Raw genomic sequence first — 142,753 nt, forward strand, 5'->3', positions numbered from 1 at the left:
ACTGAATTAGTACTAATAGTGACCAGAGTGCTGACTCAAGCGCAAACCCTCAGCACTCTGTCACATCATATCTGGAGATACGACCCCAAAATATCCACTAGTGATCACCACACACTATGCCCCCAGTTTTTGGGTCCTGATCATGTATCTTTTCTATATCCTTGTACTCTACTAGTGCCCATACTCCTTGCAGAAAGTGAAAAATGACTGCAAAATTTTCTCCCTAGCAAAACTAGTTATATGAGATGTATGAGATAGAAACTTACCTCCTGGCATCAAGTCCTTCCAGGGACACTGGTATCCAGGATATTGCCAATGGATGAACTGTCAATGAACAGCAGACCTGACAAGTAACCTGGGCTTCCTGACTCTGTTCAGGATGCACCTTCCTACCGATTGCTGCAGTTCTGTGCCTCTCTTTCCCCAGGTTTTCTGTCCAAGCGTTAGAATCTGTGCTTTTCAAAGTTGGGAATGAGAAACTGGTGAGACTGCTTGGGAAGCAGAAAGCATGGATTCTGCTTGAAAACCCCCAGACTCACCATGAGGGAGTGTGTCTGCTGGTGAGGTAAGAGATCTTGGAGGCATCATTTTATCCTTGGGAATCAGTAGCAAATAGAGAGGCTGAGAGGGAACCTCCAGTTTATAGCTTTGTGGGGGGCGCCCTGGGTGGAAACACACATCTCTCACCCATAGATATCAGTGCTGTCTGCTCAGAGCAGCTGAGTTTTTGAAGTGTGCAATCGACCCCATAAGCGGTTTCTTTTGCCTTCCAGTGTTCTGCTAAGATCTGGACTAATAACACCTGAGATCATACAGCGCCTCCTCCCCTGGGTGAATTCCCCAATGGAAAACTTCCGAGTCACCAGCACAGCTTTCCTTGCCCAGGTAAGACACAGGGCTCCGAAGAGCAGTTTCACCATTAGACAATTGTCTGTTTGCCTTTCTTTTAGGGAGTTGTACAGTTCAGTTCATAGGAGTAACTGTCATTTTAGATAGTAGACTGGGTCCCCCTTTATATGGAAACCTGACAAGGAGCTTCATTCTACCTTTCGGAGTCATTCTCTCTCTGATATTTGTATTGCTGCCATTGCCTATACTAGCTACACAACCACAGGCGCTGGATGAGAGAGATACAGACAGAGTTTGAAGTACTGGACCTCTTCTGCCAAGTCCTAGTGCTGATACTAACCAACAGCTCCTGATTTTGGTTTCGCTCAGCAGATCTTCGGAATGAACCTAGTGTCCTAATACTATAAAACAAGCAACATACAAATACATTCACAACTATCGTAGGTTCTCATGACTGTAGTATCTGAGTACATCAAAACTCATTAATGTATGTATGTGTCCCCACAACACTCCTGGGAGGTAGGGAAGCACTTTTATTCCTATTTTACAGGCAGGGAGCTGATGCGCAGAAGGGCTAAGTGATTTGCCCAAGGTCACCCAGGAAGTCTTTGAGGGAGCAGGAAATTGAAGCTGGGTCTCCCAAGTCCTAGGCTAGTGTGATAACTGCTGGACCATCCTCCCTTTCTACAGCCCTCCTCTAACATCTGCATCATATTTCCCACTTACGCTAAGTAACTATCTTAGGGGCTCATCTGGTTCTAAGAAAAACAATCGATCTGTGCCTGGGATGGGCTGTTCCTGGGCTTTGAGGCTCCTTACAAGAGGCCTCATGGTCCTACTGCCCCCTGCCCCAGGAAAAGAGCCACAAATCTGGGGCTGTCTATAGAGGCCTCATGAAGCAGCCAATCAGAGCCCATCAAGCTCAGCTAAAAGATGCTGCAGGGCCTTAGCAGGTCAGTTCCTGCCAGGAACTGGAGGGGCAAGAAAGGGTGCTGCTCTCTGGCTGCAGAAATTCAGGGGATTGCCAGAGTTTGATTCTGGCAGCATTTGCTTAAGTTGGGTTTGCAGGAAGAGAGTCCTTAAGAACTTGAACCTTGAGGTGAGGGTGAAGCTAAAAGTGGCCGGTAGGAAGAAGCAACAATGAACTGAAATCAAGCGGTACCTAGCTACTGTTTACAGGGTCCATGGTTTGGAAGCCAGAGTTATGGGCAGGCCCTGGTTCCCCTACCACTTACAGTGGCATAAGCCCCAGGAAGGGGACAATGCTTACGGAGAGTTGAACAAAGGGCAGAATTTCAAGGACCCAGAGTTGGGGCTGGAGACCCTAGTGAGAGCAATGGGACTGTTCTTGACTAGCCCAGAAGGGGTTTATTTGGCCTTTGGGACTTAGCCAGAGGCCTGAACCACAGAAGACTCACTGAGGTCGGCTAGCAGGGTGTACCAGGGGTGAGAAAAGGACTGTGGTACCAGACCTAGCCACTAAGAGGCTCTCAAAAGGTGAGTGGATCCCTATTATAGTGCCCAAAAGGAAAGCTCCATGTTTTTAAGACATTTCTCATTTGTGTGGAATGATAAAATTACCTGTTATGTGCCAAGTATCAGAGGGGTAGCCATATTAGTCTGTATCTACAAGATTGTGGCTGTAGGAGGACTCCTTGTTTTTCGTGTATTCCATGTCTGCTCAAATTCTATTCCCAATCTTAATGATCATATTGGGTCTAATGGACATGTTGATTTTATTTCAGCTAATGAGTGATCCCATGCTCAGGGAGAAGAAGTTGCTTAAGATTGTCTTACGCATCTTGGAACAAAGGTCACAGGATAGAAACAGCATTGTCCGTCAGATGGCTGTAAGAGGCCTGGGAAATATAGTCGATGGGGCGCCTCAGAAGGTATGAGAGATTACTGAATAGGATGCAACATAAGTAGAGAAACCAAGGGAAATAATTGTTCTGAGTTTACAGAGGCTGCACACAGTGCACTAGGCCAAATTCTGCTCTCTCCCATACCCTAGTAACCTCTTTGCAGTCAATACAGAGCAAGCTGGATCCTTTGGTAAACTGGGCATAAGCAAACAATGTGCACTTTAATATGACCATATGTAAATGTATACATCTAGGAACAAAAAATGCAGGCCATACTTACAGGATGGGAAACTTTATACCGGGAAGCAATGACGCTGAAAAAAACACTTGAGTCATGGCAGATAATCGGTTGAACGTAAGCTCCCAATGCGAAGTTGTGGCCAAATGGGCTGAAATGATCATTGAAGGCATAAACAGAGGAATCTTGAAGAAAAGTAAAGAAGTTATTTTCCCTCTGAATATGGCACTCATGTGAGCGCTGCTGGAATACTGTGTCCAGATCAGGTGTCCACAATTCAAGAAGGATGCTGATAAATTAGAGAGGATTCAGAGAAGAGTCACAAGAATTATCAAAGGATTGGAAAATATACCTTTAGTGATAGACTCAAGGAGCTCAATCTATTTAGCTTTACGAAGAGAAGGTTAAGGAGTGACTTGAGGGCAGTCTATAACTACTCACATGGGGAATAAATTTTGATAATGGGTTCTTCACATTAGCAAACAATGGTATAACAAGATTCAATGGGGAAAAAGGAAGCTAGATTAATTCAGACTGGGAATAAGACATTTTTAATGGTAATTTTAATTAACCATTGGAACAATTTACCAAAGGTTGTGGTGGATTTTTGGTCACTAGCAATTTTAAAATCAAGATTGGATGTTTTTTCTAAAAGAGATACTCTAGTTCAGAGACTATTTCGGAGAAGTTCTATGTTATGCAGGAGGTCGGACCGGATAATCACAATGGTCCCTTTTGGCCTCGGAATCTAAGTAACTAGAAATCTAATAATAGGATTACACAGGTGTACTATGGCACCGAGTTTGGCTCATTGTAGCTAGCACCTGGTCTGAAATATAGCTATAGGTCTCTGGGGTGAGAGGGTTGATGAAATTCCAACAGCTTCATAACTGCTAAAGAAAACTTTTATTATGAGTGTGATCAGCGATAAGTGTTCTTTAATGTAATATATTTGTACAGGTGAAAAAGCACAAGAAGTTTCTTCTGGACATACTGATCAAGGCCTTAAATGACACTTCCAGTTCTGAAGTGATTGGCGAGAGCATGAAAGCACTGGCCAAAGTCCTGAAGGAGCTGAAAGAGAAGGACATCGGTTCTTCCTTCAAAGACCTCACCCAACAGATCCGGACCTACTTTGACAATGTATGTGAACAGAAATCTCCAAATCCAGTTCAACCGATCTTGATTAGACTCGATTTACGATGTGTGATGTGGACTCCCTGGGCATTGCTCATGTCAGAGTGCAGAGATGTTAGGCCCCAGGGAAGGGAGGTGTTTTACGGAGGAGGAGAACATTAGGAGGATGGGGATGACATCCTTGCTCCAACAGTCTCACCCTTCTGTTCTTCTTGATTGCCACTGAGAACCTCAAAGAAAGTCTGAATACTAGATTAGGTAGCTAGATAACCATGAAAAGGGGGTTACAGAGTGCAATAGAGAGTGTTGTGCCTGCTCTATACCATTTTTATGTGATAGGGTTGGAATGATAATTCTGTATTGCAGAGACTTTTGAGATTTCAAATTTTGGGTTTGTTCCTATTTGTGGGAACCCCTCTCCCCAAACTTCAAAACTCCTTGTGAAACAGAATTACTATTCTCAACCTAGCTCTGTTGGAAGCCTTAGCCCAGGGCAGTCTTCACTCAGACTATCCTGGGAACCCAGGAAACTCTGGGAGCTAGAGGTGCCAGGGAGTTGCAAATTTGAAAGCCCGGACTCCCAGGGTCATAGAATCATAGGGTTGGAAGGTCATCTAGTTCAACCCCCTGCTCAAAGCAGGACCAATCTCCAGATTTTTACCCCAGTTCCCCAAATGGCCCCCTCAGGGATTGAACTCACATGGGGAATAAATTTTGATAATGGGTTCTTCACATTAGCAAACAATGGTATAACTAGCAGGCCAATGCTCAAGCCACTGAGCTATCCCTCCCCCCGAAGCTGGGGGCATGGAAGCCTATGATCCCAGTCAGCCTGCTAGATTGGCTGCCAAGGAGCTGGATGGGTGCACTGGCAAGACACCACGCAGGTTTCTAAGGACCCCTGCCTGGCTTCCGGAGGAATTTCATCAAAATTGAACTGTCTCTAAAATATTTTCATGAATCAGCAAATTCGAACAAAGAATTGGTTAATTAAAGTTTTTCCGACTAGCTGTAGTTGGAATTACTCTACTTTAGCGTAGAAGAGACGGCTGTATGAGGTGCGTGATGGGATTGTCCCTTACTTACCAACTTGTGGGGCTTTCTTGGCTGTAGGAGGATGATGCTCTTCGCTCAATGGCCTTTGTCCTATTTGGCATCTTGGCTCAGTTAACAAAGAAAAAATGGAAGGCCTATTTTGCCGAGCAGGTTCGAAAGAGCTGGGTCACACTTCTGCTGCATCTGCAAGACCCAAGCCCCAAGGTTTCAATGGTAAGACCAACAGTAACTTATTTACTAAGCCAAAGGAATCTTCCTCCCAATGCCAGGGGAGCTCTGCTATTCCTGCCTGTTATGGAGGCCCAAATTCTCCCCTCAGTTCATTGCCCTCCTGCTGAGTCACTTCCAGCCAGGTTGGTCCATGGCTGCCTCACCAGAATCCAGGATAGGTCATGGGTCTGACCCCTACAGGTCTCTGTTCCTGTCTGTCTCTGCACCCCAGGCCCCTGCCTCCCCAGAACAGAGGAGAGACCACAGCTGTGCCCGGTGAAGCAGCTTTCATCGGTATATCTGTTCCCAAAAGACATTGATGCTACCTCCAGGTTTCAGTGGAACCTCTCCCTCTATTCCTGCATGTTTCTGCCAATTACATCCAGATGAATCCCTTTTGTCCTGGAATAGATGAGCAGTCACACAGATGATTTCCCTTTGATTGAACATAGCACTCGGTAGGGAACAATTCAATGGTGTGACGCTCTTTTCAGGAATGCAGAGCTACATTTCACCTCTGTTTCCCATTTTGGGACTGAAGAGACTCCAACATGTGATCAATAAGCACCTTGGTGGCACAGATGAGCTGAAGCCTGAAGAGCTCCAGGTGGACATTTGCAGACACCTTGTGAGTGAGCTGTTGAACCGTATGAGATTATTGACTGGAGTGGCTTGTGGTGGTGTAGAGGGGACGTTTGATGGATAATGTATATAACTGTAAGGGTGGGATATATGAGGGAGAGTGATGGGAAATGTAAATCTGCCCCAGATTCCCATTTTTCCCACTTCTACCCAGCCACCTGTTCTTTCCCTTATTTACCTGTGGTTCATAAAAGCATGTGCTGGCAGTCAAAGGGCACTTCTAGCCAGAGAGAGCTCATGTGTCCCTGATTTCCTCTAGGCCAAAGAGAATGCAGAGCTGCTGGAGAACTTGTACAGCACCACCATCACGTACTTCAGTTGCAGCTGGGAAGAGATCCGGGCAGTTGCCGCCAACTTAGCTGGTGAGAGATGATGCCCAGTGTCCCTTTGATATTCCCATTGAGGGAGTCAGAAAAAATTCCCACTGTGCAGCACTGAGCTGCCATTAATCTCTCTGTGCCGCAGCTTCCCAGCCATAGATAGAGATGTTAATGTCCCTACCTCTCCAGGATGGTGGTCGGAGGAATTCATTAGTTGCTATAAAGGGCTTCGGATTGTTGCAGGGAAGCACGGTGCAGTCATTTCGCAGCAGCGGCTGGGACACCCTCACGTAGGGCATGGTGACACTTTGAGCTGGGGGTATAATTTCCAGCTTGATGAGACACACCCGCACTAGCCCTGTGTGCTAAAAATAGAGAGTAGCTGCGATGGCAGGAGCAGCAGGAGGTTTAACCACCCCAAGTATGATCCCATCCAAACCCCAAAGTCCATTCTCACAGTGGCTGCTCCTCCCACTGCTTGTGCTGCCTTAGCTACATTCTAATGCCAGCACTGTCGGAGCTAGTGTGGGCCCGTCCCATTGAACTGGGAGTGATACCCCTAGCTCAAAGTGCAGACCTACCCAGTGCTGTTCAGTGCTCCTCACTGTGACTTCATCACTGGGAGGCAAGCAGCCCACCTCCCCATGGCGCCTGCTGTTTCACCTTCCTGGCCACAGCACATTGTCAAGGAAGCATTAGGGTCCTCCTCTTTGACCCAGTGCCCTCTTCTCCCTAGCACACCCATGTGAGACAGGCAGGCATTGTGGCTCACCTATCAGTCACCTTGTGAGATCCCTGCTTAGAACTCACTTATTCCTGGCCTCAGTCCTTTGCTCAGACCACTAGACCAAGACACTATCTTAGTATGTCTCCAATAACTGACTGCAGTGGCAAGAGGAGCACAGACTGTTTCAAGCAAATGGGTTTTATGTAAACATTCTTTTTAAAAAATGTCTCTCTCATTCTCTTCAGTGTGGACTCTAAACTGCTCTAGCATCCTCTTGCCCACAGCTCACCCTTAGGCCCACAGTAGGAGACCCCAAAGACCTGTCTAGGGGCTGCTAATATCACTTTGCACTCAAAAAGGGAAGGTGGTGTTGTTGTTGGTGTTGTTGTTGTTTATTTGACATTGTGTATTTAGGCATCATCCTGGAACACACAGACACTCAGCGTATGAAATGGCTGGACCTGAAACATCTGCTGATGTGTAAGTAATAAATACAGCTGAAGTCCTGCTCATTAGTGAGTTGTTAAAAAGGAATTTAGCTGACAAGCAGCAGTAACCGATACCACTGGTGCAAAGTGCATCAGCCAGACATCAAAGGACAAATTCACTCTTGCCCCGAAGAAAGTCAACCTTAATTTCCCCTGAAGGAGGAAGCTGCAGAAGGTGTGATATGAGTCAGTGCATCTCCTGGTTGTCCTGGCAATGCCCCCTCCCCAGCCAGTGCTATCCACACTTTGGGCTTTATTGGCTTTCTGTGGACTCCCCAAGTGAGAAGTAGCAACTTTCTGCTACCCCAAATTTCCCACCAGCAATTTTCCTTCCAGTAGGTGCCCTCTATCATGGGCAAACCAGCTTGGACCTGGCCTGTGTTAAATTCCAGGTTTAGTTGAGCTCAGGCAGTGGCTCCTGAATAGAGCTGGAAAATAACTGAAAAGTGGAAGCTATTGAAACAATGGACCTTTTTCCATTTGCAGCAGAGTGGATGACTTTCTGGTAGAGTCAGGGTCTCCCCACAGTTGGGAGCATGGAAGGGACCCAATGGGGGACCCTAAAGCTTTGTTTGTATTGGAGAGCTGCTGTAGTGTGGTATTCAGAAGTAATAAGTCTCGAGCTAGTTCAGGCACAGGTGACTATATGAAAAGTGCGGCCTATTCATCTCTCATGTATTTTCCACCCCAATAGAAGGACTGAGCCCAGTTTCACATTTTTCCATGGGATCATTCTGCTCAGGTACTTCAAGGTTCTGTGATCACGCTTAGCTGTGATTTGACAGTCTGTTCACTAACGTGATGCCCTCTGTAATTTCAGCTCTCCAGGTCCTAGAGAAAGACCCAAGTCCCACTGTCCAGCTGGTGGCAACTGAAATCCTAAGTGACATCTATTCTGGTGGAGTGCTTGAGGAATGAAGCAGAACGAAGACAAACAGAACAAGGCGCTCCAGTGGTATAAGGGCCCTACCATCAATCAAATGTTAACCCCACCTCTTGACCCCGGCAGCAAGATGTGTTATGTGACCCCTCTAAGAACTCCTCCCACTTTCCTCTACCAATCAGGATGGGTTTCGCCCCAATAGGAATGCCCCGAGAGAAGACTTGACCAATCAGGGGGAGTTCCGGGGCAGGTGACCTGTCTTTTGTGTGACCCTCTAAGAACTCCTCCTGCCGCCATCTACCGATCAGGGTGGGTTTCAGCCACTGGGGATCACTCCAAGAGGAGATTTGTCCAACTGGGGGGAATTCTGGGGTGGGGTGACCCATCCGGAAGTGCTTCATGTGACCCCTCTAGGAACTCTTCTCACCACCCTTTACCAATTGCGATGGGTTTCAGCTGCAGAGGACTGCCCCAAGAGGAGAGTTGACCAAAACAGGGTAGGTTCTCGGAAGGGGTGAACCTCCCAGAAGAGGGTCGTGTGACCCCTCTAAGAACTCCTTCCAATGCCCTCTGCCAATCAGAGTGCAGCACATCACCTCATAAGTCCCAGCGCTGGGCAGAGGAGGCCATCTCTTACCAAGAAGATGTGTTTTATGAATTGTGGAAAGGCTGAGAGGAGACATGGACTCCTTTACCACCCCCCAGAGAACTTCAGACTTTGTTTTAGCCCCGAGGACCTTTGGGCTTGTATGGATAAAGCGCTATAGCAGTTACAGTTCCGAGGAGGGCCCTTTGACTCGACCAATAATAGATACCTCAGGACCCAACCCCAAACCCTTGTGAAGAACCCCGATGAGTGTGACGACCCCCCCCAAAGTTGGAAGATGATCATGGCTTGGGGGAGTCACTGGTGGACAAGGTGAAAGGGAAAGACGTTGCTCAGGTAAATGAATGATTAAGAAGCGATGGTCAATCATGGGGGTATAATGGGGTTAGGAATCGACTTGGTATTTCATAAATCTAAGAACAAGCAGGGGGTTGCTTACACTGTTTTTTGTCTGAAAATCTCTCAACAGCTTGACGATGCCTTTCAAGAGGCCTTTGAGAACTTACACATCGGTAGCCCTGTCGTGCATCAGCTGTTTTTGCTCCTGTCTGAGATGCAGCTCTCGAGGAAAATCCAGAAAAGAACAAAATAGAAGAATGAACCAGCTCAGAGTCCTTCGTTTTAGGGGTCATGGCGTCCATTTTTACAGGTGGCTGTCAAAGGTTGTGTTAAACCAGGCAATTAATTAAACTTATTTAAATGTGTCCCTATGACTGTATCCCCCTCCATATTTGTGTTAGTAAAAGACGGTACCAAGAACAGTCCTGTCTCCACAGACAGCTCTGTTAATGAAAATATATTACATCCCCAGGGAAGTTGGGAGCTTTGGTGGGGGAATCCTCTTTTTCGAGTGGCCAAAAAGCATAATAAAACTTGAAATAGAAGACAGGTAACAGCTTGGCTTTCAGATCGGATGCTTTCACTTTACACAAACTGGTTCAAATACGTTTTAAAAGAAACAGGAGCCTTTGAAAAAGGTTATGAACAGACGTTTACTGATGAGCTATTTATAGTGGATGAAGCCTTAACCAGGAGCCAGAGACCTGTATACTGATTAAAAGATTACGAGGGTGAGACAGTTACTGGATCTTTTTACCCTGAAGAATTACAAAAAGTAAACCCCAAACAAGACAGGATTTACAGGATTGAAAAGTTCTAGCGGATAAAGGAAAAGGGAGAAAAAAGCAGCTACTGGTGAAATGGTTCAGGGGAGCGATAAGTTTAACAGCTGGGTGGAAGCTTCTCAACTCTGTGACATTTAGACAGGAACAAAACAAACAAACAAACAAAAAGATTGCTCCTGCAAAGACAGAGAGAGAGAAAAATGAGCGACAGCAGGTTTTACATTACTTTGCCCAGCAATGCCAGCACTGCAGTTTTTCCTCAGAACACCAGCTTGAACTTTACAATACTGCTAATTAAGCCCTAGGATCTCCGGAGTGCCTTGGAGGTAGGTTTGTGGAAATACAATACCCGCACAGCCAGAACACTATCAACGAAGACACCCCTTTTGAAATCACCTTTGGAGATATGGCATGGAGTTTTATCCTACGACAAGGTTATTACTCGTCCATACCCGAATTATTGGATCATATGAACAGTACTGTGGCTCGTCATCCCACACCGCCTGAGGTGGTCATGAACTATGACCCTAGGGGTAGAAAAGTTAGTCTTAAATCCGCCGATTTTACTTGTATGATTTCTATCAGCGGGGAGCTAGCTAACATTCTAGGTTTGGGCCTGAAGCACAGCATCCAAAAATTCCCCTTCTCAGCAGACATCACAGGGCTTTTAATTTCTTGTGTCTGTTCACAGATATTGTAGAACACGAATTTGTGGGGGACTTTTCTGTTCCCCTGTTACACTGTGTCCCTGTCCAAGGAAGGAACAAGTTTGTCACCATCACCTACGATAAACCTCATTACGTTCCTGTCAGAAAACACCACATCAATACCATTACCATTGAAATAAAGACAGATCAGAACAGACACGTCTTATTTTGCGTTGGCGAGGTGATCATCAAGGTGCACCTGTTTCCCTGGAAAGAGCGAGGTTTCTAAACAGCAAAACATTATGGTGATCCTAAAAAACTACAGCAACCCCACCATCTACAGGAACTATTACAAAGCCCAAGTGGGATATGCCCTTCCTGGATGTACGGGGCTGGCGTGGGTGGAATATTCCGTAACCAAGCCTCTGCAACCAGACTTCGAGGCAGAACACTGCGTGAGAGAATACATGAATCTGGTACAGACAGCTGGTAAACACGTGAAAGATCGTTCTCTGTTAATCAACCATGAGGAGTTTGCATGGGGTTACACCTTGTTTGCCTTGTTTCCTCCCGACCAGGAATGCGCCAATCACTGTTCCCTGTTTAAAACCGGGAACCTGAGAGCAGAAATACATTTTGGGACGGCTTTAACCGTCACCATCAATATGATCGTGTATGGGGTTTTTGACAACATCATAGAGATAAATCAGAGGAGAAATGTTCTGCTTGACTCTATGTGAACATGAACACCGTGCAGCTTTCAAGTGTCTCATCAACGACCCCTTACACAAAAAAGAATTCCCTTATGATTGGCTCCCTGGCAGCAAGCTGTCTCAGAGACCCTTAGGTTTGGTGGTCAATATGCATCCACTTAACCAACCTGGTGAACACTGGCTCACCTTGTATCTGGCGAAGTGTAACCATGGAGAGTTTTTTGACTCACATGGGCACCCCCCTCCCGAATAGCGTGTTGTTTCCTAAAAGCATTATGAAATTTTTAAACAAAAATGCCACACACAATGTGTTCCACAATAGACAATTACAAGACCCCCAGTCTGTCGCCTGCAGCTATCACTGTGTGTTTTTCTTACATCATCGTAGCAAGGGTTTAATCTTTTGACTTAGTGCAAAACGACCGGATGGTGATGAATTTTGTAAAAACTAAATTTAAATTTTTGGGCATATCTAGGCTTGCTTAAAACATGTTTCAACAAGCCCAGACATGTTTATCTTGCAATGATTTTTATAGCCATGTTATCCAATACTCTCAGGCATAACAGACAATGTTCGTTTGGCATTCTCCAACACATTTTTTATAAAGTAACTTTTCCCACAGTTGCTAGGCCCCGCAAGAATTGCAGAAAAGGGGTGTTTCCACCTCGGATCCATTTTTAAAGCCATAGGGCAGGGTTTTAAACCCTTCTCCTAGGACCTTCTTGGTGGAAATGACTTCTCTTAAGGGTTTTTGTCTTTATTTGCCACTGATTTTTGTTCCTTATGATAGAGGGCTGCTGCACCTCTATCTTTTTGGACGTGTTTTCTCACAGGCCCGTGCAATAGTCCAGAACTAGATCTTTCAAACTGTCCAAGTTGATCTTTTCACAATTTGCTACGTTCAGGGTAATACCTTTGACTTTCATGCAGGCCTTTCTTTCCGGCAGCTTATACCCGTATGTTTTCGGGCCTGACGACACAAACTCGGTGATGTGTTGCTCTGGCGGGATCTTGCCTAAATAATCCCGCAGAGGAGGATTCCAGTCACCCTCCCTTTTCACAAATTTCACCAAGTCAGTGTCATGGTACAGGCACCGCTCTTGCAACCTGTCTAGCAGGTTGTTTAGTTCTATGTGGGCATAAGTAGTGGTGAAACAGGCTATGAAAACACTGGTATTTCCAGAGAAAGAGTACTGGTCTTTTGGGTCTTTCCAAGACACTCATGCTGTTTCACCGTCGATAATCTTGCAGGATGAAACCTTATAGTTGGGGGAAAACAGGTACTGAAAGAGTTTGTCAGGGTCTGTCACACTGCTGGTATTGGGTAGGTTTGTGGAGCAGATGCTGCTATTATTATTATAATTATTATAAATCACATGAAACTGTCTTGTAAACTTAAAAATAAAATATTCATTAGGGTATTTTTCTACTTAAAAAGTCATAGCTTTAAAACAAAATAATCCACTTCAGGCTGTATAACAAACAGGAGTTTTGAGTTTGTTTCTACCATTTTAAAACAACAAACAACAAACCCACAAACTTTTTAAAATACACCTCATTTTGCAAAATAAAAACCAAACTGCTTTTAAAATCAACTTTTAAAATCCAGTTTAAAACACATTTTGCACACTAAAAAGTCTTTTAAACTTTTAGTTTAAACTGTTAGTTTGAAACACACCATTACCATCAGTTTGCAGCCATATAGTTAAAAAAAAATAATCCCACCTATGTTTTACAGAGAGAGAGTTTACAATACAGTTTGCAACAAAATAGTTTTCAATAAACCCACACACATTTAAAAGCCAATTGCAGAAAGTTACCTTCTACTACAGGATAAAGTGTTGCAGGCACATGCTTGTTCTGTCCCCCTCAATGTGTGTTTGGGCCTTTGGATTAAAGAACAAGCAAAAACTGTTAGTTAGTATTAGCCCCAAATCCCTATACAACCTGTGTAGTACCTGAAGTTATTAAGCAAAACTACAGTTAAAATGTTTTTTACCTTGGCCTGGTGATGAAATGCAATTTAAAGTTACTAGTTCCATGCTAAACAGATCACACTGCAATAAACATAGACATCATTTGTCATAAACAGTTAGTTAAGGGTTAAGGTTTTGTTTTCGACCTGTAAAGGGTTAACAAGCAGTACCTGTGGACACCTGACTAGAGGACCAATCAGGGACAAGATACTTTCAAATCCCTGTGGAGGGAAGTTTTTTTTCCTGTTCTTTGTTTTTTTGGAGAGTCTCTCTTGGGAGTTGAGGGAGTCCAGACATCTTAATCAAGTCCTCCCAGGTTTCTGCAATAAATTCTTCTATTCAAGCTAGTGAGTATTAGCAAGGAACTAGTATTCTTATACTTTTATTTCTGTATTTGCAATTCTGTGTTTTGCTATAGAATTTCTTTAATTCTGTACTGTTATTGCTTTTGCTGAGAAAGAAAGGAGGGGGAATTCTCTCCAGAGATTGATAAGTTTAGACCCTGTGTATTGTTCATCTTGGTTACAGAGACAGTTACTTTCTTTTTAGTCTTTAATAAATTCTTTTCTTTGGACTTGGTTAATTCCTTCTCTTGTGGAGATTCAAGGGAAGGGGAGGGGGGGAAGAGTGAGTTCCTCCTGAGGTTGATTCACAGAATTGAATCGGTGTGAATCTCTCCAGAGTGGCTAGGAGAGAGGGAGGGGGGAAGTGGGCTGCTTCCCTGTGTGTAGAGATTCAGGGAGATTGAATCTGTGTTCCCCAGGGGAAGTTTGGGGAAGGACTGTGTCCCAATAAACGTACCTTATTGGGTGGTGGCAGCTTTTACCAGATCTAAACTAGGATTTTAGTTTAGGAAAGTCCATGCAGGTCCCCATATTGGAACCCAACAGCTCCAAGTGGGGGTGAGACCTATGACACCATTATTTACTAAGACAGCATGGCCAACGAGTGATATTATATAATATATATTTTCAGAGTTGAAAACAGGGAGCATACCTCCTCTTGCAGCCTAGCAGCCATTCAAGAGTTTCTGTTGAAAAAAAGTCTCCAAAATACTTGAGGTTTTCATACCATCATAACCCTTTGTTTCAAAAGGACTTCAAAATAGTAGCTAGCAGGTTGATTTGATCGTTACAGCTCTGAAATACTAGAGACTTAAGGACTTTAGGCCCCTTCCTAACATTCCCTTTTGTGAGCGGGGGTGGGGGAATTAAGCTGGCTGCACAACTGAGCTGCTTTTTGGCTCCATTTTTTATTTTAGTTAAAATCCATTTTTCTGTAGGGCCTTCTTACAGTATTAAACAGTAGATCCCCAATCCTTAATGTAACTGTCCCATTCCCAAGTGGGGACTTTTGGCAGATATCAGTACATCTCTTTGGGGCTTGTTTTTTTAAACATGTTTCTTTCATGCATAAAGTTTGGGGTGGGGGTTGAAATAAAATGGTTGTATCACAGCCATAATAAGCCCCCCAGAGCTTTTAAATGTTTGTTTGTCTTTAGAGCAAATGCTTGTTCTAAAGCATGGTGCAGGTTTGTGACCCCTTGAAACATTTCAGTTTTGGATTAGACCCTTGTGTGTGTGGGGTGGGGCGGGGTTGGTTGTTTGTTGTAAATATATTAATGTAAACTTTTAATGGCTTTGAATTGCTAGAAAGAGTGACCCATAGCATTCAAACAACTCCCGGGTCATATTTAAACTGTCCAATAGAGTTCTGCCAACTCCAGGATCCTTTATACTGTCCAATAGCACTCTATCAACTCCAGGGGTTATAATTAAACTGTCCAATAGCATCTGCGAATTCCTGAGGTTTTATTTCATTTCATATTAATCAGAACTCACCCACCCACTTCCCTTACTGTCGGTGCACACCAATCAAATTTATCCCTATGGCAACAAGGATAAGTAATCACAGTTACCTTCACTATTCAGTGGGGGTGTGGTTAAAACCATTCAGTTCAACAGGATGAGTCAATTCTATTGTACTCAAACACATGTCTGAACCATCTCTGTTTGTTTTACTGTTGTAAGCAGTCAGGATGAGATCTACCCTGACATTTGGTGGTGAGTTGTGCAAAAGAACATCGGGGTTGATCTCGTTTGCACAGGCACACCCACCCCGCCTAGCATGAGCCCACAGTAGCCCAAATGATCACTTTGGCTGCTGTGGGATCCCCAGTTTCTCTGTTATTGAGGCAGGAAGAATAAAGTGTTGTTATCCTGATTATGTGAATCAAGGACAGTGGAACTGTACTTGGCCTTTTATGACGGAGGAACTCGTCATCAACTAAGTAGCACTCGCTAGGCAGGGGACGTGGGTTCCAAAACTCAGCAAATTGAGAGAGGCTGGGGACAGGTATTTGTACCTGGTGGGCCCTAGACACTAATTCTAGCTCTTCTTCCTGTCTCCACTGTGAAATGTTAGTGCTAATTTTGATTCCATGAAGTCTGATTACAGCCTGCAAAGCTGAATTCACTTTGGGCTAATGGTGAACCAGCACTGAGTCCTCCCTACTAAACACAGTAAGTGGTGATTTTAGCTTGTAGTAGGGGAGCCTCAGTGCCCCATTGGCTGAGGGCTTGAGCCAGTTTTGCATTGTGTTATTGGAATGGAGTTCCTAGCAAGTGAACGCAGCTCTTGTTGCTGCCAACTCTGATGGAAGAATGGTTATACTGTAAACACATTTTTAGGGTTTTTCTCCTCCCACAACATACATCTCAGCTTTTTGCTGTAAATGGGTCTTTTTTACACAAAAACACAAAAGTTAGATTCTCACAAACCATTTTTTTTAATTTAAAAGACATACAGCTTCTTGAAAACAAACCAAGAGGCTCCATTAAAACTTTTAGCTCACTTAAGGGCCAGAGACCTTCTAACAGAAATGCATATAGTCACAAAGCCCTTTTCAATAGATGTTTTTTAATTTACATATTTATATGTACAAATTTACATATAAAGTTAAAGTCCAAATCACACAGTCATGGTGCCATTGGGCTGGGGCATCTATGACATAGCCCTCACAATCATCAAAAAGCTTTTCCCTAAGGCCTGGTCTACACTAGGGGGTTAGGGGTTGAACTAAGGTACGCAACTATTCGCGTAGCTGAAGTCGAACTACCTTAGTTCGAACTACTTACCCGTCTTGACAGCGTGGGATCAAAGTCCGCGGCTCCCCTGTCGACTCCACCACCGCCGTTTATGGTGGTGGAGTTCCGGAGTCGACGGGAGCTCGTTCGGAGTTCGATATATCGCGTCTAGATGAGATGTGATATATCGAACTCCGAGAAGTCGATTGCTACTCGCCAAATCCGGCGGGTAGTATGGACGTACCCTAAGACAGTTATTAAGAACAGCATAAATAGCAATGCATACAATAGTCCACATAAATTTTTACGCTCACAATGTGGCACTGGCTCAGCAAGTTCCATGCCAAACCTTCTCCTAAACTCCTTATAACCTTCATCCTTGAAGTCCTTTTCAACAATTTTTAGCGGTGTTCAGCAAAAATAAGGCAGGCCCGGTTCATCTTTGCTGCTTGATGCAACGTTGTCCAGGGCCTCCAGGGCCTCTACAAAGACATCATCGAGCTGTCTCTGACAAGAAACAAGTGTAAGTTCTCACTGCTTGTTTTTTAGATTTACACCAGGTTCCTAACCTCATTACACCTCATCATCAACTGTCACTTCTTAATCATTCATTTACCTGAGCGACGTCTTTTCCGTTCAGCTTGTCCGCCGGTAACTCCCTCAAGCAATGATCGCCTTCCTCCTCCAGGGTGGTGGACGACGAGAGGCCACCATGCTCATTGGTGTGTCTCATGAATGGTTGGGCTTTGGGTTCAGGTTCTGGCGTATCCATCAATGGCTGGGCCAAAGGAATCCCCTCAGCTGTTCCCTCATCCTCTTCAGAACTGTTGCTGCTGTAGCACTTTCTCCACACAAGTCCAAAGGTCCGCAGGGCTAAAACAAAGTCTGAAGTTCTCAGCGGGGTGGTAAAGGAGTCCACGTTTCCTCTCAGCCTTTCCACAATTTCTGAAACATGTCTTCTTGGTAAGAGATTGCCTCCTCTGTCCAGCTTTGGGACTTGTGGGGTGATGGTGCTGCACTCTGATTAGCAGAGGGCATTGGGAGGAGTTCTTAGAGGGGTCACACAACCCTCTTCTGGGTGGTCACCCCATCCCAGAACCTGCTCTGTTTTGGTCAAATCTCCTTTCGGGGCAATCCTCTGCAGCCGAAACCCATCGCGACTGGTAGAGGGTGGTGGGAGGAGTTCCTAGAGGGGTCACACGAACCACTTCTGGATGGTCACCCAGCCCCAGAATTCCCCTCAATTGGTCTAATCTCCTCTCAGGGTGGTCTCTAGTGGCTGAAGCCCCTCCCGATTGGTAGAAGGCAGTGAGAGGAGTTCTTAGAGGGGTCACACAAACCCCGGAACTCCCCCTGGCTGGTTAAATCTTCTCTCAGGGCGTTCCTATCGGGGCCAAAACCTATCCTGATTGGTATAGTGGAAGGAGTTCTTAGAGGGTCACATGACACACCTTGCTTCCGGTCATGTGTCTGCCTTGCCCCAAGTAATACCCCATGGGGTGGGGCTTCTGATGACCGGTGGGCAGGGCTTATTGGGTCAAGGGATGGGGTTAAGTTTTGATTGACAGTAGGGCCCTTATACTCCTCGCTCCCGCTACCCAAAATTGGAACACGACAGAGGCAACTATACTACTGGGCAGTATTCACCGTTGTCCTACTGCTCAGATGCTGTAAGTGAGAGAAGGATCAGGCCCCGTAAAGTAGCCTGGGTTGATTTTTATTACTCAAGCGTTTTTATTACACATCAGGACATCTAGTCATTCTGATGGACATGCAGCCTCTGGACAAGCTCGGTGAGAAGCATGTACATTATACTGCTTGCTCAGGGGTCATTACTATAGTAACAGCCAAGTACTGGCCCAGATCCACAAATACAGCTGAGCTCTAGGCTCTGGGTTGTTCTAAATTATGCTGTCTTGTAACAGCCATTGCTGCACTGGAGATAGCTGTAGCACAATGCACACTGTGTGTGCCAGCTTCTGTTCCCAGCTCACCCCCCATATACTTGGGTGGGAAGCTAGGAGTTGGTGACATACAGCCAGCTACACTGACTGTACACTCTATATGCTGGTTCTCTGGGTGTTAGGGATTTGCACATGCTGGGGAATTCCTAGCTGCCTCTTAGGGCAGCTTTATGGCTACTTTGCCCTGCTCCACTGCAACATAGGGCAGCAAAAGGGTGACTTTACAACTAATCCCACCCCTATTGATGCACCTACCCGTGGTTGTTAGGAGTCTGAGTTCAGGTATCCGGGTTTGGAAAACCCACTCACCTGGCATAAAGTTATCTGATGGCAACAAAAGGCCAAATATGCCTTTAAACATCAGTCCCCTTGTTTTTCAAATATCTATTTGAAACACCATAAAGCTGATAGAGATTTAAGTGCCCTAATCAGCACCTCTGCAGGTGGCTATAATGAGTATTTAGGCTTCTACCTGCAGATTTTAGTGCTTAACTTTAGTCACCCAAGGCCTTTGTATTTGTCTTGCCCAAGCCTATGAGTTGCCGAGTGTTCTCAAACTCCTACTGATGTTATTGGGAGATAAGGATGCTCTGCCCTTCAGAGAAGGGGCTCAGCACATATAACTCATCCTCCAAAGTTAGCTACTATGATCCTTCACCTCCTATCAAAAGGTCACTCAATGGTCAGGTTTCTAGGCTCCATCACCACCTCATTCTCCAGTTTACTGTCCCCTTGGGTGCAGGGCTTGTGAGGATTCACCAGGCAGCAGTTTGCAGAGGAGGGCGAAAGGCAGAGGGAGTCTGGGGTGTTATTGCTTATAGTTCTCAATGGGGAGACAATGTTCCTGTAACAGTTGAATATTGGAAGGAAACCAATAGAGACCCCTGTTGAATTGACACATTCTGCTAATTCAAAAGTGACTCTATTAAGTAATATGGGTTCCCCTAATCTTGTAGTGTTTCCTGTTTTGGTGATTGTTTTCTATACCATATCCAGCAGCTTATTCCCAGTCCATGTTCTCCTATTGTTATTCCCTAGTATTCTGCACTCTGTTTATGTGTATTAAGGGGCACTGGACAAATACTGATGACTCTTCACATTTCTTTTTCAGGTGCTGGCCATGTATCTCACAAACAAGGTCGTCTGTAAATAACCCAGCTGCAGATTTTGTATATACTGTGTACATATTTCCTACTAAACTGTTTGAAGTATCTGTTTCAATTGCTCAGAGGCCTGATTTTGTCTTTCAGAGAAATTGGGGCTTCCTCAATGTCCTCTGTAACCATGATGTGGGGGCTTCCTCCTTTGCCCTTTCTCCATGGAGCTGGACGAAGACCTCAGCTCAGCACCTCTCTAGGGTCTCTTACCACTCTTCCGCAGTCCCCACAAAGCTAGATCTAATCCCTGTAGTTAGTGACATGGGGTCTGGTTCTTAATCATATTCTCATCTTTGTTTTTCTGGGCATTCAGTGTTGCTGATGAATTCTGGGTTGTAAGTGGGATGGACTGTGTTCTGGCGAGTTATCCTCCCTCCTGTCTAGCCTGTTTCTGGGTCAGAAGGCTATCTGTGAACAGCGTCTGTTTACTTACAGCCTTAGGCTCGGTGCCTGTAATAGTGTGTGAGGGAAGGCATCTCTGCTTTTCTAAGCCAAGTCCCTGTTTGTGTACTGCAAGACTTTAGCAGAGAGGAACCATTGGATTCCCTAGCTTCCCCCACTGCACTACAAGGGAACGACTGTCATTGGGTATCTCTGACAGGGTATGTCCTGCTGTGCTCACTGGTCTTGTGGTGTCTCCATATCGGGGACCAGCTCATTTTGTTAATAATTCACATTGGACTAGAGCTGGGTGAAGGCTGATGGGGCAGTTCACTGAGGGGCTCACCAGTTCAACTCCACAATGCAGAGAGGCCTAGAAATGTAGGGCTGGAAGGGTCCTAGAACTATCATCCCATCCAGCACTATATTTAGACCGTCCCTGACAGCTCTTTGTCCAATGGATTCTTTAAAGCCTCCAAGGATGAGATTCCTCAACCTCCCTTTGAAGCCTATTCCAGAACTTAACTATCTGTATAGTGAGAAAGTTTTTCCTAATATCTAACCTAAATCTCCCTTGCTGCAGGTTTAGCTGATTCCTACTTCTCCTACGTCCAGTGCACATGGAGAACAGTTGATCGGGGTCCTCTTTATAACAGTCCTTAACATATTTGAACATGGTTTGAACATAGTTGAGGGTTGGCTAAGATAAAGAGGCACCTGGAGGAGGGAAAGCAGGTTACAGGGGTATGTGCGCAGCTTTCTTGGGGTGCCCAGGCTCTGAGTCACTTTGTTACCCATCCGGCGAGAGGAAGATATTCTCAGGAAGCTGATATCTAGTCAAGCATAACACCACCGGTCTGTTAGCCAGCCTACCAACTCCACAGGGCTCTGCCAGCCCTTGCTCCGCCTTGCACGGTAACAGTAGTTGCACCGCAGCCCCCAAACCCCTCTGAAAGTGTCCCCCAGTAGCATCAGGTTACTGTCACAGGACACTCACAGAAATTACCAGGGAACAGAATCTAAACAGTTTGATTGGTACAGCTCAGGATCAGATCTTTATAACCTTGCAGCACTGAGACATATGTATAGTGGAATAATCCTAAATTCATTATCAAAGATTAAGATTTAAGAGGTACTGAGTCAAGATCATGGAAACAGAACTGGTTACATGTAAAATGAAAATCATAACATACTTCTTAGAGTCTAAAATCAATTATTACAGCAGTTTTTCACCTAAAGCAATCTCCCAGCAGCATTAACCAACATGCCTGGGAACCAACTTTCCTGAGGAAGGAAAAGGGCTTTTTGCAGGCTGTGCCCAGAAGTGCCCGTTACTGTGGGGGTAGCTCATTTATCAGGGTTACTCTTCTGGGGGAGGGGGTTCTGTAATTCTGTTAACGTGCTGTGAAAGTCTCACATTAGAGCTCTACTCCTTCCTTCTGCAAGTCCCCTCCCAAGGGAGCTCGCCTGCAGGACCTAGGTTCCCCAGGGCTGGGTTCCTCCAGCCCTAGAACTAGATGACCATGTGCACACACACACTAGCAGAGCAAGTCTGAGAGGACCAGGTCAATCAGCACTCTCCAGCTGATCCCCTCATGTGTTCCTGTACTCGATGAGCTGGGTTAAGGAGCACTTTCAAGCTGGTACCCTTATGTGCTCCTGGTCTCAAGAAGCTGGGTTGAGCAGCACTTTCAGCGTGCTCCCCTCCCATGTTCCCCAAGTTTAACACATTCCTATCACACATTCACATTACAGATTGTATTGCTGGTAGTAACCCACTTGTGATGAGCAAACCCCCCACAGTATTTTGGGGCACTACAGGATGATCTTTAGCTTAAGGTACAAGAAGCGTTGCTGCAAAGGGAAGAGTAAATGGGAAGCTAAAACACAAAAAGAAATAAAATTCAGAGAGAGAGGAAAGCAGCCAGCTGAACCATAAAGCTTTATTTATTGAATCATAGTGATAACCACACAAGGAGGGCTAAACATATATAACAGTTTACATTTTAAAGGGTTAATACCTGAGAATTTAGGAAAGAAAACAGAGAGCGAGATGGATCTCCACCCACTCCATGAGGCTTGAACTGAGTCGGGGTTTCCCAGGTGATGGTGGTAGCTCAGGGTCCACTGAGTGCTGGAGACAGGCAGAGCCCTACAGAGCACGATCAGTCAGGAGATGGAGATCTAATTGGAACTTTGATGCAGAAGTTTTGGGTCCAGAGGAGCTTACCCTTACTTGGGCATAGGTAGGGGTTTGTAGAGCAAATACAATAGGTTCAAGGAAAGAACATTAGATTTGTTTATGGGTAAACTGATGGCTCAAGGGTTTTCTTCTTTGCACTTTTGTTCCTGTCTTTCCTGGACAGCACATACCCGCTGTCCCTGGACTCAGCCATGCCTATTCCACCAGGTTTCTGTTATCCCTGCAGTGTCTGGTTTTTTTCACTTCCTGCAGCAGTAGCTCTAGTTCCTCAATTTTGTTGCCCAGTACTCCTTGCCCTTGGTGGTACAGGCATATTGAGCTCTTCTGCTTGGCTTCACCCACATTCCTCACTTAATTGGGTACAGTCATTCTGCTAACTCAAGCATCACCTTCCCTGAATGGAGGGAGGGAGGAAATCCCTCCACTCCCCCAAAGCCAGACATAAGGCACGCTGGTGGCTGTGGCTCTGAAACAACCGGAGACACCCCAGTGGACAGACAGAGAGGCTGGGCTGGAGGGAGGTGAGAAAGTGTCTTCGAGGATGAGCCTCCCAGCTGGGGTTGAGATCCAGAGGACCCCATCCATTGGGGGCGGGGGCTGGCCTGGCATCCCAGACCAGTTCTCAGCTCCCTGCCTTCCCTCGGGCCAGAACCTCTGCCTGTGCGGCCTCAGACTCTGCTCAGCCCCCAGATGTCCCCTCCATGTGCCCCCTGCAGCAGGACTCACCTTGGAACAGGGTCGTGTTCCCATTGGAGAGGATAGTAGCCAGCCCAGCACTCCACCAGTAGCTCCCATTTGGTGTTGATACACAGGATCTTGGGGCTGCAGATATCTGGGTTCTGGCGGCACTCGTCGATGTCTGGGGAGGGATAATGCAGGTTGGGAGGTCACACACAGCAGGGCAGGGGGCTCACTGGGGGTGAATAACAATGGAGAACACCCCACCCATTGCTGAGTGAAAAGTGCAGTGCGGTCAATCTGTCTGCTCATCTAACCCCCAACTCCATTCTAACCTCTCAGCTTTCTTTACTGCTATGTGCAGTGCCCAATCCCCTTCAGCACAACCTCTCTCCCCATCCCAGGACTGGGGACCAAATCTTATCCAGACCAGGCCCCCTCACGATCCCCTACTCTGCACCAGCCCTGAGAGGCGGGGTTGCAGGGAGCAGGGAGCACGCATACCAAAGCCAGTTAAGCTACAAAGAGGAAGTGACCTGGGCTGCGTGCGGGGGTGCTGGCGGCTGAAGGAAAGCTCACATACTCGAGAGGGGACAGGTGGGAGAAAGCTTCTCCCACAGCCGAGGTTGCGGGCGGCCCAGTGGGGTGGGGGGCCTGGGCGAGGGTGCTGAGGCACCCGAGGTGAAGGGCTAGGACAGGAGGAAGGGTTTTTGCTGCTAGCACCGAGGCATAGGAGAGGGAGGTCACAGCTTTGAAAGGCTCCTGGGAGAAGATGGGGGATCACATTTTGTGACCTGGCTGGGCGAGCCGAGGTGCAGGGCAGCCGTGACTCCAAGGCGCTGCAATGGTGGAAGAGAAGAAAGGGGGTGCAGTGGAACTGGGAGCTGAGTCACCAGAAGGGGACGCCATGCTCAGCAAGTTACAGACCCCAGCCCGAGCGGGTCTCCCTCCCGTGCCGAGGATACACCAAGCCCCTCCCCTCCCATGGAGCACTAGGAGAAGGGTGGGTGGGCTCTGCCCAGGGGAGTGCAGGGAGTAGGTGCTGGGTCCTTTAAATCTAGTTTGTTTGCTGTCTGGTAGGCACTCAGCGGGGTCTATGGCAGCAGCTCCTCCAGGACCCCCGCCATGCAGCCAGTGCACCCACCTGTACTCGACCTCAAAGCACTTAGCATCCGGAGTCCCAGGACCCAGGCAGGACCCGGGTAAGTCACTGGTATTAAACAGTCAAAGGTCAGGATTCACAGCTACACGGGAGACCCCTGCTGGGCCACTCTGGCAGCGTAATGGTCTCTGACAATCCCCCATCCTGTGCAGGGGCCTCCCCAGCCAGCCTGGAGCCGGGTGTGGTGGGCCCTTCTCACCCACCCACTGCCCGCCAGCCTGTTGTAGGGGTGGCCTGGGGCGTGGCCGTAGTACCCCAGCCCTGGGGCTATTCTCAGCACCCTCCTGCAGTAGTGCTGAATTCACCTTACAAAGAAGCTGGTGTCCAGAGTCAGATCCCTAAAGCTGTCCTTTTTATACCCAACCTGTTTACAAGGAAAGAGGTACTGTATGCATCCTGTGAGGCTATTCTGACCTTGTTTTTCCTGGTACCACATGGCACCCCTTAGCTCTTTGTTCTGGACTCAGGAATTCCAGGTACCAAGAGCGTGATGCACCTCCTAGGCTTGTCCCGTATATATTGTCCTTATCTTTGGGACATTCCAATGAGAGTAACTCCCCGCCTGTTACTACAGTAGAACACTCCCATGTGCTGATCCCGACAGTTGTCCTGGCTAATGCAAGGTGTTATGGGATACTTAGCATAGGTGAATACAACTATAGGAAGATACAGGCCACCATTCCAGGCCATGTAACTGCTAGAGGTGTATATAGAATGGAATGTTATATGTGTTGTTAGAGGGTTTATTCCTTCACTCTACCACTTCCCTGGTCCTTCTCACATGAACAGAGAGCAACAATACCCAAAGTCCAAAGGTGCAAACAATTCAACGTTTATCAGGGTGAACTTCCAGCAAGCTTAAATTCAAGTTCCTTTTCCTTATTTTCGAATCCCAACTTACTTCCTGTTTGCCCCTAATTTATATAGTGATATTCACAGCTATACCTTAAACAATCATTCTACTAAAATTTACCTAACCAATCCTAACATACTGTAACATGATTAGCTAACCAATTATATCCCACCACTTTAATTAGTTTACACCCAGCCAAATTAATTATACAGCAGACAGAAACAATCACAGAACCAGACAGAGACCATGCAAATAAACATACAAATCAATACAGAAGCGAGGATTTCACAACTACATCTATACAGACGGAAGGGTTTCCCAGCTGTGTCTATTAAGAAGCAAGTTCTTTCCAGGCAGAAAACTATCAAACTAAATTTTCTTTCATATCTTCTAGGCTCTTCCCTTTCTCTGGAGGTGATGGATCGGATCACCTTCCTAACAGCCCCCGATTGCCTTATTTCCATATGACTAAACAGGGCCTCAGACTGTCCCAGTGAGAGAAGGCCCTTACACAGATAGAATCAAAATCATTGTCTTTCTTTTTTACCTCTGTAAGTAGCTAAGTGAGACGAATACACCTAAATTCTTAAAGTATAGGCCTTTGCAGACAGGCTTGAATATCTATATCCTAACGTGTTAAGCACATACTATCCATATTAATATAGGTGATTTGAATCATACCTATTGATCATGTAATATATTAGCTCAGCATATATGGGTGAACACCTCAGAAATAGATTTAACCAGACTGATCCATAGTTATTCCCTAGGATTCAGTAGCTGTGAAAGTGGTGAAAAGCCATCTGGGACCCCTCCACGCTCTAGTCTCATACTGAGCCCATCTCAGATGAGCCCATCTCAGCCAGCCCCAGGAATCTGGCTCAGTAAATCTCAGGGTGTTTCAGAGAATCTGGATTGAGGCTCAGTTGGTGCAACGTGAGCACTGGAGGGAGCAGAGGAAATTGCACGTTACACCAATGTAGTGTATGCCTAGGGGAAACTTCTAGCTCAAGGAGACATACTCAGGCTTGCTCTGCAAAAAATTGAAGCGTGGCTGCGCTTGGGCAAGTAACAGGAGAGGCTCCCTGCCCCGACTACAATCCCAACCAATCCACAGGTGCATCCGAAGAAGTGGGTATTCACCCACGAAAGCTCATGCTGCAAAACGTCTGTTAGTCTATAAGGTGCCACAGGATTCTTTGCTGAATCCACAGGTGCACACTCAGGGCGGCCAGCCTCTCCCACCACCACTTCTTGAAGTGCAGCACCCAAACCTGGACACGGTTCTCCTGCGCTGAGTAGAGTAGAACAGTCACCTCCCATCTCTGACCCACCCCACTCCTGGTCATGGTGATCCAGGTGCAGCAGAAGCCGGAGATTGCTGCCAGCACAGCCATGAATGTGGCCCATGGGCCCTAGCGGTATAGAGCCTGGAGACCAAGGAGTCCTACACCAGCCTCTGGGCTTTGAAGATAGGGGAGCCAGAGATGCATGGTGGTGGAGACGGCCTTCCCTGCCCACACCACTGTGCCCCATGCTGCCCCCTTCCATGGCATCAAGAAGATCAGCATCATGGCCAAGCCCCGCAGGCCTGGGCATCAGAGCCTCTCCAGGTAGGGTCCAGTGCACATGTGGCGGGGGGGGGCGCTCCATGGCCTTCCTCCCCCATCAGGCTAGGGATCTCCTTGCCCCCTGGTCAGTTGTGGGGTGGGGATTATTGGGGGACAGAGCTAATTGGAGGAAAGGCTTCATGTCCGTGACCTCCATGACATAATTGTAGCCTTAACCATGAGAAAACTCCTACCCCAGAATATACTGGGCAGTGTCCTTTGCCTCAGTTTCTCCTTGCGTGTGAAAGTCCAACAAATGCTCCTTTAACCTGCCTTTGCCCTTTCCCTCCCCTGCACCCCACTCGCCAAAACTTCCACCTTTTATAGGAGCCCTTTTTGCCTCTCACTGCTTCTTTCACTTTCTTGTTAGCCATGGTGGTACTTTTTTGGTTCTCTTAGTATATTTTTTAATTTGAGGTGTGCATTTAAATTGAGCCTCTATTCAAGTGTCTTTAAAAAGTTTCCATGCAGCTTGTAGTGATTCCAATTTCAGCACTGTACCTTTTAATTTCTCTTTAACTAACTTCCTAATTTTTGTGTAGTTCCCTAGCTGAAATTAAATGCTCCTGTGGTGGGCTGCTTTGGCGTCCCCCCCACCCGGAGATGTTAAATTTAATTATACTATGGTCGCTGTTACCAGGGGTTCAGCTATGTTCACCTCTTGGACCAGATCCTGTGCTCCACTTAGGACTAAATCAAGAATTGCCTCTTCTCTTGTGGGTTCCAGGACTAGCTGCTCCAAGAAGCAGTCATTTAAGGTGTCAAGAAACTTTATCTCTGCATCCCATCCTGAGGTGACATGTGCCCAGTCAATATGGGGCTAGTTGAAATCCCCCATTATTACTGACTTTTTGATTGTTATAGACGCTCTAATCTCCCTGAGCATTTCACAGTCACTATCACCATCCTGGTCAGGTGGTCGGTTGTATATCCCTACTGCTATATTATTATTTGCGCATGGAATTACTATCCATAGAGATTCCATCAGACAGTTTGGTTCATTTAAGATTTTTACTTCATTTGACTTAACGCTTTCTATTGCCACTCCCTCACCAGCATTTCCTGTTCTGTCCTTCCGATATATTTTGTAACTTGGTATTACTGTGTAGCGTTGATTATCCTCATTCCACCAAGTTACTGTGATGCCTATTATATCCATACCCTCATGTAATACAACATACTCTAGTTCACCTATCTTATTGTTTAGACTTCTAGCATTGGTATATGAGCACTTTAAAAACTTGTCACTTTTTAGCTCTCTGCCATTACATGATGTAATTGAATGGGACTCTTTTTTATTTGACTGTTTCTCATCAGAGCCTACCTGTATTTTATCATCTTCCATCCTCTCCTTAGCCACCTCCTTACTAGGACATAGAGAATCTCCATTAATAGATCCGCCCCTAAGGGATGTCTCTGTCCAAACCACATGCTCCTCCACACATAGAATAGAATCATAGAATCATAGAATCTCAGAGTTGGAAGGGACCTCAGGAGGTATCTAGTCCAACCCCCTGCTCAAAGCAGGACTAAACCTAACTAAATCATCCCAGCCAGGGCTTTGTCAAGCCTGACCTTAAAAACCTCTAAGGAATGAGATTCCACCACCTCCCTAGGTAACTCATTCCATTTCTTCACCACCCTACTAGTGAAAAAGTTTTTCCTAATGTCCAACCCAAACCTCCCCCTCTGCAACTTGAGACCATTACTCCTTGTTCTGTCATCTTCTACCACTGAGAACAGTCTAGATCCATCCTCTTTGGAACCCCCTTTCAGGTAGTTGAAAGCAGCTATCAAATCCCCCCTCATTCTTCTCTTCTGTAGGCTAAACAATCTCAGTTCCATCAGCCTCTCCTCATAAGTCATGTGCTCCAGCCCCCTAATCATTTTTGTTGCCCTCCGCTGGACTCTCTCCAATTTATTCATATCCTTCTTGTAGTGTGGGGCCCCAAACTGGACACAGTACTCCAAATGAGGCCTCACCAGTGCTGAATAAAGGGGAATGATCACATCCTTCGAGCTGCTGGAAATGCCCCTACTTATACAACCCAAAATGCCATTAGCCTTCTTGGCAACAAGGGCACACTGTTGACTCATATTCAGCTTTTCAGCCACCGTAACCCCTAGGTCCATGTTGGCTTTCCCTCAGCCCTTAGTTTAAAAACTGCTTTATGACTTCTTTAATTTTAAGTGCCAGCAATGTGGTTCCATTTTGGTTTAGGTGGAGCCCATCCTGCCTGAATAGACTCCCCCTTTCCCAAAAGGTTCCGCAGTTCCAAATAAATCTTACCCCCTTATCCCTAAGCCATCGGCTCATCCATGCATTGAGACCCTGCATTTCTGCCTGTCTAACTGGCCATATGTGTGGAACTGGAAGTGTTTCAAAAAATGTTACCATGGAGCCTAAATTTGGCCTCCAGGATCTCTCTCCCATCCGTCCCTATGTTCTTACCCAGGGGGATTCTATGATAGACTCCACTGGGCAATGGCAAACAGGAGAGGAAAAAAATTCTTTAGTCACAGGGAATGTGTTGTTCTAAAGCAGACAGAGGAAGAAATAAGGCAGGTGAACCACACCACACTGCTCACCACAATCCAGACAGGACAGGGGTATCCACCAGGAAACACCTGAGAAAGAGGAGGTCACTGAGCAGAAATTGACTTTATATGGGCAAAACCCACTTTTGTGTGTAGTGTTTTTCCTCAGTGGAAGGTTGATCTATTTGGAAGAAGCACGTTTGTGACACTGATTGGACCAGAGCTGTTCCTCTAGGAGGGGGCACAAGAAAAGGGGACCTGGTAAGACCCACACATGAGAGTCATCCTAGGAAGAGGAGCTTGCATGTATTTCTTTGTCTCTCTTCACCTTGAGCTCATGGACACGAGGATGGGAGGACTGGAGAGCCCCAAGACCTGAGGAGTCCCTCTCTTGAAGCACCTGCCATATGGGATCATCAACAAGGACCATCTGTCGGGAATCAGGGCCTGCAGCAGAGCCAGTCTCCAGGCAACCTAACAAGCTCAGGTAGCCTGTACCAAGCTGCCTGATTGGTGGGAAGGGTCAGTAGAGAGGCTCTTAAGCCCAGCAGCAGCAGTTCAGTAGCTGCTCAAAGCTTCTTCCCACAGCTATGGTAGCTCCGGCCTTGGTCCAGCCCAGCTCCTGCCTTGTCTCTCTCCAGGTAACCTGGTTTTGACCCTCAGCTCTGATTCCTCATCTCCAGCTTCGGCTCCGACCCCGATTCTGACCCTGGGTTCCGACTTCTGGCTCCTGCCCCTGGCTCTGACCCTTGGCGCTGGCATTTGGCTCCTGGCTCTGACCCACAGCTCTGGTTCTTGGCTGCAGGTCCTGCTCTGACCACTAGACCTGACCACCCACATCCCGCTCTCTGACACCATCAAGCACGGATAGTCATTAGCCGCCTCTTCCATCTTCTTCCTGTGTTAACCCTGTTACTACGGCACCACCTGGAACGGGACTGATGTTCTGTCTGCGTCTCCAAGACGACAGCTGCAGACAAGAGCTAAGGTCACAGCTGAGACTTGGATAGCACCAACTCATGCATAGGGAGCCACACTGTGAGCTGGATGAAGATCTGTTCTTTGGTTTGTTTCTGTTAAGAAGAGCTACTGCTCAGAATGTGACTTCGGCATTACAGCTGCACCACCTTAGATGACTGCTTAAAGCAAGACACATTAACAACCCCAGGACACTGACATCTTTGACCATTATGTTAGCAACCAGCCACTCAGTATGGGCACCTCTTCAGTTTTACTGAATGCAGGATTTAAAAGGTTAGTTGTGAACAGATACTTCACACTGGTTAATTTTAATGAGAGGGAAGGAACACTGGCCAGAATAGGAAATAATAGATACAGAATATTTACTAAGTGAGATCTATGCAACTCTGCAGGGCCGGATGAAATTCACCCTAGAGTACTTAAGAAACTAGCTGAAGCAATCTCTGAACCATTAGCGATAATCTTCCAGAACTCATGGAGGGTGGGTGAGGTTCATAACAAGGACAAACTTCAAAAAAAAAAGGTTCTCAGGGAAGTAAAGATGGGACAGGCTAACTTCAATACCCAAAAAGATACTGGAAAAAATGATTAATCTACCAATTTATTAAAAGCTAGAGGATAATAGGTGATAAGTAAGAACCAAGATGGATTTGTCAAGAACAAGCAGGGGTGGCTCTAGGCACCAGCAAAGCAAGCACCTGCTTGGGGCAGCCCATTTGCCGGGGCAGCAGGGAAGCTGAGAACCAACAGGGGGCTCTGGGAGCTGTAGTTCCTTGGTTAGCTCCCTGCCTATAGAGCCAGCCCTGGAGCAGGGAAAGAACTACATTTCCCAGCATTCCCTTGGCCACTACCAACTGGGAAGGAAGGAGCGGGACCTCATGTGGCAGCATGCTGTGAATAGTAGGGAGACCAGACTTTAACATTCAAAAAACACGACCCTCCACGGGAGGAAGCTTCCCCCGCCACCATCCACTCCTCCGACTGCCCCCACAGAAACCCCAACCCATCCAAACCCCGCTCCTGTCCCTGATCACCCCTGCCGGGACCCTGCCTCTAACTGCCCCCTGGACCCCACCCCTATCTAAGTGCCGCTGGTCCTTGTCGCCTGATTGCCCCATCCCAGGACCCCTGCCCCTCACTGCCCCTTGGGACCCCAGTCCCCACCTAAACCTCCCTTCTCCTTGTCCCCAACTGACCCCTCCAGAGACCCCTCCCCAACTTCCCCCCTAGGACCTCACCCCCTACCTGTCCCCTGACAAACCCCTGGGACTCCCATGCCTATCCAACCGCTGCCTGTCCCCTGATGGCCCCCCCGAACCCCTGACCCATCTAACCCCCCCTTCTCCCTATCCCTTGACTGCCCCCAAACCCCTTACCCCTTCTCCAACCCCTCCAGCCCCCTTACCGTGCCACTCAGACCAGCTTGTCTGGCTCTGTGCCGCGCCAGACACGCTGCTGCATACATGCTGCCGTGCTCCCCCCCGGAGCCCACAGCCCCCCCTCCACCCCCACCCCAGCACCTGCCTTCCAGATTTGAACACCTCAAAATTCAGGAGTGCTCAAGCTTAGTTTGGGCAGTTGCTACTTCTTTTCTCCCAAATCAAGTATACTGATCCACTGTAACTTGCTGTAGAAAAACTAGGATAAAATTGAGCAAGAAATGCTTCCCAGCGGTTATTAGGACTGGAATTGCTATTTTCAATAGCCATTGCCTTTTGTTTGGTTGTTTAAAAGGAAGACAGTGATATTGCATTGGCAAATTCCCCATAGAAACAAAGAGTGGAACAAAAGAATAATAAAGGCACCTCAACTTTTCCTCATTTATGTAGGACAGTCTTATAATATGCATCCAGATATCCTTCAATCAAACAAGGTGAAAATTGTTCCACTTTACTGCAGTTCTGTAACCATATGGGACCCAATCCTGTTTGTGTTCTCAAGTGTACTAGAGAACCACTGTATCAGAGAACCAGAGAGCACAGCTGCTCTGTGTCAGATCCTGCATAGATTATGAGCTGTATGCTATTCACAGGGGGTGCTCCTGCAACAACCCCACCTGTTCATTCCATTCTTCCCCAGCCTTCCTGGGCTACCATAGCATTGTCTCCCCACTTGTGTGATGAAGTAATAAAGAATGCAGGAATAAGACACAGTGACTTGTTAGTGAGAAATGAGTAGAAGGCAGCCTCCAGTTGCTATGATAGTCCAGATAGGACATTAAGGAGTGTGGAGGAGAGGAGCGCAGCATCCTGCTGCTAGTCCAGGGGCAATTGAATCTTTTCTTTACACATGAAGCTCAGCCCCCTGTTGCTATGATGACGATGGTTACCAGCCATACTGCACCATCTACCAGGAAAAATTAGGGCCAGGCGCCCTTGATCGACCTCACGGATGCTAGTACGCATGGTTACCAGTCCTTTTGCACTGCCCCATGTGCCAATAGGCTGATGATGACGATGGATATAAGTCATATTGCACCATCAGCCACCCATGGCGGGGGGGGGAGTGAGGATGTCGGTGTTCAGTGCTGCAGCATCCCGTCTATCTTCAGCATTCAGTAAAGATACGGTGACATGTAAAAGCGTCAACAGAGGATTGTTTTCCCTTTCACTTCTGGGGGGTGTGCGTAAATTGCCAAGCTATGCCCTGACCCACCGCGGACACTGTGTTTTACCCTAGAAGCATTTGGATCTCAGCCAAGAATGCAAATGCTTTTCGGAGACGGCAGGAACTGTGGGATACCTTGCGTCCTCAGTCCCCCCTCCCTCCATGAGCGTCCATTTGATTCTTTGGCTTTCCGTTACGCTCGTCACGCAGCAGCGTGCTGAGTCTGTGCTATGCCGTCTGTCCGGAGTTTTTTGAAAAATACTTTGGACCAGGCGTAACATTACAGTAATTCCCCTAATTAGATGCAGGAGTCTCCGAGCGAGATCACCCTGAAGGACGGTCACTGAAGGAGATAGAGAGCGCATGCTGCGTGAAAGCCAGCACAAACCAGGGCCCTATGCAGCCGTGCTTGGGGAGGCAATGCTCCCTGAGTACCTCATGAAAGCCTGGCGCGGAAAAGTGTGCTACCACGGAGCACCCAATAAGGCAGCTCTCCCCAGGAACCTCCTGCGGAGGCTTTTCGATTACCTCCAGGAGAGCTTCGTGGAGATCTCCCAGGAGGATTTCTGTTCTATCCCCATATATAGAGAGACCTCCTTTTCACATACTTCAGATTCCTGTTATATTAAGAATAAAAGTTTACATGGTTAAAGCACTTACCGACTGCTCCTTCCCCTGATTCAGGGTCCGTGTTAACGGCCGGGGACGGTTGGTAGGGGATCTCCGTGACGGTGATGAAGAGATCCTGGCTGTCGGGGAAACCAGCGTTGTAAGCGCTGTCGCCTGCCTCGTCCTCCACAAACGCTTCCTCATCTTCCTCGTCGGCGAACATCGCTGAGGAACTGGCCGTCTACACTGTCCCATCGTCAGAGTCCATGGTCACTGGTGGGGCAGTGGTGGCAGGCTCCATAGCGTCCGTTTGCCGCTTTGATTTTTTGGTAGCCTTGTCTGGGGTCCTTGATTTTCACGCGGCGCTGCGTTGAATCCCGGCTGTATCCTCTGTCTCTCATGGCTTTGGAGACCTTCTCATAGGTCTTTGCATTCCGTTTTTTGGAGCGCAGCTCCGAAAGCACAGACTCATCGCCCCACACACCGATCAGATCCAAGAGTTCCCGGTCAGTCTATGCTGGGTCCCTCTTTCTATTCAGAGATTACATGAACTCCTCTGCTGGAGAGCTCTGCATCGCTGCCGGTGCTGCTGAGCTTGCCCCGATGTCCAACCACGAAATGAGATTCTAACTGTCCAGACAGGAAAAGGAATTCAAATTTTCCCGGGACTTCTCTTGTGTGGCTGGTCAGAGCATCCAAGCTCGGACTGCTCTCCAGAGCGTCAACAGAGTGGTGTACTGTGGGATAGCTCCCGGAGCTACTAAGTTCGATTTGCATCCACACCTAGCCTAATTCGACATAGCCATGTCGAATTTAGCGCTACTCCCCTCGTCGGGGTGGAGTACCAAATTCGAACTAAAGAGCCCTCTAGGTCAAATTAAATGACTTCCTGGTGTGGACGGGTGCACGGTTAATTCGAATTAACGCTGCTAAATTCAAATTAAAGTCCTAGTGTAGACCAGGCCTTAGAAACATTGTGGGGCAGGATGCTATGGGCTCCTGGGCCAGTTTGCACTGCATAAGTAGAGCAGACTGGCTTTAAAGGAGCCATTGAAAGCCAGTGGGGGATTCACCCTGAAGAGAGGAATCCTGCACCAGTGCACAGCTGTGCCCGATGCCCAACTCACTCCCAGCGTAAGGGGAGAGAGCACTGGGGCCGGATGGGAAGTGGGGTGGAGAAGAGCTCCACTAGATCTAATCTTCCACTCATTCCCATCCTTAAGGAACTTCAGTTGGGGGCAGAAGTTAGAGCTTGCACCTCCGTCTGGACAGCTCATGATCTGGAAGCCAGAACTAGCAAGAGCAGTGAATCCTTTGTCTCTCCACACACGCACACACTCAAGCAGAGCTCTCTTTAGCTGCAACATTTTTAGGTAGAGAGAGTAATCCTGTCCTTAAATGAAAGACGATAACTTTGAAACAAAAGATGGAAGTTACCATACCATAGGCTGATGACAGGTTGCCCAACGTAATTAAAATAAACTCGTCAGGCAGCTTCGGTGGTTTCAGATAACAGTGCAGCTCATACATGACATCATCGAAATAGCATCTTGCCAGAGTCACTAACATGTTGCTAGCTGCCACTTTTACTTCATTTGTTGCTTCCTAAAAAAAAAAAAAATAGAGAAAGACTGAAGTGACTGAAGCCGGTTGCACTAGCCAGAGTTGTTTATATGAGTCAAGTCCTTATTTATGTGCATAAGTTCCGAATGAACCCACCCAACTTTCTGTGGAGAGAGTCATTAGTCATAAATATTCATTGAGTCATTTGGCTAAACAATTTTCAGCCTTTGAGTTGCTTGCAAGCTGCTTAGTTAGACTATTCACTATTAGCTACTTGTGGTGGATGACTGATCACCAGAGTCACATGATATTTTGCCCTGCCCTTCCCTGAGGAGGTAGTAAGACACAGACTGGGCCGCTTCAAAGATATTCAGAGAGCCTTCCTGGAATAAACTGTCCCCCAAAAGGAGGCTGACTTCCTTTGGAACAAGAGAGAGATTTTTCCATGGGTTTTCCTGCTGCCAAACTAGATTCTAAATCCAATGCTGCTGCTTTTGGAGATAGCTCAGATTCTGTCTGTCTTAGGGCTTTATACTGCCACTTATCCCTATAGTATCAGAGCGCCTTCCACATAAGGTCAGTATCAATCATGAAATCCCTAGTAGACTTTGGGAAAGACGTGCTCATTAAGAAACCATAGGCCTGTCTCTGTGTCTGATATCATGTGTCTCAGGACCTGATCCTGCAAAGCACTTAAGCACATGTGTAACTTTCGCATGTGAGTTTTCCCATCTTATGCATGTGCACAAGTGCTATCTAGGAACTGGGCTTTGGTCTGGAGGAAGGTGTGGGCCTCTAGCAGAAGAATACATTTTCATTTCAGTATATAGTTTACCCCCCAAAAAAGAGAGTTTTAATGAGTTAAAGTTTGGATCCTTTGATTAGTAGCTCAGGAGAACTAACTTACCTGAGTCTCCCTCATGTGGTTTGAGGCTAGGGCTATTATTTTGTTCAGTAGCCCTCTCTCTAGGTCCCCGGTGTCCTGCTGTAATACCTTCTCAAGGATGCAATAAATGTCTACTTTGTGTTGCTGGGGGCCAAAACAGAAAAGAGAACAAACAATCGGGAAAAGCTTTTCTTGATGACCACACAGTAATTTGACAAATAAGCCCCTGCCCTAAAGAGCTTCCAATCCAAACATGAAATGACTAGCCCAAGTCTTATCATAACAGAGCAGGTCCATGGCCAGGAAGAGAATCCAAGTCTCTTGAGTCATTATACAGAATCCTATCCACTAGGCCACACTGATTCCACAGCCAGCATGCTCACACAACTAATCCATTGTCTTAACTGGTGTAAAACATGCCATGCCCTCCACAATCACCGGATTAGCAGCACTTCAGAAGCAGCCGAACAATTGACATATTTTAATCTCCTTGGAGAGCACAGAGCACACAGCACAGAGCCACACTGCCCCCCTACCGAGTTTCATTTATTGAAAACAAACAATAAAAATGAGCCCCTTGCCCTTGCTCTATCTACTCCAGACAGAATTGGTAAATGTGTAATTACAAAATACCCAACTCCTGCAGTAAGTCCTCAACAGCTCCTAGGGGAAATTAGCTCAACAGTTAGATCTACATTGACAGTCGCACACTCAAAGGTGTCTTTTTTGAGGCCCATCAGTGTAGAAATTCACAGATGATCGTATCAGCTGGGACAGATTAAAAATAAAGAGGAAGAGAGAGAAATTAAAAACCTGAGCAGAGAACAAGTTTCCTTTCAGAAAACTGCAAACAAGCACATCTGGAAAGGAGGTAGAAGTAACAGATATAATGGGAGAGAGAAAAGTAGGAAGCGATAAGTGCCTTGGGGGGTGACAGTGAAAAACAAAGTCAACATGTATATGCAAGGGGTGATGGCTACCACAAAGAGCCATGTGGGTTGGGTCTTTTCCACACAGGGTTCATGGCACAAAGCAGGAAAACAACAAACAATTCCTCTCTGTTCATCTAAGGTGTGACTGCATCTGGATTATTGCATTTTCTAGCACCACATTCCCAGAGAGATCAACAAATTGGAAGTAATTCATGGGAGAACAAAAAAGAATGCACAGGGATGGCAGAATTGACTTCTGAATAGAGCCCTGCAACCTGACCCAAATCCTATGGGACCTGACTACAGGCATCAGGCTCAGGTTGGATGAGAAAACAACTGACTCTCTTGGGCTCAGGTCAGGTCGGCTCTCCTCCTTTAGCCCATGGGAGCGGCACAGCAGGGGGCAGTGTCAGAGGATCAAGACATTGCTGCACATTATTGCCGCTGCGCCGGCCCCAGGAGCAGGATGCGGTGGCAGTATCCGGTTTTGGGGGAAGGGTTGGGATCAGACTGGAAAATGATTCAACCCTCTCAGGGTGAGGTGAGTGGGCTTGGGGCCCGTTCAGGTTGGTCTGCAAAATTAGGCCCGAGCAGACCTCTACTTCTGAAGACAGACTGAAAGAGCTGTCTATGGCAGATGCGGCCAAAGGATGACTGTGAGGGAGACATGATAATACCATCCACCTGTCTGAAGGGTGTAAACACCAAGGAGGGAGAGGAATTTTTTAGTATAATACATTTAGGTAAAAGTAGGAGTAATGGGATTAAACTAAAAAAAGACATATGATTTAGACTTTAATAATAGGAAAAATGCCCCACCTGTGAGACAGATCTATAAAGTTATGACATAGTCTTCCTAGGAAAACAGTGGAAGCTCAGTCATTAGGGGCTTTTAAAATTAGTTTGGCCAAACCAGTGGGAAATGGCCGCTGGGAGTGATCCTGCGTTAGCAGGGAAATGGAGTGGATGAGCCAATAGGTCTTTTCCATCTCTGCCTCCTGTGAGTCTCTAAATCTAGGTGACCTGCATGCCAAGGTCATAAAGCCCTTTGGAATGTTCAGAGCCAATCAGATCTCTCGATTAGCTAAACATTCCAGGGGTGCTGCTTGAAAAGGAGGCTTCTGCAAACTGCAACCAGAACACACAGCTCCACTGGGGAGAAGCTCCTTCCATTCATTTTTAAATGTCAGGAGGATTTGTTTAATTGAAAATTGTCACTGATAATTTATGAATACATAAGCTCTATGTACTTCAAGTAGCTCTGGATTATGCAACAATTTTATTCTTTAAAACCAAAAGAGATTCATAATTAATTGAGTAATTGAAATAATTAAAGTACTAGGAGGCCAAAACAAGCAGTTTGGTTCTGCTCATAAGGGCTAGTGGGGGACAGCAGACCGGGGCAGGGGCTGAATGGCAGTAGAGACCCAGGGTTACAGGGGGGAGGGAGGTTCAGAGCCACATAGTGATGGGGGGGTAGGTGCAGAGCTACACAGGGACAGGGAGTGGTTGGATGGAGGCACAGAGACACATGGGTATGGGGAAGAGGGTACCGGGACACATGGGGATGGGGGAATGGGGGGAGTGGGTGTCTGAGTGGGGGTGGAGGGACACATGTGGACAAGGAGTGCAAGGACCTATGGGAGTGCAGGAACACATGGAGACAGGGGCAGATGTGCCTTCCTGAATGGGAGAGGTTAGGGGTCAGCCAGGGTCTGCATGGGGGGAGCTCCCTAACAATTCCTCCCCGCCCCTCCCAAAAAAACTGTTCCATACCTTTCCCATCCATACCCAGCAACCCTCCAAGTTCACACCCAGGCTCCTTCCCAGCAATTTACTTCCCCCTCCCTCAGCTCCTCCATTACCCCTGACTCCACCAAGCCTCTGCACTGCAGCTGAGAGGTGACAGAAATATGGCTCTGTAGTGAGTTGAAATGAATTGTTACTCAGAGTTCTGTATTAATATGCATAGTAAGGAATCTATTTGTCAAAAAACATTTCCTGAATTCTTTTTGTTGTCTGTATTGTTACAGACATACTTGCTGACTGGGATTTTGAAATAAATAATCAAAAATAATTTGAACTGGTGCAATTATATTGTATAGTTGCAGAAATGTTAAAATACTGTGTACATCATTTTTATTTTTTTTTGTTGCAGAATTCCCCCAGTAGAAAATATAAAGATAAGGTCCCTTCAGTGCTATAATCTCAATAATATGTCATCATAAGAAAGGAGTGTTGGCTAGGAATAAGAGCAGGGAGTCAGTTCACTTGGGTTTTATTCACATTCTTTTACTAACTTGCTAAGTGGTGTTGAGCAAGTAACTTAATTCCCTGTGACACAAATCATCTGTAAATGGGGATCATGCTTACCATTCTCACAAGGGTGCTGTGAGTCTTAATTCATTAGTATTAGGTAAGTGCTTTGAGATTTTTGGATGAAGATGCTAAAGAAGGGCACAGTATTATTAAAAGAGATTATTGCTAGTCCTATAGTGTACTTTTACTATATACAACCCATGTACTCCACTGTGTGTAAAAGGACAATGCTCTTTTTATAGAGCATTATATCATCCTGATCTGTAATAACAGCATTTTGCATGATGAGTTCATGCCTGAGGATAGAAGGGTGAATACTGATTATGCTTTGGTGCGCCAGGCCAAGTTCTATACTGAATTACCCCCATGCATTCCCCCATGAAGTCAGGCAGAATTTGGTGTGGACACATGGAAAGCGGATGTAATTTCATGCAACGGCCCTACCTCATCCTGTTGCAGTTTCTCCAGCAGAACTCTCACAACACTAGCCAGCTTGGTCTCAACTATAGCCGCAATCCTGAGGGCAATTTTGTCCTTATCTTGGTCAGCCATATGTGCCAGGAGGGAAACAACCTCATTATAAACACCTGAAATTAAATAAAAGGATTTGGCTGGTTACAACTGATAGTAGAAATTGGTGCTGGCCTCTTTAATTCACTATCCAATAATGAAGAAAATTTGCTCCTTTCAAGTAGATCCCCACGTAAAATAATCTTCCTTTCTCTCTTTACTATCAATTGATGAGTTTTGATAGCATACAGAATAATAATTTATGGCCCAAATTTTCAAAACTGGGTGCCTAAACTTAAGCTTCTAAATCCATATTAAGGCCCCTACGTCCTGATTCAGCATCCTAATCACATGCTTAACTCTAAGCCAACAAATAGACCTAAAGTTAAGCACATGCTAAAGAGTTTTGCTTAGTCAGTGCCTCATTTTCAAAAATCCTGAGCATTCAGATGTCCTATTGGCTATGCTGGGAACTTTTGGGGGCTCAGTATCTCTTGAAAATCAGACCACTTTTTTAGAGCTCAGTATGAATTTAGAAGTCTAACTTGAGGTCCCCTCTTTTGAAGAAAGCCTTGAATTTTATTTTATGGTAGTTTAAATACTTGCAGAGAAAACTCATGGAACGGAGTTCATCCGGTTGCCCGTAGAGGTCATAAAGGAATTTTTCCACCATGTACAATTGGCTAGGTGTACGCTGTGAGTGGGGTGGGGTGGTTCCCTCCAACCTTCACCTGAAGTGTCAGGGATTGACCATAGCAGGAGATGGGACACCTGGTAGGGTGGACCAGTGCTCCAAGATGGTTCAGAGAATCTGTTTCTTAGATATCCTACTCACATGCTCAGGGTCCAACTGATCTCCAGAGCTGTGGGTGGGAAGGAATTTCCCCCTGCTCAGATTGGCAGGGACCTTTTGGGTGGGAGGATGGGGCACTGATCACCTGCTAGGATCATCTGGGTATATCTGACCTAATCAATTCTCTACCATTGCAAGGACCTCAGGCATTGGTGGAACCTCAGTCTCTCCTGTCTTCTGCCTATGGCACAAAATAGTTTGGTCTCCTAAAGACTGAAATGTTTTAGTCCAAGACAAGTTTGGGGGTTTAGTGTAGGGTTGCTAGGTGAAATTTAATGGCCTGTTAAACTAGATGATCTAATGGTCCCTTCTGGCCTTAAACTCTATGAAACTATGAAATAGCTGATGTATTAAAAAAATCAGGATTTTATCTCCCATGTATCTCTTAGCTGTGGGCAGAAATTCTCTAGGAGCCTTAATATTTAACAAGAAATCTGAAATGCCATATGTATCTGTCTCCATGGTAACAGCATTCCAAAGCATGAAGGAGGAACTGACAAGATTTCTCCTTCCCAGGAAAGACTGCTTGAGGTTAGGTGATTGCCCATCCTTTATGCAAATTGCATCCTTCAGTTCTAACACCCAGATGCAAACTGAATCCTAGCTGTAACCTACACTGCCCATTTAGCTGCAGTAGTGACAGTGTGGGATTAGGAGCACTAGTGTTGCTAAGAAGTGTGACCCCCATGCTTTCTTATCCTGCATTTAAGATATTAGCAGAGCTTCATTTAGACAGCCAGAAGAGAAGTCCCTCTGCATTTTTTGTTCTAATTTCCCCCATCTCTGAGGATTCCACAGCTAGATCTTGGTGCCATGGATGGAGAAGAAACAAAATGAGGACCCACAATAAATATAAAACACCTGGGACAAAAGAAGGAAGACCTCCCCCATAACATTCAATAGAAACTCAGATTCTCAGGAAAGTTTCCAGGTCCAGAGGCTGTAGGCCAAGTCCTCAACTGGTGTAAATCAACACAGCTACAAGGAAGTCAACAGAGCGACACTGATTTACAACAGCTGAGGTTCTGGTCATACAAATGGAGAACATTACAACTAATCTATCTGTATGCCTAGGCTTTCTGAATGTGTGTGTGAATATAGACTGGATATAGAAAATACAGTGCTGACCCTTACCTCTCTCGGTTACCTCCTGCTCAGTCACAAATGTATTCATATTTTAATCTTTCCTCAACACTTCTTCTAGTCCTTCCTCCAAAGAGCTCCTGTACTGATAGGCAGCTGACCTCTCAGTCTGTCATGTCCAGGATAGCCAGTTCAGATTATGCAAGCACTATTATGTATCAGAGGGGTAGCCGTGTTAGTCTGGTTCTGTAAAAGCAGCAAAGAATCCTGTGGCACCTTATAGACTAACAGACGTTTTGCAGCATGAGCTTTCGTGGGTGAATACCCACTTCTTCGGATGCAAGTGGTGGAAATTTCCTGGGGCAGGTATATATAAGCAAGCAAGAAGCAAGCTAGAGATAACGAGGTTAGATCAATCAGGGAGGATGAGGCCCTGTTCTAGCAGTTGAAGTGTGAAAACCAAGGGAGGAGAAACTGGTTCTGTAATTGGCAAGCCATTCACAGTCTTTGTTTAGTCCTGAGCTGATGGTGTCAAATTTGCAGATGAACTGGAGCTCAGCAGTTTCTCTTTGAAGTCTGGTCCTAAAGTTTTTTTGCTGTAGGATGGCCACCTTAAGATCTGCTATTGTGTGGCCAGGGAGGTTGAAGTGTTCTCCTACAGGTTTTTGTATATTGCCATTCCTAATGTATGATTTGTGTCCATTTATCCTTTTCCTTAGAGACTGTCCAGTTTGGCCGATGTACATAGCAGAGGGGCATTGCTGGCATATGATGGCGTACATTACATTGGTGGGTGTGCAGGTGAATGAACCGGTGATGTTGTGGCTGATCTGGTTTGGTCCTGTGATGGTGTTGCTGGTGTAGATATGTGGGCAAGGTTTGTTGCATGGATTGGTTCCTGAGCTAGAGTTACTATGGTGCGGTGTGCAGTTGCTGGTGAGAATATGTTTCAGGTTGGCAGGTTGTCTGTGGGCGAGGACTGGTCTGCCACCCAAGGCCTGTGAAAGTGTGGGATCATTGTCCAGGATGGGTTGTAGATCCCTGATGATGCGTTGTAGGGGTTTTAGCTGGGGACTGTATGTGATGGCCAGTGGAGTCCTGTTGGTTTCTTTCTTGGGTTTGTCTTCCAGTAGGAGGCTTCTGGGTACACGTCTGGCTCTGTTGATCTGTTTCCTTATTTCCTCGTGTGGGTACTGTAGTCTTGAGAATGCTTGGTGGAGATTTTCTAGGTGTTGGTCTCTGTCTGCGGGGTTGGAGCAGATACGGTTGTACCTCAGTGCTTGGCTGTAGACAATGGATCTTGTGGTGTGTCCGGGATGGAAGCTGGAGGCATGAAGGTAGGCATAGCGGTCGGTAGGTTTTCGGTATAGGGTGGTGTTGATGTGACCATCACTTATTTGAACCGTGGTGTCGAGGAAGTGGACCTCCCGTGTAGATTGGTCCAGGCTGAGGTTGATGGAGGGGTGGAAGCTGTTGAAATCGTGGTGGAATTTTTCCAGAGTCTCCTTCCCATGGGTCCAGATGATGAAGATGTCATCGATGTAGCGTAGGTAGAGAAGGGGCGTGAGTGGACGGGAGCTAAAGAAGCGTTGTTCTAGGTCGGCCATAAAAATATTGGCATATTGTGGGGCCATACGGGTGCCCATAGCGGTGCCACTGATCTGGAGATATATATTGTCAGCAAATTTGAAATAGTTGTGTCTGAGGATAAAGCCACAGAGCTCAGCAACCAGTTGTGCTGTGGCATCATCAGGGATACTGTTCCTGACAGCTTGTATTCCATCAGTGTGTGGGATGTTTGTGTAGAGAGCCTCTACATCCATGGTGGCCAGGATGGTGTTTTCTGGAAGGTCACCAATGCATTGTAGTTTTCTCAGGAAATCAGTGGTGTCACGGAGATAGCTGGGAGTGCTGGTAGCATAGGGTCTGAGTAGAGAGTCTACATATCCAGACAGTCCTTCAGTGAGAGTTCCAATGCCCGAGATGATGGGGCGTCCAGGATTTCCGGGTTTGTGGATCTTGGGTAGTAGATAGAATAACCCTGGTCAGGGCTCTAAGGGTATGTTGATTAGTTCTGGTGTTAGTGTAGGGAGCATCGTGAGTAGATGGTGCAGTTTCTTAGTGTATTCCTCAGTGGGATCTGAGGGAAGTAGTCTGTAAAATTTAGTATTGGAGAGTTGTCTGGCGGCCTCCTTTTGGTAGTCAGACCTGTTCATGATGACAACAGCACCTCCTTTATCAGCCTCTTTTATGCGCTATTATGACATCGATGTGACTGTAGCATACCATATAATCTGCTGCTGACAAGGTATGTGCTGTAATTACATGGACAAGATCCTCAAAGGTATTTAGGCTCCTAACTCACACTGAAATCAGTAGCTTTTAGGAACCTAAATACATTTCAATATCTGGGCCCATACATGTAAGCAGTCCAATAGGTGGCTTCATTTGCTCCAGTGTAGAATTTCTCATTTTCTACATCATTTTGAATTTTGGTTTGGTCCCTCTCTCAGTTTGCCACACTTTCCAATATTGGTTTTATCTGAAAATCTGCTTCTGGTTGAATTTATATAAAATAAAAGCACCAAAGAAAGAGAAGAAACTGCCTTGGAGAATGCACAGTGACCCTTGAGTGTGGTTGGTTTCCTTTGCTTTTTAATTTGGTTGATCAAAAAGCTTGATGAAACCTTATTGAACTATAGTACAAATATTGACTGTATATTGTTTTACAATGAACTGAAATTTATACTTAATTTCCATGTCCTGCCAAACAAATCAACTAAATTCATTTTTACTGTGTTTAATACAGTGTGGTGTCATATGTAGGGCCATATGTAGAGCCAACTCTTGATTTTGGAAGTTATGTTGCCTTTAAAACTTTCAGAGTGATGACACTCTTTGCAGTAAACCATATGGAAAAAGAATTCCAATTACATTTGTCCCTTGCTATATATAACTGATTTTGTGCCTCACCCTTTCTGATTTTGTCCTTACACATCAATGCTATTCTTTCGTACTCCTCCTTAATAATTCGACCATGTTTCCACATTTAGTAGGATTTCTTTTTGATTTTCAGGTTATTAAAAAACTTCTGATGGAGCCATATTGCCCTCTTACTATTCTTCCTATCTTTCCTTTGCATTGTCAGTTGTGCCTTTAATATTGTCTTTTTGAGAAACTGCCAGCTTCCCTGAACTCCTTTATGCCTTAGATATTTTCCTTATGGGTGGCTACCTACCAATTCTCTGAGACTGTGAAAGTCTGTTTTTTCTAGTCCTTCTATCATTCTCACTCCTTCCTTTCCTTAGAATCATAAAATCTATCATTCATGATCACTTTCACCCAAATCACCTTCCACCCTCCCATTCACAACCTGCTCCTCCCTGTTGGTCAGAAGTAAGGCTAAAATGGTGTCCCTCGGGTTACTACCTCCATTTCCTGAAACAAAGCATTGTCCCTGGTACATTCCAGGAACTTACTGGATAATTTTTTTGCCTTATTCCTTTTTCAACAGATGTCTGGGTAGGGAAAGTCCCCCATTATTATCAGGATTTGTGTTTTGGATATTTCTGTTATTTGTTCTAGAAATGCCTCATCTCCCTCCTCTTCCTGATTTGGTGGTCTGTAATAGACCCCTACCAGGACATCACTGCTGTTTTTCCCTCTTTTATCTTTACTCAGAGACTTTCAACTGGTCTGCTTCTCACCTCCTTCTGGACCTCAGAACAGGTATACAATGCAATACTTCCTCTCTTTTTTTCCTGCCTGTCCTTCCTGACCAAGCTATAGCCCTCTATATCAATATTCCTGTCATGAGATTTAGCCCATCAGGTATCTGTGATGCCAGTTAAGCTCAGTTATGACTTATGTACTAAACTCCCAGTTCTTACTGTTTATTCCCCATTATTATTACTCCTCATAGAATCATAGAATATCAGGGTTGGAAGGGACCTCAGGAGGTCATCTAGTCCAACCCCCTGCTCAAAGCAGGACCAATTCCCAACTAAATCATCACAGCCAGGGCTTTGTCAAGCCTGACCTTAAAAACCTCTAAGGAAGGAGATTCCACCACCTCCCTAGGTAACCCATTCCAGTGCTTCACCACTCTCTGAGTGAAAAAGTTTTTCCTAATATCCAACCTATAGACATCTAAGATTTTAAGCAGATGCCCCCATCGATTTCCCTCTTGTTTCTCCTATAATTCTACTTCAATTTTCCACATCTACTTCTCTCCAAACATCTAGTCCTCTATTAAGGTCACTTTTTTTACCTGGTGGCTCTTTTCACCTGCCCCTCTGAACTTAGTTTTAAGCTCTTCTCATAAGGTTGGTGAGTCAGCGCATGAAGATGTTCTTCTCCTTCTTGGTCAGACAGACCCCATCTCTTCCCAGCAAACTTCCTTCCTGCAATAGCAGCCCATGGTAGAGGAAGTCAAACCCTCCCATAGACCCATCTTCATAACCCTATTATGTGGATATGCTACCGTTGAGTGTGTATTGAGCAGAAAGAACACTCAGTGCAGGAGACAAGGGGACTGAGTTAAACTGCAGATGTCAAGTTCACATACTTCCATTTTCAGTGACTAATCTCTTAAGCCAGTGGGGATGGCCATGGTACAAAAGTATTTCTGTAGATCAGCATGTGATTATTTGTATTGCAGCACTGCCTCATAGTCCCAGTCACAGACCAGGATCCCATTGCGCTAGGACCTGTACAGACATAGAACAAGAGGGTCCTTAACTGTAATTAATTGACACATATTAACAGCACAACAAACGGACAATAAATAAATTGGATAATAAAGCAAGCAAAAAAGCCCCCTTTGACCAGGTACCAGCATATAACTAATACAATGCTACATATTTAGGGAATGTGAGGGCAGTTCACAGTCTGTGCCTCACCCTCCCAGGTCTCCTGCCCAATCCCTGGCTGTGCTGCAGGGATGCTGTGGATCGGACGCTTGCTCTGGCAGTGGCCACACGCCCTCTGGCTCTAGGTGGCAGGATCCTTCTTCCCAGGGTCAGTCCCCCCATCAGGGTTATGATCCCCCTCCAAGTCTGGTCTGCAAGGCCTCTTGGCTGGGGGCATCTCCCTGCGCTGCGCCTGCTGCCCAGGTTCCCCCTCACTCCTCACACTGCTCCAGCTCCAGCCCCAGCACTGATGCTCTGCCTCCAGCTCCCTGGGCTGCTTTTCTGGCCCCTCTGGCTCTGGTTGCTGCAGCTCTGCTCCCAGCACAGGCCTGCTCCTTGGACTGCTTCTGTGGCCTTGCTCCCAGCATGGATCTGCTCCCTGGGTTGCTTCTCTGGTTCTCTCTGGCGCTGGCCGGTGCAGCTCTGCTCCCCAGCTCAGCTCAGGCTCAGGCTCCTGCTCTCTCCTTAGCTCAGCCCCACTCTGTTCCAGGCAATTTCAGCTCACATGGAAAGGACCCCCCTGGCCTCCTGACACCCTCATTAGCCTGCCCTGCCTTGTCAATCAGGCTGACCTGGAGCACTGGCCTCTCCCCATTGCCCCTGGGGACTGTCAGTCTCAGGGTCCTGATTTCCCATCGACCCTTCCCCTTTCTTTTGGGACTGGGAGCTAGCCAAGCAACAAGGGCACACTGCTGACTCATATCCAGCTTCTCGTCCACTGTAACCCCTAGGTCCTTTTCTGCAGAACTGCTGCTTAACCAGTCAGTCCCCAGCCAGTAGCAGTGCATGGGATTCTTCTGTCCTAAGTGCAGGACTCCTAAGTGATTTCCTAGGCACCGAGTGTGAGGCTGACAAGCCAAGAGCCAGCTCTTGTCCAGGCTGCAGACATTAGCTAAGAGCAAATGGCCTCAGAGCTGGAGACCAGACCAGGTTAGTTTTGCCCAAAATAAAGGATTCGTCTTATCAGAATGTGTTCAGTGTTTAGACTCTGTGAAATGCTTGTTTGTTGCTGCTGCATCAATCTTACTGGTAATAAGATTACCAGTAAATCCCAATTCATAATGTAAGTTTCAGTGTTTGCTCTGAAACTGGAAGCCCTCAAAGAGAGGAGAGAAACATCACCAGGTGTGAAATACTAGTTTGCCGCAGGAGCTGTCATCTTCTGGCCAACACAAGAAGGCCCATAGACACCAGACAAACCCTTGTGGAACATCAGACTTTTTTGATTGCTCTCCCCCCCCTCCAGAGGAGGGATGTGCACATGGACTCCTCCCATCACCTTGAACTGTGGGAAAAGGGAATAAAAATCCCCTGTGGTGGGATTTTTTTGATTGCTCTCCCCCCCCTCCAGAGGAGGGATGTGCACATGGACTCCTCCCATCACCTTGAACTGTGGGGAAAGGGAATAAAAATCCCCTGTGGTGGGAAGAACATCCCAACTGCCCACCACTGTGGCCTTTAATTTCAAAAGGGGGAACTATACAAAAATGAGGGGGTTAGTTAGACAAAAGTTAAAAGGTACATTGACTAAAGTGAAATCCCTGCAAGTTGCGTGGGCCCTTTTTAAAGACACCATAATAGAGGCCCAACTTCAATGTATACCCCAAATTAAGAAAAACTGTAAAAGAACTAAAAAAGAGCCACCGTGGCTTAACCACCATGTAAAAGAAGCAGTGAAAGATAAAAAGACTTCCTTTAAAAAGTGGAAGTCAAATCCTAGTGAGGCAAATAGAAAGGAGCACAAACGCTGCCAACTTAAGTGCAAGAGTGTAATAAGAAAAGCCAAAGAGGAGTTTGAAGAACGGCTAGCCAAAAACTCCAAAGGTAATAACAAAATGTTTTTTAAGTACATCAGAAGCAGGAAGCCTGCTAAACAACCAGTGGGGCCCCTTGATGATGAAAATACAAAAGGAGCGCTTAAAGATGATAAAGTCATTGCGGAGAAACTAAATGGATTCTTTGCCTCAGTCTTCACGGCTGAGGATGTTAGAGATTCCCAAACCTGAGCTGGCGTTTGTAGGTGACAAATCTGAGGAACTGTCACAGATTGAAGTATCAGTAGAGGAGGTTTTGGAATTAATTGATAAACTCAACATTAACAAGTCACCGGGACCAGATGGCATTCACCCAAGAGTTCTGAAAGAACTCAAATGTGAGTTGCGGAACTATTAACTAAGGTTTGTAACCTGTCCTTTAAATCGGCTTGGTACCCAATGACTGGAAGTTAGCTAATGTAACGCCAATATTTAAAAAGGGCTCTAGGGGTGATCCCGGCAATTACAGACCGGTAAGTCTAACGTCGGTACCGGGCAAATTAGTTGAAACAATAGTAAAGAATAAAATTGTCAGACACATAGAAAAACATAAACTCTTGAGCAATAGTCAACATGGTTTCTGTAAAGGGAAATCGTGTCTTACTAATCTATTAGAGTTCTTTGAAGGGTCAACAAACATGTGGACAAGGGGATCCGGTGGACATAGTGTACTTAGATTTCCAGAAAGCCTTTGACAAGGTCCTCACCAAAGGCTCTTACGTAAATTAAGCTGTCATGGGATAAAAGGAAAGGCCCTTTCATAGAGTGAGAACTGGGTCAAGGACCGGGACCGCAGGGTCGGAATTAAGGGTAAATTCTCAGAATGGAGAGGGTAACTAGTGGTGTTCCCCAAGGGTCAGTCCTAGGACCAATCCTATTCAATTTATTCATAAATGATCTGGAGAAAGGGTAAACAGTGAGGTGGCAAAGTTTGCAGATGATACTAAACTGCTCAAGATAGTTAAGACCAAAGCAGATTGTGAAGAACTTCAAAAGATCTCACAAAACTAAGTGAGTGGGCAACAAAAGGGCAAATGAAATTTAATGTGGATAAATGTAAAGTAATGCACGTTGGAAAAAATAACCCCAACTATACATACAACATGATGGGGGCTAATTTAGCTACAACGAGTGTGGAAAAAGATCTTGGAGTTATCGTGGATAGTTCTCTGAAGATGTCACGCAGTGTGCAGAGGCGGTCAAAAAGCAAACAGGATGTTAGGAATCATTAAAAGGGATAGAGAATAAGACTGAGAATATATTATTGCCCTTATATAAATCCATGGTACGCCCACATCTCGAATACTGTGTACAGATGTGGTCTCCTCACCTCAAAAAGATATTCTAGCACTAGAAAAGGTTCAGAAAGAGCAACTAAAATGATTAGGGGTTTAGAGAAGGTCCCATATGAGGAAAGATTAAAGAGGCTAGGACTCTTCAGTTTGGAAAAGAGAAGACTAAGGGGGGACATGATAGAGGTATATAAAATCATGAGTGATGTTGAGAAAGTGGATAAGGAAAAGTTATTTACTTATTCACATAATATAAGAACTAGGGGTCACCAAATGAAATTAATAGGCAGCAGGTTTAAAACAAATAAAAGGAAGTTCTTCTTCACGCAGCGCACAGTCAACTTGTGGAACTCCTTACCTGAGGAGGTTGTGAAGGCTAGGACTATAACAATGTTTAAAAGGGGACTGGATAAATTCATGGTGGCTAAGTCCATAAATGGCTATTAGCCAGGATGGGTAAGAATGGTGTCCCTAGCCTCTGTTCGTCAGAGGATGGAGATGGATGGCAGGAGAGAGATCATTTGATCATTGCCTGTTAGGTTCACTCCCTCAGGGGCACCTGGCATTGGCCACTGTCGGTAGACAGATACTGGGCTAGATGGACCTTTGGTCTGACCCGGTACGGCCTTTCTTATGTTCTTATGTTCTTATGTAAGAAGAAACGGTACCTTTGTGGCTGTTTGAACTCTGAAGGGCCAGAGACTTGAAACTGAAGCCAGAGATCCCCAGGGGCTGCCTCCTGGGGTACCCTGAAAGACGCTTTGAATTGACAGATCAGGACAATTCTGTCACTCTCAGGAGTCAGATGGTAACTCATTGGTTGTACATGTTCGCTTGCTTTGACCGGTAAATGACGCTCTTAGTCCTTTCCCCTAATTAATAAACCTTTAGCTAGTTTCTTACAGGATTGGCTACAGGCATCACTTTGATGCAGGATCAAAAGTACCAAGTGATCTGGGATAGGTGACTGGTCTCTTGGGACTGGAAGCAACCTGAATGTGGTGTCATTTTTGGTGTTAGTGACCATTTATCGCTAAACCCAGTTTGTCTCGATGGCAGGATAGACTGGAGAGTCTAAGGGGACTGCGTGTGACTCCATGGTAAGGCTCGTATAGTGATCCAGGAGTTCACAGTTGTTACTGGCTTGGTGAAATCTAATTGTAGAACACACCACCAGCTTGGGGGTCTGCCCTGATATTGGCAGTCTGCTCTGAGCTAGGCACTCATGGGCGTGAGCCACTCCAGACATGCACTGCACTCTGAATTGACACAAGCGCTCATAGTGAGGACGCACAGGAGTGACTGGGAACATGTGTTCAACTTCCCATAATGCAGTGTTCTGCATCCCATAATATTTCACACCTCTTTTCAAAATCCCCCAAAACCTGCGCGTCCCTTCTCAGTGTCTGCTATCTCTGGCAGAAGCATGGAGCATGCACAGCTCTGCACTACTCTCCTGAGTATTGTGAGCACGGGGCGCCTGAGCCTGCAGGATTTGCGCAGTGTGACTCGTTTCAGCCTCGTGAGGCATTTCAAAAACGTCTCTAATCACTCTGGGCTGGAATGGCAGTGAGTTGCACAGTGGGATAGCTACTCATGGTGCACTCTGCATTGATACAAGCACTCCTGGTGAGACCACGCACCACTGACTCAAGGAGTGCAGTGTGCACACGCACAAGCAATGTAATAACTGTGATGGTTGTATGCTAACGTAATTTAGGTTGACACAAATTTGTAGTGCTGTGTAGCACAGAGGTGTGGCCTCCCTGGGGTTACCATTGGTGGTGTATCCCAAGGAGACACCAGACTCTCACCGCACCGAGGTACCAAACAGGGCCGGCTCTAGGCACCAGCAGAGGAAGCACGTGCTTGGGGTGGCACATTTTAAGGGGTGGCACATTCCAGTCAATCTTGGGGCGGCACATTCCGGCCGCCCTTTTGTTTTTTACTTGGGGTGGCAAAAAAGCTAGAGCCGGCCCTGACTCTAAGGCTTTTGGGCCTTACACCCTAATTAATTTAGCTAAGCTATTATCTTCCAGGCCTTGGGAAGCGTAGGCTCATTGCATTTCTGCCTTCCCGTATGCCTATGCCTTACCAGGCTAACATCTATGGCTGCCAATGGCGGAAGTGAGACAAAGTCAGATTGGAAATATGGTGACAATGGTTAACAGGGAGGGGACTTAACCCTAGGAACAGCTGACTCAGAGGGGAGGGCAGATTCTCCATCACCCAGAGTTCTTAAATAAAGCTTGAGGGTCTCTGGCTAACAGATCTCTCTGCAGGAAGGCAGACTGGCTGAGCACAGTGGTTCCTTCTGGCCTTGAAATCTCTGACACTATAATCCATTAAATCCCACTCCCCTCCTACAGCCAGAAAGAGACTCCGGGAGTCCTGCCCACCAGCTACTGGCTGTGACTCCTGTTTCTCTTCCCCAAGACAGACGCAAAACCCAAGACTCCTGAGCCCCAATATCCTGCTGCCAGCTAGTAAACAGCTGTGTAACCCACTGTCAAAGTGAGTGCCCCCCCACCCCAGTCGGCTCAAAGGACGGGGGGGATGTTAAACCCCTGGCCCTTTTGCCCAGGCAGCACAGCTGGGGCTGGGCTCCTGCCTACGTGGTGTAGAAGCAGCTACCTACAGGATTTCTGTTATTCTGGTTTTATTTTTCAGCCGCTGGGTTGTTTGAACATCAGCCTTTGTTCCAGGTTCAAACGCCTGGAGCTGCTGGGCCTGGTGTGCTGGGGAACCCGGCCCAAGGTTCCCTGCTGCAGGTGGCGTTACCCATGTGGGTGTTGCTGTCACACCCCGCAGGCAGAGAAGACGGGGGTGGGGGAGTATAACACAAACAACTGGGCAATGAGACCTGAGCCTTTGCTGCCCCTCGCCCCCCTCAGCTGCCCAGAGTCTCCCTGCCAGTGACTGGGCGCCAGCCTCTGGGTCACAGCAGGCAGAGCTGGTTCAAATGTATTGAGGGCCTGGGCACAAAGAACATTGGGCCCCCACCCCGTTCAGACACAAATGTGCGAATACAAAGACTCCAGTCACTGGTTACACAACACATTAGTAATGAAGCAAACCAGTTCACGGTGTAGAATAACCTGCTCCATTTTTCCACGTAGCAAATGAATCCGGCTCGATAGCACCACACAACGGTGTTCACTGCGACTCTGCACAACCCTGGTGTTCCAAGAACCAGTCGCTCACAGGTCAACACTCAGTTCTTTCATCTCCCCCAATTTTCTTAACCCCGACCATTCCGCAGGGGCCCCGCAGCAACGGCGGCGACTCTTGCTGGTGGCCGCTCTGACCCTTGTTCCTAAAATACTTAACTAATATTAGGAAAAACAAACAAATGTGCACATACGCATGTCCAAAGCAGTGTCATTTATTTATGGAGGATTTGGGTTTTTTTTGCAGACTGAACAGAAAAAATAAAGTCCAGTTGTCTTTATTCTTCACTAGCCCTGAGCAGAATAGAAACGCAAACAAAGGGCTCTGCACATTCTTGTCTTTTTCATTGTAGTTTCTTTTGCTTTTTTGGTTGCGTTGGTTATTTTTAGCCTTGCGAGCTAGTAAATCTGCTGCTGTGAAAAGTGACACTTGTATGTTAATGTTGCTTTTCACAGCCTCCCAGCTCGCTACTCGGTCTGCTCTGAAAAGTGACATTACCAAACATACAAATATCACTTTTCACAGCACTTACCCAGCCCTGACAAGCCCGGAGACAAATTAAGCCCTGGATGGGGAGGTGGGTATGGAGGCAGCGGAGCCCCAGGGCAGTGGGGGGAACAGACAGGGAGCTGGAGGAAGCAGTGGGTACCATGGACAATGGGGGGAGTGGAAGTGGCAGCAGGGGCCAAAGTTGATGGGGGCAGCGGGGTGAGCTAGGGGCCTGCACCTGCCACTGAATGGCCAAGAGCCAGAGCCAGAGAGCCGAACACCCTGCAGCCGGATCCCGTGGCCTGAGCTTGAAGCCCCGTGGCCAGGGTTGAGCATGTGGACAAAGCCCAGGGCTGGATGAGGCAGAGTGGGCCAGGGCAATGGGGGGTGGGTGAGCCTGGGGCCGGCACCCACTGCCTCACAGCTGGGGACCAGAGCCAGAAGACTCTTGGCCAGATCCTCGGTCCTGGAGCCCTGCAGCCAAGGAATGGAGCATGTGGCTGAAGTCTGAGGAGGCAGCGGGGACCAGAGAGATGGGAGGGAGGGGATGAGCCCAGGGCTGGAGCCTGCCACCATGTGGACGAGGGACAGAACCCAAAGCTCAGTGACCGGATTCGAGGGCCAGATCCTGAAACCCCCAGGCCGGATCCCACAGCCTCCTCCCTGCAGCAGGGGCCTTGGACTTCACCGTGCTCGGGCACAAACTTGGAAATATCATGAAACCAACTGTCTCCCAGTTCCAGGTCCAGCTGCCCCAGGGGCCACACTAAGCTCCCTACTCCCTGCCCTCAACCACTGTTTGTCTCCTTGAACCATGAGTTCCCTGTGGCAGATAGTAGGTCCCTGCTGGGTCTGCAGCCAGCCCCCCTGGGCACTACAGAGAGAAACACACACACACTTACAGGTTCCCTGCCCCAACTCCTCTGGGTGACTGCAGCCAGCAGGTTGCGACTGCTAGGCAGCTGCCCCCTGGATTGCTGCCCCACCTCAAAGCCATCCACAGCAGCCCAAGGCAGAAGCTCTCACCCAGGGGGCCCCTCAGGAAGATCTTCCTGGGGGCCCCTCAGGAAGATCGTCCAGAGCACTGAGCCACCTGTCCGCAGGCCCCTCAGCGTTCCTGCCCCAGACCAGACGGTGGATTGCTGAGTGCAGAAGTGGGGGGAGCAGGACAGAGGGGGAGTGGGCGGGAGGGAAGATTCCTACCCTCCAGGGAAAGGGAGTGAGAGAGAGAGACCAGACCCTCAGCTCCAGGCAGCAGCATCAGGACACGGGGGGGCTGGCGGAAACACAGGGGCTGATCCACTAACGAGCCCACAGCAGTGAGGGTTATTGACCACGTGGTCTTAGATGCCCAACATAATTATGTGGCACTTCACCCCCCGACTGCATTTACCCTCAGCCCCCGTGGGCAGGGCCATTAGCCCCATTGCACTGATGGGAGTTGAGGGCCAGAGGCAGAGTGACTTGCCCAAGGCCGCAGGCTCCCTGTGTGGCCAAGCAGGGAAGTGAACACGGGTCTCCCACATCCTAGGCTAGCGGTCGAACTGCCGGGCACCCTGACTCTGGCCAGTGAGGGCAGGGAACGCAGGCCACGGGGGTCGCCTAGGCTGTGAGTGGGCCGAGCCGGGAGCCAGGCTGCTGGGCTCCATTTCTAGCTCTGACATTGAGTCACCAGGTGGCCGTGGACATCCAGCGGGGCTGGGGAAAGGCATTTGTCACCCTCGCTCCCAGGGGCAGGTGGGAGAGGGCTAAGCAGCTGGTGTCTGAAAGGAGCCTGCAGCACCTTCAGGGCCCCATGCCTGGACCCCACAGTGCCTGCTTTGGTACAGAGGGCTGGTCTAGATTAGAGGAGAGAGCTGACTGCCAGGTGTCTGCTAACCTCTGGCCCCACCATGATCCCCACCTGGTCTGCCACTCGGCAGGCCCCTGAGCTGTGTGGAGCAGGCTGGATCCCCTGCAGCGGGTGGCAGTGGATGGCCCTAGGAGCGCGGTGCGGGGGGCCGGCTCTCATGGCTGGGCCCCAGCGGCTCCAGGTGCGGCCACAGCCCGTTCTCACTGCGCAGGATCAGCTCGGGCTTGCGCCGCACAGGCCTGCTCTCATCCAGCCGCACGGCAAAGCGCAGCAGCATCAGCGCCAGCACCACCTTCATCTCTTCCATGGCGAAGTTCTGCCCGATGCAGTTCCTGTGAGAGAGCCAGGTGTGTCAGCCGGTGCTCTTCGCCCAGAAACCACACGCCATGTGAGAGCAGGGATGGGGGAGCAGGGCCAGACACCCCAGAACCCACTGCCCGCAGGGACAGACAGACGCTGGGGGGAGCCCAACCCCCCTGTGGGAGAAGGGGCAGATCCTCAGCAATAACAGCTGACCCCAGCACTGATCAGAGGCCAACTCCTGCGTATCCCACAATGCTTCACTGCAGCCAGGGCACCAACAGGGAGCCACTCGCTGGTGGGCAGCCGGGGGGGAGGAGGAAAAGGAGCAGGGGCAGTTCGTGCGGCGAGGGCTCTGAGCCCGGCAGGCAGGTTACCTGGGTCCAGCAGAGAAGGGCATGAAGGCCAGTGGGGCTTGTTCTTGGAGTTCTCTGGGTCGAAGCGGTGCGGGTTATAGACCTGGAGCAGCAAGCACAGGGCATGGTGAGGGGAGCTGGGGGGGGGGTCCCTGAGCCGAGGAGGGAGCAAAGGCAGCCCCCGCCCCCAGTACAGCATGGACACCAGGCTCCCCAAGACCGAGCTGCCCACTGGGACTGTGCACTGGCAGCGGGGATGGTTCTGCCTCCACCCAGCACTCAGAGCCGGGCCGAGCCCAGTGACCCAGCCCTGCCCAGTGTGAATGGGGGTGCGACCCTCACTCCCCTCTAGGCGAGCTCGGGGGCGGGGGAAGCTTCCTCTCTGGGGAGGGTCGCTGGGAATAGGTAGCTGCTAGACTGCTGGTGTTTCAGCACCCCCTAGTGCCACGCCGGACCACTGAGTCAGCAGTGACTGTGAGGGGACAGCTCCCCCTACCGAGCTCCCCAATCCCACCCCTTGCAGCACAGCGCCCCCTAGTGCTATGTGAGGCACTGGGTCAGCAGTGACTGCCAGGGGACAGCACCCCCTACTGAGCCCCCCAATCCCACCACTGCAGCACAGCGCCCCCTAGTGCCACGCTGGAAGTGGCCGTGGGGTGGAGTAGAGCCAAAGGGGCAGAACAGAGTGACCAGCGATACCTGGGGCTCCGGCCAGACAGCAGGATTGTGATGTGTCCCGTAGATACTGATCAGACAGACGTTCCCTGCCAGAGAGGAAACTGCCTCGTTAGAGAGCAAAGGGAGAAGGAGGGGAGGGGTTGAGCACCTCAGGGGTTATGGGCCCAGCTCTGGTGCCATGACCCTGGCTGGGGGGCAGGGAAGGAGGCTGGTACCTTTGGGTAGGACACGTCCGTCGGGCAGTTTGATGTCCTTGGTGCAGCGCCGGGACACGGCCGTGACGGGTGGGTGCAGGCGCAGACTCTCCTTGATGCACATGGTGGAGAAGGGCATCTGGGACAGGTCCTCCCTGCAGAGAGCAGAGCTTAGCGCTGGCCCCAGAGGTGGATGCATGAGAGGCCCAGTGTGAGCTCATGAGTCAGGCACCAGGGTTGGGACAGAGTCACATCTGCATGGAGCTGGCACTGAGGGGACCTTTGACACCGTGAGCGGCGGGGGAGGGGCGAGCACACCTGAGTGGCAGCGCCCTTGGGCATCTGGGGAGGGCAGGCAAAACCCAGAGCGGCAGGGCCCTCAGGCACTGGGGAGCAGCCTAGGCCCATCTTGCAGGGGAAGCCCTGTAGCTTGCGGGGCTGGCAGAGGTGAAGGGACCCCAGCAGGGAGGGGAGGGCAGCAGCTATGCTAACCCTCACAGGTGGGGCGGGGGCTGTGCTGGGACTAAAGGGTGGGGGAGGCCCCACAGGCCCTGGAAGTGGTGGTGCTGGGGGTCCGCACTGCACTGGACAGAGCCAGCACTGCAGCCGGAGCAGCCATCTCACCATTCAATCTCCTCTGACTCCTTGTCCCGCATTAAGTCCTTGATCTCCTCGCGGCAGCGCTCCCGGTACTCGGGTGACAGGCCAGGTTATACAGCACCCAGGAGAGGCCACTGGCGGTGGTGTCGGGGCCTGCAGTGAGAGGCCAGCGCCGCGTGAGAGCCGCCACGCCAGGGGGCCGAGAGGGAACATGGAGAGTCCGAGGCTGGAGGGACCCTGCCCGGCTCAGCTCCTGCCAGCACCTCTACTGAGGCCTTGCTCCCTGTGACTCTCTGGCAGTGCCAGCTGGGAACTCCAGGCCCTTGTGCATGGGAGGCGAGTGGGGTGACTCTGAGTATCTGCCCCCTCTAGCGCCCTGCCTCCATTGCTGGGACTGTCTGGCAGTGCCCAGGGGCAGATCTGTCTTAGCCCCATTTCATGAAAAGGCACACTCAGGTCACTCAGAGCCAGGATTGAACCCAGCTCTCCTGGCCTCCCCACCAGAGCCATGTCATCTGCCGAGACCCCATTGTGACCGCAGTAGGGAGCAGGGTGGATTGACCTGGGAATGTCCTTTAGTTTTACTGGGGCTGTCTGCATGGGGGATGGGAGAGCAGGGGATGACTTTAGGTGAGGGACGGTACCTGAACCTGTAACCTGAGCCAGGAAGGAGGTGGAGAGTCGACACCTTTGCCCAGGGAGAGAGCCTGCTGGAGGGGTTTTTGGTTTCAGTTTTGGGCTGGCTGGGAACAGGCAGGGAACCCCAAGTCTGGGGTCTAACATCCTTGCCCCAAAGGGGGACCTGGTTGAGAGGCCCTGGTTCTACCCACAAGCCCTGCTTGAGACTGTGTCCCTGTGGTCTAATAAACCTTCTGTTTTACTGGCTGGCTGAGAGTCACGGTGAATCGCAGGAAGTGGGGGGTGCAGGGCCCTGACTCCCCCACACTCCGTGACACCCATCCCCCCACATGAGGCTGTGAGGTCAGCAGGAGGGCCCCCCATCACCTCTCCAGGGTGGCTTCTCACCCTCAAACATGAAGGTGTCGGCCTCGGCTGCGATGTCCTCCTCCGACAGGTCCTGGACGTCCTCATCCTGCACAGAGCACACACTGCTGGATGGGTAACCTGGCTCCCCACAGGGCCCAGCCCACGCCTGCCCCATCTCAGAGCCTGGGAGGATGGGACATCTCGGGGTGGAGTGAACTAGGCCATCTCCCCTCCACCCCAGCCCAAGGAAAGAGGCAGCCCCTGCCCTGCCCCACAGCCCCAGGCCCCAAGGTGGGCTCCCCTCCCCGCATGCCCAGCCTGGCTCTGGGGTTCGAGCTCCCCAGAGGTGCTGGTCCCATGGCGCCAAGTGCAGTTTATATTGCTCCACGCTGAGCATGCTGGGAAGGCAGCTCTGGCTGGGCCGCTCCAGAGAGCTGGGCTGGGGGGCGAGTCCTGGTGTGACAGACACCACACAGCACCTTCCACCTGGCAACGCCCTGCCCGGACGTCAACCAACCCCCAGCTCCCTAGGGCACGGCCTCCCACTCTGCTACCTTGGCCAATAGCAGGACATCAGTGACCTCCCCCCCACCACCATGGGGCAGGCCCCCACCATGTTACCTTGGCCAGGAGCAGGATGTCTATGAAGTCCACCGTCTTGCCCTGCTTGGATTTGAGCCAGGCCTCCCTGCCCAGGCGGTTCAGGGCCTGGTGGCGCTGCTGCACCACGTCGGCTGTGAAGCGGTGCACGGTGTTGCAGGCGCGCCGGAAGCGCCACCCGTCGGGCGTCAGGTGGTACAGGAAGTCCCAGTGCAGGAGCAGGCAGTGCTGGCGTCGCACCACCAGGGAGCTGAGCTCCAGGATGGCCGCAATGTAGTCACTGGGCGTCCTGCAACACAACAGGCCAGCATGTACTGACAGGCTGGGGCCGGGGGGTGCGCCCTGATCAGAGCTGGGGAATCCCAGGGGGCTGGGCCTTGCAACAGAGCGATTGTGTGATCTCCCAACCACAGGATCTCTGGGCCGGCTGGTGGGGAGGAGACTGAGCTTGGGTATCTTTGGCTGCTGCTGTGGCTCAGCCAGTGTGGGACTGTGACGTACCACCGGAAAGGGTTAAGCATCCTGCAGCTCAAATTCAGCCCTTAAAAGTGTTTTTTTTCTATTTACAGATATATTGGTAGAGGTCAACAGTGTAATCAAACAGTCCCTGTCTAGGCTGTACTCTGTTAATTCAGAGATCAAAGGAACATCTTAGCATTTAAATGAATTGTAAATGCAGGATATCGATGTATTCCTTTCTCTTTGAAATGTACAGCCAATCATCTGCGAATGGTGGAAAAACAGGCAACTGCCTTATGTTAATTCGTGTAGCTAATTACTGATGATGGACCTACTTCAAAGTCACCCCGATTGCCTACTGTTGGCCTAGTGACTCCGACCTGCCAAAGAAGACCTGGAGTTGTATAACAGACCCTTGGGTTCTGAGCCTGTTTATCTCAGATCTGCTTGAGGCTTCATGCAGGGGAAACCTAAGTCACAAGGACTGAGATCCTAGTTCTGACAGGACCTCCCTGAATATAAACATTGGACTATAACCTATTTCTGAAAGAACTCTTTGCATCTACAAAGCTATAAATCTGAACCTCAAGAATTATACTCATCTCTGTATGTATACTGTTCTTTTAACCAATTCTCTCTTTTTTCTATTTTAATAAATTTTAATTTAGTTAATAAGAATCAGCTGTAAACATGGATTTGGGTAAGATCTGGAATATTCATTAACCTGGGAGGTAACGTGTCCGATCCTTTGGGATTGGTAGAACCTTTTGTTTTATATGATAAATAAGATTTTCATTGATCCTCATCATATTTGACTTGGGTGTCTAGGTGGAGGCTTGAGGCTGGGCTGCTTTAAGGGAACTGTGTTGTTGACTTCTGAGTAACCAGTGAGGTATAACAGAAGCTGTTTTGTGCTGACTTGGTATATCTAAGTATTGGAATATCCACCAGCTGGGGGTTTGCCTGCCCATTCGTTGCAGGTCACCCTAATTGAGTGACCTCAGTTGGCTTCCCTGGGACCCCAGTCACAGGGACCATAAACAGTCCCAGACACGGGGAGTGTGGGGGCTGCATGGCCCAGGCAGGCTCCAAGGAGCCCCCAGGCTAACGCAGCCTGTTCCCTGGGAGCACCACAGACTCTGGGGTGTCAGGAGGCCCCATCCCCATAGGGCAGCGATGGCAGCAGGGCATGGGGGAGATTGGTCATTCAGCGGGTGCCTGTGGGGGACGGGTGGGGTTCAGGGCACAGCTGGGCCTGGCAGGGATGGAAAAGTGCCCCTCCCCAACAGCTGGACAGAACGGACGTGGGTTTGGCAGGAGCCGATCTCGGACTCCTCCCCAAAACAGGCTGATGGGTTGGGGCATCCTGGTGTGAGCAAGTCCAGCCCGGGCTCCCCAGGGTCATGGGTCACCTCACTGCGGTAGAGGTGGGAACTGACTCCCTGCCTGCCAGGAAACCAGCCACTTCCCCCGTCGCTGCCAGGTGGCTCCAGCCCAGCCCTCAGTCCTGTTTCTGGCAATGGGGTCCGCTCTGAACTCGCACACTGTGGGCAGAAATGCTGGGCTCCCAGCACATCCCTGCGCCAGCCCAGGGCACCGGCAGGTCCCGCAGCCAGCCCGGGGCCCCCCTGCACCAGCAGGTCCCGCAGCCAGCCCGGGGCCCCCCTGCACCGGCAGGTCCCGCAGCCAGCCCGGGGCCCCCCTGCACTGGCAGGTCCCGCAGCCAGCTGGTAGAGTCCTATGACAGGGAGCCAACGTGCACCAGTGCAGTAAAACAGGTACAAGCTGCAGAAGAGGGCCCTGCAGTACATGTATCAACTGGGGGCAGGAGGGTTCTGAGGTGAGGAGCTTCCTGGCAGCGAGATGTGACAGCAGGATCATCCCCCAGGAGAAGCACAGCACAGCCACGGCCGGCTCCAGGCAGCAGCATCCCAAGCAGGGGCTTGGGGCGGCAATCTGCAAGGGGCAGCAGTCCGTGTGTTTTTGCCCCCAAGCAGCGCGCCAAATTGCCGCCGCGGACGAAGGGGGCAGTCCGTGTGCCGTTAGGGTGGCACGCGCATTTCCCTGGCAGCCGCAATTGGGCAGCAGCTTCTATGTTCAGCTGTCCGCAGCGGCGCAGCTTCTGTCTTCCGGCTGAAGGCACAAGCTGCCGCCGAATTGCCGCCGCCTCGGAACCCCACGTGCCACCCTACCGGCACACGGACGGCCCCCGCCGTCCGTGGCGGCAATCCGCGCGCTGCTTGAGGCAAAACAGTGGAGCCGGCCCTGAGCACAGCCAGGCCGACCCCACAGGCATTCGCAGACAGACCAGCGAGTGGAAGCACCAAGCACCAGCCTCTGCCCAGTGAGCTGAGGAGCTCCACCCCCAGTGCTGACCAAAGCCTGGTGCAGCCACTACAGAAACCCCCCAACACCTCCAGACTCACCTTCCCTGGAAGGCCCCCTGCTCCTGCCCAGGCCGGCAGTTACACCCTCCAGTTCAGGGACCCATTCCATGAATCCGGACGGGCTTGCTGGGGCCAGGCCAGGAAGGGAGGGACCCTGCAGCCCATTCTCCCAACTCTGACCTCCCGCAATGAGGGGGCTCCCACCCTCGGGTCAGCGCAGGGCCCTGCTGGGACAGCTGCCCCCGTGTCACTCACTCCTGGCAGTTGCTGTTGTAGCTGAAGACGCATTTCTGCAGACTGTCCAGGGTCATGAGGCTGACCTGTTCAAACATGTCCAGGGAGGTGGAGCCTGACGCCACCAGCCTGCGCCACTTGGCCTGTGGGAGAACAGTGCCCGTGAGAGCCGTACCCGAGCAGCTGCCCGCAGGGACAGCACTGCAGAGCCCGGTGCCCACGCAGTGCGGGTGGGCCAGCGTCAGAGACAGGCAAGCAGACAGGGGAGTAGGTTAGTGGACTGGTGCAGTGACAGGGCTGGGCATACGCTTGGGACAGGTGCAAGAGCAGTGGGCAGGCGGGCGGGTGGGCAGGGTATCGGTGCAGTATATGCCCTGGAGTGAGGGGGGGTGCGGGGCCAGGGGCACAGTGTAGTGATGGTGCAGCATATGCCACGGGAGGAGGGCAGAGTCATGGGCAGGCTGGGGGTAGCAGGGTGCCAGGGCAGCATGTGCCGTGGGAGGGCCAGAGGCACAGGCCTGGATTTGGTGCCGTGGGGGGAGGGGAGGTACTCACATGCATGATGTCAGTGCTCTGGTTGAAGATCTTCACGTAGGGCTTCAGGATGTCGAAGTGGAAGGCTGGCGTCAGCATGCGCCGGTGCCGCACCCATTTTGCACCGTTGCTCAGCAGCAAACCGTCCCCTGAGATGACAGGCACTCAGCTCAGAGCCTGGTAGCCATGGCAGACATCCCATAGCCCAGGCCCCCAGCAGCCCCCGGGTCACAGCCAGCTGGGGTGCTCAACAAGAACCAACCTCCCTGGTGCATGTTGAGCAGGCACGAGAGTGTGCATGTGTGTGCAATGCGTGCATGGAGCGTGGGTGGGGGTGTGAGTGAAATACGTGTGTTTGTGGGGACACATGTGGGCATGAAAATGCAGGTGCATGCGTGTGTATGTGCAAGTGTGTGGTGGTATGTGCAGGGAGGTGTATGCGCATGTCAAGGTCTGTGCGTGATCCTGTGCACACCCATGTGCTGGTGCTCACGGCTATGGCATGAGTAGCTCCAGCTCCACACCGACATAAGGACAGACAGGCTGGGTCAGCCCAATGTTCCATCCAGCCCCATGTCCTGTCTGCCGACAGTGGCCATATCTCCTTAGTCACCTCTTTTCCAAGCTGAAAACTCCCAGTCTTTTTAATCTTTTCTCATACGGAAACTGTTTCAAACCCCAATTCCAATATATCTTTTGTGAGATGGGGTGACCACACCTTCCCGCAGGATTCAGGATGTGGGTGTACCATGGATTTATACAGAGACAATAGGATATTTTCTGTCTTATTATTTATCCCTTTTCTAACTGTTCCCAACATTCTGTTCGCTTCTTTGGCAGACGCTGCACATTGAGTGGATGTTTTCAGAGAACTATCCACAATGATGCCAAGATCTTTCTTGTGTGGTAACAGCTAATTTAGGCCCCATCCATTTGTATGTGTAGTTGGGATTATGTTTCCCAATGTGCGTTACTTGGCATTTATCAGCATTGAATTTCATCTGCCATTTTGTTGCCCAGTCACCCAGTTTGGAGAGATCCTTTGGAAACTCTTTGCAGTCTGCTTTGGGTTTATCTTGGGCAGTTTTGTATCATCTGCAAATTTTGTCACCTGTGTACCCCCTTTTCCAGATCATTTATCAATATGTTGAATAGCACTGGTCCCATTCTGGTCTCCATTCTGAAAACTGACCATTTATTCCTACCCTTTGTTTCCTGTCTTTTAACCAGTTACTGATCCAGAAAGGACCTTCCCTCTTATCCCATGACAGCTGACTTTGCTCAAGAGCCTTTGGTGAGGGAACGTTGGTGAGTCACCCCCCTTCCCTTGGTTAGTCAGGGACCACGATGAGGTAATGCTCACCTGACCCCGAGGGGGGGGGGGGAGCATAGCCAAGAGGGAAGAAAGAACATGATAAAAGGGAGAGACGTTTGCCAGGCTCTTCCTCTCTCGTCCACCTCCATCTACAAATACACCACCAAGTGACTGAAGCGCTGATCAAAGGGGAGAGCCTGGCTGAAGAGCAACCAGCCAGCCTGTGGTGAGGAGCATCTAAGTTTGTAAGGGCATTGAAAGTGCTAAGATCAGCTTAGAATGTGTTTTGCTTTTATTTCATTGGACCAAATCCAACTTGCTATGCTTAGATTTTAAGTGATTATAATCAATCTTTGTAGCTAATAAATCTGTTTGTTTATTCTACCTGAAGCAGTGTGTTTGGTAATAATAATAATAGGAGATATACCCATCTCCTAGAACTGGAAGGGACCTTGAAAGGTCATTGAGTCCAGGCCCCTGCCTTCACTGGCAGGACCAAGTACTGATTTTTGCCCCAGATCCCTAAGTAGCCCCCTCAAAGACTGAACTCACAACCCTGGGTTTAGCAGGCCAATGCTCAAACCACTGAGCTATCTCCCCCGAAACTTGGTTTGAAGTGTGTCAGATACTCTCCTTGGGATAACAAGCCTGGTACATATCAATTTCTTTGTTACACTGATGAACTTATATAAACTTGCAGACTCCAGCGGGCATAACTGGACACTGCAAGACGGAGGTTCCTGGAGTTGTGTCTGGGACCAGAGATATTGGCTAGTGTCATTCAGTTGCACAGTCCAAGGAGCAGTTACATGCCAGAGGCTGTGTGTGAACAGCCCAGGCGTGGGGGTTGTCACAGCAGAGCAGAGTAAGGCTGGCTCCCAGAGTCAAGGATTGGAGTGACCTAGCAGATCACCAGTCTAGATAACACCAGAGGGGAACATCACACCCTCCTTTCCCCACAAGCCCGTCCCCTGGGGTCTGGGCCCCATGACACCAAGCACAAGATCCAAGCCCAGAAGAAAGCGCACTCACCCAGCCAGGGCTTCAGGAAGCCGTAGAACATGTAGTCCTTGGGCGCGATGGCAGCTGTGGGGGAGACCAGAGACGGGGCAGGCCCGGGAGTTAGTGCTGAGACACACACACGGCACGGGGGGCAGTAATGGGGTGCCCCCCAGCACTAGCGCTCAGACACACACGGCAAGGAGGGTGGTAATGGGGCAGACCCCGGCGCTAGCGCTCAGATACACACAGCACAGGGGGTGATAATGGGGCAGACCCCGGCGCTAGCACTCAGATACACATGGCATGGGGGGCTGTAATGGGGCACACCCTGGCATTACCGCTCAGAAACACCGGATAGGGGGCGGTATTGGGGTGCACCCCGGTGCCAGCACTCACACACACATACACGGACCAGGACACAGGGAAGGAGTGCAGGGCTACTGGTATTGGAGCCCCGGCTGGAGCTGCAGGACCTATTAGTCTGGAAAGGGGCAGCCACAGCTGTCCAGCACCCACCAGCTCCACTGGCTGTTTCCTAAGGAGCGTTGGAGCATCCCTCTGTGAAAGGAGCCCCCGTCAGACAAGGTAGAGCCCTGCTGGACACCCTGCTCCAGGCTCCTCCTTAGCAGCGGGACAGGCTCAGTGAACAGGGTGAAGGAGCCACACGACAGGGACCAGGCACTGAGCCACCAGGCCCCTCACGCAGAGCAGGCTCTGCTCCGAGCGAGTCACCGGACAGGCAAGACACAGGGCGCAAGCAGCATCTGCAGCCTGGGCCGGGCCTGCAGAGTGACAGACAGGCCACCTGGGCAGTCACAGACCGCGGGAGCTCAGCAGTCACATGGGGCCTTCACAGTACAGAGCTTGGCATCTTCAAAGCTCCCTATTTATTAGTTGTAATCCCCGGCTCTGGGAGCAGGGTGGGGATCCTGTGGCTACAGCAGGGCCTGAAGAGGACTAGGAGCCAGGACTCCCAGGTTCTACTCCCAACTCTTCCACCCACTCTCTGCACCATTCTCCAGATTTCCCCTGATGTCTCACAGTCATGCACCCCCACAATGGTATCTGCCCCACACTCTCTGCCCCCCAAGAACATTGGGCATTTAGTCCTTATGAGACCCCCTGACCTGTTTCTCCCCTGCACCCCCTTCAGGACCATGGACTGAGCTGATGAAGGGCAGGTGTGTGTGTCCCTGAGCTGGCTAGATGCTATCAGACCCACTGGGCTACCCCCACTCGCCTATCACCAGCCCCAGCAGCCAGGGACGCTGGCAGGGCTGCAAGGAACCTTTGTTCCCATGGGTCACTGGCCCAGAGGCTGACAGCAGCTGCAGCCAGGGGGATGTGCTCCTCTCAGGACGCTAAGGGCTGGCTACAGCCTCTGCCCCAACCCCTCTGGGGCCAGGGGAACTCACTAAGGACCCTGGGTTGGCAGCAGCCATGTGCCTAGCTCAGCCCGAGACCTGAGCCCTTCCCCAGCTCCAAGAGCCAGGCAGCTTCCTCCTCAGCCCTGTGGAGGAGGGCTGGTCTCAGCAGCCAGTCCTCCTGGCCAGGGGCTTTTCTAGGGAGCAGCACACACAACAGATAGTTCCAGGCACCTGCTGGGAATCCAACCCCTGCTGAGCCCCAGGACAGTGGGACAGACGGACGGACACACAAACTCCTGGCGCTGGGGCCACCCTCACTACCTGACTCCAGCAGCACGGGTTTAACTGCCTCTGGGTGGAAGAGCCGCAGAATGGGAAGCCAGGGGCCAAACCACCAAAGGCAGGAGTTGCCATAGCGCCCGACAAGCTCGTCCACGCACTGCATCCCCTCCTCCGTGTTCTGACCCTACAACGAGGAGCCATGGGTTAGCCTCGGGCCAGGGCGACGCGCTGGGCCCAGCGCCTGACTCAGCCCCCTGCAGGAGCAGCAGCTCCCCAGGCAGACGCACTGCGGGCTGCTCTCAGAGTGCCCCCAGCTTCATTTCTAATGGGGGAGGGGAGACTGCCCTCACCTGGCAGTAGGTTGGACTCCTGTGTTATCCCAGCTGTTCTCTGTGCAGAGCTGAACCCAGGGGCATGAGCCCTCAGCCCTGGCATGAACTAGCTACATGCATTCACACAGCCCCTGCCCTGCGCTTCTCTGCCATCCAGCTGAGCTGAGCAGGAGATTGAGTGCTGAGCCGCCCCACTGACTAGGGGCTCCTGACCCCCAAAACACCCCTGTCCTGGCACAGTGACATACAGCTCTGCTCCAGGGAGCAACTCTCTCCACTCAGACCCAGCCATTGGGTTGGAGCACTAAAGCCAGACCTCCCCCATCTGTGTCCTGCCAAGCCAGCCTGGCACTGGGGGAGGGAGCTGGACTCTGTTCCTGCTGCTGCATCAGCAACAGGGATTGTTTACAAAGTTTCAGCAGACGGAACTGGGTCCCTGGGCACAGCCCCTAGCTGCTGGAATGGGCAGCAGTTCAGGGATGAGCAAACAGGCCCCTGCTTAGCTCCATGTGCCCTTGGCCCTGCGAGCCCAGGCGCCACTTGGAACAGGGCTAACTGGAAAGAGTGGCAGCAGTACGTTAACGGGAACGGAGATGTCGCCTCTGCAAGGGGGTAGCAGAGGATGGAGCAGGAGCCCCCAGGCCAGGGAGCACCAACCAGGCCGGGGACTGGACTCCTTCGGAGTCTGGCTTCTGCTCATTGCACATCCCCCTGCAGCGCACAGCCCCAGCAACTTGCTCACCAGGGCGGTGCTAGCGGGGGCAGATCTGCAGAGAACCCTCACCCTCTGCTACACCCGCTGACTCCTCTCAGCACCCGGGTGACTGGCACTACAAGAGACGCCAGAGCACTGGGCAACCCGCCCTAGCAGGGGCCACTCTCCGTGGGTGGCAGAGAGGGGACAGGGCCAGCACAAGCTCCCCACGTCACTGATCATTGCTGGCCATCACTATCCTGCCTCTGGAGTGTTTCCATGTCCTCCCCATGGGGCCTCAGCTGCTCCTGCAAGACCAATGACGACAAGTCAGCAGTGGGGAGGTGGCTCTGCTTGCTGCCCCCAAGCTGTTCAGCCAGGCAGTGCCCTTGGCCCTGCTGCTCAGAGTGTCTGAGCCAGCACCCTGCCCAGGCGGAGGGTCTTTGCGGTGTAGCAGCTCCTGCTGGGTGCTGCCTTAGGTCTGCCCTGCATGGCCGGCTCCCTCCTCCTGCTGTTCCCAGGAGCCCGGGCACAGCGCTGATGGAGCTGAGAGCCTCAGTCCCGGCTATGGACCATTGGCTCTCCATGCAGGAGACAGCCAGGCTGTGCTCCCTGTGCCCAGCAGAGGAGCTGCTAGTGCTCAGTGGCTCTGGTGGGGTGAGGGCTTGTCCATGGCTCCAGGCAGCACCAGGTACAGCAGGGGGGGGGGGGCGCCCGCGGAAGTGTTGCCATAGGGGCACCATGTCCTCACTTCTAAAGGTGGAGCAGTAGCTGTCGGGAAGCTCACAGTCTGCAGCCCGTGGAGGCGCTCTGCCTGCTCCCCCCGCCCATGGGGTCCAGGGGCATCGCTGTACTTGCGCCCATCCCCTTATGGCAGCAGGCAGCTTCCAGGTGCCCCTGCAGCCAAAGCGTAGCAGGAGCTGGCTGGGCAGGACTCCCCAAAGCAGCAAATGACACAATCTCTCACGAGTCAAACAGGAATCAGCCCACACCAGGGCCCAAGGAAGACCCCCATGAACACCTGGCCCCCGCAGCTACTTAGCCCCATTTTATTCCCCTGCCTCCCTGCACAGAGCACGTTGACGGCCTTCGCCCAGGATGAGCTGGTGCAGACACTGGCCTGCAGCAAAAGCAGCAACATCAAGGGAGCTGGAGAAGCTGGACTAAGGCAGCCCATCCTCTGGGGGGATCCAGAACTGCCTCGGAGGAAGGAGATTCTGCAGAGCCCAGCCCGGGTCCAATGGGGTTTCCAATGCAGCACGGCCCCCGAGACAGACTAAAGCTTCCTGGGGCTGCCTGGGCAGAGCTGTCCCACAATGAAGCAGGGAGGCAATAGCCCTTCCCTCCACTGTGCCCCACCTCCAATAGCACAGTGACAGCGAGGGAGGGGTCCAGGAGGAGGCACCAGAACTACTCAAGCTCTGGAAAACCTTCCTCTCCGGGGAAGGCTATAGGAGCCCAATGGATTTAATTTCCTAGAGAGCAGGAAAATAGATGCCTAGATCCCAGCTACCAGCCCCACCCTGGGCAGGGACGCCTGGCAGCAGAGGGCTCTGCCATCCAGCAGGAACAAACTCAGACTGGCAGTGCCGTGCAAGTGTTTGACAGGGAGGGGAACGAGCTGTGGGAACAACTGGCCCAGGGACGCTGGGGCTTTGCCATCCCTGGGAGTCTTTACTGGAGATGGGCTGTCCCTTTGTAACGCTCCCTCCAGCACAGCCAGGAGCTCGGGGCCGGCTGCAGGGAGCTCTGGGGAGGGTCTCTGGCTTGTGTGACATGGGCAGTCAGATTAGAGGAGCAGAACGGTCCCTCCTGGCCTGACCCACCCTGCATTCAGCTCTGGGCCCCCTGGACCCCTCTCTACAGTAACCCAATTCCAGCTGTCAAGGCCAGAAGAGGCTGCTGGGCCCACACAGTGCAGAACCCAGAGAAGAGCAGCCAAGGTGGCAGGGAAGGATTGGTTCACCCGGGCAGGAGCGAGTCAGTTCAGCCAAGGAGCCTGCACTGATTATGTACAAGAACATGGGGATTACGACCCACGGGGGTGGGGGTGGGGGTGGGGGTGGGTTGACCTGGAGCAGAGCGAGATCCAGGCTGGACAGTGCAGACTCTGAGGAGCTATTGCTGGGAGAGGCCCATTAGCTCCCCAGGCAAATTGTCCTCTCTGGTGCCTTCCCCAGGGCTCTGGTTGGGCTGCTCTGCAGGGCCCCAGGTGACTGGATCCCAGCCCCACCCTGGGGCAGATCAGGAAAACCTTCAGACCAGCATGATGTCACACTGGGGGTGAGGGACTGGCTGGGAGCCTTGTCCCTTGGGATGGTCACAGCAGCCTGGCCAGGGCCCTGGAGAACACACTGCTGAGGCCAGTCCTGCATAGGTTCCCCGGGGACAGGCTAGAGGGGCCCAGGTAGTGTCTCATCTCTGGCCCCACAGGTTGCGTCTACACTGCAATTAGACACCTGTGACCTGCCCATGTCAGCTGACTCGGGCTCCAGCCTGATCCCAATGTCTATACTGCAGTTTTACAGCCCTGAGCCTAAGTTCTGGGACCCCATGGGGGGAGGTCCCAGAGGCCAGGCTCCAGCACCAACCAAAATATCTACACTGCAGTGTAATGGCCTGTCATAACTATAAAGGGAAGGGCAACAACTCTCCTGTGTACAATTCTATAAAATCCCTCCTGGCCAGAAGCACCAAAATCCTTTTACCTATAAAGGGTTAAGAAGCTCAGATAACCTGGCTGACACCTGACCTAAAGGAACAACAAGGGGACATGATACTTTCAAATCTTGGGGGGCAGGAGGGGGGGGCTTTTGTTTGTGCTCTTTGTTTTGGTGGTGTTCACTCTTGGGACTAAGAGGGACCGGACACCAGTCTCTCATATTTCAAACTTGTCAGTAACAGCCAGGCAAGGCATGTTAGTTTTCATCTTTGTTTTCTCAACCCGTAAATGTTCCTTTTGCTAGAGGGTTTACCTCTGTTTGCTGTAACTTTAAACCTAAGGCTAGAGGGGGTTCCTCTGGGCTCTCTGAATCTGATTACCCCGTAAAGTTATTTCCATCCCGATTTTACAGAGATGAACTTTACCTTTTCTTTTAAATAAAATTATTTTAAGAACCTAAATGATTTTTCATTGTTTTAAGATCCAAGGGTTTTGGATCCGTGTTCACCAGGACTAATTGGTGAGGGTATACTGTCAAGCCTACCCAGGAATAGGGGTGTAAGGACTTGGGGGGGGGGAGGAATTAGTCTCACATCTGCCCAGGAAAGGGGAGGGGGGGTTAGGGACTTGGAACTCTGCCTTTCCCCCCAACTATTTCCCAAGTGGCTCTCCCCTAAGATTTGAAACATGCTTGGTGGTGGCAGCTTACTGTTACCCTAAGCTGGTAAATAAGCTTAGGGGGTCTTTCATATGGGTCCCCACATCTGTACCCTAAAGTTCAGAGTGGAGAAGGAAGCCTGACACAGCCCGAGCCAGCTGACACGGGCCAGCCACGGGTGTCTACATGCAGTGCAGACATACCCTCAGTCTCACCACCCCCCCCCAGGAGCCAGCGTACCTGAGGCTGTTGTGATCGGCTTGAGGTAATCAGGGTGCACCAGGGCCAGGACTGGTAGGAAGGGCCCCATCCATGTCACACAGGCCTGGGAGAATGTAGCCACTGTTTGGGACACCATGCTCAGCCCCTCCTCACCAGGTATGAACTGCAGGAGGGACGGGGCAGAGTTAATATAGGGTAGGGTTGGGTCCCTCCTAGAGTCCAGAGCAAGTCAGTGCACACCAGACGGGGCAGAATCAGACCCTCTGATCAGAGGCAGGGATCTGCCCACTGCCACGTGCCGCACCAAGTGTATCTGTCAAGACCCTCACTCCTGAGCATGGCCCATGCCTGATATCACGGCACATGGTGATTGGCTAGGCCCTTGCCACAGCTACACCAGGTGGGGCCATCCCGCCAAGGGCTTTATAACCCTTCCTGCTCCACAGCAAAGGCGACCGAACAGGCCCAGGGGCCACTCACCGCCAATGCAGGCAGAGCCACTGGGGTGCAGCGGGCTGGCAGGGGTGGCACAGGGCTGGGCCAGGGAGCATGGCAGGGGCAGGGGTGAGCAGAGAGGCTTCTATGGATTGGTTCCTTAGAGCCCCTGCCACTGGGCAAGTGTCTGGGCACCGGAGCCCAGAGTCACCCACCAGGGCACATCCCACACTCAGCCTTGGGCCCTGCCTGGAGAATGCGGCATTTGAGTGCAGGGCACTGGGTGGGTAGGGGGCCATTCACACACACACACCCCGCCACTCTGCATGTGGGCCAGAGCCCCAGCTGCCCCACCACTCCCGCCCCATCCAGTGCCAGAGATGGAGCCCAGGGCCCTGCTGTATCAGGGGTGCATCAGAGCCAGCAGCCATAGGAAGGGCCCGATCCACAGCAGGATGGGAACAGCAGTGTGACCGATGCCTCTGACTCCAGCTTCCTCGTTGGGTCAGGACATCTGACTGAGTTCAGATGCTGCCCACTCTGGTGCCAGACAGGGCGTGTGCTGAGAACCTGGTGGAGCTGTCCCAGGACCCTTGTCTCCTACCCCATTCCCACGTGTCTGATGGATGGGCATGACTCCCTGAGCGACCTTCCAGGCCATGCACCGGCTGGGACCAAAACCCTTCACCTGGGATGGAAGGAGAGTCCTGAACCAGCAGAGTCACCTACCCACAGCCCTCTCAGGGGCTATTCCACCAGCCCCTCCCTCCCTTGGGGTGGGCAAGGGTGGCTCCTCCCAGCAGGGATCAAGCCATGTCTCAGTGGCAGCAAGGAGTAAGAGGGAAGAGAAGACACTCACCCCCTCCCCACCCCCACGTGACATGACACCTACCATCCCCAAGTGTCCCAGCAGCCAGTTGCGACGCGGGGGCTCTGGGAAGCAGCGCAGACGCTGGCAGTTCACATAGTAGCGGTGCCAGGAGTTCCCGAGCTGCAGGAGGGTACGGAAGAGCAGGGCCAGCAGGGCAAGGAGCAGGGCGGAGATGGTGTAAGCATGGAGGGGGGTCCGCTCCATGCTCAGCAGCTCCAGCACCCAGTCCGTGAACGGTAGCATCCTGTGGGGAGAGACAGGGCGTTACCAGGGGTGAACTGTCACTGGGTCCCTTTGTGACAAGCTGTAGGTTACTGAGCTACTAAGAGGCAGATACGATGGAGGGTAGGGATAGGGTCCAGAGTGACCTAGACAAATTGGAGGATTGGGCCAAAAGAAATCTGATGAGGTTCAACCAGGATAAGTGCAGAGTCCTGCACTTAGGAAGGAAGAATCCTCTGCACTGCTACAGGCTGGGGCCGACTGGCTAAGCAGCAGTTCTGCAGAAAAGGACCTAGGGGTTACAGTGGACGAGAAGCCGGATACAAGTCAGCAGTGTGCCCTTGTTGCCAAGAAGGCTAACAGCATATTGGGCTGCATTAGCAGGAGCATTGCCAGCAAAATTGAGGGAAGTGATTATTCCCCTCTATTCGGCACTGGTGAGGCCTCATCTGGAGTATTGTGTCCAGTTTTGCGCCCTCCACTACAGAAAGGACGTGGACAAATTGGAGATAATCCAGCAGAGGGCAATAAAAATGATCAGGGGGCTGGGGCACATGACTTATGAGGAGAGGCTGGGGGAACCTGTTTAGTCTGCAGAATAGAAGAGTGAGGGGGAATTTGATAGCAGCCTTCAACTACCTGAAGGGGGGTTCCAAAGAGGCTGGAACTAGGCTGCAGAACAAGGAGCAATGATCTCCTTGCAGGGAGTTGCAGGGGGAAAGGGCTGTGTGGGGGATCCAATCTACCCAATAGCCCTTCCTGCTCCCCAGAAGCAGTGTGTGTGTGTGGGGGGGTCTCATATCCCACTCTCCTCTTTTCTCCCCCCTCCCCCCCCCCCCCGATTCCTGCCAGGGTTTATATCTACTGCAGCCACCTGACTCTTCCCCAGGGCACAGGCCTGGGGTCTGTAAAACTGCCACGGAGCTTCCCTGGGTGGGCAGGGCACTTGGCAGCAGGGCGCCGGCTCCCTCGACCCTCGCCATGCTGCAGAGCTGCCAGTGCTCGCACCTGCCCTCCGCAGTGCCCACAGCCCCTCTTCCCGGCTCACCTGTGCTACACAGCTGGCTCCTGCTCCCTCCCTCCCCCCGCACACAGCTGGCTCTAGCCCTCAGGGCCCAGCACCTGTCCCACAGCTCCAGGGCACAGCTGGCTCCTTTCCTGCCCTTGCCCCCTGCACACTCCAGCTCTGGGCTGCTGCACAGAGCTGGACCTTGCCCCAGCTGCCTGGAGGCTCAGTGCGGTTCCCTCCCAGCCAGAGCCTCTCCGAGACCCTCCTGCATGCAGCTGGCTCTAAGCTTTTACTCCCAGCGCCTCCAGCTCCTGCCCCCCTCCCCCCATAACAACTGGTGCTGGGCTCTCCGGGGGGCACACCAGCCACTCTCTGCCCGCCGTCCCCAAAGCGACTCAGGTGCAGCAACTGGTCTTTCCCAGGCCCTGGCTTCCTTACCTGCCTGGAGCTCCTGGACACCAGCTGCAGCAGCCTTCCTTGGGTCCAGGGCCGGCTCTAGGTTTTTTGCCAACCCAAGCTCAGGCGATGCTGGGGCTCGCAGGCAGCGCTGGAAGCAGAGAGAGTGATGTCACCTACTCCCAGCACCCACAGGGGCTTTATCCCTCCCCCACCCGGCCACACAGAGAAGCCCCGATATAAGGGGTGGCACAAGGCAAAGCAGCAGCCAGTGCACAGCTGAGGCGGCGCAGCCCAGCTCGACTCACCCTCTCCTCCCCAGCTAGTGGCTGGGCCCTGGCAGCTCAGCATCCTGGGGCTGGGGCTTCCCCTTCCAGCTGGGGCCACAGCGCCCTCACCCCATCTAAGTGGCACAGCTCTGAGAGTGCAAGCACCCCAAAGAAAAAGGCTGGCCAGAATGACACCCCTGGAAATGTGCCACCCCAGGCAGTTGCTTGCTTTGCGGGTGCCTAGAGTGGGTCCTGCTTGGGTGCTAAAGCCCAACAAGTCTGGCGCTGCCAAGGAGGGACTTCCCAAGCTTGCATCTCAGTGGGCTGTCACCTGAGGAGCAGCTCCCTGCTAGAGCCAGTCTCCAGCTGCTAGGACAGAGACTCCTCAACCTGGCATCCAGAGTCGCGCTACAAACCAAAACTCCTTTGTCTCTGGAGCACCCGCCCTGAACCCCGCTGCATATCACTCGAGCGCTTACATTGGGCCCCCCCACCACCAACAGCCATGGGGCCCTCCCCGCTCCCACTCCGCCCTCCCTGTTACCCCTCCCCCAGCCAACAGCCCTCCCCGCCCCAGCTCCCGCCCAGCCGAGAGCCCGCCCGGCCGTGCAGGGAGACCGGGGCATTCGCTTCCGCCAGGATCCCTGCTCAGGGGAAGCCCCGGTGACACCCCGGGCTGGGCCATGGGGAGCCCTGCCCGGGGAGGGGACGAACCAGAAGCTGAAGCGCACCTAGACCCGGACCCCGAGCTGCAGCTGCAGGTCGGGGAGCGGCCTTTATAGTCAGGCGGGGCGAGGCGGGGCCAAGTGGGGAGGCGGGGCCAGGCCCGGGGCCGGGGAAGGGGCTCGGCTCGGCGGGTGATGGGCTCCAGGCTGGGACACGATCGCCCCGCCCTGGGGCTCCGCGCGGGTCGGGGTGTGGCTCGGAGCGGCCGCAGCCCGGGGCCATCGCTTGGCTCCAGCAGCGGCAGAGCCCGGCCACTAGCGCCAGAGAGCAGGGGCCGCAGCTCACCCTCCAGCCCGCAGGGCCCGGGAGCCGCCTCTGCTCTTGCAGCAGCACCTGGCGTGTCTGCCCGGATCCATCCGGGGGCACCTGTGCAGCTGCTCCCACCCCGGCTCTGCCCATAGCGACTCCGGAGGCTGCAGCCAGCGCTGTGCTGGTGCCACCCAGGTGCCCTTGTGCCTCTGGCGAGGGGGCAGGGAGCCCAGCCTGATGCTTAGGACCTCTGCAGCTGCCAGGGAGTGGGAGGGAAAAGCCCAGCCTCCCCCCACCATCAGCACGAATTGGCTCTGCACTGGATGAACCTGGGCCCATCAAGGGAGTCACTGCACAAACCCAAACACACACCCCGGGGAGCCCGTCCAGAACAGTGACATTTTCAGAAAAAGCCCCACTAAGCAGCTAACCCCCTACTTTACACCCCGTGAACATCTGACACCCACAGCCTGGGATTGCTCTGTTGTGTGTGTGTGTCTGAAAGCGAAGTGAGGGTGTGTAACAAACAGTAATCCGGGTTGCTCTGAGACCTAATTCAAAGTTAAACAGGCAGGAAGTTAACACACTGTTAATCTTTCACTAATTTATATCTACTAGCAAACTGACACCAATTACGGTACAGAATAAAAAACTAGCTTGGAACGCAGTCATAGCTCCATATTAATAATGGTGCTGCTGGTCACTGGCGGTGAGTGACCCTGGGCCTCAGCACATACAAGTGTGAGCCTCTTTGGGAGCCAAAGGAGCAGCTCTGGAGCATCAGGGGCAGCAGTCAACACAGCAACCTCTAGGGGCTATGGCTTCACTGCAAGACCAGGTGTGTTTTTACAGGGGCAGAGCACTGACCAAGTACAACCCTAGAGGAGACATGTAGCTAGGTGAGCTCAACCTGAAGTGTGTGTATGGGGGGTCTAGTGTTGACTTCAGCAAGTTACATGAAGATAAAAAGTACCTGTGCCTCATCTCCACCAGGGCTGTATAGTGAGAGTCAGAGAATTTAAGGCCAGAAGGGACCATTAGACCATCCAGTCTGACCTCCACAGGCCCTTACATGTCACTCAGCTATCCCTGCATCGAGCCCAGTAACTTGTGTTGGACTAAAGCATCTCCCAGAAAGGCCTCCAGCCTGGATCTCTAAACATCAAGAAATGGAGAATCCCCCTGGGAGTTTGTTCCAATGGCCAATCCCCCATTACAGAGGTATCACCCCTGTAGAAACAACTGTTTTGGCAGTGAAGATGGAGCCTATGTGTGTCAAAGCTCATGTCCTTGTTCACTTACTCCTCGTCTCGTAGGGTTCCGAGGATGTCTGAAAGCAACCTTAACTTCCAGGGCTAGATGTGGGGCTACATGTGGGGCTAGATTTGCTTCCAGAACTTTTACAGAAAATAACTGAAAACAGCACACAGTAGCTGAAGGCAATTGTGAAATGAGCCTAAGAGATAAGGCACTTTTCTGAGAGGGGAAGCTCCCCAGAAAGGTCGTTTTTAAACTCATTTCTTGTCTTCATAGTTTTGAGCTGTATAACAACACCACCTAGCTCTTATATAGCACTTTCCACCAGCAGGTCTCAAAGCACTTTACAAAGGACGTCAGTCAGTATAATTGTTGCCATTTTACAGATGGGGAAACTGAGGCACAGGCCAAGAACGGGCCCTGCCCAACGTCACCCAGCAGGCCGGAGCTGGGAATAGAATCCATATCTCCTCTGAGTTCATCCCTCCAAGTTCATTTCCTCCAAACCAAGACCCCATCCTGCAGCAGCTGCAGCCCCAGGGGATGCACAATCTGCTGCAGGATCAGGGCCGACAGTTTTTCTCTGGATAATATTATTCTACAGAGTCCTGTGGAAAATAAAACCCTGCCCCCAACTGAACTCTGGGTCGCTCCAGCCTCACCACACCCAATATAGGATAAGTTCCCTTGGTCCTTCAGGGTACTGGTGACTCAATCCTGGGCTCTCCTATGCAATGTAGATGTGAGCTAGAAGAGTGAGTCAGGTTTCCTTTCAGTCACACGACTCTATGTTTAAATGTTTGTTCTATTGAGGTAAAAGGTTGGCAAAATATACATAGAAGTACACAGGCCCCACATTATCCCTACTGCAACCCAACAAACATTACCTTGCTTTTTCATTATCAAGGATACAATGTTTATGAGAGGATTGTAAATACTGTTCTATTAACCTCACATGTTTCATGACTCTGTCTAGTGATAAAGCAGCATATACTTACCTTGGGGCATGCCACCTTTACTCCATTTCATATGCCATCCTCGGGATATAAACACCTATGAGCCATCACTGGCTTTTTTTCTTTCCCTGAGAAATTCAAGCACTTTGCAAACTAATTAAATCAGATCTATATTTAATTAAGAGATGTTAAGGTCAGATTTAAAGACTCCAAGTGATGGAGACCCCACTATATTTCTAGTCTGATTTTTGTCTCCATTCAGCATGTTTGTTAGATTAAAGAGCCCTGTCGCATCAGCAATCCCCTCCCTAGAGACAGGATAACAGCGATCAGCTAAGGGACAAGTTTCCATGGGAGTTTGTAAGAGATATTTTGAAGGCTTTGCTCTATCGGTACATTACAAGAGTGGACAGCTATTGTGACCTGCACCGGATGTGCCACACTCGCTTCCTGCCTGAAGAGAGAGGATACTCCATCTGCATGAGGTGTGAGGCAGATAGCTTGATGGAGGAGAAGGTTTGTGGTCCGGAGGAACAGCTGACCACTTTCCAAAAGAGCAGAGGTATGGCGAATTTTCTGGATATTCAGATCCAGCCTCCACCACGGCAGATACCACACTGGGAGGCTGTGGAATCCAGTGACCAAGAGAGACAAGAAAACAGAAAAGATGACTGGAAATTTGTCATCTCCAGAGGTAGGAGAACCCAAAGGATCTGCTCACAGCTGGAAGTATCAAATTGCCGCCGGGTGCTGAGTAAGACATCTGAAGAGAGCAACCTCCAAGAACCAACCAGAGGGAAGGACATACAGACATCAGAGGGAAGAACTGAGAACTGCTGCCAGCTCAGACTAGACAGACCCAGACAAGCCCAAGAGAACATTCACAACTGGCCAAAGAAGACAGACAGTCTTTGCTGGGGACTCTATGCTAAGAAGAATGGACAGGACATTCTGCAATGGGAAGAAGCATGGCAGGAAAGCTTGCTGCCTTCTGTGAGCGAAGATGAAGGACCACCACCAACAGAATAAACTAGATTCTGAGGTCAGCAGGAGAGACCCCTTGTGCAGTGATCCACAAAGATGCCACCTCAGACATGTTTCCACAGATCCTGGAACACTCCTGCACAGGCAGGAGGCAGGACTTAAAAGGGGAAGCAGAACACCTCAGAAGGGGGCAGGCAGTGGAAGGGAGCAGACCTGTGCTCTGAACTCTTGGGAAGGGGCATCCCAGGAGATTTTGCAATCCAAGGCTTGGAGATACTGACCTAACCAAGAGGGACTGGGGACGTTTGAAGCTCAGAGACTTTAATTTACTCTGGAGGAAGAGAGGATGCTTGTAGGAAGCTATCCAGGGAGGCAGCTGCATAACACCCCAAAGAGCCAATCTCAGCCTCCTAGCACTGGGCCCTGGATCAGAGCCCTGTGGAGAGGGTGGGCCCGGGCTCCCCTATCAACCCCTGAAAAGGTGACAATGACAGAAGTCTATCCCTTGGTGGGGAACCTAATTGGGGATGATCCTGAAGGTGTAAGGGTCCAGACCCCAAAACCCAACCCCAATGGGAAGCCTGGGAAGAAGACAAGCCAGCATACCGGGCCTGACCGCTAGGTGGAGCTGCCAGTGAGTGTTCCCCTTCACATGGTACAAACACCCAGATATATAAACCAGCCTCAGTATTATTCATCCGACAAATCCAAGCAGAAAGGGGCATGTAAGGAGAACATTTTTAATTATCTCTATATTAATACCTGGGGAATAAACAAGAGGAGTTGGAGACACTCATGTAAGAGCAGACACACAACACAGCTGGTATTACTAAAACTTGCTGGATCGGATTTGTGATTGGAATGTTAAAAATCAGTGGTTACAACTTGTTCAATAAGGACAGAATGGGAAAAAGGGGAGAGGTGGTACTTTACCTCAAAGACACTGTGACCTGTCACCTGTCACAAACAATGCAGAATCACAAGACCACAAAGGCTAATGGATTAAAGTTCTCACTGGCAAAAGTAAAACTGAGGATGGGGAGGGAGGGGGGTACTGGTGGGCATCTGTTACAGACCACCTAATCTCACTAGGGAACAGAACAAACTGCTTCTTAAGCATCTGTCCATAATGTGTAGGAAGAAACACTGTGTTATCATGGGTGACTAACCTGGGAAACATTTGGTGCACATTTCCTTTGGCAGGTAACAAAACTTCCTTGGGGTGTATAAAAATAATAGACACTAATTTTCTAACACAGAGAATCCTGCACCCAACACGAAGGAACTCAGTATTGAACCTCGTTCTGAGGGATAAAGAATGGTTAATCACTGAGCTGAACATTGGCAGTTGCCAAGGTACCAGTGATTATGGTCTGGTTGCATTTACTTTGTGCAAACAGAATTCGGCACCAACTAGGGCCATGTGTACTTGGAATTCTAAAGGGCCAATTTCCCAAAGCTTAAAGCAGTGGCTGGCATAAGTGAGTGGGACCATGAATATATAGTGGGAAATGGTAACGAAAACGGGGAATCATTTGGGGAGAACTTATTTGATAACCAAAAAGCTATGATTCTGCAGACTCAGAAAAAATGAGATTGGGCCAAAACCCAGCCTGGGCCAAAGGAGATGTGGGTTCAGTGATAAAACACATAAAAATCATTATATAAGGGATGGGGAAAAGGGGAAGTAACTGGCGATGAATATAAGTTAGTTAAACAATGCCAGTATCCTGGATTTCCAGGATGCTCTGTGCCCCGCCCCTGCCGCCTTTACAAAGCCAGGGAGGGTAACCACCCTGCTACATGTCCCCTTCATTTTCCTGGGCCTAAAGCGTCCACTGCTTGTAAGGGTGAGCCCCACAGCTCTGCTAATCAGAGATGGAGCCCTTGGGCTCCAGCCCCCCTGTTTTCAGAGGCCTGGGAAAATCGAGCCCCCTCCTCACCTAGGACTCAGGTTCCTGCCAGGTTTGGCTAAACCACAAATGGCAGTGATACATGCCTGGCCCATTCCTCTAGGCCCCCGGTTGTGGCTCTACCAGGTAATGTCCCGATTCATACAGAACACACCCCACTAGCCAAGCCACAGCATTCTCAAACCAGTGCGGAGCAGTGTCAAACCCCCTTCCCCTCTGTCTTCTCCTTAACTCACCCCAGCAGGGCACAGAGGAAGTTTTCACATGCCCCTGCGCTCCTTTGCCACCCCAAAGCTTTTGGTTTGAAACAGGGATCAGACCCTGCCACTACCTCCTCCCATTCGTCTGCTGGGGCGGGGAGGTAAATCCCACTCCTCAAGCTGTCAGACATCTTGACTGCAGCCTGGGCGTCATTCTCTCCGACCCTCCCCCAACACCTGGTGGGGTAGGAATTGAGCGCTTGAACAGGTGGGAGAATCAGGGTGGGTGTGTCCCCCTGCAGAGCTGGGCATAACCCAGTGGTGACTCTTGGGCTCTGGCTTCCAGGGCCAGGGGATGCAGGGATACAGGGCCCTCCTCAGCATTGGCAGGCCCTCTCCTGGGCTTTGTCTCCACCCCTGGGCTGGGCGTATACAAGGCGTGTCTCTTGTGGGTTACCTATTGCCCTTACAGCTGGGACAGAATCCTCTCTTGGTCCCCACACCTCCTAGTGGGCTGTGATTCATGGTGTCTTAGTTAATGGAGCCCACAGTATCCATGGCCACCTTCTGAAAAGGGACATCTGGTACTAGCAATGGCCTCCCAGCTGCTTAACATGTCCCTGGGGCTTTTCTCACTCCATGGCAGGGCCCATACATCTGACAGATCGCCTTCCCTGCCTCTGTTTTTGGGTGGATGTTTTCAGAAAACTATCCACAATGACTCCAAGATCTCTTTCTTGAGTGGTAACAGCTAATATAGATCCCATCATTTTATATATATAGTTGGGATTATGTTTTCTGCCTTTTCTGTATTATGATTGATAATTCTACTATTTCCATGTACTAATGGACCAATACCATTGTCAGGATTCTTTTTGTTCCTAGTATATTTTTAAAAACTCCTTATTGTTCTTAACTCTGCTGGCCATAGATTTCTCCTTGTGTCCTTTGGCTTTCCTTATGAATTTTTAACAATTCCTCACTTCTGATTATATTCATTACTACCAACTTCCACTTTCTTCCACTAGTTTTTTTTATATATATTTATTTTTTATTTTATTTGTTATAGGTGCATTCACTTCCCCTCTAAACCAGGTCAGTTTTTAATCAGCAGAGCCTTCTTTCTCAGTCGTGGGATTGTGGCTTTTGGGGCATCTAGTAAAGTGTTCTTAAATGATTCCCAATTGTCATTCACATTTTTCTGATTAAATTATTACTCCAAACTGATTTGCCTCATAATTGTTTTCAGCTTTGTGAACTTGGCCCTTTTAAAGCACCAAGTATAGATATCACTGGTCTGGACTTTATTCTGCTTGCACATGATAAATGTGATCAAGTCATGATCACTTGTACTTAAAACCTCTGTGGAGATCATAGAATATCAGGGTTGGAAGGGACCTCGGGAGATCATGTAGTCCAATCCCCTGCTCAAAGCAGGGCAATCCCCACTAAATCATCCCAGCCAGAGTTTTGTCAAGCCTGACCTTAAAAACCTCTAAGGAAGGAGATTCCACCACCTCCCTAGGTAACCCATTCCAGTGCTTCACCACCCTCCTAGTGAAATACTTTTTCCTAATATCCAACCTAAACCTCCCCCACTGAAACTTGAGACCATTACTCCTTGTTCTGTCATCTTCTACCACTGAGAACAGTCTAGATCCATCCTCTTCGGAACCCCCTTCAGGTAGTTGAAATCAGCTATCAAATCTCCCCTCATTCTTCTCTTCTGCAGACTAAAGAATCCCAGTTCCCTCTGCCTCTCCTCATAAGTCATGTGCTCCAGCCCCCTAATCATTTTTGTTGCCCCCCGCTGGACTCTTTCCAATTTTTCCACATGTTTCTTGTAGCGTGGGGCCCAAAACTGGACACAGTACTCCCCCTCCCCCCCCACCCCGTGCCATTCCCCGGTTCTGCCCATAGCGATTCCGGAGGCTGCAGCCAGTGCTGTGCTGGTGCCACCCAGGTGCCCTTGTGCCTCTGGCGAGGGGGCAGGGAGCTGTGCCTGATATCAGGGCCTCTGCAGATGCCAGGGAGTGGGAGGGAAAAGCCCAGCCTCCCCCCACCCCCACCAGCATGAATTGGCTCAGCACTGGATGAACTTGGGCCCATCACATGGAATCACTGCACAGACCCAAACACACACCCCGGGGAGCCCGTCCAGAACAGTGACATTTTCAGAAAAAGCCCCACTAACCAGCTAACCCCCTACTTTACACCCCATGAACATCTGACACCCACAGCCTGGGATTGCTCTGTTGTGTGTGTGTCTGAAAGCGAAGTGAGGGTATGTAACAAACAGTAATCCAGGTTGCTCTGAGACCTAATTCAAAGTTAAACAGGCAGGAAGTTAACACACTGTAAATCTTTCACTAATTTATCTCTACTAGCAAACTGACACCAATTACGGTACAGAATAAAAAACTAGCTTGGAACGCAGTCATAGCTCCATATTAATAATGGTGCTCACTGGTCACTGGCGGTGAGTGACCCTGGGCCTCAGCACATACAAGTGTGAGCCTCTTTGGGAGCCAAAGGAGCCGCTCTGGAGCTTCAGGGGCAGCAGTCGACACAGCAACCTCTAGGGGTTATGGCTTCACTGCAAGACCAGGTGTGTTTTTACAGGGGCAGAGCACTGACCAAGTACAACCCTAGAGGAGACATGTAGCTAGGTGAGCTCAACCTGAAGTGTGTGTATGGGGGGTCTAGTGTTGACCTCAGCAAGTTACATGAAGATAAAAACTACCTGTGCCTCATTTCCACCAGGGCTGTATAGTGAGAGTCAGAATTTAAGGCCAGAAGGGACCATTAGACCATCCAGTCTGACCTCCACGGGCCCTTACATGTCACTTGGCTTCCCCTGCATTGAGCCCAGTAACTTGTGTTGGACTAAAGCATCTCCCAGAAAGGCCTCCAGCCTGGATCTGTAAACATCAAGAAATGGAGAATTCATCACTTCCCCCGGAAGTTTGTTCCAATGGCCAATCCCCCATTACAGAGCTACCACCCCTGTAGAAACAACTCTTTTGGCAGTGAAGATGGAGCCTATGTGTGTCAAAGCTCATGTCCTTGTTCACTTATTCCTAGTCTCGTAGGGTTCCGAGGATGTCTGAAAGCAACCTTAACTTCCAGCAAGCTACATGTGGGGCTAGATTTGCTTCCAGGCCTTTTACAGAAAATAACTGAAAACAGCACACAGTAGCTGAAGGCAATTGTGAAATGAGGCACTTTTCTGAGAGGAGAAGCTCCCTAGAAAGGTCATTTTTCAACTTATTTCTTGTCTTCGTGGTTTTGAGCTGTATAACAATAACACCTAGCTCTTATATAGCACTTTTCACCAGCAGGTTTCAAAGCACTTTACAAAGGAGGTCAGTAGGTATCATTGTTGCCATTTTACAGATGGGGAAACTGAGGCACAGGGCAAGGAAGGGCCCTGCCCAACGTCACCCAGCAGGCCGGAGCTGGGAATAGAATCCATGTCTCCTGAGTTCTTCCCTCCAAGTTCATTTCCTCCAAACCAAGACCCCATCCTGCAGCAGCTGCAGCCCCAGGGGATGCACAATCTGCTGCAGGATCGGGGCCGACAGTTTTTCTCTGGATAATATTATTCTATAGAGTCCTGTGGAAAATAAAACCCTGCCCCCAACTGAACTCTGGGTCGCTCCAGCCTCACCACACCCAATATAGGATAAGTTCCCTTGGTCCTTCAGGGTACTGGTGACTCAATCCTGGGCTCTCCTATGCAATGTAGATGTGAGCTAGAAGAGTGAGTCAGGTTTCCTTTCAATCAAACGACTCTATGTTTAAATGTTTGTTCTATTGAGGTAAAAGTTTGGCAAAATATACATAGGAGTACACAGGCCCCACATTATCCCTACCGCAACCCAACAAACATTACCTTGCTTTTTCATTATCAAGGATACAATGTTTATGAGAGGGTTGTAAATACTGTTCTATTAACCTCACATGTTTCATGACCCTGTCTAGTGATAAAGCAGCATATACTTACCTTGGGGCATGCCACCTTTCCCCCATTTCATACGCCATCCTTCGGATATAAGCATCTATGAGCCATCACTGGCTTTTTTTCTCACTCTGAGAAATTCAAGCACTTTGCAAACTAATTAAATCAGATCTATATTTAATTAAGAGATGTTAAGGTCAGATTTAAAGACTCCAAATGATGGAGACCCCACTATGTCCCTGGATGAGTTGTTCTGATGGTTCCTCACTGACAAAAATTTCTAGTCTGATTTTTGTCTCCATTCAGCATGTTTGTTAGATTAAAGAGCCCTGTATCATCAGCAATCTCCTCCATAGAGACAGGATAACAGCGAGCATCTAAGGGCCTAGTTTTCATGGGAGTTTGTAAGAGATATTTTGAAGGCTTTGCTCTATCGGTACATTACAAGAGTGGACAGCTATTGTGACCTGCACCGGACGCGCCACACTTGCTTCCTGCCTGAAGAGAGAGGAGACTCCATCTGCATGAGGTGAGAGGCTGGCAGCTTGATGGAGGAGAAAGTTTGTGGTCCAGAGGAACAGCTGACCACTTTGCAAAACAGCAGGGGTATGGCGAATTTCCTGGATACTCAGAACCAGCCTGCACCACGGCAGATACCACACTGGAAGGTTGTGGAGTCCAGTGACCAAGGGAGACAAGAAAACAGAAAAGATGACTGGAAATTTGTCATCTCCAGAGGTAGGAGAACCCAAAGGACCTGCTCACAGCTGGAAGTATCAAATTGCTGCCGGGTGCTGAGTAAGACATCTGAAGAGAGCAACCTCCAAGAACCAACCAGAGGGAAGGGCCTACAGACATCAGAGGAAAGACCTGAGAACTGCTGCCAGCTCAGACTAGACAGACCCAGACAAGCCCAAGAGAACATTCACAACTGGCCAAAGAAGACAGACAGTCTTTGCTGGGGACTCTATGCTAAGAAGAATGGACAGGACATTCTGCAATGGGAAGAAGCATGGCAGGAAAGCTTGCTGCCTTCTGTGAGCGAAGATGAAGGACCACCACCAACAGAATAAACTAGATTCTGAGGTCAGCAGGAGAGACTCCTTCTGCAGTGATCCACAAAGATGCCACCTCAGACATGTTTCCACAGATCCTGGAACACTCCTGCACAGGCTAGAGGCAGGGCTTAAAAGGGGAAGCAGAACACCTCAGAAGGGGGCAGGTAGTGGAAGGGAGCAGACCTGTGCTCTGAACTCTTGGGAAGGGGCATCCCAGGAGATTTTGCAATCCAAGGCTTGGAGATACTGACCTAACCAAGAGGGACTGGGGACGTTTGAAGCTCAGAGACTTTAATTTACCCTGCGGGAAGAGGGGATGCTTGTAGGAAGCTATCTAGGGAGGCAGCTGCATAACACCCCAAAGAGCCAATCTCAGCCTCCTAGCACTGGGCCCTGGATCAGAGCCCTGTGGAGAGGGTGGGCCCGGGCTCCCTTATCAACCCCTGAAAAGGTGACAATGACAGAAGTCTATCCCTTGGTGGGGAACCTAATTGGGGATGATCCTGAAGGTGCATGGGTCCAGACCCCAAAACCCAACCCCGATGGGAAGCCTGGGAAGAAGACAACCCAGCACACCGGGCCTGACTGCTAGGTGGAGCTGCCAGTGAGTGTTCCCCTTCACATGGTACAAACACCCAGATATATAAACCAGCCTCAGTATTATTCATCCGACAAATCCAAGCAGAAAGGGGCATGTAAGGAGAACATTTTTAATTATCTCTATATTAATACCTGGGGAATAAACAAGAGGAGTTGGAGACACTCATGTAAGAGCACAACAGAGCTGGTATTACTGAAACTTGCTGGATTGGATTTGTGATTGGAATGTTAAAAATCAGTGGTTACAACTTGTTCAATAAGGACAGAATGGGAAAAAGGGGAGAGGTGGTACTTTACCTCAAAGACACTGTGACCTGTCACCTGTCACAAACAATGCAGAATCACAAGACCACAAAGGCTAATGGATTAAAGTTCTCACTGGCAAAAGTAAAACTGAGGATGGGGAGGGAGGGGGGTACTGGTGGGCATCTGTTACAGACTACCTAATCTCACTAGGGAACAGAACAAACTGCTTCTTAAGCATCTGTCCATAATGTGTAGGAAGAAACACTGTGTTATCATGGGTGACTAACCTGGGAAACATTTGGTGCACATTTCCTTTGGCAGGTAACAAAACTTCCTTGGGGTGTATAAAAATAATAGACACTAATTTTCTAACACAGAGAATCCTGCACCCAACACGAAGGAACTCAGTATTGAACCTCGTTCTGAGGGATAAAGAATGGTTAATCACTGAGCTGAACATTGGCAGTTGCCAAGGTACCAGTGATCATGGTCCGGTTGCATTTACTTTGTGCAAACAGAATACGGCACCAACTAGGGCCATGTGTATTTGGAATTCTAAAGGGCCAGTTTCCCAAAGCTTAAAGCAGTGGCTGGCATAAATGAGTGGGACCATGAATATATAGTGGGAAACGGTAACAAAAACTGAGAATCTTTGGGGAGAACTTATTTGATAACCAAAAAGCTAAGATTCCAAAAACCAAAACCCAGCCTGGGCCAAAGGAGATGTGGGTTCAGTGATAAAACACACAAAAATCAGTATATAAGGGATGGGGAAAAGGGGAAGTAACTGGCGATGAATATAAGTTAGTTAAACAATGCCAGTATCCTGGATTTCCAGGATGCTCTGTGCCCCGCCTCCCGCCGCCTTTACACAGCCAGGGAGGGTAACCACCCTGCTACATGTCCCCTTCATTTTCCTGGGCCTAAAGTGTCCACTGTTTGTAAGGGTGAGCCCCACGGCTCTGCTAATCAGAGGTGGAGCCCTTGGGCTCCAGCCCACCTGTTTTCAGAGTCCTGGGAAGATCGAGCCCCCTCCTCACCTAGGACTCAGGTTCCTGCCAGGTTTGGCTAAACCACAAATGGCAGTGATACATGCCTGGCCCATTCCTCCAGGCCCCCGGTTGTGGTTCTACCAGGTAATGTCCCGATTCGTACAGAACACACTCCACTAGCCAAGCCACAGCATTCTCATAAACCAGTGCAGAGCATCATCAAACCCCCTTCCCATCTGTCTTCTCCTTAACTCACCCCAGCAGGGCACAGAGGAAGTTTTCACATGCCCCTGTGATCCTTTGCCACCCCAAAGCTTTTGGTATGAAACAGGGATCAGTCTCTGCCACTACCTCATCCCATTCGTCTGCTGGGGGGGGAGGTAAATCCCATTCCTCAAGCTGTCAGACATCTTGATTGCCGCCTGGGGTGTCCTCCCCCCACAGCCCCGGTGGGGTAGGAAGTGAGACCTTGAACAGGTGGGAGAATCAGGGTGGGTGTGTCCCCCTGCAGAGCTGGGCATAACCCAGTGGTGACTCTTGGGCTCTGGCTTCCAGGGCCAGGGGATGCAGGGATACAGGGCCCTCCTCAGCATTTGCAGGCCCTCTCCTGGGCTTTGTCTCCACCCTTGGGCTGCGCGTATACAAGGAGTGTCTCTTGTGGGTTACCTATTGCCCTTATTGCTGGGACAGAATCCTCTCTTGGTCCCCACACCTCCTAGTGGGCTGTGATTCATGGTGTCTTAGTTAATGGAACCCACAGTATCCATGGCCACCTTCTGAAAAGGGACATCTGGTACTAGCAATGGCCTCCCAGCTGCTTAACATGTCCCTGGGGCTTTTCTCACTCCATGGCAGGGCCCATGCATCTGACAGATCGCCTTCCCTGCCGCTGTTTTTGGGTGGATGTTTTCAGAAAACTATCCACAATGACTCCAAGATCTCTTTCTTGAGTGGTAACAGCTCATTTAGAACCCATCATTATATATATATAGAGTTGGGATTATGTTTTCTGCCTTTTCTGTATTATGATTGATAATTCTACTATTTCCATGTATTAATTTACCAATACCATTGTCAGGATTCTTTTTGTTCCTAATATATTTTTAAAAACTCCTTATTGTTCTTAACTCTGCTGGCCATAGATTTCTCCTTGTGTCCTTTGGCTTCCCTTATGAATTTTTGACAATTCCTCACTTCTGATTATATTCATTACTACCAACTTCCACTTTCTTCCACTAGTTTTTTTTAATATTATTTATTTATTATTTTATTTGTTATAGCTGCGTTCACTTCCTCTAAACCAGGTCAGTTTTTAATCAGCAGAGCCTTCTTTCTCAGTCGTGGGATTGTGGCTTTTGGGGCATCTATTAAAGTGTTCTTAAATGATTCCCAATTGTCATTCACATTTTTCTGATTAAATTATTACTCCAAACTGATTTGCCTCATAATTGTTTTCAGCTTTGTGAACTTGGCCCCTTTAAAGCACCAAGTATAGATATCACTGGTCTGGACTTTATTCTGCTTGCACATGATAAATGTGATCAAGTCATGATCACTTGTACTTAAAACCTCTGTGGAGATCATAGAATATCAGGGTTGGAAGGGACCTCGGGAGATCATCTAGTCCAACACTTTCGTCACACCAGTCAAGCCTTTATAGACCTCTGTCATATCCCCCCTTAGTCGTCTCTTTTCTAAGCTGAAAATTCCCAGTCATTTTAACCTCTCCTCCTGTTTCATGCCCCTAATCATTTTAGTTGCCCATCTCTGTACCTTTCCCAATTCCAATATATCTTTTTTGGCATGGGGTGACCAGATCTTCACACAGTATTCAAGGTGTGCACGTACCATGGATTTATATAGAGGCAATATGGTATTTTCTGTCTTATTATCTATCCCATTCTTAATGATTCCCAACATTCTGTTTGCTTTTTTGACTGCCGCTGCACATTGAGTGGATATTTTCAGAGAACCATCCACAATGACTCCAAGATCTCTTTCTTGAGTGTTAACAGCTAATTCAGACTCCATCATTTTGCATGTATAGTTGAGATTGTTTTCCAATGTGCATTACTTTGCATTTATCAACATTGAATTTCATCTGCCATTTTGTTGCCCAGTCACCCACATCCCTTTGTAACTCTTCGCAGTCTGCCTGGGACTTAACTATCTTGAATAGTTTTGTATCATCTGCAAATTTTGCCACCTCACTGTTTACCCATTTTCCAGATCATTTATGAATATGTTGAACAGTTATGGTCCCAGTACCCACCCCTCAGGGATACCATTATTTATCTCTATCCATTCTGAGAACTGATCATTTATTCCTACCCTTTGTTTCCCATCTTTTAACCAGTTACTGATCCATGAGAGGACTTCTCTCTTATTCCATGATGGCTTACTTTTCAAATGTCAAATTAAATACATTAAAAAAATTATATTATTTTAGAAATCTAGACCTGTTATGTGTTTTGGTGTAACTTGCATTATTCATATGTTAAATTTGCATTATCCTAACAAAACATTTAATTTATTCATATCTCTTGTATATGTTGCAGGTCAAAGTGAAAATGAAAAGACAATACAACAAGTGTGAAGAACATATCAAAAACCAAGAATATATCAACATGTCATCTGAAGGGTCAAGTAGTATATCTACATCCCACCAGCCCAGAGCACAAATACAGCTACCTACTGAAGAAACAGTGTCTCCTAAACCTAAAGGCGGTTCCCGATGTTTGTCAGTCTAAGTGTTCCCATTCACTGAAGTTACAAAAGATGGCTACTGGTGCACCTCTTGCAAAAAAGCTTACAAAGAAGGAAAGCTTCCTAATGCTATAATTGATAAAAGTGGAGGAGCTTGGTTTGTCAAACCGATCAGCAAAGCCAATGCTGCCAAATTATGTGAAAAGGCTGCAAAACACCGGCCTCTGGAGTGCATCAACATGCAGAAAGCCTTATAAGCCCACTTCCAAAGCCAATTTTAGAAGTATGTAATGAGGCTGTTAAGAATGCTGGAGACACAACACAGTTCATGCAGACAAACATGGCTGTGGCATCCTACTTTCTATTTAAGCAAGAGAAACCACACACTACAAACTGGAGGCCAACGTTAAGTGCATTGTCACTTGTTCAGAATCAGTATTCAACTTCAGGATGAACAAGACCAGCAAATGCTCACTATCCTTCTGCAGGAAACTCAACTGACTAGCTAGAAGCATGCAGTGCAACAGTGAAAGACTCAACAGTTGAAAAAGTGAAGAACTCTCTCACCACATTCAAAATATTTGCATACATGGCTGATGAATGCACCGATGCAAATGGGCATCAAGTATTAAGTCACTGTGTACTTTATCTTGATGTCAGTGGTAGGCCTGTAGATGCATTTCTAGACGTTCAAGTTATAGAAGACACATTGACTGCATCTGTGACAACCCACATCTTAGAAGAGTTAAATGCTTGTCAATTGGACCCCAAACATATGGCTGCTTGTGTATTTGAGGGAGCTGCAAACTTCTCTGGAAGACATGGTGGAGTACAAACTTTGCTCAGAGAAAAGTGTAACACTAATCTCTCCTATACACACTGCAGAGGCCATCTACTCCAGCTAGCATTAGTACGAGTTGCAGAATCTTCAAAAGACATTAAAAAAGCTATAAATTTAATGTCTTCCTTATATTCTTTTTTCAGCAAGAGTCCAAAAAGACTGAATATCTTGGAAAATAGAGAAGATACACTGGGACTGAAGTTCAAATTAGTCCAACCTGGGAAAACCCGCTGGCTTTCTCATGAGCAATCTTTGGCTGTTGTCTTAAAATTACTCCAGCCGTTATTACTGGCTTTGGAAAGTATCTACCAAGATGGGATGGATCTAAGTAGTGAGGCTGGTGGATTACTTTTGCTACTCTGTTCAGAGTAGACTATTTACAAGAGAGAGAATGGCAGTCTATTGTTGAAACCACTTGGGTCACTAAACAATGCCCTACAGGCATCTGCTACTTCTGTAGTAGATCTTTGTCCAGTAATAGAAACTACATCTGGATCAATAAGAGAGCTAGCCATTGAAAAAGTACTGGAAGAAGCAAAGATTTCAGTCCAGAAGTTGACTAATGAAGGCATTTATATTGAATCTTTAACTGAAGAGGACAAGAAGTGTTTGTTAAGACAACTGAAAAAGTACACAGACTTGATTCTTAAAAATCTACAACAGCGATTCTAGATTCTACTCAACATCTATGTAGCTTTTACAGACGCCTGTCTTATAAAACACCAACAGCTGAGTGGAGTGAGGCACTACCAGCAATGGGGCTGCCATGTGATGAGGACAGAATAGAGAATTTGAACACAGAATGGAATATCATGTGATGAATTAATGAAGATTTGACTTCAACTTCTTTTTAATCATCACTAGTGGCTCTACCCGATCTTTGTTTTCCGTTTCCTGGGATGAAAGAAATAGGAATTCATCTCTTGCTACTCCCAGTCACAACACCTACAGTTGAGGGTTCTTTTTTTATCATTGAATAGAATTTTGTGTTCTGAAAGAAGTCACCTTCTGCCTGATTATGTGAATGAACTAATGAGCATATCAATTGAAGGAATAGAAGTACCAGACACACGAGAAGCCACCGAAGATGAACACATTGCATTCAAGAAGTTCATTAACAGAGTTGTGCAAAATTATAACAAGAAACCAAGAAGGATGTAGATGTTGTGCTTCATAGAAGGCTTGAGCAGCCAACTTTAATTTGTGTGATGATTTTAAAACATGAGTTAAATGGTCATTAAACATTTTTCAGTTTTTACTATGGGGCCTGTAAGGAGCCAGGGTGGCCCCCTACCGAGCCGGACCAGGACACGCTGCGTTCCCCGCCGGCGGAGGCGGGGCCACGGCGAGTTCGCTCCGCTCCCAGCGGCGGGAGGGGCAGAGCGGGCCAGGACGCGCTGCGGTTTCTGCTGGACGGGGCGGGGCCACGGCGAGTTCGCTCCGTCCCCAGCTGCGGGAGGGGCGGAGCAGGCCGGGACGCGCCACGTTTTCCGCCGGAGGGGGCGGGGCCAGGGCAAGTTCGCTCCGTCCCCAGCGGTGGGAGGGGCGGAGCGGGGAGTACAAAGGGCAGGGCCCTTTGCTCCGTGGGGCTTCCGCCCGACCCAGCTGCTGACTCCGGGGAAACGGAGGACCCGGAACCCCTTGCGGAGCCGGAGCTGCCCGCCGCGGTCTATCCGACCGAGCAGGAGGTTCGTGTATCCGGACATTTGCCAGCGTTCCCCTACTAGAGGGGCACGCTAGAGACTTTTGCCGGCGCTCCCCTGCCTGAGGGGCGCGCTGTGGACCATTGCCAGCGGTCCCCTACTAGAGGGGCCCGCTAGAGACTTTTGCCGGCGCTCCCCGGCCTGAGGGGCGCGCCGTGGACCAGTGCCAGCGGCCCCCTGCTAGAGGGGCCCGCTAGAGACTTTTGCCGGCGCTCCCCTGCCTGAGGGGCACGCTGTGGACCAGTGCCAGCGCCCCCCCTGCTAGAGGGGCGCGCTAGGGACTCATACCAGCGCCCCTGCCGGAGGGGCGCTCTGTGGACAATTGCCAGCCTGCTCGTACTAGAGGGGCATGCCACGGGCCCCTCCACCACCGCCGATGGAGGTAGCGAAGGCCGCCCCGGCTTACAGGGCCATACAGCCCGCCTTTACCCTCACAGTCTCACCCCTTATCGGCCCTCATACCCCCGCCCTGTAAATTCGAACACCCCCCTAATTTCAGTTCCTGGGGAAACCACTCTCAATTCATGCTTTTGCTGCTCCTCTTTGCTTTTTCCCTGCTGGGCAGGATCAGCCGGCTCCTGCAGCACCAGCTCCTCTTCTTCCACCTGAAGCATATTTACTTGCAGCTCCAATTTCTGCTGCTCCTGCTCTTGAACTAGGGAACTGGGGCTTGAGGATGCCCTGTGGCTGCTGTGGCCCACCACCTGGGACTCTGCTATCTCCCCGGGTACTCTGTCTCCCCATGTTGTTGCAGGAGAATTGGGCTGCTCCCTAAGAACTGCATCTGGGTCTGGATCAGGGTTCATTTCCCAAAGCTTAGTCCTCTCTGCACAACTCTATAATGTGCCTCTTGGGGAGCCGGTTACACGCTACCTCCCCCGCTGTTTCCTGGCACTAAGCTTGTTTCTATTGCTGTGTCACTTCTTGCAAAACTCTGCTGTTGCATTCAGCATCCCAGCACTCCCGCCAGCTGTCATGGATTTACAGGGTGCTCTTCCCCAGCTATTACAGTTGCTCTGGGGCTGCTCCCTTCGTTCTTCTAGGCCTGAGGCCTCCACTTCTTACGAGGGGGAGCGCCATGGCCCCACAACTCTGAGATGGAACCCTGGGCCTCCATCCCCTCTGCTTCTCACCAGGGCTCCCCAGTGAGTCCAGCTGAGTGTAGAGCCCTGTGAGAGACTCGACCCCTTTGGCAGCGATGCAGCCAGCAGGGATTGGCAGTGACACTGCACAGCCTGTTCAGACCATGCCCTCTTCATTAGTCACCTGGACTCCAGGACCGAGGGGGGCAGGTTTGTCTGGGAAAGCCAAACCGAGCTCAGAGCCTGTGTTGGCAACATCCCCTGCCCCTCTGCTCCCAAATCCCTGTGTTCCAGCTCTCTGCTGCACACCCCATACACCCACTTGGTGCCTTTGTCTCAGGTGCCGTCCTGCTGAGCACACATGTTCTGCTCCCCTTGATAGTTCATTCAAACCAACCCAGACCCTACTTAAGACCAACACCCCTTCTCTCACCCTGTCCGAGAGGAAATATTAACCCCTTTACACCCAGGCTGTGGCACTACACAGTGAGTGAGGAAACGGAGTCATGCGTATTGTTCATAAAAATATTACAAAAATGTCCACATTCTCCACAACAGGTGACTGAGAAGGGAAATCAAAGGAGCCACTGGCCAATAGGGTTAAAGACAATAACATCAAGAAAATAAACACACCTTGTGCTGGTACAAGTCCTTTGCTAGACGTAGACAGTCAAGTATTAAATAGGCAGAAATATTCAATAACTATTTTTGTTCTGCCTTCAGACCGAAGCAGGCGGATGCACCCATCCCAGATGCTGTGGATAAAATAGAAAGCTTATGATCTGTAACACTGGAGAATGTGAAGCAGCATCTGTCCAAATTAAGGGGTGACTTGAAAACAGTCTATAAGTACCTACACGAGGAACAAATATTTGATAATGGGTTTTTAATTCTAGCAGATAAAGGTTTGACAAGATCCAATGGCTGGAAATTGAAGCTAGACGAATTCAGACTAGAAAAAAGGCACACATTTTTAACAGTGAGGGGACCCTGCCATTGGCACACCAAGGACTGTGGTGAATTCTCCATCGTTAGCCATTTTTTAATCAAAATTGGATGTTTTTCAAAGAAATCTGCTCTAGTTCAAACAGGAGGTATTTTGGGGAAGTTCTATGGCCTGTATCAGAGGGGCAGCCGTGTTTGCTGCTTTTACAGATCCAGACTAAGAGTCCTGTGACACCTTATAGACTAACAGACGTTTTGGAGCATGAGCTTTCGTGGGTGAATACCCACTTCGTGTTACACAAGAGGTCAGACTAGACCAGTGGTTTTCAACCTTTTTTCATTTGCGGACCCCTAAAAATTTTTGAAAGTAGGTGCGGAACCCTTTGGAAATCTTTGACATAGTCTGTGGACCCTTAGGGGCCTGCAGTCACAGATTGAAAACCAATGGGATAGACAATCACAGTGGTTCCTTCTGATCTTGGAATCTACAAGTCTATCAACGAAGAATTAGAGGCTAAATGTATAATTAATGCCAGTCAGCAGGGTTTCCCAGAAGGCAGGTCTTGTCAAACCAACCTGTTGTCTTTTTTTGACAAGATTATGGCTCTGGTTGATACAGGTAACTGTGTTGATAGACTATACTCCTCAAGGCATTTGCCTTAGTACCCTGTAGAGGTGCAGACTCACCCCTGTGGCACCTCCTACTGGTTGTCCTCGGGAATTAGCTTGGTTCCAGCTCCAGAGCGCCCTCTGCAGGCCAGTGATCCGCCTGTCCTCTGGCCCCATGTCCCTCCCAGGACCCAGTGCCCTGTTATCTGGGGCGCTGCTCCCTAGCAGTAATCCCCTCAGTCTTAGGGTCTTCCCTCCCCAGGGAACCCCCACCCACTATCCTCACCTCATCTCAGTATATGGCTACTGCCAGTCATTGTCTATCCCTCGCACCCTGGGGCAGACTGCAGTATCAGCCTACTCATCACTGGCAAGGTTGGGTTTGGACCTGCTGCCTTGGCCTAGCCCTGGGCTGCCCTCTGCAACCCCCAGTACCTTTTAGCCCAATGCTAGGCCACAGCCTGGGGCTTTTCAGGCTGGAGCTCCCCAGCTCTTCTGCCTGTCCCCAGCCCTGCTCCACTCAGGTACTTTGTCTCTAGCTCCTTGCAGCCAGGCCCTTCTCCCTCTACAGCCAGAGGGAGACTGTTTGGGCTTCTGGCTCACAGCCTCTTATAGGGGCTCTCTGGGCCTGAATGGGGCTTGGCCACAGCTGCAGCCACTTCCCCCAATCAACCCAGCCTAAAAGCTGCTTTCTCCAGCCACAGCCCCCTCCCAGGGCTGTTTTTACCCCTTCAGGGCAGGAGCGAATGGTCACTCTGCTACATACCCCATCACAGTTTGATTTAAAAACTCGCAGTATATGGAATTAACAGAGCCCACATTAGATGGATTAAAAACTAGTCACAGGCAGATCTTAAATTGTAATAGCTAATGGGGAGCTCTTTTCTCAGCTCTTTCCATCCCTGTCACCTTCCTTTTTTGCAGTGTGAACACCTGACCTGGACTCAGTATCCTGCAATGGGCTCACAGAGGTACTGGCCCCTTGCCACTGGGCTCGCTGCCACCCGCATATCCCCTCGGGGGTACAGGGCACTCTGCAGGTGGTCTGCCTCAGTTTCTCCCCCTTCAAAGGGCTTCTTAAATCGACTCCACCCAGGCTTACGAGTCCAATGACAACAGCCCTACTTAGTGCCTGGTTTATTAACTTAAAGTTCAAAATTAAACACAAATGTCTTTCCCTCAGCCAGGAACAGCCTCCAATCCCCTTGGTATCTCACATCTTTGCAGACTTCTCCCAGCTTTTCCTAGCTGGAGCAACTGCCCTGGTCTAAGGGTCTTCCCTGCTGGAGCCTCTCCCTCTTTGCAACCTCTTTTCAGCTTCTGGTTCATTCTCCCTTCTCTGCAGCTTCCTCCTGCTGTTTATAGGAGAATCGTCTTCTCCATCTCCAGCTGCTCAATCAATTAACCCCAGGCCCCATCCCAAGTGTGGCAGGCAGGGTAACGGGACAGGGGCTGCCCAGGTCTAGGACGCCAGGCATTAGAGAAACAGGCCACCCCCAGGGCTGGATTTACACTTTATGTGTCCCTAGGCACAGCATCTTCAGCGCCCTCCCCAGCCTACAGCTGATCTTCGTGTTGCACACAGTTTTAGAGAGGTAAAGTGCCCTTAGAATGCTGGCACCCCTAGGCACATGCCTACTGTACCTTACTGGAAATCCATCCCTGGCCACCCTATCGCACCCTCCTTATTCCTACTCGATACTCCCCTGCTTGTACAGCTAAGGGTCATGTTCTCCCTCAGTCACAGCATTGCACTGAGAACTCCTATTCAGCTGGACTCCACCATGACACCTGTGCCCCTTTCCGAGTCGCTGCTTTCCAGAGTGCAGTCCGCTACCCTGTCAGAGGGACCCTGTCAGAGGACACTCTGTTCCTAGATATGTAGCCTTCCATTAGACTGTTTTAAAACACATTGTCCAAATGAGCCCAGCTCGCTCCATGTAACTGCAAATGTTACCAGCCATGATTTGATATTTTCTTTCACATCCTGGATAAAGACACTGACCAGCACTGAGCACAGAACAGATCCCTGCAGGCCTCCCTAGGAACGCCCCACTGGAGGATGGTTCCCTATTTACAGTTACGTTTTTGTAGACAATGAACATCCCTGCTGAAGTGTGATCTCCTCTGCTGGAAACCCTCCATCCTAGTAATAGCAGGGTCGCAAATGAGGGTTGCCGCTTTTGCAGGTTTTCCCAGGATCATCCCTTTTTTTGATGGTGGCTGGCCCGGGAACTTGGTTGGACAAGGTGCTCAGTACACAGGGCCAGCTGGCCAGGTCCATGGGCTCAGGATCATCCCGGTTGTCTTGGGTTTTTGTACACCAGTAGTGGCAACCCTATCTGAAACGACCTCCCTTCACCTGCCCCCTCCAAGCCCTAAAAACCCCAAATCAACACAAACTCCAACACCCAGAGACCCCTTCCCCAAGTAGAGTATTTAGGCCCCAGCAAGGAGGAAGAGCTCAGTGCTTCAGGAAGTCTGGGGAGGACTTCGCCGTTGCTAACTGATCTCGCAGGGAAGGTGCCCAGATCCTAAGATGATGGATGGTGGTATAAGAGCCTTAGACAGGAGAGATTTGATTGGATGAATTCTCATCTTGCATTGCTGTGCAGCTGTTAAACTGCTGCCACGTCCCACCCCAGAGGTGGGTGCATTTCAATTGTGGGGTGACGTAAGCCACGTGTGGAGTTTATGCTGTACAGCTCTTTTTGGATGAAAAGCCTTAGAGCCAGGGTTCTTGACCTGCTCCAGACCATGATTTTGTGTCACAATAGGATCCCTCTCCCCTCTGGCCATGGAGGCAGGGTGGTCGTGTTCGTGGGTGGAGAGCTCTGAGGTGAAGGCATGAAGCTGCCTGTGCTTTGGTGGGAGACCAGAACAGTCTGTGCACGGGCTCGCCCAGCACTCAGAGCAGTGTGACCAGAGCCAGGTGCACGCAGCAGCTGAGCCTGGAGAACTCAGTCGCTGCCTTGCTTGTTATCACTGTGGTTTACCATGGAAATAAACATTGTTTTTTCAGCACATGGCTCAGAAGCCCCCATGCAGGCCTTGCCTGCAGCCTCTTCCAAGGCAGCCAGAGGGAACTCGCTGCAAAGGCTCTGGGCAGCACAGACAGACAACAGGACAGCCAGCTACAGACAGAGAGAGAGAGACGCCCCTCCGCCTCCTATCCAGCTAACCACAGAGCTCGGCTCAGTGGCCTCGGGCTGAACTGCTTTGTGAGGATTGCCTTTGTCAACTCTTATTTTGCCTGTCTCTCCAGCACCCTAGTGCTTTGTCACATGTCCCCACTTGTGTGTAGAACTCGGTTCTCAAACACTCACTACAGGCCAGATTTTCTAAAAGCTGAAAGCACCTAGATGCTTTTGAAAATCCCACTAGTTGCCTAGAATCGTAGGGTTAGAAAGGACCACAAGGGCCATCTAGCCTAACCCCCTGCCAAGAGGCAGGATTTGTTGTGTCCAGACACATAGCTCCAGCCTCCTTTTGAAAACCTCCAGGGAAGGAGCTTCTACAACCTCCTGAGTCGTCTGGGCCATTGTCCTGCTGTTCTTACAGTGAGGAAGTTTTCCCTGAGATTTAATCTAAATCAGCTATGCTGTAGTTTGAACCCATTGCCTCTTGTCCTGCCCTCTGTGCCAAGAAAGGACAACTTTTCTCCATCTTTTTTATGGCAGCCTTTCAAGGATCGGAAGACAGCTATCCCATCCCCCCTTAATCTCCTCTTTTCCAGACTAAACATACCCAGTTCCTTCAGCTTTTGCTCATATGGCTGGCATTCCATCCCTTTGAGCATGGGCAGCAGGTATCAGGGCCAGCTCCAGGCACCAGCGAAGGAAGCAGGTGCTTGGGGCGGCCAATGGAAAAGGGCGGCATGTCCAGGTCTTCGGCGGCGGGTCCCTCAGTGACTCTTGGACTGAAGGACCAGCCGCCGAATTGCCGCTGAAGAATGAAGCGGTGTGGTAGAGCTGCCGCTGAACTGCCACTGATCGTGGCTTTATTTATTTATTATTTCCCTCCCACACACACTTCGCCGCTTGGGGGGGGAGAAAAGCTGGAGCCAGCCCCGGCAGGTGTAATAGGTCAGGCGAGGCTAAGCCTCCCCTAACCCAGGCAATGGTCCTGCCCACTTTTTACCCCAAGGCCCCAGCCTCTCTCCCTCTCTACCCTCAAGCCGGTGGGGGCCCAGTTCCAGCCGGTGGCCCGGAGCTCATGGCTCAGGCTGGGGCAGCACTCGGGGGCTAGGCTGGCACTTGGGGTGGTGCTCGGGGGTTGGGCCAGCACTCAGGCCTGTGCTCGGGCCAGCTGGCAGCCTGGGCATTCGGTGCAGCTGGGGCGGACTGGCCAGTGGCCTGGGGTGGTTCGACTAGGGCACCTTGGGGCTCAGGGCTCTGGTGGGCAATCAGGAGGCGGGGTAGGGCTGGGGGGATGGGTGGGGGGGGGTTCATGCACCACCCCTGTCTTTGGTCATCTTTGTCGCTCACCTTTGGATCCTTTCCAGTTTCTCTACATCCTTTCTATACATTGGTGACCAAAACTGGACCCAGTACTCCAGCTGAAGCCTAACCAGTGCCGAGCTGAGCGGTACGATCAGGTCCTGTGACTTGCATGCTCTGTCTCTGTTAATGCAACCCAAAACTGCCTTTACTTGTTTTGCAACAGCATTGCATTGCTGAGTCATGCTGAGGTTGTGATACACCACAACTCCCAGATCCTTCTCAGCAGTGCAGCTGCCAAGCCAGTTATCCCCCCATCTGTATTTGTGCATTGGGTTTTTCTTCCCTAAGTGTAGCACCTTACATTGGTCTCTGCTGAATTTCAGTTTGGTATCTATAGCCCAGTTCTCCAATTTATCAAGATCCCTCTGAATTTTAGCTCTATCGTCCAAAGTGTTGGCACCATCTCCCCCAGCTGTGTGTCATATGCAAACTTGATCAGTAAATACCTTTAAAAATCTCACCCAAGGGCATTCTACTATCTTGTATGAAATCCTTGTCAAAGGCAAATTTCTCCTGTAATTTTTACGAGATATAGGTATTTAACCCCAGCACAGATAGACAACCAGAAGTATTCAAAAATCGTGTGTTATACACAAAATATCAGAGGGTAGCCGTGTTAGTCTGTACCCACAAAAACAACGAGGAGTCCGGTGGCACCTTAAAGACTAACAGATTTATTTGGGCATAAGCTTTCATGGCTAAAAAAACAACTTCTTCAGATGCATGGAGTGCCAATATATATTTATGCCTGTATCTGTAATTTTCACTCGATGCATCTGAAGTTGTTTTTTTACCCATGAGACGCTTCTTTTGCTGTCTTAGCCAGTGTGTGCTTATGAAAGGAGGGTCCCAGCTGTTAAATGCTGAGAGAAAGACTTTGGGTGAGCTAAGCTTCCTTAGACTGGGCAGTGTCTTGTTAGTTAAGTTTAGGCTCTATGCTTCAGGGGGTCACAACTGAATATCAAATTCAGACCAAACTGCTGAGAAATAGGGCAGATACACCCCAAAATTGGGGGTTGTTCTTCCGTAAGATATACTGAATCAGCAACAAAAGTAAACTCTCTCACCACACTGGCTAACAAGAAGTCAGAAATGCAGCCTCCTTAGATATTCCAGTCCTGGATTCAACACCCAGACACTAGACTTAATGAGGAGTGATTATTTAAAACCAATTTAATCAAACAAAGGGTTCTTCTGATCCCAAAGGACCAGCCACATACCTGGGTCGATATATAACTCAGATCTTATCCAATAATCACGCTGTTGTCAATACTTTAGTATCTAATATCTAAAGGTTTATTTATAGAAAGAAAGAAAGAAAGAAAGAAAGAAAGAGGTGAGTTAAAATTGGTTAAAGGAATCAAATACATATAATAATTGCAAAGTCCTTGGTTCAGCCTTGAAGCAGGGATGAATTAAACTGCTGGCTTGTTAAATCTCTGGTTGCTTCCAAATGATTTGGAAGGTCCTCAGTCCTTTGGTTAGAATGCTTCCATAGTCCAGAAACTACAGCAGGAACAAGTCAAAATGGAGATGTTTCTTGGTCCTGTTATAGCTTCTTCTTCCATGTGGAGGGAAACCCATTGTTCTAAGCAAAGCCCTCAGCGCAGTTTGTGGAAAAGTACAGGCACAAGATGGAGTTTAGTATCACATGATCTAGTCAGATGCCCACACATGCTTCGATGAGTCATGACAGGCCATTACCCATATTCGAGCTAGAAAGTCCACAGGGAAGTCCATCAGGTAGGGATAAGCCTTTTCTATGGTCCACTGTGAGTCAGGTGTTCTTTGATGGGCCATTCAGCTTGAATAATCCCTTCACAATGTGCTGGCCAGACTAAAGTAAGGTGTCTCGTGGGTGTGACCACGGGAGCAAACACATTTGAAATACAGGTATACAATCAGTATTCATAACTTTAGATATAAAAAAGATAATCAGATTCAGCAAACCATAAATTCTTTGGAGCACAGTGTGGTGGGGGCGTCCCTGGAGCAAGGGGCTGGGGAGGGGAGAGCAGGGCACAGCAGAGTGAGGGAGGTTGGTCCCTGGAGTGAGGGGCTGGGGAAATCGGGGTCGGAGGCAGACAGGATTACACCCTTCCCTCCCCCCCGGCCCCCTGGACAGCTCTGGTACCTACTTGGGAGACCGGTCCAGAAGCCAATCAGTTCTGTCTGTCAGGCGGTGGGGGGTTGGGGGGGGAGAGCAGCAGCTGCTGAGCGGAGCTGCTTCTTCAGCAACAGCTGCTGCTCTTTCCGCTCCCTGGTGGCAGAGGCTGGTTACTGCATGTAACTGGACTTCTAGCATCCGATCGGCTGTGCTGACTGGACACTGCCAGTTTCCCTTTTCAACCAGATGTTCTGGTAAAAACTGGACACCTGACAACCCTACCCACTAGTCCCTGAGCTCCCCACATCCCTGGGGTGCCCCCTTCTTCCCACCTGGGGGCAAAGGCAAGAGGAGTAGACAGCAGCCAGAGTGAGAGAGAGAGAAGCTCCCTGGCTTCCTGCTTACAGGTGCCACTGCATCCCCTAGTGAGTTAGGGACGCGTTCATGGGTTTGGGCCGGGGAAGATTCACTGGGGCAGGGGAAGAAGAGATCTGTTGAAGCTCTCCCATCCCATCCCACCCCACCCCACCTTGCAGTAAGTTTGTGCCTCTGTTGCTGATTTATTTATTTTTAAGCTGCTGGTCTAATCAATGCTGCTTCCTTTGCAGAATGAGGCCTTGTGCCCACTGCGGGCTAGTCTACACTTACCAGCCGGGTCGACGCGGTGAGTTCAACTTCTCGGAGTTCGAACTATCGCGTCTAATCTGGACGTGATAGTTCGAACTCCGGAAGCGCCGCGGTCGACTCCGGTACTCCACCACTGCAAACGGCGGTGGCGGAGTCGACCTTGGAGCCGCAGACTTCGATTCCGCGGCGTCTGGACAGGTGAGTAGTTCAAACTAGGGTACTTTGAATTCAGCTACGCTATTCACGTAGCTGAATTTGCGTACCCTAGTTCGACCCCGCTTCTTAGTGTGGACCAGCCCTCAGGTTTTGCCAGCTTTGCTGCTGCTCCATTGCAGCTGCACTGCTGCAAACCCCTAATGCAGACTAGCTGCACTGGCATAAACCGAACAGGAGCAAGCTGCATGTGCAGGTCATTGTTTACACCAGAACAGTACTAAAGGTTTATACATTAGTCCAGCTCCCCCAGTGACTAAACTCCCCCCCCTCATGGTCTGGCGGGTTGGAGCTGGTGTTTGTCGGTAACCAAGGAAACTCGGGCAACAAATTAATTCTGATTATTAACAAATATTTCCAAACCATATATTACAACTGGTACCTCCCCAAGTCAGCAGCCAGAACAGCCAATGCACCTAGAAACCAGAGTGTGCGAGAATACACAGACCCATGGAGTACATTTATAAATGTGTTGAGAACATCAAAGATGACCATGCACGATTTACAAGAGTCGATGTGATAACCCCAGTGTTCTGGGTAAATCGCAGCATGGGTGACTGAATAGTCCCTGTTCAGCAGGAAGAATGCTGACCAACTCTTGGGCAGGGTGACTGGCGAGATGAGAGTGGGGTGAATAATTCCTGACTATTCCTTTGCATTTTTAAACCAATTCTCTCTTTGTGCCCCCTGTTAGCATTTGCTTCTTGGGAATGTTCTAACAGTGAAGTTTACTAACATCCCCAAAATAGTGAATTTTAAGCAAACACCGCTGAATGCAAAGTTTGAATTCTTCCTCCTTGTTCCCAGGAATCTGATTCTAAGGCTTGGGCTACACTCCCTACTTGTGTCGATATAACTATGTTGCTCAGGAGGTGGAAAATTCACACCCCCTGAGCGATGCAGTTATACTGATCGAACTCCCACCGTAGACAGCACTGTCGACGGGAGGGTTTCTCCAATCAACAAAGCTACCGCCTCTCGGGGAGGTGGAGTATCCCGACAGGAGAGCTTCTCCCGTCGGCGTAGGAAGCGTCTTCACTAAGTGCTATGGCAGCACCCCTCCATTTGGATGTGTAGACAAGCCCAAATGTGTAGACAAACCCAGGGCCCCGGCCACATGGGAAGGATGCAGCAGGAGAGGGTCTGGGAGTGGAGTGTGGCTGGGGCCACGGCAGGCAGCTTGGGGTGGCTTAGCCTTCTCCTGCTTTTGATACCTGCCGCCCATGTTTGGGCACCACTAACATCCTCAAAAAAGCTGCTCAGCTCAGCTGCCACCGAACCCTGTAGGTGCCTAAATTTCTGAGGCTGACAGTCACAAAGCTGCCTGAGTGCCGATCCCGCTCTACAGCTCACACGCTGTGGAGAGCTCTCACGCCTAAATCCTGCTGACCCCAAAGGGTTCCCAGACTAGGCACTTTGCCTCTCCCAGCAACTTATCCTGCCAGTGTGAGATGATCCTGGAGGCCTGCTCTGAGCATGCCTAACCTGCCCAAAGCCAGATGGGGGTGAGAGTGTGTGTTCCTCTCTTTCCTCATGGCTTGGGCTCTCACCTGGGATGTGGAGAGCCAGGGTCTAGTCCCTGCTTCATTTAATTAGTTATACAAAGTGGAACAGCTCCAGCAGGAGAAATGGAGAGAAACTTGTGGTGTATTGAAAATTGTTACAGTTCTAAGCTCACACTCTAAATGTCATGGTTTTTTATCCTGGTCCTACAAGGTCTGCAAGCAGACAGGCATCCTAGAGCAAGATGGGAGAAGTGCTGCCTCTCTGCCTTAGGGAGCAGCCTGCTTTGTCTCTGTCTGCTTTTGGTTTTTCATGTTATTTTTCTGAATTTTAACTTCTGTTTGTATGCCATGGCCACCACAAAACCCACCCAGAATACTGGTTACCATGGCAATTAGGACACCCACCTGCGAGGTGGGAAAGATGGGCTCGGTCTGAGTGGAGATAGATACCTAGCTGCCTTTGAGGATTCAGGGCTAAACCCTGCCTCTTTTCCTCTCCATTTCATGCCTGGTTAATTTAGGACAATTTTACAGAAATGAAACCTTTGATTTCTCACACTGCGTGTCTAGTTCTCCCCAAACTTCTCTTTTGGCAGATCACCACAGATGGATAATCTGAGATACATGTGTAAATTTTAGCCCTAATTAGCAGGGGAGGATAATTTGCCCTAAACCAGAAAGTTGGTCACATCCTTTACTATAGAGTTATGACCAGATCTATACCATGTTGATGGGATTGACTGGCAGGTTTTAAAATTCGACTTCTCACGCAGTAAGGATCCTGCCCCCTTTCCCCATAAATGCTGATAATGGATTAATATAGTTGAGGGGACTAGCTGAGTTTTCCACCCAATAAATTGCCACGTTGTGAAAGAGTTTATTTTGTCTAATAGTTAGAGCAGGGGCTGGAATTCAGGACACTTAGGATCTATTCCCAGCGCTGGGAATTGAATGGGCTCTAGGGATTAGAGTCAGGACTCAGGAGCGTTGGGAGTTGCCTAGGTTCTATCCCTGGCTCTTGGAGGGGAGGATGGTTTAGTGGTTAGAGCAGGAGTGGTCAGGACTCCTGTTTCCAGCCATCTGAAATACTGTGGTGTAACAAGAACAGGGGACTGGGAGTCAGGACGTCTGGGTACTAATCCAGTCTCTTCCACTGATTCACTGCTGTGACCTGGGTATGTCTTTGTGCTTCAGTTTCCCCATCTATAAAGTTGGGGTGATAATACCTTGCTCCCAAGAGTAGAAGGGGTGAGGTCTGTGAGGTTTAACACATTGAAATTTGTAAAGAGCTGGCAGACCTTGCATGGAAGGGGCCAGAGGGCAGCAGGGTGGCTCTGTGGTTATTAAGATGCGCTGGCTGTGTTGTGTTCCTCCGGGCCACAGTTTAACAAGTCCACTTCTTTTCACAGATCCAGCCAACCTCATTCATCACACACGGAGCGTCGTTCCACTTCCCGTCTCTGAGCATCATCACGCAGTCCTCGCCACTGCCAAAATTGTTGGGCTCCCCTCGATCCCAGTTGCTGGGGATCAAAGAGAGTAGCAAACTTAGCCAGGCATTCGAGGGAAGCCCTGGTGAAATGCACTCCCTGAAATCCCACTTAAGCCTTCAGAGAGGGTGATCCTGCCTCACCCTCTGAAAGGTGGTTTGAGGCTGACTAGTGCAGAGCACTGGATAAGAGCCAAATGTAATGATATAGGGCCTGACTGACCTCTGTTACTCCAGTTTTAAACTGGTCTAGCTATTAACTTCAATGGAATTTACACTGGTGTAAACCTGGGCTAATACAGTGGTGGATCAGGGCCGTACTGTTACAGTGAGAGTTACCCACAGTCTTACAAGTGCTTTTCCAGAGTGGATGAGCACTGATCAGGCTTGGAAGACACCCTACATCGTTAGTGCTGTGATGCACATTCTCTTTGGTCAGTTCTCGCTTCCAGCCTGACTCTCTAAGTCGAGTTAATTCTCGGGGTAGAGTCACTTCCTGGGAACACCGGGGTATTTGGGCTGAGATTTCTGCTAGAGGGGACTGACCTGGGTGCTGTTGGTGACACCTCTGTCCCAGGACTAGTGTAAATAAACAAGTTACACTAAGAAGGAGCCAGATTCCACCGATTTCTTCTCAATGGGGAAACTTCCCTGTAAGACCCTGAAAACTGCTACTGCTCAGCTGAAGGTGACAATTTAAAGTTGAGCATCATCCACCACTTTATTCTCTACCCCACTAGCTCTGATTCCCTGTGGGGAAACCCTGGACAGTTTAAAGAGCAGAGCAGGTGGAAGATGAATCAAGAAAGGGCAGCTCCACCCACTCAGCCAATGACTTGATGTGTTTGAAATGTACTGATTGGCCAGTAGTACCTGAGCCAACCCTCACTTCTCTCGCCCCTTCACTCATGTACCAGTGAGCAGGATTGGGCTGACCTGTATGACACGGAACTGTCGTCGACCCATATAAATGCCCCTTCATTGCTAACGTCGTGCAGGCCGATCCAGTACTGCTTGCCGTTAGCGTTCTTTGTCACAAACTCCTGAAAAAAATAAAATAATTGATTGTAATAAAATATTGCCCAAATCTAAGGCACCACCCCAATCCCACTTCACACAGCCCGTACTCCTCTCTGGCTCTCTGTTGTTCTCCTTGTGCTGAGATGTGGCCCATTGGGTTATTATTAGAATTATAGTAACACCTAGGCAGCGACTGAGATCGAGGCCCCATTGTACCAGGTGCTACATAGACACCTAGTGAAAGACACTCCCTGCCCCAAAGAGCTTACAATCCAACAGACAAAACCAAGGGTGGGAGGGGAAACTAAGGCACGGTGATTTGCCCCAGGTCACACAGAAGGTCAGTGGCAGAGCAGCAAGTAGAACCCAGCTGTCCTGGCTCCCAGGCTTGTTCCTGCACCACTAGACCAGGCTGGCTCCCCTCCCAAAGGCCCTGCTGAGGGAGATGTGGCTCTGGATGGATGTGGAAGCACTGTGTGGACATGGAGGCTAGTCAGGGGTCTCCCAAGTGACTGTGATCTCATGGATCCCAGTCCTCCACCAGACGCTGTGTCTCCAAACTCTTTCCCCATCACTCCTTACAGTCAGGGGTCTCTCTCCAACTCCCACAAAGTTTCCCTTCCCAGGGAGCTTCCCTGGAGCTGTCAGGCTGACTTGCCTGAGGGTCCCCAGCAGCCTGACTAGCACTTGGGATGAATTGTGCATTAACTCTTGGGAGTTGGGGGAGTGCCCTAAGTCTGTATTCTGGTAAGTGGTTTGCTCCTCGATCCTGTGCCAATAGATGGTGCTCAAGTATATGTAGCATAGTCCCTGGGTTTTGTAAGACCAATACAATTTCTTGTGCACTGCAAATGGCTACGTAATCCATCCCCTGTTATCCACTCCCAGCTTCTGGCAGTCGGAGGTTTAGGTACTCCCAGAGCATGGGGTTACGTCCCTGACCATCTTGGATAATAGCCATTGATAGAGCTATTCTCTGTGAACTTATCTAGTTCTTTTTTGACCCCAGTTCTACGTTTGGCCTTCACAACCAGAGCTGGTGCAACCATTTAGGCGACCTAGGCGGTCGCCTAGGGTGCTAGGATTTGGGAGGCGGCATTTTCTTCAGCAGTGACCGCAGCGGCTGGATCTTCAGCCGTCCCGGTCGCTGCCGGCATTTAGGCGGATGGAGCTGGGGCAGGGGAGCGCAGGGAGGGCCGCCTGCAGCAAGTAAGGGGAAGGCGGCACGCAGGAGAACTCCCTGCCCCAGCTCACCCCTGCCCCGCCTCCTCCCCGAGCACACCGTGGCTGCTTCACTTCTCCCGCCTCCCAGGCTTGCGGCACCAATCAGCTTAGGCGCTGCAAGCCTGGGCGGCGGGAGAAGTGAAGCATCCACGGCGTGCTCAGGGAGGAGGCAGGGCAGGGGTGCGTTGGGGCTGGGGGGTGCCTCAGGGCGGAGGGTGGGGAGCTGCTGCAGGGGGGAGGCGCCTCAGGGCAGGGGCTCGGCGACGGGGGAGGGCGCAAGGTGGAAGTTTTGCCTAGGGCGCGAAACATCCTTGCACTAGCCCTGTTCACAACATCCCCCGGCAATGAGTTCCGCAGACTGACTGTGTGCTGTGTGAAGAAATACCGCCTTAGGCTTGATTTAAACCTGCTGCCTATTCATTTCATCCTGTGACCCCTGGTTCTTGTGTTATGTGAAGGGGAAATAACACTTCCTTATTCACTGTCTCCACACCAGTCATGATTTTATAGCCTCAATCCTATCCTCCCTTAGCCCTCTCTTTTCCAAGCTGAACAGTCACCGTCTCTTTAATCTCTCCTCATCTGGAAGCTGTTCCAGCCCCTTGATCATTTTTGTTGCCCTTCTTGTGCACATCTTTACACCAGTGCATACTGTGTTTCCTAGGCACCGAGCAGAGAAACGTCAGCTCCTATCCTGTCCCCAGCGTCTCTCTCATCCCAAGAGCCTCCCCTTTGCTGGGAGACTATCTCCACGCCCTTTCTGGGCTGTGTGGCTGGACTCAGTGAGCCTGACTTACCTGCTTTTGTGGGTTATCAATAATAATCAGCGTGGCGCCTTGGTCTTTGCAGGCCTGCTTGGCATAGGACCAGTATTTATGCTCTGTGGAGAAGTAGTAGCAGTTCCCTGAATTCAGCAGCCAGCCGGCTGGACAAATGCTGCAGGCAGAGTCTGCAATGCAAAACAGGCAGAGGTCACTCTCAGCGCTGGACTGCAAAGGACAATAATAGCCTCTGCCTAGTGCCCTTTAGCCAATGACCTCAACGCACTTAGCCAAGGTGGGGAGGCGTCACCCTCAATTTGCAGAGGGGGAAACTGAGGCAGAGAGAGGTGCAGTAACTTGCTCAAGATCATTCCCAAGCTGGGAAGAGAGCTCAGGAGTCCCGATTTCTGGCCTCACCTGCTCTAACCACTAGCCCAGTGGTTTTCCACCTTTTTTCGTTTACGGCCCCTTAAAACATTTCTAATGGCGGTGCAGACCCCTTTGGAAATCTTAGACATAGTAGGTCCGCGTACCACAGGTTGAAAACCACTGCACTGGACAACATTGGCCTCATAGGAGCTGGGAATAGAAGCCAGGGGTCCCGGTACCATGCCCTCTGCTCTAACCACTAGACTTCATATACCTCCCAGAGATGGGATTAGAACCCAGCTGTCCTGCATTCCAGTCCCCTGCTCTAACTATTAGACAAAACTGACTCCTTGACAACCTAGCAGTTTATTCGGGGGAAATCCCAGTGAATCCCCTGAACTATATTAATCCATTATTACTGCTTGTGGGGAAAAGGAGCAGGAATCCTAACTGCACGAGGTGCCATGGCCCAGGCCTTCATTTGCTGGGTGCTGTACATTATTATTACTTGCATTATGGCAGTGCTTAGATGCCCCAGTCGTAGCCAGGCCCCGTTGTGCCAGGCATAGTACAAACACAGAACAGAATGACGGTCCCTGCCGTGAAGGGCTGACAATCTAAGCAGGTCGAGGCTGGCGTGTATCTCACCGTTCCCTTTCTGGATAGCATCCAGAATCTTGTAGGCCTCAGCCCTGATGTCATCTCTGTCACTTTTCGCTTTGGCCAGATCCTCTGACACTGCAAACACAACACACCGTCACACGTAGGAATAGGGCTGTAGCCCTTTATACAGACTGTGAGCCTCCAGCGGCGCTCACCATGTTCTGTACTTTAGAAGCAGCCACAAGCCAGCCAGAGCAGCGGGTGTGTGCAGCTAGGCCTGGGATATCTGTGTACAGATCGTAAACTCTGGGATATGGGGCTTGGCTGTGGCACTGAAATGGGGCCCCTATCCCAGCAGCAGGAGGCACTGAGCTTGTTACTCAGTCAGTTTGATACATTGTTAGGGGCTGGAGACCTGGCCGGAATCGCCAGCTGAACCTGAACCTTTCACAAGGGTCAAAATCATTCCTCTAAAACTGGGTCCCTTCCCCTGAATCTCAGCAGGAGCCCTGCCCTCCCCTTGCACCCAGGCACACTGCTCTGCCCCCCAATTCCCTACCTCTGGTTCCCCAGGTTATTACACCTGGGCAGTCTTCTGCCCAGCCCTTCAATCTACCTGCCTCCCCTTGGTCCCTAATGAGTCACCATCCCCATCTCCCTCCCCCTGACCCTCCCCTGCTTCAAAAACACATATCCCCTCTCCTATTTGTGCCAAGTGAATCTAGGGAGAAAGAAACAGCCAGCTTCCCCTCCCCCCCCCCCCCAGCAGCCGAGCCCATGCGCGTCCCTAAAGGCCAGAGGCTCCTGCAGTGACCGGGACTGCACTTGGGGTGAAAATCCCTGGAACTGAAGGTGAACTGGCTTCCCCAATTTGCCCCAGTTAGTCACACAGTGAGCGTGGTGCAGGAGGAGCCCTGAGTGCAGAGGCTCTGTGTGCACCGGCTGTGTCCCCACCCCTCCAGTGGTTCACCCAGAGTAGGGCATGGGCCCGGTTTCCAGCCTTGGTGACTCGATCCCAAATGCTGCTTGCTCAGGCAGGCCTGGGGGGTAGGGGGGGATGGATCCCAAATTGCCTTGGGAACCTGGCGCTGGGATTCTCCATCCCCATCTCTTCTTTCTGCTGTTCTTCACCCCACCCTCTCCCTGAGCCCTGCTCCCTCTGTGGGCACTCACCATCCACTTTCAGTGTGGCCTGGTCCGACTGCAGCCTCTTCAGGTCCGTGGCCAGCTTCACCTCTGAGAGATAAACAGGGCTGATCACATTCCTGGGAGGGCCCGTCATGGGTACCCAGGGCTCAGCGGGAACAAGGAGGTGGCCAGGGAATGGGGGATGTTGGGGGGAACTTGGGAGGGGGAGGAGTGACATGACTGGGGTGCAGGGGGCTCGTAGAGATGACGCTGGGCTGTGGGTCTGTGAGGGCTCCAGTACGTACCAGTGCTGTATATGGCAGACTGGTTGAAGTGAAGTGTCTCCAGTTGCTTCGCTGTCTTGGAGCCTGGAAGAGACAGAGGCCGGTGAGCTGTGAACTACCCCTCACCTCATCTCGTGAGGCAGGGCCGTGTTCCCTAGCAGCGCGGGTCTGTCAGGTACTGGGGTCTCCCGGGGCTGGTTTCCTTCCTGGGAAGAGGCGGCACCAGTGGATTTGCTTTCGTCCCCTGGCCATGATGGTCCGAGATGGAGAACGACTTGCCCCAGGCCAGATAGTGAAGCAAGATTAGAACTCGGAGCTCCCTGACTCGTGCTCATTCCCCCAGACCCCACCTCCAGCTGCCAGCCCTGTCTGGGGAGAGCTTATTAGTGAGTTTAGTTAGGGCCCATCCAGACTAGGGAAATTTGTACTAGTGTCACCGTGGACTGGTGCAAATCCCTAGTGCAGACACACAGGGGCGGTGAGATGTATGGGCCTGTGGTGCCTGGGCCTGGGCTCCAGCAAATTCAGGGCCCAGGGGGCCTGGCTCCACCAATGTTCTGGGCTGGGTCTCTCTCCTGGCCCTGCCTGCTGTCCCCGTGTACCTCCCTCACAGTGTCCCCTGGCCCCACCTGCCACCCCCGTGCACTTCCCCCGAGCATCCCTGCCTGCCCTGGACAGCAGGCAGCTGCCCCTGCAGCTCCACGTTGTGCTCCTTGCCAGCTGCTGCTGCAGCCAGCTACAAGGGAGCAGCACAGGGACAGGCTGAGGCGGCTTCTGCGCCTGCGGCAGGAGGAGGGGAGGAGGGGAGCAGCCTGGGGGGCCTTGGGTGAGTGTCGTGCCAGGGGAGTGGGGGAGGCAGGGAGGTTCCCCCTCTCCTGGGGGGAATCCTCCTCTCTGGCCCCCAGCCGTGGGCAGCCTGCTTGCTGCACCCCAAGCTCCACATCCCTGGCCCAGCCCCATGCCCCACATCCCCACCAGCACCCCCACCCGGCCCCCCCGCCCCGAGCCCGCACTCCAGCACCAACCCCGCCAGAGACCACACTCAGCACCCAAACCCCATCCTGCACCCAGCACCCCAAGCCCCCTCCTGCACCCCTTCCAGCATCCCCACCCTCTATCCCATCCCATAGCCCGCACCCAAACTCTCTCCCAGAGCCTGCACCACTATGTGATGCTCTGTACCTCAGGGGAACACCCAGGACCCCTATGTTCATCCTTGTAAAATGATTGTGTGGTATCCAATGCAAAGTTTGTCATGCCGGGTGTCTTCAGAAGGCTCATGATACACCGAGCATGGTTGTTACAATGATGTTATAGGTTATAATTTCATGTATTTAGTTATGAAGCTGAAAATGTATCCTCGTGGCTTAAAGCAAGCCCAGACAGAAACTCTCCAAAGCAGAGGGACAGTTCACACCTCATCAGGGCAGGTATGGGACAAACCCAGCCCAGCCTCATGGGAACAAAAGATGCTGGCCTAGGCAGCAACAAAAGAATCTGTTAGACTCTCGAGGGAGTCACCCCCTTTCCTTTGGTTAGTTTGGAACTGCAATGAGGCGATGTTCACCTGACTCTGAAGGGGGGCAGCAAAGCCACGAAGGAATAAAGGACATGATAAAAGGGAAGATATTTGCCATGCTCTCTCTCTCGTCCACCGAGATCTACAGACACCACCACCAAGTGACTGAAGCGCTGATCAAAGGGGAGGGCCTGACTGAAGAGCAACCAGCCAGCCTGTGGTGAGGAGCATCTAAGTTTGTAAGGGCATTGAAAGTGCTAAGATCAGCTTAAAATGTGTTTTGCTTTTATTTCATTGGACCAAATCTGACTTGTTATGCTTTGACTTATAATCACTTAAAATCTACCTTTATAGTTAATAAATCTGTTTGTTTATTCTACCTGAAGCAATGTGTTTGGTTTGAAGCATGACAGAGACTCCCATTGGGATAACAAGCCTGGTACATATCAATGTCTTTGTTAAATTGACAAACTCATATAAGCTTGCAGCATCCAGCTGGCATAACTGGACACTGCAAGACAGAGGTTCCTAGGGTTGCGTCTGGGACCGGAGATATTGGTTAGTGTCATTTGCTTGCAAGTAGCTGGGAGCAGCTTACATGCAAGAGGCTGTGCGTGAACAGCCCAGGAGTGGGGGTTCTCACAGCAGAGCAGGGTAAGGCTAGCTCCCAGAGTCAAGGATTGGAGTGACCTAGCAGATCACCGGTCCGGATAACACCAGAGGAGAACATCACATCCTCCCGCATCCAAACTCTCTCCCAGAGCCTGCAGCCCAAACTCCCTCCTGCACCCAAACTCCATCCTAGAGCCCACACCCCCACTGCATCCCAACCCTCTGCCCTGCACCCAGCACCCAAACTCCATCCTAGAGCCCACATCCCTCCCACACCCAAACTTCCTCCCAGAGCCTGCACCCCAAACCCGCTCCCACACCCAAACACCCTCTCAGAGCCTTAGGCAGGTGTGTGTGGGAGCAGGGGACTTGGACCTGTTCTGGGCACCACCAGAAATTATACAAACCTGGCGTCCCTGCAGACACATGGCCCAAGGCTTGCACAGGTTACCAGGGTTAGACCCACTGGTGTGAGTCTTACTTTGCACTGTCCCAGAGTGTGTCTACATTAGTGGTTTGCATCAGCATTTACCTATCAGGACAAGGTCTCTAGAGAAGGGGCAGGTTCTCCATCACCTGGAATCATTAAAAGATTGTCTGTCTCTTTCTAAAAGTTCCACTCCAGCTCGACTACCAGATATGGGCTGGATATAGGAATCGCTGGGTGGGATTCGCTGGCCTCTGATATGCAGGAGGTCAGACTAGATGCCCGTAACAGTCTCTTCTGGCCGTAACATCTATGAGCAATGACGGTGCAAACTTCCCTAATGCAGACAGAAACCTAGCTAGTGAGATAGAGTCTGATCCAAAAACCACTGAAGACAATGGAAGCCTTTCTATTGGTTCAATGGGTTTCAGATCAAACCATTAGTTAGTTAATAGAAGCACAACAGAATAGAAGAGGGGTTTGGTATTTCTTGTTTCCTGTGTCCCTCTGCCTGCCTGCCTGCCTGCCTGCCTGTCTGTCTCCACGTATCATCCCATGTCTTACCATTAGGTTGGAAGCTCTTTGGGGCAGGAACTGGCTTTGTGTTCTGTGTTTGTACTGCACTTCACACAATGGAGTCCTGGTTCATTACTGGGGCTCCTGGCTGCTGCCATAATACACCTAACAGGTGAGTCTGGGATTCATAGACTGGTCTCCAAAGTGGGGTGCGTGCACCCCAGGAGTGCACAAGAGGATCCTTTGGGGTGCGGCAAGAGAAGCACTGCCAGAGCAGTGCCGCTCGGCAGTTCAGGCATTTTGGGGTTTTTTGCTTCGGCAGTTCAGTCAGGAGTCCAAGTGTTTGTTTTTTTGCTTTGGGGTGCGTGATCAAAAGTTTGGAAACCACTGCCATAGACAATCACAACCCTTGTTAGAGCCAATGAGTGCCAAATATCCAGTTTTAGACACAACAGGAGGAGCAATCAATCTTATTTATGTAGTGAAACAGCTGCAGACAATGGAAGTGACCACCCCCGGCACCAGGCTGCATGGCAGGAAAGAGCTGTGTGGGCTGAGAGGGGCCCTGGTTGCAGTCCCAGGTGCTCGGAGCAGCCTGTGTGTGAGGGAGGCTGAAGGAGCTGTGATCAGGACCCTGGCAGGAAGCAGAGATGGAGTTTCTTGAGCACAGAGCCTGCTGAAGGGGCAGACAGGGGATTTCCAAGAAAGGGAACAGCCTGTGGCTGTTTGTTCCTGCTGTGTTCAAGGGAACAAGATATTGTAACTACCAAGATCACAGTGAGAACAGGCCTGCCTGGGAGCAGTGATTGCTCCCCCTAACAGGAACAAACTGGACAGCACCTCAGATTTTGGCTTCCTCCAAGGGGGCAAAATCAGTAATACAAAGACATGGACATTCATAAGTAAATTGAATTGTTACCATTGCCTCTCAGCACAGATTGACCAGTCCGCAACTGCTCCAGCTCCTTGGACATCTCCGAGTCTAGAAAGGACAGACACCAGCTGATGTTTATATAGTTTGGGGGTGGAGGGGGCTGAGTTTTCAATTTGGATTCACAGCGTAGAGAGACATGCTGCATTTCTGCTTTCCAACTTCCCCCTGTGCAGATAATCTCCAAGGGTGGGATCCCCAAAGGGATCTCAGCATTGCAATGCTGAGCATCACAGTGTCTAGAAAATCCCAGGAACACCCACAAAGCTGTTACATGCCCAGGCTCATATACAATGAATGGGGAGAGCAATGCACCTGAGTGAAATCCACAAAACCCAGCATGCTAGGTGGGGAGCTGTGTAAGTAGCCAATGGGAGACACTGATGAGCCAAGCCCTGCTGCCATAATACACCTAACAAGTGAGTCTGGGATCCATAGACAATCACAGCCTTTGTTAGAGTGCCAAATATCCACTTTAGACACAAAAGGAGGAGCAATCAAGCTCATTTATGTAGTGAAACAGCTGCAGACAATGGAAGTTACCACCCAAGGCACCAGGCTGCATGGCAGGAAAGAGCCGTGTGGGCTGAGAGCATCCTTGGTTGCAGTCCCAGGTGCTCAGAGCAGCCTGTGTGTGAGGGAGGCTGAAGGAGCTGTGAGCAGGACCCTGGCAGGAAGCAGAGATGGAGTTTCTTGGGCACAGAGCCTGCTGAATGGGCAGACAGGGGATTTCCAAGAAAGGGCTCAGAGCTAGGCACGCTAGTCCAGGCTGCAGGAATGGGAAGTATCTAGCTCCGCTAGTGATCCACAAATGGGAATTCCTCTCCTGGCTTAGGCACCTAGGTAGTGTCTTGTGGGACTGTTAGGTGCCTGCCTCGTTCTACACAAAATGCAGGGGAGAAGGTGCTGCTGCCCAACTTATAGCCCACTGGTTAGAACACTTGCCTGGGATGTGGATGACCACGTTCAAATCTGTTCTCCCTAGCCGAGGAGCAGAAAAGATTTGTATAGGGGCTTAGGTGGGAGCTAGGCATCTAGATGCCTCGAGGGAGGCAGCAGTGTGCAAGCCTAGTGGTGTCAAGTGAGTTTAGGTGCCTACAGTGCTCAGTGGGAGTTTTGTGGATTGCAATAGGAGACTTAGGTGCCTCATTGGCTTTAAGGATTCCACCCGGAATCCCCTCTGAATGACCTCTGCCCTGGCACAGTCTGGCCAACTCCAGAGGTTAAAAACCAATCACAAGATTGGATTAAAAATAATGCGATTTGTGAAAAATAATAGACTTTAGTTTTCTTTTCTTTGTCTTTTGGTTTCTGAGCCATTACGTCGCTTTCCCAAGCTTTTCTCTGCAACTAGAATCTGTCTCAGTATTTTTTAAATGAAAGCTCAGAGTCTCACCTAATCACAAGACTCCTGGAGCTGGGGATTTAATTCAAACATCACCTAGAGTTGGCAATGCTGAGGCTGCTATTTGTAATGACACCTAACAGGGCTCCTCAGCAGGATGTGAATCCCTGCCATCTACAGCAAAGACCTCTTGAGCTACAGGAGCTCCTCCGTTAGCTGTCAGGAGTAGTTAGGCTGTTATCCTGTGTGGAACAGGTGCTAGAGGGTGTCCCAACACACATAGCACTCACTTGTACCTGTGCATACATTCAAGAATCAAACACCACCGTGTCCCTGCTCACAGTGCGGGCCCTGGGAAGGGGCCCCACAGCTGTGAATTGGAGGGCAGGCGGCCTTACTTAATGAGCCTTATCTTACAATAAGCAGCACTATGGCACAATGAAATACATTGCGGGGTCCCTTCTCCTGCGGTGTCTTGACACTGGCCATTGATAGAGATAAGGGGACCTGGCTGGGAGGGATTCATGGCCTGAAATCCTGGCCTTGCTGAAGCCAATGAGAGTTTGGCCACTGACTTAATGGAGTCAGGATTTCACCCCTGGTCTTTTCCACTGGTCCATTCCTGTGTGATAGTCCTAAACGCACTCCGGGATACTTACACTTTCCAATCACCATGGCGAGGAGGACGGCCCATAACACAAATGACACGGCGTGCACAGCGTAAAGGGTTAATACGGACTTTTCCTCCCCATTCAGGCCTCTATCACACTGAAGCAAGGAATTCCCTGGAAGGCAGAAGCAAAGACAGCGGGGGTTAAAGCACCAGTCCCTGCCCTCTGGTGAACCAGTGCTGTGGGGGGAGGTGTGCTCAGAGCCTTGCGGGGAAGGCACTAGGGGAATTCAGAATTCACTATTGTTGTAATTCATAAACAAATAGTGATGGATGTGCCGCTTGGGCCAGGAATCTCTGTGCAGCACAGAGCATGCAGGGGAATTCACACCTCATCATCTAATCTATTTATCTATCTATCTATCCCCAAACACCCCCTCTATCTGTCTCTATCTATCCCTCTAGAATCATAGAAGATTAGGGTTGGAAGAGACCCTAGGGGGGCATCTACTCCAAACCCCTGCTCAAAGCAGGACCAACCCCAACTAAATCATCCCAGCCAGGGCTTTGTCAAGCTGGGCCTTAAAACCCTTTAAGGAAGGAGATTCCACCATCTCCCTAGGTAACCCATTCCAGTGCTTCACCACCCTCCTAGAGAAATAGTGTTTCCTAATATCCAACCTAGACCTCCCCCGCTGCAACTTGAGACCATTGCTCCTTGTCTCCACCCTATCTATCTATCACTTGCCCTCCTGGATTTCCATTGAGCCTAAAGCCCCAGCAGGGAGAGAACCCCATTCCCTGGGAGTCCCCTCTGTTTTCCCAAGGATCCTTGGGGGGAGCCGGGCCATGAGACCCATGTGAGATGCTGTGATGATTCCACCCCTGCCCCTTTCCTCTCTCTTCTTTGACTGCCTTCCACCATCAGGATACAGCTCCATGGCTGCAACCCTGCCTACATCTACCCCTCACCCCCTGTTCGATCTGTGCTCCCCTCCCGATAGTCGCCTGTACCACCTCCCTCTGGCCAGCCCTGCTCTCCCCTCTCGCGTGGCCTCTGCTCCCCCATACACTGTCCTCCAGGAGTCCATCTTGCTGCAGACTCATGCGCCATGAAGCCTGCCAGGCAGAGAGGCTGCCCCCAGCTCTGTGCTGCTCTGTCCTATCCACTGTAGCCTCCTCCAGGCAGGAACCAGCCCTTGGTTCAGAGCGTTGCTCCATGCACAGTACCCTGTATTCACCAGCCAACCCCCCCTCCCCCACTGCCCCAGCCCACTGTGCTGCTGTCAGCAGGGGGACTGGGGAGGGGAAGGAAGCATCTGTGTCTCCAACCCCCACACCTCACATCAATGCCTCCCCCCCCCCGCCACACACATATCCCCCTTCACTTCCCAGGAATGAACAAAAAAGAGGAAGAAAAGAAGCACAAATCTGCTGTAAGTGCAGAATTGCACGAGGCATGTTCCTATGGCGCAACACAGGGACATCCCGCCTGATCCGCAGGACTCTGGATCTGAAATGCCTCTCGTAACGCTTCCACCACTGGGCCTGGGACAGGGATCAGGGCCAAGGCTCCCGATGGTATAACCTGCAATTGTGTATGACGGGCTCCACTGCCCAGCAACTCGTGCATCGTGGACACTAGTCCTGAGTGCAGTATGGGTGCAAAATCTATTTATCCATTCAATCCCATAAACACTAGCCATCTCTATACAACCCCATCCATCCATCCTCCTACTCCTCCATCTGTCCATCCATCCATCCATCCATCCCCATGCACCCCTTCATCTATCTCCATATACCCCCTATACCATATCTACATACCAACCATACATACCAACCATATCTAACTCACAATCTCCATATACACCAGTTCATCCACATCTATCCATCCATCCATCCACCCATCTATCTATCTTCACACACCACCCCTCCGCCCCCATGCACACTCTCTCTCTTGCTCCCCCTCCTTTTAACCCCCTCATTGCCACAGTATGCAAGCACCAGACATAAACATCTGACGAAATGCTGCTGAGACAAGCCTGGAATTCTCTCAGCCTGGCTCTGCCCAGCATCTCCTGCTGTGATGTATGAAATGCCACCTCCCAGAGTACAGACCTGCCTTCGAGTCTGACTTCGGTGCTGAGCACTATGCAGCTCCATAAGTAGGGCCCAATCCTGAAAACCTCACTGACACCGCCCTCGTCTTGGCTTCACCTGGGTGTGGAGTCTGCAGGATCAGGGCGTGCCGATTAGCAGGAAATGATTATGCACTCTCCCACTAATGCAGCCTGGGGTTACCTGCTCTCCGAAATGCCATTTCTGTCTCCTGTTCCTTGAGCGTCTCTTGGTCGGACTCTTCGCACTTTTGGTAAATGCTGCCCGAAGGCATCGCTTTGAACCTCTTCCTACCCCAACGGCTCCAGTGGCTTTTATACCAGCTGAGGCTCTGAGCAGCTTTCCTGGAAAAGGAAACACATGTACCCAGCCACTCTTCCTCTCTTCAGAACACAGAGATCTGTGACCCTGTCACTTCTCCTCTAGCGGCTGGGAGCCTTCGTACAATCAGTATTCCTGGTGCAGCTGAAAAATAATGGCCACCCAACAGGCACAGACAATCTTCAAGTGGGAGAATCTGTTCGGAGCTGGGTGTGTCCTCACCCGGGGCCCTGCAAGAGGGGTTCTCATGTGTGCAGTCTGTGAACATTGCTGCTCAAGGAAACAGAATGGTGAATATCTTGTAAATAAACAAACGGCTAAGAAATCACCTAAGAAAATAGCTGATTCCACGTCACGTGAGTCAGGTTCCCCTGTAGTTTGCGTTGGTCTCTCTCACAGCGCCAGGGAGGGGAAAACAAGGAAAATGTGACTGTAAAAGTACAAAAATTGGCAGGAGTACCCGGGGGAGGAGTAGGAGCCAAAACAACTCGTGTAACTAAAATTACGAGGGGGAATATTTTCAAAAGCACCTAAGGGGATACCTACACTGCAACAAAAACCATGTGGCATGGGTCAGCTGACTCGGGCTTGTGGGACTCGGCCTGCAGGGGCTAAAAATTGCACTGTAGACATTTGGGCCGGGGGCGGGGAGGGGGAGCCCAGGCTTTGAGACCCTCCCCCTCACCATGTTTCAGAGCCGGGGAACCAGCCCAAGCCCGAATGTCTATACTGCGATTTTTAGCCCCACAGCACAGACCCACAAGCCTGAGTTGATTGACCCCAGTTCTGAGACTCGGTGCAGTGGATTTTTTATTGCAGTGTAGATGTACCCTAAGTAATTTAGGAGCATAAATCCAAGGTTCAAAAGGCACTTGGGGCCAGATTTTCAAAGGTATCTGGGGCCTAGAGATGCAAAATCAATTCTCCAGCCCAGAGATTGTAACAGTGAGGTGGATGTCTCAGGGAGTTCTGCTCTGACTAGAGTTCTTAAGAAGGGGGACGATATCTTGAGTTCTGGTCCCTGACCAGACTCCTAGGTGCTACTGTAATACAAATAAATAATAATAGTCTGTTCCTCAAGACATGGCTCTAATCTCCAGCTGGCTGACTCAAAAGCCATGAGAGCTCAGGACAGAGACACTGACAGTGGCAGAGCTGCAGCATACTTCTGAAAACTGGGCTGAAAGGGGAACCCAGCAGAGGAAAAGGAAGATCTCACCTGGGCCAGCAGGTAAATGATTGGCCTGGCTCAGCCTCCTCTCTGTGGGCTGCTCTGCCTCAGTTTTTGCACCAATGTCACTAAATTGGGTGAAAAACAGGGGGATCATGTCACCCTCCCTGTTCACTGCAGATTCCAGCTCCGAGCTTCCCTCCTTGCTTTTAAAGATTTCCAGTCACTTGCTCCAGCTGGCTGCTCGGGCCTGCTCCCCCTTTTCCCAGCTGGACCTTCTCTGCCCGTCCCACAATCTCGCCACCATCGGCGCCAGAGCCTTCTCCTCTGCTCGTGCTGTTCAGCACACCGTCCCTGTATCCCACAATGCATCGATTCACCAGCTCTCCTCAAACCCCACTGAGTAGTGTCTCTCCAGCCCATCACCAACCCCATCAGCCTGTCCATCCTCAGGCCCATTGGCAGCGCTGGGCATTGTTCCCATCATGGGGGGGTCGCACAATACAGTCTCAGGGAGTGTCAGCCAAAGCATAGGTCGAACCCCGCCAGCCACAGGTGTAGGCCTTGCTAGAGCCCTTGGCATAACTAACAGTGTGAACCAAAGGCTGTGAACCAGAGCAGGCATGGTCTTGGCAGAACAACACCACACTAGGCATTGGCTAATGCCAGGTAAGCACATTCATGGCCAGAGAGGATGGTATAAAACCACACAGCTCTCTCACACCTTCCCCGGGTTTGAGACCTCTGGGAGCTGTGATGATAAACAAAAGGCAACGGGCTGTTCTGGTCAGTCCTGCCTTGGCTCCCAGATGCAACCGACACGTATGACGACGAGGAGATGTATGAAAGGAGCCTGAGAAGCAGTGAGGGCAGTAGGCCAGGCAGAGAGTCCAGGAGGCCTCAGCCAGGGGCATGTGAGGGGTTGTTTTCTGAATAGTGCCCCAGAAGGGCCCTACAGAAAAGGTTCTGTTCAAGCAGCTGTGCGGAGTGGGGCACGGCCCGTCACCTCTCTGGGCCTCGGACCATTTTGTCCCATCCAGTCAGCTCCTCAGGGCGTGGGTGTTTCTCACTAGTTCTCCAGACCAGCAGACGCGGGGTAGTATACAATGTACCCTGCCAGCACTAGGGTTTGAACACATGCTAGGTGACATGGTTTATAAAAGCACCTCTCACCTCCCGATAGGTCTCTTCTTACTAAGAATAAGATTATGTCACGGACGCCATGGGGGACAGGGGCCCCCGGAGCTCTCAGCCATCATGGATGGGGGAGGGGCTGGAGCTACCAGCCACTGTGGATGGCAGGGGGACCCCAGGAGCTTTCAGGTCACAGGTGGCAGGGGAACCCCGAAGCTGTCAGCCACCGTGGGTGTCGGGGGGACACTGGAGCCATCAGCCGCAGCCATCTGGGGTGGAGGGGACACCAGAACTCTGAGACGCTGGGGCTGCGGCGGGGGTCTGGAGCTGTCAGCCACCGCAGCAGCAGGTGCTGGACTCCCCTCCTCCCCCTGCCTCATGCAGCAGGGCTTGGGTTCCCTTCTCCCACTTGGGCTTCAGTCGGCCCCCCATCAGCTCTCCTCCCCATTATTTTAATAAAAGTCACAGATAGGTCATGGGCTTATGTGAATTTTTGTTTGGTGCCCGTGACCTCTCTGCAACTTTTACTGAAAATAACAGTGATAAAATCTTAACCTTACTCATTTCCCCCCCCACACCAAACAAGGGAGAGCCCTCCCCATGTCACAGATGGGGCTCTGCACAGAGCAGCTGCAGTGACAGCCCAAAGGGCACACACAGAGCCCGGAGCTGAGGCAGGAACTGAATGCAACCCTCCTCCAGGCCAGCCCGATGGCCTGCCCCCTCGGCCATCCTTCCCGCCTTACCCTGCTCCAGGTGAGGCCTTGGTGTCAGGAGCATGGACCCCAATTGTGACTGGGGCCTCTAGGCACTACCATAGTAATAATGGGAGCAGAGCATTCCTGGGTAACCCACTGGTTCATGGTCATACAACTGGAATCAGTGAGGGGCCGGTAACCACTGCATGCAGCTGTGTCAGTGAGCATGCTCCAGGAGATGTAGAAGCTCTTATAGGGAGAAACAGAAGAGGTTTGTGCATTTCTGGAGAAAAGCCTGATCGCGTGGGTTTCACAACCTCCTTCGCTGCAGGGCTAAGCAGGGACGAAGCTTTCCCATAAACGATGACATGCAAGTTGCAACCCATGCTGTCACTGATGCCACTGGCAGCTGTTTCCATGCAGAGCGTGGGTGAGGAGAGCAATGCTCCATCCTGGTGGTGAGTGGGGGGGGGCGCTTCCTGGTCATGGTCGGTGTCCCCATTGAACCAGAGGCTTCTAAAATGTAAATTGCAGATGAGGATTGAATGGGGGGGGGGCTTGTGACACTGCATCCAATATTTGCCATGGTGATGTAATTATGGTATGTTTTGTACAAGGTATACCTTGCAAGGTGTCATTCTAAAAGTCTTGCTCTGCTAACCATTAATATCTCAGTGGATTGTATGCGCTACCATTGTTTGTGAAGTTATGAAATCTTGCTATGTGTGTGTTACTAAAGTACAATGTGAGGCTGGAAACACCCCAAACCAGCCTTTCGGGTACAACAATGGAGTAGCCAGACAGTGCTAATTGCTGTCATCAGCACCCATCAAAGGAAGAATCCACTAGCACAGGAACTCTGTATAAGGAAGCCTCCTCCGAGGGAGCATGTAGACAATGGAGAATGTTTGGCCAATGGGGGTGAACCCCCACGTCACATGCATAGATTTTCCAGTAAAAGATGGGGAGTGATGTGTAACTTTAGCGCCCTCGTAGCCAAGATGGAGTCTGCTCTGCAGGCAGCTCTGGCCAAGAGACAGCGCGCGCAGGAATGCAGCAGGAGAAATCCCTTCCACCCCAGGGGCACCTGTTCCAAACCCCCCAGAGTGAACACACACACCCACAGGAAAAGTACAATGGACATAACAAAGGGAGATATTTATTTACAGAGGGCTGGGAGGAGAAAAGCAACAAGGAGAAATATAGGGGGAGCAGTAAAACAGGGCTGCATTCAAAACAAGGCCCCACGGACCCAGTGGTAGCACAGTCTGGAAGGGCAGACACTGAGCAATGTGTCTGCACACAGAGTTCAGGAGGCCTGAGCAAAGTTCCAGTCCGGTGGTGAGTCTTGGGTGCTCCTGGTCGTCTTCGGCGCCAGTGAACTCTCCCCAGCAAACCCCTCCGGTGCCTCTTCTGCCGCTCTCTGCAAAACCGCACAGAGCGACCACCTCCCCACTTAACTATCTAACAGCCTCCCTCCTTATTCCCAGTGCAGAGTCACAAGCCCCAGTACTCACAGCCCCAGGCAGCTCCGGGCAGCCGTGATACTGGGTCCAGCTCCGGCCTGTCCTCCTCGGGTGATTCCCCCCGGCACAGGGCTCCTCCTGGCTCCTGTCCTGGGCTGTCCCCGATCGGGCCTGTCCTCCTCAGGCCTCCGGCAGGTTCTCTCTGCTTCCTTCTCCAGGGCCAGCCATGCTGCTGCCCCTCTCTCTCCAGCTCCAGCCCTGCCCCCTGGAGTTTCCCTCCTTTTTCTTACTCTCCCCCTCCCCCTTGGGAAAAAGATTTAAAGGGGCCATGCTCTCTAGACCCCAAAGGGGTTACACTCTCCCCCCCCCAAAAGAAATAATCCTTGATGTCCCCATCAAGGTAGACAACTTTAAGCCATGGATCCCCAGCAGGAGACCCAGGGCCCCCATTCGTCAGAAGCATTCCCATCATCCATCCCACAGGACCCCGAGGGGTGGAACAGGTTTCCCATGAGGCAGCTCGCCCCCCGTGGCACCCCAGGAAGCTGTAGGTCACTGGGTTCCCCTAAACGATCATACGTCAGCACACACCTGGGCTTCCCTTCCCTAGAGGAACGTCTAGGCTGGCTGTCGGATGTTGGCTGAGGTGACACCACCGGACATGGAGGCAAGATGATGGGTCCTTGAGGCACGAATTCAAGTGCATCTGGGTTTAAAGTGGCTGTTTGGGGTACAGGGTTCTCTGCCTGCACTGAGCCTTCCTCATCATGTTCTTGGGGGGTCTCCACAGCTTGGGACAGTGAGGCCTCGGGAATGCTCAGTGTGGGGTCTTCCCCTTCACCATCTCTTTGCGTGACAACAAAAGGATCCATTAGGGTCAGGTCATTCCCAACTGGATGTTCACCAAACCCTATTTCATCCTCACTCTCCGAGGAGCTGGGTGTTTGCAGAGGACGGGTATATTTCCGTCGTTGGGACCGTGTCCGACTTGCAGGTCCGGGAGTCTCAGAATCTGTGGAAACATCCTCACGGGGAAACAATACTTGTCCTATAGGTAACAGATGATTCCGGTGGAGAGTTTTGGTGGGGCCGCGACTGCCCTCAGGACGTATGCGATACACTGGTAGATCCCCAAGTTTCTTCTCTATAATGTACGGGTGTGACTCCCAACGATCTGCAATTTTGTGTTTTCCCTGTAGTCCGAGATTTCGGGCCAAAACTCGGTCACCAACCCGAATCTCCTGTTGCCTCACTCGCTGATCATATCGGGTTTTATTCTTTTGATTCTGGTGACCAGCTGCTTGCGTCGCTATTCGATATGCCTCTTTCAGTTGATCTCTTAAGCGCGCCACATACCCCAAGTATGTTTTTGGGAGTGCCCCATCTGAAGACACTTCAAAACAGAGATCGATCGGCAACCGGGCCTCTCGACCGAACATTAACATGTATGGTGTGAACCCAGTTGCATCGTGTCGAGTGCAGTTATATGCATGAACCAAATGCTCTACGTGCTGGCTCCAGTATTTTTTCTGCTGAGGCTCCAGAGTTCCCAGCATGTTCAGTAGTGTGCGGTTGAATCGTTCTGGTAGTGGATCCCCTTGGGGATGATAAGGGGTGGTGCGTGATTTTTTTATCCCCATGATCTTACAAAGTTCTTTTATTAATCGACTTTCAAAATCCCGTCCCTGATCTGAGTGTAGTCGGGCGGGCAACCCATAGTGGACGAAGAACTTTTCCCACAGGATCTTGGCAACCGTGGAAGCTTTTTGATCTTTGGTGGGATAAGCCTGGGCATAACGAGTAAAATGGTCAGTGACCACCAAGATATTTGCAGTACCCCGGCGGTCAGGCTCTAATGACAGAAAGTCCATAAAGACAAGCTCCATGGGTGCAGAACTTGTGATGCTGACAAGAGGAGCTGCCTGCTTAGGCAGAGTCTTTCGTTGGATACATCTGGTGCAGGTGCGAATATGGTGGGCGATGTCAGGCCCCATTCGGGGCCAATAGAATCTTGCCTTAACTAGGGCCTCCAACCGCTCGATTCCCAGATGCCCCATTCGATCGTGGCAGGCCTCTAGCACGCCTTGCCGGTACTTCTGCGGTAGCACCAACTGCTTATGGTGAGGCCTCTGAGGATGCTTCTGCCCTCGGTAAAGTCGTCCATCCCGAACTAATAAGCGATCCCATTCTTTCAGCAAAAGGGCCTCCTCTGGGTGACTCGGTCGAATAGCCCTGGGATCTTTTCCCCTTTCCAATGCATAAAGGATGTCCTTCATCCGTGGATCAGCTCGCTGGGCGTACTCTACCTCTCGATCCTTTAGTTTGGGCAGCTGTGGGTCCAGTACTCTAGTAAAACTTGAGTAGGCTATGGGTATGGCTTCTGGTGGTGCACCCAGACAGTCAATTGCCCGTTCTCCATTGGCTGTGGATTTTTCCTCCACAATGGATACCCGTTGGCATAAAGCTCTCAGTGCAGAGGTCCCCACATTCATCTGATCACTGGGTAATAAATCCTGAGAGTGAGGTTGCCGAGACAAGGCATTTGCATCCACGTTTGTTCGACCGGGTCGATACTGCAGAGTGAAATCATAGGCAGAGAGTGCCGCTAACCACCGGTGTCCTGCTACGGATAATTTTGCTGTTGTCTTGATGTATGTCAAAGGGTTATTATCAGTTTTTACAGTGAACTTGGCCCCATAGAGGTAGTCATGGAACCTCTCTGTGATGGCCCATTTCAATGCCAGGAACTCCACTTGATGTGCAGGGTAGTTTCTCTCAGGCGGTGTGAGACCTCGACTTGCAAATGCTACCGGTCGGAGTTTGCCTTCACGCTCTTGATAAAGGACAGCGCCTAAACCAGTGTAGCTTGCATCAACATGAAGTTCATACGGCTGGGTGGGATCAGCGTACACCAAAACAGGTGCTTGCGTGAGCTGTTGAATGATTTTATGGAAAGCTTCTTCACACTCAGCAGTCCACCGTTTTCCAAAAGGTGCACCCACATTGAAGTATTTATGGCGAGGTGAGTTCCCCTTCTTCTTATTTGTGGGGGGGTATCCCTTGGTGAGCTCTGTGAGTGCATGTACGATGTGCGAAAAATTCTTGATAAACTTGCAGTAATAGCCACAGAATCCCAGAAATGACCTTAATTCCTTGAGAGTTGTGGGCCTCGGCCAGGTAGTTACTGCCTTCACCTTCTCTGGGTCTGTAGCTATACCATCTGCAGACACTATGTGTCCCACATACCGCACGGATGTCTGGCAGAAGATGCACTTGTCTAAGGATAACTTGAGGCCAGCCTGTTCCAAACGATTCAGGACTTTGCACAGCCGAGTCTCGTGTTCTTCTAAAGTGAGCCCGAACACTATAATGTCATCCAGGTACACCAGACACTCCAACAGGTGCATGTCCCCTACCACCCGCTCCATGAGTCGCTGAAATGTGGCTGGAGCTCCAGATACTCCTTGAGGCATGCGATTAAATTGGTAAAATCCTAAAGGGCAGATGAATGCTGTCTTCTCCCGGTCCTCGGGTGCCATGGGGACTTGATAGTATCCACTGCGGAGGTCAAGGACAGAGAACCAGCAGCTACCATTCAGGCTATCCAAAGCATCATCCACCCGGGGCATTGTGTATTGGTCAGGGATCGTCCGCCGGTTCAGAGTGCGATAGTCGACGCACATGCGCACCTTTCCATTTTTCTTTCGTACTACGACGATTGGCGATGCGTAGGGGCTCCTGGATTCCTCAATGATACCTGCTTGAACCAGTTCCTGTAGGTGCTGCCTCACATCTTCAATATCAGCGGGGGCTAATCGTCTTGACCTCTCTCGAAAAGGCCGACCATCCTGCATTTGGATATGGTGCTCCACATCAGGTGCACACCCAACATCCCATTCGTGCATAGAGAAAACAGCCTTCCTCTTGATTAACTTCTCACACAGGCGGTCCTTCCACTCAGCAGGAATGGGGGAATCCCCAAACTGGAAACTATCCCTCCCAAAAGGCCTAGCCTTGGTCTTCTCTTGGGATGGGGGCCCCCTGGCTCGCTGGTATGCGGCTTTACATAAAGCATGCATTGGCAGCTCCTGCAGATAGTTGTTCCCTGCCATCTCACGGCATTTCCACGCCAACCTCTGGAACAGGTTTGCATTTGTCCCTAGGATTAAAGGTGCATACTTTCTTCCCTTTGGATCTGGGCAGACCAGTGCCAAAGTTTCTATTTCCTGGTTTACCCCCGCAACGTTCTTTGGGAACTGAACATTCAACAGGATATATCCCCGATAGGGGCAGGAGTCACAGCCAATTCCCCAGACTGTCAGGCCAGACAGGGGACGCAGGGGCAAATGCTGCAGGTGTTCTCGGTAGTAAGATTCATAAAGTATGGTGACCTGTGATCCACTGTCCAGCAATGCCTCACACAATCGTCCTTCTATACGAACAGGTACTATAGCCTGGGGGCCTATCAGCCCACGTGGGTAGCCTCTGTTTGTGGTTTTTCCTGGGGAGCCTTGTCTTGGGTTGCTCCTTCCCCAAGCCCTGTTGGTGTTTCCCTGAAGCCTCCTAATGGTCTGCTGCAATCTCTGAGATACCCTTGCATGATCTGTCTTGTTTTGACAGTCGAAGGCATAGTGACCATCTCTTCCACAGTTATAACAGAAACCTTCACGCTGGCTATCACCCCTCCTGCTACTCTCCTCTCTTGAGGATGGCACAGTATGTCCCTGAGCTTTCATCATGGCCACTTCTCGGGTCAAATCTCTCAGTGCTGCTGCCACTGATGGGGCATCTTCCATCTCTCCAAGCACTGTGGTGGTGTGACTCCCTGCCGTCTTTGGCTGCAACACTGCATCCGCTTGCAACAATCGCTCCTCCTCCTCACGTATCTCTCGAATGAGCTTGTGGAATGGGGGTGGGTCTTGGGCCCGCTCCCTCAGCTGCAGTTTCCACAACATCAACCCATCTTGTCGGGTGCCCCGGAGGATTTGGTCCAACCTAGCGAAATCAATGCGCTTGGTGGGGATGCCCTCCTTCCGCACTACCTGCTGTAGCAAATCCTCTAGTCTCCTGATGAAATCAGACAATCGTTCGTGGGGCTCCTGATAGGTATGGCGGAACCGATAATACAGGTCTTCACTGCTATCAGTAGCACCGTAGACACTCTCAAGAGCGGTTAAATAGTCTTGCACTGTGGCGGCTGGTTGTGAGTCTTTCAGGGCTCGGATAATTCGCATGGCAGGTCCCCTCAGACTCTCAAGCACCCGTTTCCGCTTCTCAGCATCAGAGCATTCCCACTCTTGGACAAGTGGCACCGTAAAATCCCTCCAGGTTTCATAATCATCCTCCCCTGATGGTACAGGTGACACCCCCGAGAATGAACGTAACCGCTTGTATGGAGCATTTTCATGTACCGGCTTCAATGCATCTTTGAGAGCATTTCCCAGCTCTTTGGCCCATCCCACCAGGCTGGGTGCTGCAGGTGTTGGATCCCCTCCTAATGCTAAAATTAATTCTTCTCTTGTCCGCTTCTCATCTACCATCAGAGCTTGCAATTTCTGTGCTAAAGAATCCACCTCAAGTGACTCAGGCACACTAGGAGGGGACTGCTCTGCCCCGAGAATTGTCCAGGGGATACCTTCTACTTTCACCTCTTTGGGCACTTTGTCAAGATCTGCTTCCTTGGAGTGAGTACATAGTGCTACCATGCCCTTCACTTTGCGGTTGTAAATACGGGTGTGGACCTTTACCCTCCCCAGTATTTCAGCTGCATCTAGGCTTTCCTCAATTTCATTTGGTTCCATCTCTTCTGGGAACCCCGCCACCAGCACAGCTTTGGTTACTGGGATTCGTGCCCCTCGGCACAGGTCTTCTAATAATCCTCTCTCCATTTTTTTTTTTTACTGAGATGAAAGTCACTCAGGAGTTTCTTTTCTCTGTGAAGAAAAAGCCCAGGGTGCGCAACGTAGGGGTGTGGGTATGTGTGTGTGTGTGCTGCAAATCCCCGTACGGGCCACCAAGTGTAACTTTAGCGCCCTCGTAGCCAAGATGGAGTCTGCTCTGCAGGCAGCTCTGGCCAAGAGACAGCGCGCGCAGGAATGCAGCAGGAGAAATCCCTTCCACCCCAGGGGCACCTGTTCCAAACCCCCCAGAGTGAACACACACACCCACAGGAAAAGTACAATGGACATAACAAAGGGAGATATTTATTTACAGAGGGCTGGGAGGAGAAAAGCAACAAGGAGAAATATAGGGGGAGCAGTAAAACAGGGCTGCATTCAAAACAAGGCCCCACGGACCCAGTGGTAGCACAGTCTGGAAGGGCAGACACTGAGCAATGTGTCTGCACACAGAGTTCAGGAGGCCTGAGCAAAGTTCCAGTCCGGTGGTGAGTCTTGGGTGCTCCTGGTCGTCTTCGGCGCCAGTGAACTCTCCCCAGCAAACCCCTCCGGTGCCTCTTCTGCCGCTCTCTGCAAAACCGCACAGAGCGACCACCTCCCCACTTAACTATCTAACAGCCTCCCTCCTTATTCCCAGTGCAGAGTCACAAGCCCCAGTACTCACAGCCCCAGGCAGCTCCGGGCAGCCGTGATACTGGGTCCAGCTCCGGCCTGTCCTCCTCGGGTGATTCCCCCCGGCACAGGGCTCCTCCTGGCTCCTGTCCTGGGCTGTCCCCGATCGGGCCTGTCCTCCTCAGGCCTCCGGCAGGTTCTCTCTGCTTCCTTCTCCAGGGCCAGCCATGCTGCTTCCCCTCTCTCTCTCTCCAGCTCCAGCCCTGCCCCCTGGAGTTTCCCTCCTTTTTCTTACTCTCCCCCTCCCCCTTGGGAAAAAGATTTAAAGGGGCCATGCTCTCTAGACCCCAAAGGGGTTACAGATGTCATCACTTGTCTTCACTCCCCCACAACTCAACACCTGAAATAACCTCTGGAAGAAAATGGACTTTGAACAGGAGAGGGGAACCAAGGCTGCAAAGCAGATGCAGCCTGTGCCTCAGGAATCTGTAAGCCAGTTTGTATCATCAGTCAGGGTGAGATATTGCTGATTCAAGTCCTATCTAGTTTTTATAAGTTTTAGATTGCAATTTTGTTTGATTTCCTATCACTTATGGTCACTTAAAATCGATCTGTCTGTAGATAATAAACCTGTTTTTATGTTTTATCTTAACCAGTGTGGTTTTTAGTGAAGTGTTAGGGAATCTTAGCTCTGTTAACAAAGGCTGGTGCGTATCTTCCCCACATCGAGGGGGGAGAAGACTAATTAAGGAGCTTGCCCCATACAGATCCCTGTGCAGTGGAAGATGGTATAATTCTGGGTTTATGCTCCAATAGGTGTGTAAGGCTGGAGAGCTGGGAAATTGGCTGGTGCCTCCACTGTTGGTCCATGAGTGGCTTAGGTGGAGCAGTCAGGTGACTCAGTTGGGTGTGTGGCACCACCGGCTGTCATGTTGGGTGATAACAGGGCCCAGAGGGGATGGCTTTGTGTCACCAGCTGAGCAGGGGGAGAGGCCAACCCAGCTGAATGGTCTGGGGGCACAGCAGTTCCAACAGCTTCCAGGCTTCACCCCGGGGGTGCATCCTGTCACAGAAGTCTTCCAAACTCCTCCCACAAAATAAGCTCTGCCCATGAGACCCAGCTTGCAGAAGATTGTGTAGATGTCCCAGATAGAATCATGCATGTTCTCTGGACCCAGCAATCCCACAGTGGGGTCTAAATGCAACCCTGGGCTCTGCTGGTGATTGGCTTCCCTCTGGTAACGCTTGTATGCCCTGCTGGTGAGACCCCTGCTGGATCCTGAGTCAAGTTCTGGTATCCACACTTCATGGCAAATTGGAAGGGTTCAGAGAAGAGCTACCAGAATGATTCAAGGTTTGGAAAATCTGCCATAGAGTGAGACAAACTAATTCTATTTCATTTTTCCAAGAGCAGGTTAAGAGCCAACTTGATTACAGTCTATAAGAACCTACATTCAGTGCTTAATTTGCAATTAAAGAGGTAACAATAGTAAACTTTTGTCTCACCCCATTGTTAACAAGAAGTCAGAAATGCAGTCTTCTTAGGCCATCCCAACCCTTGTCTCACCACTCAGATGCCGGGCTCGACGATGAGTGGTTACCAAAAACCAATTTAATCACATATAGGGTCCTCTAATCCCAAGAGATCAGCCACATAGCCTGGTCAATATATAACTCAGCTTATATCCAATAATCACGCTGTTGCCAATCCTTTAGTAACTAAAATCTGAAGGTCAATTTGCAAAGAAAAGAAGAGGAGAGTTAAAATGGTTAAGGAAGTCACATTACATACAATCATTGCAAAGTTCTTTTATCAGGTTTGAAGCAGTGATGGAATAAACTGCTAGGTTGCAAATGTCTCTCTTGAAATTACCCAAACAGCTTTGGGGTCATCAGTCTGTGTTAGAAATCCAGTCCAGAAAAACAAACAGGAAATGAAGACAAAATGGAGATGTTTACAGGATCTTGTATACCTTCTCCCATGTGGCAGGCATGCTCTCAGTCTTAGTTTGTGGAAAATTACAGGCACAAAATGGAGTCCATGGTCACATGAGCAAGTCACATGCCCTTGCACGCTTTGATGACTCACAGGAGCAGCCATTGCCCATATTCTGGCTAAGGGCTTGGCTACACTTGCAGGTGTGCAGTGCTGGGAGTTACAATTGTCTTTGTACTGCTGTGTTGGAAAAGCGCTGGAGTGTGGCCACACTGACAGCTACCAGCACTGCAGTGTGGCCACTTTTGCAGCATTTGCAGCGGTGTTGGGAGTGGTGCATTATGGGCAGCTATCCCAGCATTCAAGTGGCTGCAACATGCTTTTCAAAAGAGGGGGGTGGGGTGGAGTGTGACAGGGAGCGTGGGGGAGAGAGAGAGAGAGAGAGAGAGAGAGGATTTTTGGAGCCGACACTGTCAGCTCCCTGCCTTGCAAATTCTGACCACTTCCCCGACCCCTCATTCACTCTTAAATGCAAATAGCCTGCAGACCAGATAAGCAGCTGCTCCGACAGACTCCCTTCCCCCTCTCCTCCCTACTGTTTCTCTCCTCAAGCAAACACCAGCTGTGGACATTCATCCCCCTGCCGGCCTCATTCACAGCAAACAAGAGCTGTGTTTGTTTTTTAGATAAGCAGCTCCGGGAGCCCCGAGTTCACAACAAAACAAAGAGAGGCATCATAACAAAACAAAGAGAGTAATTTAGTTAAAAGCATTATGGGAAAATTCCAGAGGTCAGTTACAGCGTAGTAAGATTACTCACTGTTTACATTGACACTCCAGTGCTGCAGGACCAGCACTGCAGTCGTTATTCCCCAGGCAGACGTGGAGTACAGCCAGCGCTGTAGCCAGGGAGATGCAGCGCTGTATGTGCCTTGCAAGTGTGGACGGTGAGTGAGTTGCAGCGCAGTAAAGCCACCACCAGCGCTGCAACTCTCCAGTGTAGCCAAGCCCTAAGGCATGCTCAGGAAGGCTCATCAGGTAGGAAAAGCATCTTCTATGACCCATTGTGACAGTTAAGTGTTCTTTAATGGGCCATCAACTCGAAGAGTTCATTCACAATGTGCTGGCCAGACTGGCTGTAAATTACCTTGTGGGTGTTATCCCAGGAGCAAACACATTTGAAATATAGATCTATATAGCCAATACTCACAACTTCCGATACAAAAATGATACGTGCATATGAACAGGATAATCATAACTTTCCATTGACACCTTACATGATATACTTTGTAGAAGATTTGCTGCAATTGTCTAACAATAGCAATATTCTTTATATAAAATGGTCATGTTTGAATCATACAGCATCACACATATTAACCCAGGAGACTGAGGGCTCTGTAACCAAACAGCGGCTGGACCATATAAGAAGTTTACGCATCTACAGCTGCTCCTGGCTGACAGTGCTGGGTCTTTAGCTCAGATGACACCAGATCACGCTATTAGATAAAGCATGTAAATTCAATCCTTGCTGAGGGTGGGCATATACTCACAACAGGATTAGAGCTCGTCTCTTTGGCATCCAGCTACCCCTTTTCTTCAGGCTCCTTGTTTTGCGCTATTGAGTATGCGCAGAATTCAGGCCCCCTGTAAATTGTTTTTCTTTTCAGAAAATATGTTGTCGGAGAGACATTGCAGTTATGCCTTTCACCCACCAGGGGCTTCTGTGGCACCAGAACAGAGAGTAGCCAGACAGTAGCAGCCAGCTGCATTCCTCACAGTTCCCTGTCCACAGGGCCAGGTTAGGAGGGATGGGATATGGGGAGGGCAGACAGAGAGGGGTGCATGAGGCTGCTGGGGGTCACATAGACTGGGGTTCAGAAAGGCTAGTGGGGGTGAACAGACTGAGGCAGGGGGTAAATGAGAATGGGGGTGCAGGGCCACTTGGGGATGGGGGCTTTGGAGGGCAGGGCCACATGAGAACAGAGGGGCTGGAGATGTGTGTCTGGGTGGGCGTGTAGGGACACAGATATGCCTGACTGAATGGGGGAGGCTAGGGGTCAGCCAGGGTCTGCATGGGGAAGTCTCCCCAACTCCCTAACAATCCTTCCCCCAACTCCCCCCCCAAAAAACAACCTGTTCCATTCTCCCTCCTACACTCAACAACCTTCTAGGTTCATTCCCAGGCTCCTTCCTAGCAATTACTTCCCTTTCCCTTGGCAATTCCGTTACCCCGACTCCTGCAAGCCTTTGCACTGCTTCTGAGTGGTGCAGGAAATATGTTTCTTTATTGTAGTTTTAAAGAATTATTACTCAAAGTTCTGCATTAATATGCCTAGTAAGGAATCTTTTTGTCAAAAAAACATTTCCTCAACCTTTTTTGTTGTCTATAATGTTAGACACACTTGATGACAAGTATTTTGAAATAAATTACTGAAATAATTGAAACTGGCATGATTATATTGTGTTATTTTGATAAAATATGCAGAATTTAAAAGTACTGTGTGCAGAATTTTTTATTTTTTGCCCCTGGGCCTGAATTTTCTCTCTGTGGAGTTTTGAGCTGTTTTCACTCCAATGGGGTGAAGCATGATATTCAAAAGAATATCACTAGTGAGACTATTAACTCATCCCTCTTTACAAGCTGAACTGCAAAGGCTCAGAACTCTAGGGGAAAATGGCAAACTCGAGATTCAACACCACAACCAGGAGATCTCTTGGCTTGCAGCCACAGTTAAAAACACAGGCCATCACTCCTGCTGGGAAAGACCTTAATGGCAGTGAGACTCATTCCCAGTGAAATAGGGGAAACCTCCTTGCAGAGCTCAGGATCGGCATTTAAATGTTGTACAGTCCATATAGGCACAGTAAACTTAATATCACAACTAACAATGGTGGTTACATTACAGAAACAGCGATTAATGTAAGGCAACATGGATTGAAGCCAATGTCCATTAATCAATACAATATTACATTTTGTCCTCACACACACACTTTATCAACATAGACAATAACAGACCCCTCTTCCTGGATAACATTGAAGGAACAGTGAGACTTATTCCCAGGTTGTGGGAAGAAGCATTCATCATGTTCCTCCAATGCTTGGTCTTCACAGATATAGCCCAAACCTTATTTTCTCCTACACCCTTTTACATTTACTGTGTTCCACACAAGTATCAGAGGGGTAGCCGTGTTAGTCTGGATCTGTAAAAGCAGCAAAGGGTCCTGTGGCACCTTATAGACTAACAGACGTTTTGCAGCACATTATCTTTCTGCCAGGCCCAAGTGTTAGGATCTCTGAAGTACGTTACTGAGTTATCACTAATCTGTAATCCCAGTGGGACTACTGGGTGGATCACTCTAATTTCTTTGCCTGCCACAGTTATCAGGAATAACTGCAAGTTTTGTTGGTGGTGATTGTACGAAGCGTTAGCTAGTCTCCACCAGGGCTGGAGGACTAATTCTTCCTCTGTTACATGGGGCCGAATTAATTTGATTGCCTCCATGGGGATTTGTCCTGCTATGGCTTGCCGAATCATTCCCATGGCTACGTTTTGAGTGAGAGCCTGAGCTTGCTCACACGCTGAGGCCAATGAGACATTATTCTGGAGGGACTGTACACCAGACATTAACATTTTATCCTTTTCTGTGAGTCTTTCCCATCCAGGAAATACCTTACTTATTAACTGCTGTTCCTCACTTAACTGTTTTAAAGATGCTGTTAATGGGGTTTCCCATCTTCTCTATGCTTTCGGTGGCATATGACGGCTTATTAGCCAGAACATCTATACTTGCGGCATGAACTAAAGAGATTCTTGTTCCTACAGGTGCAATCCAATCACTTAATTCCCTTTTTACTCTATTTACATAGTCGGCCCCTTGCCACATTCTTACCCATTCATCCCAACCCTTATGGCTGGTTCCAATCAAGGTGCAATGTGAGAGATATTCATGCCCTCTAAGTGGATTTGAACCTCCTTCAGAGAAGTCTAAGGTTGAAGAACAAAATGTTCTTGTTGATCCAATTTCAACATATGGGGTCCTGAAATTGGGGGTCTTAAACGTCGGAGGGAAGCAAGGTTTGTGATCAGAGGGTCGAAATTTAAAACTGTCTTTTGTTGTTGGCCCAATTCCACTCTGTACAAACCGGGCTCGTGAAATCCCTCCGAAATGGCAATATGCACATAGAATTTAAACCAAATTGCTTGCATGAGCTTGCCACAATGTGTGCCCTTTAATGGAACTACCCACTCTGGGGAATCTTGCTGAGTCAGGTCACGTCCAGCTAAAATTCAGTTCAGTGGTTCCCAGTTCATGAAGAACTATGTGATATTCTTGCCTGCTGGCGTGATCAGAGAGAGCTGCAGTTCCTCTCCAGGTAACAGAGGTGTCTGAGTTCCAATGACAATGATGACACGTAGGGGCATGGTTGTTCCCCAAACAGCAGAGGAAACCAGGGCTACCCTGCACCTTCTGCCACCTCGGAGGCTGTCACTGGGTGTATTTGATGGTGTACATCACGTTTGAGACCACAACGGCTTACAGAAGAATGGGAAGGAGTCTGGGGTGGACTTAGTTTCATAACAAAACTTGAGTGACTCTCTGGTGGCACTCTGTGTGCAATTGGCAACACTTTCCCAGGGGCAACCCGAGGAGTTGCCAACAGCGTAGAACTGGGAGCGACGCTGCAGGGCCAGGGGGTTGCTCCCATTCCCATAGAATCCATGCATGTGGCTCAGCAATTTTACTTCCTGGGCTCCAGCTGGCAGGCACCTCCGGAGGCTCAGAGTGATCACAGGTGCAGCATAGAGCCTGGACGGCATCAGATTCCAGACACTTATGAAGAGCAGGGTGCTGGTGCACCGGTGGGATGACATGGCTCATGTTCAGGACCTGGGAGGGGGCAGAGAAGAGAGAACAAATTCCCACACTCCTCCCCCCCCCCCCATATATACTGGGAGAATCTGGGACTGATATTGCAGGGTGAACATGAAGCAGTGACCTACGGGAGGGTGGCCATAATAAGTCAAGGACTTTTCTGGCCTTTTCCTGTCTCAATATCGGGGTAGGCACTGACCAGCCCACTCAATGTGTATTTTCCAACAGCCCAAAGCCGTTCCTTCTTCCTGGCCAAGAAGAGTGGCTGACAGGATGAAGAAGACAGTTATAATATTCCTTGAGAGTCAGGTGGTTTATCCTTCCATTCTTTGAGCTGTGAAGAATGACAACATTTCCACCAGAGTTTTCCACGTTTTCAATTCAGGATTTCTATCTGACAAACACTGGGGCTGGCCCGATTCACAATAAAGCAGCAGCCATCCCAGGTGTGTGTAAAGAGCTGCTTAGCAGTGACAGAGGCAGTGTTGGTTTTAGTAGGGATGGCTTCCACCCTGGAGCTTTCGAAAACAAAGTCAGTGGATTCATACACAGTTGAGAAACGTTGGCAGCTAGAAACTGAACCAAATTCCTCAGCACCTACACTGTTGCTTGCTACAGGCAATGATTCATTCTGAGCTAACTCAGTCAACCCACTTCCACACCCTTCAGTTGCAGCAAACTGCTTGCAAAAGCTATCATGAGGTTTTATTCCTTCAGAAGCACTTTTAGGCAACAATCCATTTTCCCCAGAAATTTTGTCCTTTCCCTTTTCAGCTAGGGGTGGCTCTACAGAAACATCTTCCTGAGCATCTTTCTGGGTTTCAGTTGAGTCCAGAATGACTTCTGAGACAACTGACATATCCTCAATCAGCATAAGCTGAGAAGCACATTCCAGCTGCTCCTCAGACAGAAAATTGGAGACCAACTCTCCCCCAGCAGATAAACTGCCATTCTTAACATTCACAAAGTTTGGAGTTTCCTTCCTTTTGTTCCCAGACTAGTGTTTGGAGATTGGGGTAGCTCCCTCCATGGGCAAGTCATTACCCCCAACAGACACAGGCTCAGGAACACTTCCTTCCTGGGTTTTAGTTGAGTTCAGAACCACATCTGGCACAACTGACAAATCCTCAGTCAGCATAAACTGAGAGGTACCTTCTGCCTGTTCCACAGGCAGAACACTGGAGACATTTTCTCCCCCAGCAGTGAAACTGCTTTTCTGACCAGACAAACAGTTTGAACTTCCCTTCTCCTTGTCACAGACCAGATGGCTGTTCACAGACAAACACTGGGAGATTGGGATGGCTTTTCTTAACAGGCAAATCACCACTCCCAAGAGACAAATCATTGGAGACAGTTTCTCCCTCATACCCACTGAGCTGAACCTGTTTAGTGGTGGGTCTCCCTCTGGAGATCCACTGGGGACTTCTGTTTACTGATGCTCTGGTGTCCACTAGCAATTGGGCTAACATACCTGGGTTCCCCACTGTAGCCCTCACAGTGGGTCTCCCCCATACATCGCACTGAAGTCTTGCAATCAGCTGGGGAGACCCATGGGGAACCGGGCACCCCTACTGATCGTCAGACTCCCAGAGCCTCCACTGAGAAGAAGGGGCAGGGATCTGGCTTTGACAGGGAGTGGGCATGGGAGATGCAGTCCGTACTGGGGCAGTGGGGGAGCTCCCTGCATTAACTCAGTTCTCCGCATGACCTGAGACAAAGCATTAATCAGGATGCTGAGGGGCTGGCGATCATATTTTCCCATATCCTCCCCTAAATTCACCAGTTCCTTCCAAATCATGTTCCTAAGGACTCCTTGGGTCAGCGTTGCCCAGGGTTGTGAGAGGTAGGGGAATTAGAATTGGGAGAGAGACTGGCAGAGTGAGGACTATTATTTGTAAATGTGATAGCCTGCACGGGCTCTGAGATAGTCTTTTTGCTGACTTGTCTTTTTAACAGGTTTCAGAGTGGTAACCTCCTTGTGGCTTGTGCCTTGTGCCACAAGGTCTCCTCATTGTTTTGGTCTTTTTAAGACACCAGTCTCTTGCAGCAAATCTGCTGCCTGCTTGTTTTTTTGCCACTAGTTCACTCCAGGTTAGGTGTTCTAAACCCACAATCCCCATGGTCATTTTCGTCTGAGAATTTAGTCCTGCATAAGTGCTCTGTACTAATTCATGTCCCTGATACCGAAAAGTGACAATCCCATTCTCTTCTGTCTGGGGTAATGAATCAGAGAGAGCTGCCAGCATTTTCTTTCGAATTAGGTAACCTTCTGGGGCCTCTGCTAGTTTCTGCTCTTCCATTACATACAGTTTCTTAAGGGAAGACGCAGGCAGTAATATTTTAAGAGCACTTATCATCCATTCCCGGGGTCCAGAGGCAGTCCGCTCCCAAGAACCTATGCCTATGTCTAGAGCATCTGCATCACAAGGAGAAGTGCATAACTGAGCCAATTGGGTTAAGTCCATGCCATCAGCAGAGGGGTACATTTGCCAAACACGGGCCAGCCATGCAACAGCTGTGTCACAGCTCAGCGGCCCTAGTCTCTCAGCAACAGTCTTGGCTTGACTAGATCACCTTACTACGTCTGTGACCAGCTCTGGTGTGGGAAGATTGGCTCTTGCAACTATGCGTTTAACCTCCTTTGTGGAAACAGGGGCAACATTATGCATGTGTGGCCAATCGGGGTTGAATGGGTTTTTAGGGACAGCATCAGGGAGCATCTTTATTTTCCCAGGGGGCTGCAAATCACAATAATCTCTCAACCTTACAGCTGCTACCACCCCCTTACGTGCGCTAAGTTGGGCACACAATTTACTAATCTTTGCCTCACGCTCCTGATGGCCTGCTGCTGCCTTTGCTGCCCTGTTCTCTTCTGCCAAGAAGCAAGTTGCTGCTCTTGCGTCTTCTTACAGAACTTTTGTGTGTGTTAACTCTTTCCCAGGGGCGGCTCTAGGATTTCAGCTGCCCCAAGCAGGGCAGCACGCCATGGGGCGCGCTCTGGCGGTCGCCAGTCCCGCGGCTGTGGTGGACCTCCCGCAGACGTGCCTGCAGAGGGTCCGCGGGTCCCGCGGCACCAGTGGAGCATCCGCAGACATGCCTGCGGGAGGTCCACCGGAGCCGCGGGACCAGCGGCCCCTCCGCAGGCACGTCTGCGGGAGGTCCACTGGAGCCGCGGGACCAGCGGACCGTCCGCAGGCATGCCTGCGGGAGGTCCACCAGAGTCTCCTGCTGCCCTCCCATGGGACGCCGCCCCAAGCGCGCGCTTGGCGTGCTGGGGTCTGGAGCCAGCCCTGCTCTTTCCTACACTGTTCTGCATTCCTGCTTGCCTTGTCCCTCTCCTCTTGTGTATCTCTAAGTACAGCCATTCTGAGCTTTTCTGCTACCAATTCACACCCGTCTGTCTCACATTTATTCAAACGCTGCTGTAACTGCTTTTTCTCAAGCTCCAGTTCCTGACTTCCCTTTACCATTTCAACCATGTCCAGACATGCATAAAATAATGCCCACGCAGCAGCTGCATTCTTTACACTACCACGTGGCTTAAAGGTTGTGCAATATTGTTCAAGTTCAGACTAGCTTCAGTCAGGGGATTCTCACCCTTAAAGCACTCCCTTTCCCAGGGGCATTTCCTCTTCTTCATTACCCACCTCTGGAAGATGCTTTAGTCAAGCACCCCTTTCTGGGCTCAATACAGGGTAACTGGATGAAATTCTGTGGTCTGTTTTACACAGGAGAGGAGACTTGATGATCTAATGATCCTTTTTGGCCTTAAAATCTGTGGCTCTATGAACAAATCCTCTTGGCACAGACACACCAGAGAATCTAGCCCAGGGAATCTAAGGGGGTTTCACTGTCAGGACAGCAACTCAGTTGGTGGAACATTCGCATTGGAGGGACCAGAAGTAACTGCAAGTTATATCGATTTAAAACTTTCTGGACTCTCCTAACCCACCCCTGAATTCATCCCACTGACTTAATTCCACTCACTGGACAGATTCCCATCACCTCGGCTTCCCACGGGGACTCAGAGGCTCTCAGGAAAGGACGAGCTCTGAGGATTCTGAGCTTTGCAGATCCCTTATCTCAGAAAAATAACACAGGAAGCCAACCTGATGCACATCTTGTTACATGACATCATATCAGCCAAAAGTTTTGCAGACAGGAAAGAGCTATCTTCCCACCATGCCTTGCTGACACTTCCTGCTGCCCCACCGCCCGGCCTCGGCACCTCATAATCATTTGCTTCCTCAAGTAACGTATTCCTCATGTGTGAAATTTACCACAGTGCAGAGGGCCCAGTACCGTTTCAGTCCTGGCCCCAATGGAAAGTACGTAATGCCCATACTGAGCATTGCTTACTATCAGAATGGACTGAGATTTCAGTGTCTTGGTGTCTTTAATTAACCTGATAACTATTTATCCTAAGGTAGTACAAATATAATGCTTAGGTCACTTATATACTCTCCTAAACCCAGGAATACACTTTCTGGACATAACATATTTTAATAAAAGTAAAAGTAATATAAGTAACAGATCTTAATAAAAAAAACAGACCTTCATCCAGATGACAGTGTGGCTACTTATCAGTGAGAAGGTGTTGTCTGTAGCTCACATCTGCAACTGTCACCTTCAAGAAGCAGACAGTCAATGCACAGATCCCCAGCTGGTGTGAATCAGCATTGCTCCATTGGAGTCAATGGGGTCAGTTCCCCAGCTGGTGTAAACCAGCATCGCTCCATTGGAGTCAATGGGGCCAGATCCCCAGTTGTTAAATGGGCAAAGCTCCATTGGATTTAACACACCCATTTACACCAGCTGAGGATCTGGCCCTATATGATGAACTTCCACACACTTGGGCATAGCGTCATGCCCAGAACCAGCCCAGGGACAAGACGGGGCGATTAACAAGAATGAGGAAGCTTCTCAGAAGTGTTCTGTGTCTAACCTGGGGAAGTTAAACTCAGGCTCAGCGCAGAGGCTGTTTGGGCCAGAGAACTGAGCTGATGCAGGAGGCCAAGCCCAGACTGCAAGGGCTAGTGAGGCTCCCAGCATAGGCTGAGCTACACGTCCCACACAGCACAGACCACGCCCTGCAACTGGAACGCTGTCCCCTCGCCAGAGCAGTTCTCCCCCAGCAGCACTAGTGTTGTGGATGTTTGGTGCAGTGGCTGGTTGTATCGGGAGCACTGAGTGCACCCAGCGGATGACGATGCCTGATGAAAGGCTGGCATTTCGGGGGGGGTTGTGGGGCATGCGGTAGCTGTGGTAATGGCACGGTGTGACTGTGCTGGAGAAGCTGGAGCCATGTCATGGGAACTGGCTGTGCTTTTTATTTCCTTCCTTTTGTGGGTTTCGTTTTCAACGTGTTGTTCATGTTTAACTGCAGGTCCCAGTGGGGGAGAAAATTGGGGGCAGAAGTGCAGCTGCTGGCAGAGAATATTTTATCCAGCAGCTGCACTTGAGCTCTTCTCTGCTGCACGAGACGCTCCGGCAGAATGGTAGCTCTGGCCAGGGAAGGGCTTATATGCCCCTGGTTCTCAAATCAGGCTTGCGTGCACTCGCCTCCCTCCCCACCCCATCAATCAGGTTTTGTGCACCCAGGCCCCAACCAACCAATGATGTTTGTGCACAGCTGCCCTCCATCCATCAGGTTTC

General features: G+C 50.1%; 2 protein-coding genes, 1 long non-coding RNA gene and 1 pseudogene across 5 annotated transcripts; 1 reads left to right on the forward strand and 3 right to left on the reverse strand.

Annotated features, from left to right (window-relative positions):
• Window positions 1-9,090: 9,090 nt before the first annotated feature.
• Window positions 9,091-9,726, forward strand: LOC120390881. Its single transcript, XR_005591164.1, has 2 exons — window positions 9,091-9,358; window positions 9,492-9,726. It is a non-coding gene; the product is annotated as an uncharacterized LOC120390881 (long non-coding RNA).
• A 12,359-nt stretch (window positions 9,727-22,085) lies between these two features.
• On the reverse strand, window positions 22,086-46,148 carry LOC120391215 (maestro heat-like repeat-containing protein family member 2A). The gene is made up of 6 exons (XM_039514687.1): window positions 46,026-46,148; window positions 39,457-39,599; window positions 35,783-35,905; window positions 34,755-34,917; window positions 23,001-23,133; window positions 22,086-22,092 (listed from the first exon to the last, which is right to left on the reverse strand). The coding sequence occupies exons 2-6, from the start codon at window positions 39,562-39,564 to the stop codon at window positions 22,086-22,088; spliced, it is 534 nt and encodes a 177-aa protein (XP_039370621.1). The 5' UTR covers window positions 39,565-39,599; window positions 46,026-46,148.
• Window positions 46,149-53,196: 7,048 nt separating this feature from the next.
• LOC120390875 lies at window positions 53,197-73,868 on the reverse strand (annotated as a pseudogene).
• A 30,939-nt stretch (window positions 73,869-104,807) lies between these two features.
• LOC120390877 (C-type lectin domain family 4 member G-like) lies at window positions 104,808-119,484 on the reverse strand. 3 transcript variants are annotated; one of them, XM_039513826.1, is made up of 9 exons: window positions 119,173-119,484; window positions 116,921-117,046; window positions 114,905-114,967; window positions 110,933-110,995; window positions 110,673-110,735; window positions 109,545-109,634; window positions 108,564-108,715; window positions 106,459-106,565; window positions 104,808-105,556 (listed from the first exon to the last, which is right to left on the reverse strand). In XM_039513826.1, the coding sequence occupies exons 1-9, from the start codon at window positions 119,261-119,263 to the stop codon at window positions 105,418-105,420; spliced, it is 894 nt and encodes a 297-aa protein (XP_039369760.1). In that variant the 5' UTR covers window positions 119,264-119,484; the 3' UTR covers window positions 104,808-105,417. The 3 variants fall into 3 exon arrangements, with proteins under 3 accessions (XP_039369760.1, XP_039369761.1, XP_039369762.1); XM_039513827.1 differs by lacking the exon at window positions 119,173-119,484 and adding an exon at window positions 117,943-118,080; XM_039513828.1 differs by having other exon boundaries at window positions 105,425-105,556; window positions 106,396-106,565.
• Window positions 119,485-142,753: the final 23,269 nt, after the last annotated feature.

This window comes from Mauremys reevesii, linkage group 25 (genome assembly GCF_016161935.1).
Source record: "Mauremys reevesii isolate NIE-2019 linkage group 25, ASM1616193v1, whole genome shotgun sequence".
In the NCBI taxonomy this organism is placed as follows: Eukaryota; Metazoa; Chordata; order Testudines; family Geoemydidae; genus Mauremys; species Mauremys reevesii.

Coding starts and splice junctions, on each gene's coding strand:
- LOC120390877 (XM_039513826.1), bottom strand. CDS start 119,263: ATGCCTTCGGGCAGCATTTACCAAAAGTGCGAAGAGTCCGACCAAGAG. Junction 110,996..114,904: donor ATCTGTGCTGAGAGGCAATG/GTAACAATTCAA, acceptor TGTCTCTTCCAG/GCTCCAAGACAGCGAAGCAA. Junction 109,635..110,672: donor GGCCACACTGAAAGTGGATG/GTGAGTGCCCAC, acceptor TTGTGTTTGCAG/TGTCAGAGGATCTGGCCAAA.
- LOC120391215 (XM_039514687.1), bottom strand. CDS start 39,564: ATGGCTGACCAAGATAAGGACAAAATTGCCCTCAGGATTGCGGCTATA. Junction 35,906..39,456: donor AGAAACTGCAACAGGATGAG/GTAGGGCCGTTG, acceptor TTTGGCCCCCAG/CAACACAAAGTAGACATTTA. Junction 23,134..34,754: donor CAACCTGTCATCAGCCTATG/GTATGGTAACTT, acceptor ATCCCTCCCCAG/ACATCGACGAGTGCCGCCAG.